The sequence below is a fragment of the Neoarius graeffei genome, chromosome 1 (assembly GCF_027579695.1).
Source record: "Neoarius graeffei isolate fNeoGra1 chromosome 1, fNeoGra1.pri, whole genome shotgun sequence".
Lineage (NCBI taxonomy): Eukaryota > Metazoa > Chordata > Actinopteri > Siluriformes > Ariidae > Neoarius > Neoarius graeffei.
The window spans coordinates 111,228,502-111,372,680 of NC_083569.1; the positions used below are offsets into that span (position 1 = coordinate 111,228,502).

General features: G+C 42.1%; 2 protein-coding genes across 2 annotated transcripts; one reads left to right on the top strand and one right to left on the bottom strand.

Annotated features, from left to right (window-relative positions):
- The first annotated feature begins 705 nt into the window (after positions 1–705).
- On the top strand, positions 706–39,345 carry c8a (complement component 8, alpha polypeptide). Its single transcript, XM_060926153.1, has 11 exons — positions 706–812; positions 1,148–1,259; positions 3,480–3,624; positions 5,007–5,154; positions 7,930–8,119; positions 13,898–14,080; positions 16,669–16,909; positions 20,638–20,769; positions 20,856–21,013; positions 24,441–24,666; positions 39,122–39,345. Exons 1-11 carry the CDS (start codon positions 706–708, stop codon positions 39,271–39,273), a joined length of 1,794 nt encoding a protein of 597 aa, XP_060782136.1. The 3' UTR covers positions 39,274–39,345.
- Positions 39,346–39,585: 240 nt separating this feature from the next.
- c8b (complement component 8, beta polypeptide) lies at positions 39,586–120,904 on the bottom strand. The gene is made up of 25 exons (XM_060920450.1): positions 120,768–120,904; positions 98,443–98,582; positions 96,593–96,691; positions 94,560–94,691; positions 91,456–91,575; positions 91,234–91,272; positions 79,104–79,169; positions 78,867–78,926; positions 74,341–74,397; positions 69,101–69,200; positions 68,259–68,780; positions 67,890–68,050; positions 66,670–66,738; positions 58,709–58,872; positions 53,923–54,034; positions 53,606–53,756; positions 52,843–52,984; positions 52,561–52,693; positions 50,279–50,476; positions 49,779–50,019; positions 49,369–49,497; positions 46,085–46,248; positions 45,034–45,187; positions 39,851–39,919; positions 39,586–39,740 (listed from the first exon to the last, which is right to left on the bottom strand). The coding sequence occupies exons 1-25, from the start codon at positions 120,832–120,834 to the stop codon at positions 39,586–39,588; spliced, it is 3,444 nt and encodes a 1,147-aa protein (XP_060776433.1). The 5' UTR covers positions 120,835–120,904.
- Between the last annotated feature and the right edge of the window lie 23,275 nt (positions 120,905–144,179).

A 144,179-nucleotide genomic window follows, 5' to 3' on the forward strand; every position in this document is an offset into this window, starting at 1 on the left:
AACCCACGCGGACACGGGGAGAACATGCAAACTCCGCACAGAAAGGCCCTCGCCGGCCACGGGGCTCAAACCCGGACCTTCTTGCTGTGAGGTGACAGCACTAACCACTACACCACCATGCCGCCCCCACTTGAAACTCCTTCCATAAAAATGTTAAACAAACCAGAAAACCACCCACTTTTCTTTAAAAATTCCACCATTGCACCATGTGTAAGTTGTTACTATGAAAACTGGGTATCTTCAAATTAACCTGTGATTTTCAGCTGCATGACTGTTAGAGCTGCTGTGATAGAAAATGAATCAACACCTTCTGACCAATCAAAATCCAGAATTCAGTAGTGCTTGAAGAGATCGATGCATTTAAACTTATATAAAACACATGAATAATCCTGAAATGAATCAGACGAGTGTTAAGAGTATTTGCTATTTCGCCACACTGTTAGTTTGCAGTCAAACCAAAGTGTCCCACTTTATGCAATACTAGCCAATGCAAAATTCATTGTGAAACTGTTGTGTGTGGATATGTTGTGCAATGTCCACAAAAGAGTTGTGTGTTTATTCAGAGGAGTAGATTTACAGGAACACGTGCACCCAAGCTGGGCAGATTGTTTACCTCTTGTCAATCATTTACCCTGACTGATATTGACATGTGTCTCTGAATCATATCTAGCATCAGCGATCAACTGAAAAACAGCCATTTCAGCCATGAGAAAGTTTTTGTCTACTTCTGGGTCTTGTGTTGTTTTGTTTCTTCTTTGTCTCAGCCAGTTTGCTGGGTCTGCCGGTTTCTTCTGGAGGTCTTCTCATAACAGGTACAGGAACGGCCATCTTGGATACTGTTCTTCTGTTATCTCTGATCTGATACAGTCATATGGTGTTGTGGTTGTATTACTGTCTGTATAGCTGATGTACTGAACTCATCATATAACCCTAATTAATGAAAAGCAAGCCTAATCACATTTAAACCTTATTCAAGTTTGCAGAAGAGTGAAAAGCAATCCAAAAACTGTAGATGTACTGTAGAATGAGGACAAAGTGGGTGCTTTATAATGTTTATGCATGATTGATCTCATAATGCTTAGCACAAATTTATTTCAGCTAACTTATTCATCTTACCATGTTGCTCTCTCTCTGTCTCTGTCTGAAGGACTAAAGTCTTTTCCAGAACAGCTCGAGATGCTGACTCACTCATTCCTATAGACTGTAAGCTGAAAAGCTGGACGCCATGGGTACCATGCAACTCCTGCACAGACAAAACGGTAAAGACAGGAAGTGAAAATACTGTATGTAAGCATACTGTTCTTATCTGCCAGTTACACTCAGCAATGACTTGGTAATGTATATAGTCCTCAGTTGCTTGCAAAGGAAACTGCAATTCCAAAAGCATGCCTGTTTTTATCCTTTACCTGTTTACCTGGATTGTTGACATATTGTTTGACATGATCCTGGATTTGTCCATCCATCAAAACTGTTGTCGGATTTGTTCCCAAGACAAGAAGACAAGCTTATTTGACATAAACAGGATTAGATTGCACATTCAGCTTGGAACATCATGCATGATATATTACTATATCCTATAGTGCATTTCAACCAAATAGAACATTATGAAAAAGTTAATTGTTTTCGTAATTTAATTCAAAATGGTAAACTTTCATATATTCTATATTCATTACATGTAAAGTGAAATATTTCAAGCCTTTTTTGTTTTAATTTTGATGATTCAATTTTGATGATTCATATGATGAGAATATTCCTAAGATCAATCAAAAAAGGATTTACAAAACAGAAATGTCCACCTTCTGAAAAGTATGTTCATTTATAGACTCAATACTTGGTTGGAGCTCCTTTACCATGAATTACTGCATCAATGGGGCGTGGCATGGAGGCGATCAGCCTGTGGCACTGCTGAGGTGTTATTGAAGCCCTGTTTGCTTTGATTGCGGCCTTCAACTCGTCTGTATTTTTGGGTCGGGTGTTTCTCATCTTCCTCTTGACAATATCCCATAGATTCTCTCTGGGGTTCAGGTCAGGTGAGTTGGCTGGCCAATCAAGCACAGTAATATCATGGTCAGAAAACCATTTGGTAGTAGTTTTGGCACTGTGGGCAGGTGCTAAATCCTGCTGGAAAAGGAAATCAGCATCTCCATAAAGCTTGTCAGCAGATGAAAGCATGAAGTATCTAAAATCTCCTGGTAGATGGCTGTGTTGACTTTGGACTTGATAAAACACAATGGACCAACACCAGCAGATAACATGGCACCCCAAATCATCACAGACTGTAGAAACTTCACACTGGACTTCAAACACCTTGGATTCTGTGCCTCTCCACTCTTCTTCCAGACTCTAGGACCTTGATTTCCAAATGAACTGCAAAATTTACTTTCATCTGAAAAAAGGACTTTGGACCACCGAGTAACAGTCCAGTGCCTTCTCTCCTTAGCTCAGGTAAGATGCTTTTGACATTTTCTCTGGTTCAGGAGTGACTTGATATTAGGAATGTGACAGTTGTTGCCCTTTTCCTGAAGATGTCTGTGCGTGGTGGCTCTTGATGCACTGAAACCAGCCTCAGTCCACTCCTTGTGAAGCTCTCCCAAGGTCTTGAATCAACTTTTCTTGACAATCCTCTCAAGGCTACTTGTGCACCTTTTCCAGCCAGCCTTTTCAGCAATGACCTTCTATGGCTTATCCTCCTTGTGAAGGGTGCTGATAATTGTCTTCTGGACAACTGTCAAGTCAGCAATCTTCCCCATGGTTGTGACTGTGTGTACTAAATTAGAGACTGTGTTACTCAAACTTGAAATGAAATATTCTAATAATTTGAGATTTTTTTCATGCTGTAGGCCATAATTATCAAACTTAAAATAGAAAAATGCTTGAAACATTTTAGTTTATGTGTAATGATTCGAGAACATATTAAATTAGAATGTAAGGATTATTAGGGTTCTTCATAATGTCATGGATTAACTGCAGCATAGAAGTGATGCTTGTTCTACTGGTGATGAGAACAAGTGAACTGGCCTTCTTGATTTCCGCTGGGGATTTCTTATCTGCCTGTATGGCAAACTGCCCATTCCTTTAGTATTCAAATAAGCCTCTTGGTCTTCTAATGCCCATCACATCTTCAAGCTTCAAGCTCTTTTGGTACTGAGACATCTTTTCTCCTTCGGAAAACTCGGGGTTGACATTCTTAAAGTAGATCCTAACAACTAGATCAACACATCCCTTGTCATCATCACTGCAGATAGGGGTGTAAGGATCTATAATCAGGCCTCCATCAATCCAAGCAGAGAGGTACACGTGTTTTCCTACAGAGAAGGAGAGAGGAACCAGTCTCAAAAGGGAACTGTTACTCTTCTGGGTGACACTGGATAGTGGGATTATAAATCATTACAATAGACAGACCCAAGGTTCTTGTTCTGTGCCCAGGGTAGATAATGTGATGGATGTATTCTGCCCGATGCAGCTGTTTGTGTTTGCAGGTGCGTTTTCAGTATGTGGAGCGGCACTCACAGTACGGAGGTGCGAGTTGCGTGCAAAGCCAGTGGGATGAGAAACTGTGTCCGGAGGAGGGTGAGTGCGACCCTCAGGATGAGTGTGGAGACTTGTATACCTGCCCTGAAACAGGTCAGTGCCTCCATTCAATAGTCAGTCTCAGTCTCCTTGATAACCAGATACAGTATTATATCCAGTGTTGCTTTTCCTTGTTGTATTTGAGGTCAATCAAACTATCAGTTAGTGTTGGAGTCAAGACCACCTAATGTGAGACCAAGTCCTGACGAAGACCAGAGTGCATTGAGACTAAGACAAGACCAAGACTTTAAGGGGTTGAGATCAAGTCAAGACCAAGACCAAGGCAGGGCGAGACCAAGTCAAGACCAGAACCAGAGCAGTGTGTATGAAGGGGTGGGGGAGGGGTGATGGGCATTAATTATTTTTCCATTTCCAGTTGAGAGTACATCGTGTGCATTCTGGCTGCCACTTCTCACTGGAGCTTTTTATTTTATTTTCTCTTCTTTTTAATTAATTTATTTATTTATTTATTTGTGTGTTTGTGTAGTTTGATGTTTGCTTTTGTTTGAATGTTTTTGCCCGCTGGTTGTGGTGTAGCTCCGGGCCCAGTTTTGGGCGTCGGTTCCCTCCAGGCCTTGGTTCACCGTGGGTGATGCCTGTGCTCCTACCTATGGACTGCAGTGAGCTCATTGCTCATTTTAAGATTGTGGTTGTCCAGCGCTCTGTGCAACAGTGCTTTACTGCTTGGCGTGATGTTCCGAGCAATGTTGCTTGGTGGTGTCGTGGCAGCTGTGCAGGCGGTTTGAGACATACCAGCGCTCTGCATGGCGGTGCGTCTGTGCTCGCTTTTTGGATCCATGGCTTGGTGTTCCGAGTTATGTTGCTCGGTGACGTTGCGGTGGTTGTACTGGCGATGTGGGACTCGTTTTCGTGCACCTTTTGGTGGGACTGTGGCTGCTACACCATTGGAGCTGCTACTCTAATGATTAGATCATGGCTTCAAATTAACAATGAATTATGCTATTGGTCACATTTGAAGGAGCAAATTTTACATCCAATGACACTAGTGATGTTAACAAATAAATTGCACAATGCACAGGCAATTTTGTAAAATTCCCACAGTTGTGATCTTGACTGGTCTTGAAATAAAATCCTGAGTCCTCTATGTCTGAGACTGAGACAAAACTGAGTAAAAATGTTGGTACTGTGTTTGGGGTCATTCTCTGTGGGTCATTCTCACTTTTTCTGCAAGCCCAAGCCATGACGCCAGCTCCACCATGCTTGACCCAAGCGGTTGTATGGTCTTGAAAACTAAATCCTGAGTCCTCGATGTCTGAGACCGAGACAAGACCGAGTAAAAATGCGGTTGATTCCAAGGCAAGGTCAAGACCTTCAAAAAGTGGTCTTGAGACTGGTCAACACTAGTATCACTGATTTGATTTCAGCACCTTTGGGAAACAGATAACATACATTTATGTACATGTGTGTCCACGCAGGCCGGTGCATTGGTCAGCAGCTTCTCTGCAATGGTGATTTGGATTGCCAGTTAGGCAGTGATGAAGACACCTGCGAGGAAGTGAAAAGCCAAGAAACCAAGTGTGTCAGCTTGCTCCCCATCCCGGGAACACGGAAGGCCACACAGGGGTAGGATTACAGCAGTAATATTTAGCATGATGGTAAACTGGCAGCTATAAACATCCCTTACTTTCTGGCTGCATTCACACTAAGATATAAAGAAGCAAATCTCAGACATAAAACATGTAGCTAAACATATGCAGATAAGCAAAATATTTGCTGATTCATTCAGTTTGAACCTCTGATTCTATATCCAATCTGTCAAAGCTTTGAGTGTTTGGATAATATTTTATATAATGCTTATAAATGTTCCAACAGCAGCTCTGCAGCATTTTTTAAAAAAGAAAATTACATAAAAATAAAATTGAATTGAAATTGAATTTAGTCACACGAATATTATTGCTAATATTTTCATGATGCTAGTTTGTCTAAACTAAATGAAATGTTTACAGCTGCTGTAACACAAGTGATAAAAGGAAATAACTTGTTTCATAGATGTTCCACAACATTAAAAGTAATTATCCAATGACTTGTAAAAGTATTTCCACCCCCTGGAACTGATCTGGGGTGGGTTCCCCAAAAGCCTCTCAATGCTAATAGCATCTTAACTAGAAGAGAGAGCATTCATTGTGCTGCTTGCTCTACCATTTCATGATGATCTTTGTGCTATGATGCTTTTGGAAAACTCAGGCCAGATTTTTCTGAATAACAAATGATATCTCAAGAGGGATGGTGGTGTAGTGGTTAGCACTGTTGCCACACAGCAAGAAGGTCCTGGGTTTGAGCCCAGCAGCTGATGAGGGCCTTTCTGTGTGGAGTTTGCATGTTCTCCCCATGTCTGTGTGGGTTTTCTCCAGTTTCCCCCACAGTCCAAAGACAAGCAGATTAGGCTAATTGGTGGCTCTAAATTGACCGTAGGTATGAATGGTTGTTTGTCTCTATGTGTCAGCCCTGCGATGATCTGGCAACCTGTCCAGGGTGTACCCCGCCTCTCGCCCATAGTCAGCTGGGATAGGCTCCAGCTTGCCTGTGACCCTGAACAGGATAAGTGGTAATGAATAATGGATGGAAGTATTTCAATGAAAATCAAACACTGACAATGCTGCTTGCAAAAGTATTCGACCCCCAAGGTTTCCAAAGCTCCAGATGAAAGATACTGTTTTAACAAGGACTTCTAATTGGATAATTGGCCTTCACCTGTGAAATATTAAAACAGCTTTTATTATTTGGAAAATAAACCACCTCAGTTGAGCTGTCACTAAAGAAACTATCAGTTTGATGGAAAGGCATGAAAATGAAGCCAAATGAGTATCCTATGGAAATTAAAGACAAGGTAATGGAATTTTTTAACTTTGGAATAGGGTGTAAAATTATATCTAAAAGGTTGGACACCCCAGTAAGCACTGTTGGATCAATAGTGAGGAAGGAAGTGGAAGTTACATCATGCCAATCAAGCACTACCTAGACAAGTCTGTCCCTCAAAACTCAGCTCAGAAACAAGACAGAGACTGGTGAATGAAGCCACAGTGAGGCCAACAGTCACTCTGAAGGAGTATAGTAGCTGAGAGTAGAGAGAAAATGCAACTAGAGGACAGTGTCAAAAGGTTTTTGGTATGATGAGACCAAGCTCGAGATCCTGTATTTGGGAACATTTCAAAGTGCAATGTGGTGCAAACTTAACAGTTTATACCATCCCTACAATGAAATACACTGACCGGCCATGTTATTAGGAACACCCATCCACCTGCTGTTCGATGCAGTTCTCTAATCAGCTGATCTGTTGATACATAAAGTCATGCAGATACAAATCAAGAGCTTCAGTTAATGTTCACTTCAAACATCAGAATGGGAAAAACTGTGATCTCAAAGTGTGACTTCCACTGTGGCATAGGTTTTGGTTTGAGCCAGATGGACTGGTTGACTATTTCAGAAACTGCTAATCTCCTGGGGTTTTCACACACAACAGTCTCTAGAGTTTACACAGAATGGTGCAGAAAACAAAAAACATCAAGCGAGTGGGGGACAGTTCTGTGGGTGGAAATAAACACCTTGTTGACAAGAGAGGTCAGAGGAAAATGGACAGATTTGTGGTTTGAGCAGCCAGGAAGGATATAGCAAGTTATATAATCACTCTTTACAACTGTGGTGAGCAGAAAAGCATCTCAGCATGTAACAGCAGAGGAACACATTGGGTTCCACTCCTGCAGCCAAGAACAGGGATATTAGAATCAAGAACAAGTTCCTATTAAAGTGGCCAGTGAGTGTATTGTGGTGGTGGCATCATGCTCTGGGGAGGCTTTTCATCCTCAGAAATTGAAGGATGGGGGGGGGGGGGGTTAAATACAAGAGAACCAAGGCCAAAGCAATGCAGCAGTGGTTAAAACACAATTGTACATGTTGTACAGGAGCCAAGTCAAAGTCGAGATCTGAATCTCATTGAGAAGCCGTGGCACTGTTTGAAAACCAACTAACTTGACAAACCTGGAGCAAATCTGCCAGAGAATGGCTGAAAATCTAACACACTTAAAACTGTTAATTGCAGCAAAAGTTGCTTCCACCAAGCACAAGTCTGAAGGGTTGAATATTTATGCAAGTCACATTTTTCAGGTTTTTATTTTTTAAAGATCTGCTGACAAATAATGCATTTTGAATTGAAAAATTTAATTTAAGAGCATTGCAATAAACATAAATTTTCAATCCAGACCAATCTGATGACCTTTAAGGGGGTTAAATATTTCTGCAAGGAACTGTGAATGTATAAAAATGACATTTATTCTAGGTACTGTTTTCATACAAACCTCAGAGTACTGTAAAATCATAAAATAAATTTCTGCACTTTTCCAGCTATAATGCTCTGTCAAACGGTTTTGTGAACCCTGTTCTGGACCCTAAATACTTTGGAGGTGTATGTGAGTACATCTACAATGGAGAATGGAGGGCACTGACATATGACGCCTTCTGTGAACAACTCCACTATAGTGAAGATGAGAAATATTTCAGGAAGCCGTACAACTTCTTATCATATCAATTGGTGGTATGTAAACACATTGCATGAAAAACAAAATGAATATTGTGTTGCTCAGGCTAATGCAGACATGTTTTACTTTCTAGCAGAGACTGTAAGTTGTCCAACCCCAAATCAGAAAATGTTGGGATGGTATGTTGAAATTAAAACTCAAAACAATGATTTGTAAATAAGTTATCTTTGCCAAGGGCACTGACACAACCCCATACCATGACATACCCTGGCTTTTGGACTTGTTCCTGGTAACAGTATGGATGGTCCTTTTTGCCTTTGGTCCGAAGCACATGGCGTCTGTTTCTTACAAAAAAGACCTGGAATACTGATTCATGTGACCACAATACATGTTTCCACTGTGTGATGGTCTATCCCAGATACCTTCGAGCCCAGAGAAGTTGATAGCACTTCTGGACACAGTTAACATAAGGCTTCCTTTTTGCATAGTAAAGTTTTAACTAGAAATAAATGTACTAGATTAATAAAAAATACAAAAAGTGAGCATTACCTAAATTTAATACAGGAAAACCTAAATGACCCCAAAACATTCTGGAAACTAGTTAAATCTACCTCGGGGGATGTCCCTCTCCCCACCATTCCTGAAGCTATTATAACAGAACAAGGATGTTATAATGATGTACAAAAGGCACTTATAAATTTGAATTGTAAAAAGTCTGCTGGTTCAGATCAGATTGAACCATACTTTCTTAAGGTGGCTGCAAGATTGATAGCTGATCCTGTTTCTGCTATTTTTAATCTAAGTTTAAACAGCGGCGCTATTCCAAATTCTTGGAAATCTGCACTTGTCCTCCCACTGTTAAAGGGTGGTGACCCTACTAATTCGGACAATTATCGTCCTATTTCCGGACTATCCGTCATGGCTAAATTATTTGAATCACTTATAAATGAACAAATAAAACATTTCTTAGCTAATCACAGTGTTTTAAGCCCCATGCAATCTGGTTTTAGACAAGGGCACAGTACTATTACTGCCGTAACGTCAGTCATGAATGATATTATTACTGCTTTAGACAACAAAAAATCGTGTGCTGCTTTATTCATCGATTTGTCTAAAGCGTTTGATACGGTTTGTCATGATCTTCTTTTGAACAGATTGAAAAGTATAGGTTTCAGCCCTTCTGTTATTAAGTGGTTCTCTAACTATTTGAGTGATAGAACTCAGTGTGTAACTGTTGATAACTGCACCTCATCCTCTCTAGAGGTAAAAATGGGTGTGCCCCAAGGATCAATTCTAGGCCCCATTTTGTTTTCTATCTATATAAATAACTTGGGTGCAGGACTAAGTCCCACAAAAGTACATCTTTATGCAGACGACACAATATTATACACTTTTGCTTCATCAGTGCAGGAGGCTGTGAACTACTTACAGTCTGCTTTTAACAAGGTTCAAAATTCCCTTGTAGGACTTAAGTTGGTGCTAAATGCTAAAAAAACTAAATTCATGGTCTTCACACGTTTACACACACTTTGTAATGACACTATTTGTACTATGAATGGAACACAGTTAGAAAAAGTATCCTCCTATAAATACCTAGGAATATGGTTGGATGATAAACTGTCGTTTAGTACACATATTGAGTGTCTCTTAAAAAAACTCAGACCCAAATTAGGATTTTATTTTAGACAAAGAAAGTGTTTTCCATATAAAGCAAGAAAAAGGTTGGTAGAGAGCACCTTCTTATCAGTATTAGACTATGGTGATATGATGCATTCCTCACAATTGCTATTGAAAAAATTGGATGTTTTATATCATTCTGCCTTGCGTTTTATCACAGGAACAGCAAATAGGACTCACCACTGCTTGCTATATGAAATGGTTCAGTGGTCTTCTCTCTCTCTCAGGAGAACGTTTCACTTGTTGATTTTTACTTTGAAAGCATTAATGGGTAAATTACCACAGTACATCTCAAATCTGCTTTCTTATCACACTAGTATTTATAGTACAAGGTCTACAAATAAGATACTATTAATCACACCCTCAATAAGAACTGAATTGGGCAAGACCTCTTTTTCGTACTATGCACCATACGTTTGGAACGAACTTCAGAACACACTACACTTAGAGACACTTCCTTCTGTTAATACTTTTAAAAATCTTTTAAAATCAGCTCTTACAGAGCAGTGCCATTGCTTTTAAATATGGTGCCCATGTGTCTACGTTTTTTTTATCCTTTTATTGTTGTTTAGTTTGTGTTTTATCTTAGAATTTATGTGAGTCTTGTCTTCTGTAGTCTCTTGTCTTTAGTGTCCTTGGCTGTACTGTCAATTGTTTTTGTTATGTTTATGAGATTTGTCTTGTTTTAGTTGTGTTCCTTTGACTTGGTGTATTTAGTGTATGTTACATGTTTAGTTGCAGCACATATTCCACTGTTTTGTGTGCTTTGTAGTCTGATTTAGTCTTTAGTGTTTTGGTAATGTTGTCCTCTGTCTTTGTGTTTTTTAACTTTCAACTTGCTGCCACTTGGCCAGGACTCCCTGGAAGAAGAGTCACTGTGACTCAACAAGACCTTTCCTGGTTAAACAAGGGTTAAATAAAAAAAAATAAAAATTAACTGGCGTTTGTGGATGTAATGCCATATTGTAGCTTGACAAAGGTTTGCCAAAGTAATCCTGAGCCCATGTGGTTATATCAGTTATAGATGAATGGTGCTTCTTGATGCAGTGCTGTCTGATGGATCGGAGATCATGGGGGTTCAGATTAGGCTTGAGCCCTTGCCCTTTATGCACTGAAATTCCTCCAGATTCCTTGAATCATTTAATGATATTATGCACCGTAGAGGGTGAAATATCCAAATCCCTTCATATCTTTCTTTGAGGAACATTGTTTTTAAACATTTCAATAATTTTCTCACACATTCATTGATAAACTGGAGATTCTTGGCCCATCTTTGCTCCTCAAAGACAAGGCCTTTCCTGGATACTGATTTTGTCCCAAATCATGATTATAGTCACCTGTTGACATCACCTGTTTCAAGTCACATCATTATTTAAATGTTTTATGTCATTACTCACCCTAAATTTCCCCTGTCCCAACTTTTTTGGAATGTGTTACAGGACTGAAATGCAGGAATGGATGTATATTAACAAATGAAATGAAGTTGACCAACAAAACATGAAATATCTTGGGTTCATGCTGTCTGAAATGAAATACAAATCAAAGTAAATTTAGGAAGCACTGCGTTCTTTTTTTATTTGCATTTTCCATACTGTCCCAACTTTTTCTGACTTGGGGTTGTTTCTCATATTACCATTATGACATCCTGTATGCATCATCGTGTTTGCATTACCCTGATTTTAATGTGCCTGTTTGGTAGTGTATTGATGGTACTAGGTGTGCTTATGGGAAAGTATCCTATGATTGCTAACATACAGTAATAGAAAATTTAGGACCTTTAAGTGTTTATCGGTTGCCCCTTTGGGGTTAGCCCTAAAAGTTCTATGCAGAAACATACACCAGTGTGTTTCCTTATCAGGAAGGGTTTCAAGTAGAAATATCCAGTGAAATATCCATCCTTAAAGAGCTTGTAAGAGTGTGCCAAGTACCTGGACAGTTCCAGGGTTCCCGGATTAATCCCAATTTCATGTTAGTGTTTGGGTGGCATGCTGGTGTAGTAGTTAGCACTGTCGCCTCACAGCAAGAAGGTCCTGGGTTCGAGCCCAGCGGCCAACGGGGGCCTTTCTGTGTGGAGTTTGCATGTTCTCCCCGTGTCTGTGTGGGTTTCCTCCGGGTGCTCCGGTTTCTCCCACAGTCCAAAGACATGCAGGTTAGGCTAATTGGTGGCTCTAAATTGACTGTAGGTGTGAATGTGAGTGTGAATGGTTGTTTGTCTCTGTATCAGCCCTGCGATAACCTGGCAACTTGTCCAGGGTGTACCCTGCTTCTCGCCCATAGTCAGCTGGGATAGGCTCCAGCTTGCTTGCAACCCTGTGGAACAGGATAAGTGGCTACAGATAATGGAAGGATGTTAGTGTCTGTGTGGAGTTTTGTACATTCTCTCTGTGCCTGCACCAGTTTCTTCCAGTTCCAGTTCTCTGGTTTTCTCCCATCTCCAAAAACATGTCAGGAGGTGGAATGGTGACTCAAAATGGCTATGTGAGTGTGTGTACAGTCAAGTCAAGTCAACTTTATTGTCAAATATACTATACATGCTCAACATACAGCACAGATGAAATTTCAGTCCTCTCTGACCCACGGTGCAAACAGGCAATGCAATAAATAAAAATAAAAATAGAATAACTGAAAAAACAAACAATATAAACAGTATAAACACTCTAGATAAGAACTAGACATAGACTAAACACTCAAACAATATAAACAGTGTAAACACTAGATAAAAACTAGACAAAGACTAAACACTCATAAACAGACAATATAAACAGTATAAACACTCTAGATAAGAACTAGACGTAGACTAAACACACACACACACACACACACACACACACACACACACACACACACACACACACACACACACACAGGGTTCCCTGTGATGAATTAGTGTCCTTTCCAGGGTGTATTCCCATCTCACACCCAGTATTCCCAAGATAGACTGCGGCTCTGACCAGGATAAAGTGCTTGCTGAAGATGAAGGAATGAACAAAAGAAAAATAATCAACAATTTATACTACAGTCTTTCCCAATTAACATTTCTTGAAGGGTTCATTGGATAATAAAGGGTTCTTAGTTTCCAAAAAGTGTTGTCCTTGAAAACCCCTTGCTGTAATTTTATATTGAACCTTTAAAAGTTCCTTTAAAACAGTGTACCACAGACATGCTCAAGAAATGCGTCATTTTTCACTTTTTTATACTAGAATCACTTTCATTCCTATGGTTTAGTATTCAACTGATTTCAGATTTGTGAGCAACATGACTGCCCAAAGCCAATCAGTTCCAGAGAAATTATCAGCTGCATAGATGATTGGTTGCATGGATTTGCAAGAAACCTGTAACACACATTAAGGATAAGATTCTGAGGGTGTATGCAAATGAGGGTGGCGTTACAATACATTACAGGCATTTAGCAGACACTCTTATTCAGAGCAATGTACAACATACCCAGAGCAGCTAGGGGTTAGGTGCCTTGCTCAAGGGTACTTCAGCCACTCCTGCTGGTCCAGGGAATCAAACCAGTGACCTTATAGTCCCAAAGCTGCTTCTCTAACCATTAGGCCATGGCTTGGAGTTAATTTCAAAAACCTGTTTCTTAGGAACTGTAAATCAGATTGAGCTGAAATTTGGTGGATACACCATTGTGATAATGTGCAATCAGATTTCCAATTATGAATGGATTATTTAAAACACATGGTCACCAACAGCCAATCAGATTTCAGCAAGCATTTCAGGGTCATGGCACTGAGGTACCATGATGAAACCTGAACAATATGTTCATCTACAAACTTTTTCATGTTCTGTGCCACTTGAGATACTATTTGAAAAGGGTGCTTGGACCCCTTAGATCATCTCATACGTCGCTGAGATATGCAGTATTACTCTCTATCACCTCAAGTTCCATGAAATTGCAGAGCTCAAAGGTCATATTGAAGTACATTTTCATGAACTTGGGTAGGATTAATTTGAATGTTGTTCCAAGATTCAGTCTTGATTTGGTTTGGTTTATCCATCCATCCATCCATCCATCCATCCATCCATCCATCCATCCATCCATCCATCCATCCATCCATCCATTATCTGTAGCTGCTTATCCTGTACAGGGTTGCAGGCAAGCTGGTGGTTTGGTTTATTTATGGTTTTATTTGGTCACATTCCAGGCACATTCTCTGAGCCAGGGATCAGCAGAAACATACAACGATGCTGCAGACTTATTAAGCGCTCGGAGAACAGAGGAGTCATCCAACTTTGGTGTGAGTGGTGGCATTGTATACGTGGAAGTAGGACTGTCTATAAGTCAAGAAGAGATCCTGCTGAAAAACATATCACAGTACAACAATAAGGTATAGTACAATGTGTTTCATATTTTAGTCTTGTTAAAAAAGAGAGCTGCACGAACACTTGTGAGCATGCTCTTCTCATGCTCACACGTGTTCGTGATTTAGTAAGTAGGACTGCACAATGTATCATTTGTTAGGAATTATTATACATACCATAGCTCTTTTGAATTCTGGACTCTGATTGGTTAGAAGGTGTTGAACACCAGCTCTGATAGTAGTGCAGATTTGTATTAAATCAGTATATAGTAACAGTCTACAGAAGGACTTGTATGGCAGATGCTCCACATGAATGGCATTTCAAAACAATTGTTTTCTATAAGGAGACATATTTAACATTTATGGAAGGAGTCCCCAGTGTCAGGGTTTTCCTGACATGGGAAAGTCTTCAGGACAGAAAGGTTTATGCTTTATAGTTTGTGCTCTGCATTTTATTTCAAGAGGTCATGAGGAGAAAAAAAAAACAGATGCTAGTGAACTGTTTTATAACAGGAAATAATGTTTTCATCACCATTCCAAAGGGCTATATGTAACTATAAATGAAAAAAGCATAACATTTATGACATGTAAATCATAACTATTGTCAAACCAGGGTGGTGTACTGTAAGAGGAACAAAACACTTGTTAAAGGAAAATGATCACCTTTGTTTGTGGAAACATTAACCATGTTCTTGATTTTTTTCCTATAAAAGCATGACAAAGAGTGTTGCACTGAGTGTTGTATTGTTCTTTGCATATTTAAAAGGCTCTCAATACGCTTGAAGCAATTTTATGTTCTTTCATATAATGCAGGCTAAACTCTGACTTGAACCAACAGTGCTACTTTTTAATGGTTTGGATGTACAGTATATCAGAGGGGAACCATCAGGGCCTTCTAGTCCTTCAGAGAAGTCCAAACACATCAGTATTTCAAATGTTATATTTAATTTCTTTGATAATTTCATTATAATTTTTCTCTTCTAATTCTAATTTGGCCTCATTTTCTATCAAATGTGCTTCAGAAATGAAAGGGTTACTATCCTGAAAACATTAAAATCGAATTATCCAGTGAGATTGCTCTGTTTATGTTTAGGCTGAGAAGAGTTTAGAGCTGCTCACTCATTGGATAAGACTCCATTGCTGGGACAGAAGGCCATGGTAGTGTATGTTTATGTAAGAAGTGACAGATGAGTTAATTAACCAATCAGATTTTGATTTATAGTGGGGGGGGGGGGGGCAAAATTGATCACCCTCAGCCTTCTTGAAGGCCAACATGAGCTTAACCACGAATCAGTGCCGTCAACGCAGCAGTGAAGTCACCTTCCAGCCGGTGTAGCGTGCATCAGTAGTGTTAGCGAATAAAGCAGTCAAGCCAGTGCTATCTATTGAGAGCAATTAGCACAGGCTAATGACCGAGAAACTAAGATTTCTGCATCCAGACTCTTCTTCCATGCTGGACGCTCACTACAGTATTCTTCACTCAGACTTAAGTATTCATTTCCCTGCGTAATTGACTGAGTTACTTTTAAAATCAACATCGACAGCTACACACAACGGAGCGACCTGGCAGCCAAAATTCTCTCAAAATCTTCTGTATTTAACAAAGCAAACCTGGTGGTCATGTTTTTTTTTTTTTTTTTTACAAATTGTCACAGTTGGTCGTTAGCGTGGAAGTTTTATGTCTCTGACGTGTGACGTCATGTCTTGACAACTGTGCAATATCGTAAACCATATTCAATGCTCATTCTCCATTGGGTAGAGAGATGTAATATATGTAGGACAAGCGATATGCTAACAATATTGCATGCTGTCAAACCAAATGAATGAAACCCGCTAGAAGGGAATAGAACACAGGTTTTTATTCCATGGAAAAAGTGTCCTGTATGGATAAGAATTCCTGATATTTCATTTCAACTTTGGTGAATCATTGTTAAACAAGTGTTGCCAGGCAAAACAAACCTTGCCTGGCAGCACTTATTTTATACCTATACGTTGATAATGGTAATATTTCTCAATCACTAGCTGTCAGGTTATAGTCTTATGAAAATCCATGACCTTGAGTTTGACATTCCAAAGTGATTCAAGGTCAGAGGTCATGGCAGCAACTGAAAGCCCATATGGGACTTCATATAAGTTGATAATGGTAAATATCTGTCTACCATCAACTGTTTTCAAGTTACAGCCCTCTGAAAATCCGTGACCTTCAGTTTGACCTTTCAAGGTCACTCAAGATCAAAAATCATGGTGCCAAATGAAAGGCCATATGGGAGTTCCTATATACGGTACTCATAATAGTAAACATCTGTCTATCAGCAACTGTTTTTGAGTTATAATGGAAAATGTTATTTTGACCAAAAGGTTGACCTTTCAGGTGACCTTGACCCGATTACCCCCAAAATTTAATCTGGTAATCTACAGATCATTGCCCACCTACCCTGAAAATTTGAAGTCAATCGGTGCAACCATCTAGACGCTAGATTGTTAACAGTCAGACACACACACAAACAAACAAACTGATTACAATACCCCTGACAGCAAGTTTGACAGTGATCCGCTTACTCCATCATGGGCAAGGTAGTAATGTTCACTCTCTTTCTCTCTTTGTGTGTGTGTAGAAAGTAGAGTTTGTTCGGCTGCTCTCGACAGTAGAAACGGCGCACTTTAAGCTGAGGAGTCGGGGTCTGGTGCTGGACGAGGACATGCTGCAGTCACTCATGGAGCTGCCTGAGCAATACGACTTTGGTGCTTACTCACGCTTCATCAGTGAATACGGCACTCATTATGTAACACAAGGTGTCTTGGGAGGCGTTCTGGATTACATCTTGGTGATCAACAAAGAGGTCAGGGAAAGACGGGGTAAGGACCGGATCACAGTCGCACTGAAGGACATTCAGACACTGAAAACATTATAGGCATGTCGCAGACACTCTTATCCAGAGTGACATATAATGTACCCAGAGCAGCTTGGGGGTTCGGTGCCTTGCTCAAGGGCACTTCAGCCATTCCTTCTGGTTCAGTTAATCGAACCAGTGACAGTTTGGTTCCAAAGCTGCTTCTCTAACCATTAGGCCATGGCTTCTCTGAGCCAAAAGCAAGCAAGCAAGCAAAAAAAAAAAAAAAAGTTACATACGTTTGCAAAACATAAGAGCTTTTTTTTTTTTATTTTATTTTCTTTCTTTTTCAATTTTTCATTTTATTTATTTATTTTTTCTGTATGTTTGTGTAGTTTGATGTTTGTTTGAGTGTTTTGTCCGCCGGTTGTGGTGTAGCTCCGGACCCAGTTTTGGGCGTTGGTTCCCTCTAGGCCTTGTTTCGCTGTGGGTGATGCCTGTGCTCCCAGTTATAGACTGCAGTGAGCTCGCTGCTCATTTAACATTTGTGGTTGTCCAGCGCTCTGTGCTTTAATGCTTGGCGTGATGTTCCGAGTGATGTTGCTCGGTGGTGTCACGGCGGCTGTGCAGGCGGTTTGGGACACACCAGCGCTCTGCGTGGCGGAGCTTCTGTGCTCGCTTTGTGGATCCACGGCGTGGTGTTCGAGCGATGTTGCTGACGGCGTCACGGCGGCTGTGCTGGAGATGTGGGACTCGTTTTCATGCGCCTTTTTGTGGGACTGTGGCTGCTACACCACTGGAATTACATCTTGACCCCACTTGGTGGACTTTTTACTTTTATTTTTTATTATTTATTCATTTATTTATTTATTATGTTTTATTGTTATTTTTTTTTCTTTGTCTATAATTGTAAAGCGTCCTTGTTTCTTGAAAGGCGCTATATAAGTTGAACTTATTATTATTATAAGTTAACAGTATAAATAACTGGGTGATTCCATGATAGTGGTGCTGTTTAGTTCTTGTAACTCTTTTCTATTCTTAGTTTTCAACAATGAATATAACAAAACTAACCATTTAACAACTTAGCATCCCGTTTTTTACAGGGATATTTTACTCTTAAAGGAGTAACAGGGTTCTAAGTAACAGCAAAGGGTTCAGAAATACACAAAATCTAATGAGTTCTAAGACACTCAAAAAGACTGAGTGATGTATTACAAGAAAAAGGTACTTTAAAGGTGATATACCCTTCTCACCCTGTTTATACAGCCCTGTTTAAAAAACAGTCGATTTGAGGAACGGCCTGTTCCTTAAAACGATAATGAGCCACTGCTGACTCCATCCTCTCTTCCACCAGCCAATCAGGTAGCACGTTCCTCCTGAATATTCATTCATGAAGGCGGTTCTCAAACTCTGAGTGGAAACCCTCACTCAGATGAGGGGGCGGAGTTATTCTAATGAGTTCCACTTGTGACATAGAAAGAGGAGCCGAATCTGAACAGTTTGTTGAAGGACATGTTTTCTGAAATAAGCAGGAAAAAAAAAAGAAACTGACTGGGTTTTTTATTTCAGAGTTTGTGGGTTGGTAGACTCCAGATACCCCAATGTTTGTGCAAAAGTGAGTTTTATATAATTATAATATGTCCTCTTTAAAAAAGTATTAGTTAAGGGGTGAGCATACTGATGCAACCAGGTTATTATGAGTTTTTTTCTTTTTTCTCTCTGAAATGTTTGTTTTCAGTTGAATTTTGTTGGTTGCTATTTCACATTTGAGGTTGAAAATGATCTGATAAACAACACTACAGTCACGGACTCACACAGCAAAGTGAAAATATCTGGAGTAGTATGGGCAAATGTAGCTAATATTTCTTCTTACAGGATGATTATAAAACAAATAATTAATAGTTATTCCATGAAATAGAGTTATAGCTGAGTTGGCTATAAGTCATGTATGATGAGATTGAGTGGAATAACTGTTTTATTCTGCCCACATTCACTGGATTTTGAGAAACAGAACATTTTTATTTTTATTTCGATAAATAAAAACTTTATACAAAACATCCCACAAAATAATTTCTGCTTGGAATGTAAACAAACCAGCGAAATGACAGTATCAGTTTGTGAAAAATGCAAAAATAATAATTCTTGGAAAATAAAAGAAGATACATCCTTACCAGGGTGGCACGGTGGTGTAGTGGTTAGCGCTGTCGCCTCACAGCAAGAAGGTCCTGGGTTCGAGCCCCATGGCTGGCGAGGGCCTTTCTGTGCGGAGTTTGCATGTTCTCCCCGTGTCCACGTGGGTTTCCTCCGGGTGCTCCGGTTTCCCCCACAGTCCAAAGACATGCAGGTTAGGTTAACTGGTGACTCTAAATTGACCGTAGGTGTGAATGTGAGTGTGAATGGTTGTCTGTGTCTATGTGTCAGCCCTGTGATGACCTGGCGACTTGTCCAGGGTGTACCCCGCCTTTCGCCCGTAGTCAGCTGGGATAGGCTCCAGCTTGCCTGCGACCCTGTAGAACAGGATAAAGTGGCTAGAGATAATGAGATGAGATGAGAGACATCCTTACCATCAAATACTTTCATTTCATTATATTTTTTGTTGATTTTGTTTTTGAGTAGAGTTTTGATTTCATCCTCGGTTGGTTCAGCAACACGTGCCACCATTTTGTTTTGCTCTACTCACGGTATGTAAGCTGATATCCTAGTAATAAAGTAGCCAATCAGAGCGCGCAATTTCTCATATCCACTGAATGTGGACAGAATAAAAGATGTTATTTTTGTTTTTAGATGCTTTTACTCATTTCACGCGTTAAATGTTCTTCTCACAGCAAATCATTTTGCTTCTTTCAAAACATTCAAAATAAATGTTTCGAATCTGAAAACATGATCTGCCAACAGAACAAGAATGTTTTGAGCTGGAAATGAGTCTGAAAATAGGTTTAATAATCATATACTCTGTGTGATTTATTGTATATTATTGTTATAAATTCTGATTATATTCGAGACATTTTAATTTGCTATGAATATTTTTGCAGCCGGGCGGCACGGTGGTGTAGTGGTTAGCACTGTTGCCTCACAGCAAGAAGGTTCGGGTTCGAGCCCCGTGGCCGGCGAGGGTCTTTCTGTGCGGAGTTTGCATGTTCTCCCCGTGTCCGCGTGGGTTTCCTCCGGGTGCTCTGGTTTCCCCCACAGTCCAAAGACATGCAGGTTAGGTTAACTGGTGACTCTAAATTGACCGTAGGTGTGAATGTGAGTGTGAATGGTTGTCTGTGTCTATGTGTCAGCCCTGTGATGACCTGGCGACTTGTCCAGGTTGTACCCCGCCTTTCGCCCGTAGTCAGCTGGGATAGGCTCCAGCTTGCCTGCGACCCTGTAGAACAGGATAAAGTGGCTAGAGATAATGAGATGAGATGAGATTTTTGCAGCCCCTATTTTTTTTTTTGCAGTGCACCCATGTGACTATCACACAGAAATGTTAAAAACATTAATTAATCAGAAAGGCAGTGCACTAATAACTAGAAACATTGTGACTTTTAATCTTTCTGTTAATCATCAGATTGTATTTGGAGTCGTATTATTATTATTATTATTATTATTATTATTTTGGATTGAATTGGATTCTGCTTTCGATAAAATAATTCACCTACTGCATAAATATAATGGAATTCATACTGAATCTTCAATATCCTCAACAATCATCAGGGACTTTCTCCGATTCAGAAAGGAAAAACCTAAACGTGTTTGTTTTTCCCTCAGAGCTGACGTCTCAAGATGTACGCACCTGTTTTGGCATTTCTCTGGGCATTACGAGCACCTTCAGTGAGGAAGTTAGTGCCAAGCTCACAGCACAACACGAGTCCTGTAAGAAAACAGGAAAACTCGAGAGAGGTGTGGCCTACAGTTGTATATACTGTACTTATCTTTTATAACTTGAAAGATTAAAAAAACCTTAACAATGGTGAATTGTTTTGCAGAATATGAAAAAAAAGATGATCTGATCATGGATGTAATCGGCTTTGTGAAAGGAGGCATCACAGGCCCCACCGCCGCTCAGTTAGCCATCCGCAACGCAGAGAGTTACAGAGCTTGGGGCAAATCGCTCAAATACAATCCAGACCTCATTAAGTTTGAGGTACATTTCTTTACTTTTTGATTTCTGCATAAGCTCCGTGTGGACAGTAGTGTTGAAGTCGAGACCACCTAAATCGAGAACAAGTCATGGCCAAGACTTTGCAGGGTTGAGATCAAGTCAAGACCAAGTCCAAGACAGGATGAAACTGAGTCAAGACCAGAACTAGGCCAGTGTGTGTGAAGGGAGGTGGGGGAAGAGTGACAATCATTAACAGAAAGAAAATTTTCAAATAGGCAATGAGTCACATTATTGGTCATGTTTGAAGCAGAAAATTTGACATCCAATCACAGTAAACAAATAACTCAGACAATGCACAGGCAGTTTAGTGAAATCCCCCTCTGCAGCTGTGGTATTGGCCAGTCTTGAAATAAAATCCCGAGTCCTCTATGTCCGAGACCGAGACAAGTCTGAGTAAAAATGCATTCGATTCAAAGACGAGACCAAGACCTTTTTTGTTTTTTTATATTTATTTCTCAAATAAAAAAGACAAAAGTAATAACAACAACAATACAAGACTACATGCTGGGAGAGGAAGGAAACCTATTAAGCTTATACTAGATCCTCCCACATCTAACATACCATAGGTCTAAAAGTAACACTAATCAAACTAATAATGATTTATAAGTAAACTAATAACTAAGGCACAAAATGTGTAAAAAGATAGTTTAATGTACAATATCAGTACAGGTGAATTGCAGGAAAAAATGTGTTGAGGCTTTCAGAGATAATGATCATTTTAAAAAGATTAGACTGGTCAAAATTTTCTAGGGTAAGATAGAAGATAATTTTTGAGGGCACGTTTTAACCCACATAGAGAAGTAGGAATTCTGATGGAGAGGGTAAGATTATTCTAGACTTTGACGTATTTGGGTGGCACGGTAGTGTAGTGGTTATCACTGTCACCTCACAGCAAGAAGGTTCTGGGTTTGACCCCAGTGGCCAGCAGGGGCCTTTCTGTGTGGAGTTTGCATGGTTTCCCCCAAGTGCTCTAGTTTCCCCCACAGTCCAAAGACATGTGGTTAGGTTAACATGGGGCGGCCTTGGGCCTAACCCTCAACTGCTACCTGTGCACTGTAGCATAGCTGCTCACTGCTGTGGGTACTCATTGCTTACATGTGTTCACTGCTTCAGATGGGTTAAATGCAGAGGATTAATTTCACATGCAGTTGGGGGTTAGGTGCCTTCCTCAAGGACACTTCAGCCATTAATACCAGTCCAGGGAATCAAACCAACAACCTTTTGGTCCCAAAGCTGCTTCTCTAACCATTAGGTCATGACTTCCCCATTTTAAAGTTGACTCCTTTGGTGAGAATGGTCATTGTTTACCTGTGTGTAAAAGTTTAGAATATTTTCAAATATCTGAGGATTGTTTCTAAGGAACTGAAATGTGAAGAGAGCAACTTGTAATCTATTGATATCCAGAATATGTAAAACTTTTACCTGCAGAAATAAAGGTGACGAGTGAATGTAGAATCTGGAACCAGTGGCTAGCCATACAAACTTTTTTTTGAAGGGAAAAGATACGGATATAATGAAGTGTAACAAGCACAGCCCCAGACAATGTTGCAGTAAATGAAGTACAGATAGACTACACTGGTGTAAATAGTGATGAGGGTTTTCTGAGTGAGGAGGTACCTAACTTTTCCCATAATCCAAATAGTTTTTGCTATTTTCTTGACTAGCATGGAGATATAGGCTTTCCAGGTTAGACAATCATCAATGATTACACTTAGGAATCAGGAAATCTGTTGATGGATAGCTTGTTTACCTCAGACCATGTAAGAACTTTTTTAATTCCTGATTGACCAAGAGTATCAGAGTATCAAAGTCCTAGTGTAAAAAAAAGATATTAGTGTCATCAGCAAAAAGAATGAAAAAGAGAATTGTGGAGGCTTCTGTAAGATCATTCATATAAATTAAAAATGAGACCTTCAGAATGTGGTCTTGAGACCGGTCTCGAGTACTACAACACAAGTGGACATTATATTGAACCTCACTTTAATTCAACAGTTTACAAAAAAACAAGTTTACAAAATTTTCCACTTTCTCCAATTTCAGTCAACTGAATGTGTTAATAGTGAATATCCCTGGTTGGTTTGTTTGTTTGTTTATGGGGCGGCACAGTGATGTAGTGGTTAGCACTGTTGCCTCACAGCAAGAAGGTTCTGGGTTTGAGCCCAGTGGCCATTGGAGGCCTTTCTGTGTGGAGTTTGCATGTTCTCCCCATGTCTGCATGGGTTTCCTTCGGGTGCTCCGGTTTCCCCCACAGTCCAAAGACATGCAGGTTAAGTTAACTGGTGGCTCCAAATTGACTGTAGGTGTGAATGTGAGTGTGAATGGTTGTTTGTCTCTATGTCTCAGCCCTGTAATGACCTGGCAACTTGTCCAGGGTGTATCCTGCCTCTCGCCCATAGTCAGCTAGGATAGGCTCCAGCTTGCCCATGACCCTGCACAGGATAAGCGGTTACAGATAATGGATGGATGGATTTTTTATTTATTTTTGCAAAACTGTTTCATTAAAGCTAAAAGTGATATAGCTTCAAAATCTTTTGAAGCCGGTAAAAAATTGAAGATCTGGGCATCTAGAAAAGATTTTACATACATGAGTGACTTTTGCTGCCTTTAATTCAGCCTTGGAAGTCAGACTATATGTGTTTAGTGTTGTAGTACTCGAAACCAGTCTCAAAACCACTTTTTGAAGGTCTCGTCTCAGAATCGATCACATTTTTACTCGGTCTTGTCTCCGTCTCAGACATAGACAACTCGGGATTTTATTTCCAGAGAGGTCAAGACCACAACTGTGGGGATTTCACTAAATTGCCTGGTCTGGTCCTGGTCTTGACTTGATCTCACCCTGCCTTGGTTTTGACTTGATCTCAACCCCTCAAAGTCTTGGTCTTGTCTGGGGCTCAATACACTCTGGTCTTGGTCATGACTTGCTCTTTATTTAGGTGGTCTTGACTTCAACACTAGTACGAGTTCAGAGGTAATAATTATGACATGGTGGTTTTTTCAAGTGGTGGCAGAACTCTTCTTTTGTTTTTCGGATTTCTTTTCAGACAGCAGTTCCTGGGTTCTTCTGGCTAGCTTTGTAGGTCCATTCATCAGTGAACCAATTGTGTACAAACTACAACTGTGCTGAAGTTAGCCTTCAAAGTTACCACTTAAAGCTACTGTGACATTTTGTAATCAACATGTCTCCGATTCAAAGTTGGGGCTCATGCTTGGAAGAGTACAAGTTCCCAAGTTGCAATTGGTGCCATTCAGTCGTATTTATGAGATTTCTGACAAGACAACATTTCATGACTTGCTACCAACATTAGCCTTGTAGCCTCAGTTAGAAACAAGACATAACTCCAAACACATCAGTTGGTATGACTGTCTGCTTTTCTTTCATATTAATGACCCACAATCTACAATGTTCCAGAGTTTGCCCATCTACGAGCTGGTGCGTTTCAGCACAGCAGCGGCTCAGGCTCGCACCAGGCTGCCATTCCTGAAACAGGCATGGGTGGAGTATATACAGGAGTTCAACCCATGCCACTGTGCCCCCTGCAGGAACAACGGCGTGCCTGTGCTGACGCGTACGTCCTGCAGCTGCCTCTGCAAGTCAGGATACTACGGCCTCGCCTGTGAGAAGACTGAACGCAAACGTGAGGGTATTTTTAATTGAACAATGCTTATTCATCAATTATTCATCCATAATCTGTAATGATTTATTTTAATTATTGTAAAACAGATAATTACTGAAATGTATCAATTAGTCATTAATTATAAATTATGTAATATATTTCATTAATTGTTCATTAATAAAACAATTAATTGAATGTAAAAAAATGAAAAAAGTTTTTAAAGATTATTTTATTGAAATCATTTGATTATTTTTATTTCATGGATTATTCAATTAATTAATTTAAAATAAGATCAAATAAAAAAGTTAGGTAAAAGCGTTCCATAGGTCTGCTTAATTGTGCAGATATTGATTTCTATTTTTGTTTGCATTTTTTGAGAATAGTGTGATCTTTCGTGAAATAATAATAATAATAATAATAATAATAATAATAATAATAATAATGCAGGAAACATAATCCAGGCAATTAACTCTCGAGCTTTGTCCCTGATAAGATATGGGGCAGGCATAGTAGAGTGGACAAAAGAGGATACGAGAGAAATGGACTGCAAAACTGGGAAATGACTCACCATGCGTAAACCATGATGTATGCATCCCCAGTTAGATGTTGATCAACTGTATTGGAAAACAGCTGAAGGAGGATGAGGTTTGCAGAGCAGTGAAGAAGTTGTTGAGAAAGCAAGTTTAGGATTTTGCTTAAAAGAAGCAGAGAAATCTATGCTAAAGGAAATGGCAAGAAAGACTATTCACAGATTCTACAGACCTGGTAAAGAAAAAGTTGGAGTTGGCAGACAAACACAAATCACAGTTTGGAGAGAAGAAACTACAGTCATGTGAAAAAGAAAGTACACCCTCTTCCAGTTACATGTTTTTACCAATCAAGACATAACAAAAAAATCATCTGATCCTTACCAGGTCCTAAAATTATGCAAATCTAACCTTAGGTATAAAGCAACACACAACAGATTCCACCGTGTCATTATTTATTTAACAAAAATTAAATGAAAATGCAGAATCCATGTGTGAAAAAGTAAGTACACCCCATGATTCAGTAGCTTGTAGAACCACTTTTTGCAGCAATAACTTGAAGTAATCATTTTCTGTATGATTTTATCAGTCTCTCACATCATTGTGGAGGAATTTTTTTCCCACTATTCTTTACAACATTGCTTCAGTTCATTCATGTCTGAGGGCATTTGTTTATGCACAGGTCTCTTAAAGTGCATATCATGAGTAAATTCAGGAGCAAGATCAGTGTAATTCTCCTATTTTATATTAAACTTTGGTCAAATATCTGTCACATTTTGCATTTTGTGCAATTTTTTTACCTTGGCAATACCAGAATAATTCAGTTGAAATCAAGCCATTTGAGGCGAATTGGTCCGTCTCTGAAAAAACTTGGCATTTGGATCTCCCGGCAAACATTGATTTTCGTGATGTCACGTGCAGGACGCCTCCTTCTGAATCCTATGTCAGCGCTGGTTTGTTTATGAGAAAATGACCTGGTGGTTTTCTGCAAAGTTCTTCAACATTATCACGTAATTATTAAAATGGTTAACAGATGTATCGTAGGAGGGTGTAGCAACACCAATCTTGATGGAATTAGTACTCTTCGTTTTCCAAAAGACCAGACAATGAGAGAGAAATGGGAGAGCTTCGTGCGAGGCACCCGGAAAAATTGGCTACATGCTACAGACTACAGTATTATTTGTGGTGCTCACTTCACAAGGCCTGACGACTTTGAGAACTATTTGCAGTGGGAAATGGGCTTCGCGAGGCAACTTGATCTGAAAAAAGACGCAGTTCCATCTGTCAGAATGCCCAAAGCAACACCGTCTCCATCTGTGTCAGTGTCACCAAAGGAGCCAGCCGTGTTTATCTCCCCTGACAGAAGGTGAAGTGCCGTATCCACTGAGGCCCTCGAAGCCAAGGACCAAGCAGAGCTGAGAAAAAGACCAAGAAAATCAGCAATTCACAAGTTGACTGTTGCCAGGGTAAGAAATAATTCTGACATCTCATTATATTCTTCTTCCAAAGGTGAAGTAACATTGCACTCAGGTGACAATTCCATATTTCAATGCAAAATCACTAGCTGCTAAACTTGGTCTACACAGGCTGCGCACTGAAACCGTGTAAGCTCTCGCACCCTGCTGGCGGTTCCACAGGTGATGTCACGAATCTGGCTCCAGACTCCCTTGGGATTTTTCCAGATGTGTTTTGTTATTTTTTTTTTCTGCTGTAGACATATGGCCTTGTGCACCCTTCTGGATGAGTGTATAAAGGGACATACTTTCATATAAAAAAACGAAATTGGTTCAGGATATGCACTTTAAGGTCCGGCCACAGCATCTCAATTGGGTTGAGGTCTGGACTTTGACTTGGCCATTCCAACACATTGATTCTTTTCTTTTTCAGCCATTCTGCTGTAGATTTTCTGGTGTGCTTGGGATCATTGTCCTGTTGCATGACCCAGTTGCAGCCAAGCTTTAGCTGTGGGACAGATGGCCTCACATTAATGGATGACTCAATGACTGCAAGGTGCCCAGGCCCTGTGGCTGCAAAACAAGCCCAAATCACCCACCACCACCACCACCATGCTTGATGGTTGGTATGAGGTGTTTGTGCTGATATGCTGTGTTTGGTTTTCGCCAAACATGGCACTGTGCATTACGGCCAAACATTTTCACTTTGGTCTCATCTGTCCAAAGGACATTGTTCCAGAAGGCTTGTGGCTTGTTCAGATGCATCTTTGCAAACCTAAGCCATGCTGCCATGTTCTTTTTAGATAGAAGAGGCTTTCTTCTGGCAACCCTTCCAAACAAGCCATATTTGCAGTCTTTTTCTAATTGCACTGTCATGAACTTTAACATTTAACATGCTAACTGTGGCCTGTAGAGTCATAGATGTAGTTCTTGGGTTTTTTGCAGTTTCTCTGAGCATTGCACAGTCTGATCTTGGAGTAAATTTGCTGGGACGTCCACTCCTGGCAAGTTTGGCAACTGTCTTGAATGTTTTCCACTTTTAAATAAGCTTTCTCACAGTAGAATGATGGATTTCAAATTGTTTGGAAATTACCTTATAACCCTTCCCAGACTGATGTGCAGCAACAATTGCTTCTCTAAGATAATTGCTGATGTCTTTCCTCCTTGGCATTGTGTTAACATACACCTGAGTGCTCCAGACCAGCAAACTGCAGTAAGGGTGGACTTAATTTTTCATACACTGCTACTGCATTTTTGGCTTACTTTGTCTTAAATAAATAATGACAGGGTGAATGTCATGCGTTATTGGTCATCTGAGGTTGTATTTGCCTAATTTTAAGACCTGGTAAGGAACAGATGATTTTTTATTATGTCCTGACACTTAAAACCTAGACTTGAAAGAGGGTGTACTTTCTTTTTCACATGACTGTACATTCGATGTTCTTCACTGAGACCAAAGGTGTGAGAAAGGAGGGTTGAAGAAGGAAAGTGAGGGATTAATATTAGCAGCTCAAGAAGAAGCATCAAGATTCAACTGGGTTAAAAGGATGGTAGCCAAAGAGGAATGCTCACCCAAATGTCGAATGTGTGATAAAGAAGATGAGACAGTATCTCAGTATCTCATATTGTCTCTGAGTGTACACAGTTGGTTTAGAATGACTATAAGAAATGCTGTCATGACAAGATTGCTGCTATTATTCACTGGTATTTGTGCAAGAAATTTGGTTTCTGTGGTTGTGGAAAAAGCTATGAACATTTCGTAGAAAAGGAAACAAGGGTCTTAGAAAATGAAGATACTAAGATTTGATGGGATTTTCAATACAGACAGAAAGAAAGATGGACCATAACACATCAGATATCATTTTGCTGGACAAGAGAAAGAAAGTCTTTTTCATACTTGATGTAGCCTGTCCGTTTGACACACAAGTCATTAAAAAAGAAAAGATTGAGCATTATACTGATTTGAAATATGAACTCCTCAAATGCTGAAAGCAGGAAGTTGGGGGAAAAAAGGTTGTGATTCCATCTATAGATGACTTGCAACCACTTGATCAAAATGTGCTACGTCATGAGTGTCTACCGTGATGGCAGATATACAAAGCAACTAGGATGGCAGCTGCTGAAAGAGTGTCTGTAAACAGTGCTGAATTTTCTCAGTATTACCACGATTTGAACGGTCGAGTGAAGATTCGATACAAAGAGAAGATGAATATGTGTGGTTTTGACCCATATTATTGAAAAAAGTCAGATTTTTTTGAGGATAAGATGCTTCTACCGACCATCGAGTACCCAGATATCGTGTTCTATCTGGTTTGGCAGACTTCGTGGGTCAACAAATCTCAAATGAAGGCTTATAAGTCCATGGAAGCCGATAACTTTTTTGTCTCTGGATGGATAAAGACCTTATTAATTAAACCAGTCAACGATGACAAAGCAGTTGTACTTGCAAGGGTAAGTTAGGGCTTCTTTTGCATTTAGTTTACTTCTATGTGTAAACAACAGACGAAGTGTGAAATTTTGACAAGTCTCTAGCTTTATGGCTCACAGATCACATTTCAATTTAGTTCAGGCACAATTTTGCTGGCGCTCCTAAAAGCGAAATGGTAATACACGTGTTAAAATTATAACAATGACCAGGTGAACCACGACAAGAGAACGCTCATTTTATAGCAAAATTCTAGCAACACGAAATAAAATTCTTCAGTGATATTATCGAGAAAGCTTTTGAATCTCACCTGAGATAAAATGATTACTGCAAACACGAGCTGTTTTGGATTTAGCCTCTATTAGATCAGCCCTGCCGATGTTGTTCAGCCGTGCTCGTCTCCTCTCCATACTAAGCATCAGAGTTTCCTCACCCTCTTTCCGAATCACGGATGGAATTCTAAAAAATTGGAACATGCCACAGTCATGAGTACTGTTGTGACAACAGTCATATACAGCACAAAGATATGGTATAGCTAAAAGAACACTTAAAGCAGTGGAAAAACAAAGAGTTGTGCATGCGTGACTGTGTTTTGTATGACATGTCGCTTGACCCCGCATTTGTATATCCACCAACATGGCCAACATCCGGGTTTCTATTTTGCTTTGACATCACTTGCAAGTCAAGGATTGTCATTGGAGCTTTAAGCATAGTTACAAGTAATGTAAGAAGAAACCTTGAAAAGATAAGAATCAATCTGGGTGTGGATGGATTAGAGAAAACCTCTTTGCTTAGAACGGCTCGTGTACGTTGAAAAGTCCTGGATATTAAATGAACATGAATCAAGAAGAAAAGAATGAAGAAATTTAATTTGAAGAAAAGGTTGGACTAAACAAAGACGACATGAGACTTAGAGAAGAGTAGCTTGTCATCTTAGGCCCAATGAGAAGACTGATGAGCCAGTTATAACATCAAATACCCTGTGTAAAAATATAATAATAATAATAATAATAGTATTATTATTATATAAATATATTATTAAATAATAATTATTTAATAATATATTTATTGTTATATAATAAATAATAATTATTTAATAATAATAAATTATTAAATAATAATAATAATAATAATAATAATAATAATAATAATCCTCCTAGAACTGCCACCTTATTGTGGTGGAGGGGTCTGTGTGCTTGAATGATCCTAGGAGCTATGTTGTCAGGGGCATTATGCCCCTGTTAGGGTCTCCCAAGGCAGACAGGTCCTAGGTGACAGGCCAGACTAAGAGCAGTTCACCAAAACCCCTTATGGATAACAATCTATCAAGGACCGTGATGTCACCCAGTATGGCACAGCCGGGGCCCCACCCTGGAGCCAGGCCCAGGGTTGGGGCTCATATGCGAGCACTTGGTGGCCGGGCCTTTGCCCACGGGGCCCAGCCGGGCTCAGCCCAAAGCGGTGACGTGGGCCCGACCTCCTGTGGGTTCACCACCCACAGAGGTAGCCGTAGGGGGCTGGTGCAGTGTGGATTGGGTGGCAGTCGAAGGCAGGGGCCTCGACGACCTGCTCCCCGAACACAGTGGCTAGCTGTTGGGATATGGAATGTCACTTCGCTGGGGGGGAAAGAGCCTGAGCTTGTGCGGGAGGTTGAGAGGTACTGGCTAGAGATAGTTGGGTTCACCTCCACACACAGCTTGGGCTCCGGAACCCAGCTCCTCGAGAAGGGCTGGACTCTCCACTTCTCTGGAGTTGCCCATGGTGAACAGCGGCGGGCTGGTGTGGGCTTGCTTATAGCTCCCTAGTTCAGCCGCCATGTGTTGGAGTTTACCCCAGTGAATGAGAGGGTCGCCTCTCTGCGCCTTAGGATCGGGGAGAGGGCTCTTGCTGTTGTTTGTGCCTATGGAGAGGTACTGAGAGGTGCTCAGACTGGGGACTCCATTGTTCTACTGGGGGACTTCAATGCTCACGTGGGCAACGACAGTGACACCTGGAGGGGCATGATTGGGAGGAACGGCCTCCCTGATCTGAACCCAAGTGGTGTTTTGTTATTGGACTTCTGTGCTAGTCACGGTTTGTCCATAACGAACACCGTGTTCGAGCATAGGGGTGTCCATAAGTGCACGTGGCACCAGGACACCTTAGGTCGGAGGTTGATGATCGACTTTGTTGTCGTTTCATCGGATCTCTGGCCCTATGTCTTGGACACTCGGGTGAAGAGAGGGGCTGAGCTGTCAACTGATCACCACCTGGTGGTGAGTTGGATCCGCTGGTGGAGGAGGAAGCCGGACAGACCTGGCAGGCCCAAACGTATGGTGAGGGTCTGCTGGGAACGTCTGGCCGAGCACTGTCAGGGAGGTCTTTAACTCCCACCTCCGGGAGAGCTTCTCCCAGCTTCCGAGGGAGGCGGGGGACATTGAGTCTGAGTGGACCATGTTCTCTGCCTCCACTGTCGATGCAGCTGTTCGGAGCTGTGGCCGCAAGGTCTCCGGTGCCTGTCGTGGTGGTAATACCCGAACCTGGTGGTGGACACCGGAAGTAAGGGATGCCGTCAAGCTGAAGAAGGAGTCCTACCAGGCCATGTTGGCCTCTGGGACTCCTGAGGCAGCTGACGGGTATCGGCAGGCCAGGCATGCTGCAGCTCGGGCAGTTGCGGAAGCAAAAACTCGGAACTGGGAGGAGTTCGGTGAGGCCATGGAGGAGGACTATCAGTCAGCCTCGAAGAAATTCTGGCAAACCGTCCAGCACCTCAGGAGGGGGAAGCAGTACTCTGCCAACACTGTTTACAGTGCGGTTGGGGAGCTGTTGACCTCGACTGGGGACATTGTTGGGCGGTGGAAGGAATACTTAGAGGATCTCCTCAATCCCAATGTCACGTCTTCCATTGAGGAAGTGGAGGCTGATGACTCAGGGGTGGACTCGTCCATTACCCAAGCCGAAGTCACTGAGGTGGTTAGCAAGCTCCTCGGTGGCAAGGCACCAGGGGTGGATGAGATCCGCCCTGAGTATCTCAAGTCTCTGGATGTTGTGGGGCTGTCTTGGCTGACACGCCTCTGCAACACCGCGTGGCGGTTGGGGACAGTGCCTCTGGAGTGGTAGACTGGGGTGGTGGTCCCTCTTTTTAAGAAAGGGGACCGGAGAGTGTGCTCCAATTATAGGGGAATCGCACTTCTCAGCCTCCCAGGGAAGGTTTACTCCAGGGTACTGGAGAGGAGAATTCGGCCAATAGTCGAACCTCTGATCCAGGAGGAACAATGCGGTTTTCGTCCTGGTCTCGGAACACTGGACCAGCTCTATACCCTTCATAGGGTGCTTGAGGGTTCATGGGATTTTGCCCAACCAGTCCACATGTGCTTTGTGGATCTGGAGAAGGCATTCGACCGTGTCCCTCATGGTATTCTGTGGGGGTTGCTTCGGGAGTATGGGGTTTGGGGCTCTTTGCTAAGGGCTGTCCGGTCCCTGTATGAACAGAGCAGGAGTCTGGGTCGCATTGCCGGCAGTAAGTCAGACCTGTTCCCAGTGCATGTTGGACTCCAGCAGGGCTGCCCTTTGTCACCGGTTCTGTTCATAATCTTTATGGACAGAATTTCTAGGCACAGCCAGGGGCTGGAAGGAATCCTGTTTGGGAACCACAGAATTTCATCTCTGCTTTTCGCAGATGATGTTGTCCTGTTGGCTTCTTCAAACCAGGACCTTCAACATGCACTGGGGCGGTTTGCAGTCGAGTTTGAAGCAGCTGGGATGAGAATCAGCACCTCCAAGTCAGAGGCCATGGTTCTCAACCGGAAAAGGGTGGCTTACCCTCTCCAGGTTGGTGGAGAAGTCCTGCCTCAAGTGGAGGAGTTTAAGTATCTCGGGATCTTGTTCACGAGTGAGGGAAGGATAGAGCATGAGATCAACAGGCGGATCGGTGCGGCCTCCGCAGGGATGCGGTCGCTTTACCAGTCCATCATGGTGAAGAAGGAGCTGAGCCAAAAAGGCGAAGCTCTCGATTTACCAGTCGATCTACGTTCCGACTCTCACCTATGGTCATGAGCTTTGGGTAATGACCGAAAGAACGATCGCGGATACAAGCAGCTGAAATGAGTTTCCTTCGCAGGGTGGCTGGGCACTCCATTAGAGATAGGGTGAGAAACACAGTCACTTGGGAGGAGCTCAGAGTAGAGCCGCTGCTCCTCCACATCAAGAGGAATCAGCTGAGGTGGCTCGGACATCTCTTTCGGATGCCTCCTGGACGCCTCCCTGGGGAGGTGTTCCAGGCATGTCCCCCTGGGAGGAGGCCCCGGGGAAGACCCAGGACACGCTGGAGGGACTATGTTTCTCGGCTGGCCTGGGAACACCTCGGTGTTCTTCCCGAGGAGCTGGCTGAGGTGTCTGGGGAAAGGGAAGTTTGGGCTTCCATGCTCAGACTGCTGCCTCCGTGACCCGGCCCCAGATAAGCGTAAGAAGACGAGATGAGATGAGATAATAATAATAATAATAATAATAGGTTATGTGGCAAAAAGGTTGAGAGCATCGCACACATTGTGAGCGCCTGCAAAATGCTGGCACAGAAGGACTACAAGCAATGCCACAATAAAGTGCGCTGTCACCTCCACTCAGTAGGAAATATGGTATTGAGACCGATGACAAATGGTATCGTCATAAGCCAGAATCTGTAGTAGAGAGTGGGATTTTAACATCCAAACAGACCATATAATTGAACATAGACGTCCTGGTATCATGGTGGTCGACAAAGTAAGAAAAAGATGTTACTTGGTAGATGTAGCCAATACTGGCCATCACAATATTGCCAAGAAGGGGATCGAGAAAATTGACAACTATGTCGATCTGAGTTTAGACATTGCCAGGATGTGGGATATGGAGACTACAGTAGTCCCTATAGTGATAGGTACATTGGGCTCTGTACCAAAGAACTTGAATACCAACCTTGATAAAATAGGCATTAAGCCTCACTCTACAAAAGTCAGTTTTGCTTGGCACTGCCAACATTCTGTGAAAAGTGCTCTCGGTCTGAGGTCAAAGTGACTTGCTCCTTGGACCTGCCTGATCCATCCTGATGCCCTACGTCTGGTTGGAGTCTCATCACATTGCTCCTGTGGAGGATGGCCCCATATGGGCAGATGAAAGTCACACTTGGAAGATGCTCTGGACATTTACAGTAATGCTTTTATGACTGAGGACTACAGTTGACTTGCTAACTTTAGGACTGCAGTTGTTATGAACAGTTTTGCACCCAAATTTCCATCAATGAAGAGTTTATAACATCAACAAAACAGACTTCATGTTAAAACTGTTAAAAATGTTATAGTCACGTTATCTGTTATCACCCAAATGAGGATTGGTTCCCTTTTGACTCTGGTTCCCCTCGAGGTTTCTTCCTCATGTCGTCTGAGGGAGTTTTTCCTTGCCACTGTCGCCACAGGCTTGCTCATTGGAGATAGATTAGGGGTAAAATTGGCTCATGTTTAAAATCATTAAAATTCTGTAAAGCTGCTTTGCAACAATGTCTCATCTCATCTCATTATCTCTAGCCGCTTTATCCTGTTCTACAGGGTCGCAGGCAAGCTGGAGCCTATCCCAGCTGACTACGGGCGAAAGGCGGGGTACACCCTGGACAAGTTGCCAGGTCATCACAGGACTGACACATAGACACAGACAACCATTCACACTCACATTCACACCTACGGTCAATTTAGAGTCACCAGTTAAAGTGCTGATGACACGTTTTTGACATCTTTGGCGATGTTTTATAACATAAAAAGTAATTCCCGATGATCCATATATTAATTCACGAAGGCGCCTATTTTACAAGTTATGATAAAAAACTCGGCTATTTGGGCAAATTTGACAGGGCTGCAGCACCCAGGAAACGAAAGAGGAGGAGGAGCTATATGACGTCAGTGAAAGAACCTTCCTCCTAACTTACCAGTTTGTTGTTGATGCGACAGGTGTTCAGTTTGTCATTATTAGTATTATTATTATACATTATTATATATATATATATATATATATATATATATATATATATATATATATATATACAGTGTGGCAAAAAAGTATTTAGTCAGCCACCAATTGTGCAAGTTCTCCCACTTAAAAAGATGAGAGAGGCCTGTAATTTTCATCATAGGTACAGTTCAACTATGAGAGACAGAATGGGGGGAAAGAATCCAGGAAATCACATTGTAGGATTTTTAATGAATTAATTGGTAAATTCCTTGGTAAAATAAGTATTTTGTCACCTACAAACAAGCAAGATTTCTGGCTCTCACAGCCCTGTAACAACTTCTTTAAGAGGCTCCTCTGTCCTCCACTCATTACCTGTATTAATGGCACCTGTTTGAACTCGTTATCAGTATAAAAGACACCTGTCCACAACCTCAAACAGTCACACTCCAAACTCCACTATGGCCAAGACCAAAGAGCTGTCAAAGGACACCAGAAACAAAATTGTATACCTGCACCAGGCTGGGAAGACTGAATCTGCAATAGGTAAGCAGCTTGGTGTGAAGAAATCAACTGTGGGAGCAATTATTAGAAAATGGAAGACATACAAGACCACTGATTATCTCCCTCGATCTGGGGCTCCATGCAAGATCTCACCCCGTGGGGTCAAAATGATCACAAGAACGGTGAGCAAAAATCCCAGACCCACACGGGGGACCTAGTGAATGACCTGCAGAGAGCTGGGACCAAAGTAACAAAGGCTACCATCAGTAACACACTATGCCGCCAGGGACTCAAATCCTGCAGTGCCAGACGTGTCCCCCTGCTTAAGCCAGTACATGTCCAGGCCCGTCTGAAGTTTGCTAGAGAGCATTTGGATGATCCAGAAGAGGATTGGGAGAATGTCATATGGTCAGATGAAACCAAAATAGAACTTTTTGGTAAAAACTCAACTTGTCATGTTTGGAGGAGAAAGAATGCTGAGTTGCATCCAAAGAACACCATACCTACTGTGAAGCATGGGGGTGGAAACATCATGCTTTGGGGCTGTTTTTCTGCAAAGGGACCAGGACGACTGATCCATGTAAAGGAAAGAATGAATGGGGTCATGGATCGTGAGATTTTGAGTGAAAACCTCCTTCCATCAGCAAGGGCACTGAAGATGAAACATGGCTGGGTCTTTCAGCATGACAATGATCCCAAACACACCGCCCGGGCAATGAAGGAGTGGCTTCGTAAGAAGCATTTCAAGGTCCTGGAGTGGCCTAGCCAGTCTCCAGATCTCAACCCCATAGAAAATCTTTGGAGGGAGTTGAAAGTCCGTGTTGCCCAGCGACAGCCCCAAAACATCACTGCTCTAGAGGAGATCTGCATGGAGGAATGGGCCAAAATACCAGCAACAGTGTGTGAAAACCTTGTGAAGACTTACAGAAAATGTTTGACCTCTGTCATTGCCAACAAAGGGTATATAACAAAGTATTGAGATGAACTTTTCTTATTGACCAAATACTTATTTTCCACCATAATTTGCAAATAAATTCTTTAAAAATCCTACAATGTGATTTCCTGGATTCTTTCCCCCCATTCTGTCTCTCATAGTTGAAGTGTACCTCTGATGAAAATTACAGGCCTCTCTCATCTTTTTAAGTGGGAGAACTTGCACAATTGGTGACTGACTAAATACTTTTTTGCCCCACTGTGTATATATATATATATATATATATATATATATATATATATATATATATATATATAGTTATTATGCCTTCGCGTTGTATTGCCGGCTTTTGCTCCAAAACCTACAAGGATTGGGTAAGTTTATTCAAGTTTCCCAGAGATCGCGAGCTGCATGCGAAGTGGGTGAAGCAAGTCAGGCACACTCGTGACAAGTGGGAGCCCTCACCAACATCCATCCTGTGCTCTGAACACTTCGATTTGGATTGTTTTGTCACCCTTCCCAGCTTAAAAGAATCTCTTGGGTGTTCAGTTCATCACAAACATGTGTTACTACTATCAGCAGTGCCTACACAGTGTTGCCAGATTGGGAGGTTTCCCGCCCAGTTGAGCTGTTTCAAGTGCATTTTGGTGGGTTTTTAACATATTTTGGGCTGGAAAACGTCATACTGCTGAAGTTTTCCAGCCCAAAATATGTTCATAACCCACCAAAATGCACTTGAAACCGCCCAACTGGGCGCGATTCCTCCCAATCTGGCAACACTGCCAGTATTCCGGAGGGGGTCTACTCGTAGCTATGCCGGATCCAAAGACAGTCCTCCTGTCAGAACATGTGTTGTGAAACGACATAAGATAAAGGTACGTAGAGCTATAGATTCTACATGATAATCATAAATGTAATCATAAAGTCGGCGTGATATCAGTCATGTATTTGCTTGTGAAAGCTTGTGGCTTTCATGTAACTGCCGCCTAGCAACGAGAGGCAAAGGGTAAAGAGGGTAGGCTATCATAGATTCTATTCAGAAGAGATCAACACAATTCTAGACTCCCAGAAGAGGAAGAGCTAGCACTAGAGAGTTCACCGGCATTTTCATGCGCCATTTCCATTGAGTAGAACCAGAGTAGAACAGCCAGTGAACCGCAGCGTGTTCTCCTGCTGATGTCACAACATGGCCGTGAGCCACGGACCCAGTTTTCTTGCGCTGTGCAATTAAAAGTTGGATATTTGCGTAACAACAGCTTCTTTTCACGTAATTATAACAGAAATCTAACATGTTTGATATGTTGTATAGTTTATTTAAGAAATTGCATAGAGTCATGTTCATGTCATCAGCCCTTTAACCTAACCTGCATGTCTTTGGACTGTGGGGGAAACCGGAGCACCCAGAGGAAACCCATGCGGAGAACATGCAAACTCCGCACAGAAAGGCCCTCGCCGGCCACAGGGCTCGAACCCGGATCTTCTTGTTGTGAGGCGACAGCGCAAACCACTACACCACCGTGCCGCCCTTTGCGACAATGTCTATTGTTAAAAGCGCTATAAAAATAAACTTGACTTGATGGAGAGCACTATAATGTAAGAACTCCAGAATAAATTACTGTGCATACTGAGAGATTATTATTATCCATCCATCCATCCATCCATTATCCATAACCGCTTATCCTGTGCAGGGTCACAGGCAAGCTGGAGCCTATCCGAGCTAACTATGGTTGAGAGGCGGGGTACACCCTGGACAAGTCACCAGGTTATTGCAGGGCTGACACATAGAGACAAACAACCATTCATATTCACACCTACGGTCAATTTAGTGCTACCAATTAGCCTAACCCGCATGTCTTCGGACTGTGGAGGAAACCGGAGCACCCAGAGGAAACCCATGCAGACACAGGGAGAACATGCAAACTCCACACAGAAAGGCCCCTGTTGGCCACTGGGCTCAAACCCAGAACTTTCTTGCTATGAGGCGACAGTGCTAAGCACTATACCACCGTGTTGCCTCATCATCATCATTATCATCATCAGGGCTCGTTTTAGGACTTCCTGTTTGTGTAGATTTGTCCAAGTGAGACATTGGCTTCATGCAGAAGCCAATCGAAACCCATCTGTCACAGAGAGTCGGACTCTAACAGGCTGTGCTAGCTCAGCGTCTGTTCAGAGAACATGTATGAACTGTGATGCAGAACCATCAGGCTGGAAAGATGCAGTAGCTGGTTTTAAGTGTCTCAAAGGGACCATGTGAGCTTTCAGCCTCAGAGGGCTGGCAGCTGTTGTGCAATAAAATAAGCAAGACCTGTTTGGGAATTGAAAATAACTAAATTAGGGGAGAAAAGATTAGCTTATCCAGTGTGTTTCTGATTCATGTCATGCCAACAGGCTTACTCCTGTCGCAGTGCTATGACTGTATTCATTACTGTAACTAAAAGTTTAGGACAAGAAATACTCTAGTATTTTTCAACCTCATGTGTCATGTACTATATGCCTTTACTGATCTGTTATGAATATCACTGGAGCACAGTTGTTGGAAGAACACGATATATGGCATGTATCTAATCTCTACTCAGCATCCACAGAAACATTTGAAAAACCACCACATGACTGCATCATGTACACTGCTGGAAACATTTGAGTAAACTGTAGGACTCATTTTTGTTCTCACTTTCTTCAGCTGGTCCTATTCATGGCTCCTGGAGCTGCTGGAGTCCCTGGTCTTCCTGTGTGTCTGGAACAAAGACACGAAGACGAGAGTGTAACAACCCTGCACCTCAAAACAACGGCTTCCCGTGTAGAGGAAACTCAGTGCAGACAAAACACTGCTGAAAGGAATGTTTTCCTGCAATAATTTGGCTAAAATGTATTCTGTAGAAAGGTTTTCATGCTTGGAGAATAGAATCTTCCTGATGTTTCTGGATGAATCGAACGATCAATAAAAAGCTTTAAAAAAAATTACCTGAAAGGACAATCATTACTGTGCACATGAAAATACAAAACACGTTTTTTCTTTGAAAATATGTTTATTTGTCTGGATTTATTTAACATGAGCAATGCAATTATTTTGCAAAACATATATATTCCATATTCTGCCATTCTGATCAAGATGTCAGTCTTGTTGCTGCTGTTTTTGCTGCATACTTAAAAGCAGTCAGTGGAGTCTTCGTGTGAACCCTGACAGGAACTTCCGCCATTTTGTGGTGCTGGATTGGTGCATTGACGAGTCCGCTTTTTGGTCTGACCATTACAGGCGGCCCATTCGGACCAGCAGCTCCAGTTTCCGTCCACTGGCATTCCTGGGAACATTAACCAAATTAATGAAGTGTTAGTATGACCATCAGTGTGAAATAGGAAATCCATTGATTGTTAGGAATCTCAGGAATGAAAAGTTAGCATAAAGACTGACCTGATCTTTTTGTCTTTTCACAACTCAGCCCACTGAAGCCATTAGGACAGATACAGTCACACCGAGTACCTGAGCAAGAAAATGAATCTTACTGCTAGATATTCTTCAAGGGGCAAGGGGTGAAGGTCAATCCAAACAACCTTGAAATCCAGTTTTCATTTTGGCATCAATAGTCAACAACTAAATGTACTGTTTAAAACTGCTGTGATGAGTTGGTGACTTGTCCAGGGTGTACCCCGCCTCTCACCCATAGTCAGCTGGGATAGGCTCCAGCTTGCCTGCGACCCTGTAGGACAGGCTAAGCGGCTACAGATAATGGATGGATGTTGGCGAGGGAAACAGAGGAGATGAGGACGTGATGGGCAGATATGGTGTAAGAGAGAGAAATGTGGAAGGGCAAATGGTAGTTGGTTTTTCAAAGGGGATGAATTTGGCAATAGTCAATACATACTTTGAGAAGAAAGAGCAGCACAGGGTGACGTTTAAGAGTGGAGGAAGATCTACACAGGCGGACTACATGCTCTGCAGGAGGGGTAGCCTGAAGGAGATTGGAGACTGTAAAGTAATGGCAGGGGAGAGTGAAGCTAGACAACATCGAAGCGTGAAATAGTGGAGCCGAAGATTAAGTGGTGGAAACTAAAAGAGGTTGAACATCAGAAGGAATTTAAGGAAGAAATGAGATGAGCATTGAGTGGTAATGGAAGTCTGCCAGAAGATTGGGATACTACAAAGGACACTCATTTCAGGATTGCAACATACGCATTCTAGCCAGAGAGGATCATTGGTATGAGCAAGGAGTTAAAGAAGCCATTTTTGTCAACCTGGAATGGCCATCACTGAACAGAGGTGGTGGTCTAAGACATCATTTATCAACCACCTACAATGTAGTCCTTGGCACACTTCCCAGACAACTGAATGCACACCAAAACCCAGCTGTTTTCAGTGACTCACAGGAGGACAGAGAGAACCAACAATCCTTTGATCACCCCAACGACTCTCGAGGTCATTCACACCCAGCCCCCAGTGACCCACACCAACAGGATGACTTAACTACACCTTAGGATTACTTTTCTTCCATGAGAGGATAAATACCTGATACTCCCTATTAGTCAGACAGAACTGAAGAAGCCTTTCAGATGAGAGGTGAAACATCTTCAAGAATCTTCAAGCAAGTCCAGTTGCTCTCTTTTACCACCCACAGTACTTTGAGGATTTATTAAATGAGGAGAATCCAAGAGAGAAAATGTCAGATTCGTTGGAGACAGCAAATCAGGAAGCAGAGTTGGTTAGTAAAGATGAGGTGAGGGCAGTCATGAAAAGAATGAAGACTGGGAAAGCAGTCGGACCAGATGGTATCCCGATTGAGGCTTGGAGGTGTTTGGGTGAGACGGCTGTGGAGTTCCTAACGAGATTGTTTAATAAGATCCTAGAGAATGAGAAAATGCCAAATGAACGGAGAAAGAGTGTGCTAGTCCCAATATACAAGAATAAGGGAGATGTACAGAGCTGCAGTAATTACAGAGGGATAAAATTGATGAGCCACACCATGAAGTTATGGGAAAGGGTATTGGAGGTGAGATTGAGAAGAGAGGTAGCAATCTGTGAACAGCAATATGGGTTTATGCCAAGGAAAAGCACGTTGGATGCAATTTTTGCTTTAAGAATGTTAATGGAGAAGTACAGGGAAGGCCAGAGAAGGCATACGATAGAGTGCTGAGAGATGAGTTATGGTATTGTATGAAAAAGTGTGGAGTGAATGAGAAGTATATTAGAGTGGTGCAAGACATGTATGAGAACAGTGAAACAGCAGTGAGGTGTGCAGTTGGAACGACTGAATGGTTCAAGGTGAAAGTGGGACTTCATCAAGGATCTGCTTTGAGTCCTTTCTTGTTTGCCATAGTGATGGATAGCTTGACGGACAACATGAGGCAAGAGTCACCATGGAACATGATGTTTGCGGATGATATTGTGATATGTGATGAAAGTAGAAAGGAGGTTGAGTTGGGTCAGTCACCAATTGTGCAAGTTCTCCCACTTAAAAAGATGAGAGAGGCCTGTAATTTTCATCATAGGTATACCTCAACTATGAGAGACAAAATGAGAAAAAAAAATCCAGAAAATCACATTGTCTGATTTTTAAAGAATTTATTTGCAAATTATGGTGGAAAATAAGTATTTGGTCAATAACAAAAGTTCATCTCAATACTTTGTTGTATACCCTTTGTTGGCAATGACAGAGGTCAAACGTTTTCTGTAAATCTTCACAAGGTTTTCACACACTGTTGCTGGTATTGTTTGTGATGTTTTGGGGCTGTCGCTGGGCAACACGGACTTTCAACTCCCTCCAAAGATTTTCTATGGGGTTGAGATCTGGAGACTGGCTAGGCCACTCCAGGACCTTGAAATGCTTCTTACAAAACCACTCCTTCGTTGCCCAGGCAGTGTGTTTGGGATCATTGTCATGCTGAACGACCCAGCCACGTTTCATCTTCAATGCCCTTGCTGATGGAAGGAGGTTTTCACTCAAAATCTCACAATACATGGCCCCATTCATTCTTTCCTTTACATGGACCAGTCGTCCTGGTCCCTTTGCAGAAAAACAGCCCCAAAGCATGATGTTTCCACCCCCATGCTTCACAGTAGGTATGGTGTTCTTTGGATGCAAATCAGCATTCTTTCTCCTCCAAACATGAAAAGTTGAGTTTTTACCAAAAAGTTCTATTTTGGATTCATCTGACCATATGACATTCTCCCAGTCCTCTTCTGGATCATCCGAATGCTCTCTAGCAAACTTCAGATGGACCTGGACATGTACTGGCTTAAGCAGAGGGACACGTCTGGCACTGCAGGATTTGAGTCCCTGGCGGCATAGTGTGTTACTGATGGTAGCCTTTGTTACTTTGGTCCCAGCTCTCTGCAGGTCATTCACTAGGTCCCCCCATGTGGTTCTGGGATTTTTGCTCACCGTTCTTGTGATCATTTTGACCCCATAGGGTGAGATCTTGCGTGGAGCCCCAGATTGAGGGAGATTATCAGTGGTCTTGTATGTCTTCCATTTTCTAATAATTGCTCCCACAGTTGATTTCTTCACACCAAGCTGCTTACCTATTGCAGATTCAGTCTTCCCAGCATGGTGCAGGTCTACAATTTTGTTTCTGGTGTCCTTTGACAGCTCTTTGGTCTTGGCCATAGTGGAGTTTGGAGTGTGACTGTTTGAGGTTGTAGACAGGTGTCTTTTATACTGATAACGAGTTCAAACAGGTTCCATTAATACAGGTAACGAGTGGAGGACAGAGGATCCTCTTAAAGAAGAAGTTACAGGTCTGTGAGAGCCAGAAATCTTACTTGTTTGTAGGTGACCAAATACTTATTTTACCGAGGAATTTACCAATTAATTCATTAAAAATCCTACAATGTGATTTCCTGGATTCTTTCCCCCCATTCTGTCTCTCATAGTTGAAGTGTATCTATGATGAAAATTACAGGCCTCTCTCATTTTTTTAAGTGGGAGAACTTGCACAATTGGTGACTGCCTAAATAATTTTTTGCCCCACTGTACATCAATAAGAATGGGAATATGAGTGTAGTGAAGATGCAGGAAGTAGACATAAAGAAAGTTGGTGAATTAAAGTGCCTGGGGTCAACTGTGCAGGAAAATGGGGGCTGCGATAGTGAGGTGAGAAAGAGAGTGCAGGCAGGGTGGAGCAGTTGGAGAAGGATTTTGGGAGTCATTTGTGATAGGAAAATCCCAGCAAAAGTGAAAGGTAAGCTGTATAAGACAGTAGTGAGACCAGCTATGATGTATGGATTGGAGACCGTACCCTTAATGAAGAGACAGGAGGCAAAGTTGGAGGTGGTGGAGTTGAGGATGTTAAGGTTTGTGACGGGAGTGACAAGGTTGGACAGGATAAGGAATGAGCACATCAGAGGGACAGCACATGTGGAGAGCTTGGGAATTAAGCTAAGAGAGATGAGACTGAGATGGTATGGGCACATCCTGAGAAGAGATGCAGAGCATGTTGGAAGGAGAATGTTGAGGATGGAGCTGCCAGGCACATGAAAATGAGGAAGGCCAAAGAGGAGATACATGGATGTGGTGAGAGAGGACATGAAAGTGGCAGGCGTGGTAGAGAAGGATGCAGAAGACAGGGAGCAATGGAGACGAAAGATCTACTGTGGCAACCCCTAATCAGAGCAGCCAAAAGAAGAAGACGTTCTTATCCAGGGCAACATACAATATACCCAGAGCAGCCTGGTGAACAGCTGGGGGTTAGGTGCCTTGCTCAGCTATTCCTGCTGCTCCAGGGAATCAAACCAGCAACCTTTTGGTCCCAAAGATGCTTCTCTAACCATTAAGCCATGGCTTCCCCAAGACCACCTAAACTGAGACCAAGTCATGACCAAGACCAAAATGTATTGAGACCAAGACAAAACAAAAATTTTCAGGGGTTAAGATCAAGTCAAGCCCAAGACCAAGGCAGGGCGAGACCGAGTCCAGACCAGGACCAGACCAGTGTCTGAAGGGGTGGGGGAGGGGTGACGGCCATTAACAGGAAGAAATATTTCAAATTAACAATGAGTCACATTATTGGTCACATTTGAAGCAGGAAGTTTTACATCCGATCACAGTAACGATGTTCACAAATAAATCAGACAATGCACAGGAAATTTAGTGAAATCCCTGCAGTTGTAGTCTTGACCGGTCTTGAAATAAAATCCTGAGACTCTACGTCTGAGACTGAGACAAGACTAAGTAAAAATGCATTTGATTCCGAGACGAGACTGGGACCTTCAAAAAGTACTACAACACTACTGTTAGCACACCAAAGTTGATTGTTTTCCTATAACACCATGCCCCAAAGTGTTTTATTCCTCTTCTATGAGATCAATTTGTCAACAAGGACCATTTTTGTTAATTAAAGAATGACACCATACTTTATTGCCATTTATAGTTACAATAATGTTATGGAACATCTGCAAAACAAGTTAGTTCCTGTTCTTACTTGTTATACAGCTATAAATGGTCATTTTGTCACCAACCTCTCTTGGTTCTTTCTCTTGAAGCTAAGAAATGAATCAAACCTGATAGATCCTTCTGTTAGATCACTGATTAAATGAAATGAAAGAATGCCATTTTTGGTAGTGTAGTAAGATTTTTGCTTGGAGGAGAGCTCAGATCTGACCTTTCAGCACAGCCACGCCGTTGTTGAGGCAGGGGGAACAGCGGCACGAGTCAGTCTCACTCAGGAACTCGTTGAGTGCACGTCTCAGGTTCTTCTTCAGAAAGTTGGCATTGGTGAAATCCTTTCCAGTCACTAGTTCATACAGCGGTGCCAACTGCAACACAAAGCACTGACTGCTGACAATGCAGCTGTGTTTATGGGAAAGGTCTCCAGAAGTTTACACCTTGTTTATTGAATAAAAATAAGGACTCTTCAATCATATGACTTTCAATAAGGTTAAGAAAATAAAAGGTACTCATGTCATGTGCTCTCCTGTTCTGTGTAATTGAGCTGTCTCTCTTCTACTTGATTCTTTTAAAACAATTCAAAAATAATCATGATAATGATCCTCTGATCCTCTAGCATTGCACAATTTAAGCAATAAAGTCCAACTGCAGTCTGAAGATGTCTCATTCCATATTATCACCTTGTTCCACACTCTAAGTGTTTCCTAATAAACCCAGTTTCAGCTGATTTTTCAAAACTGCCTCCAGTTTTCCTGGGACAGGCTCCAGATCCACCAGGATAACTTGCTTACTAAGGATAAATGAATGGAGACCATGTTTTTTATACCTAGATAGGACACCAGTCACAGAACTCCACACACAGGGCAGTTTAGCTTAGCTAGTCTACCTCTCTGCATGTTTTTGCGAGGAGGGAAGAAACTGGAGAACCTGGAGGAAACCCACATGAGGAGAACATGTGAAACTCTACTGTACACTGACAGGAATTTGAGCCCAGGACCCTGGAACTGTAAGGCATCAACTCACCACCCACCTCAGATTAACAAGGTGAAAATACTTGGAGTCTGCATTGGTATAAAATAAATAGAAGTTAATGCTCTGCCACTGAGAAGTATGAAAGAGAACCTGAGGGTAGATTAATGGTCATGTCAAACTGACAGAAGAAAATAAATAACATCTGTTAACTTGAACCATGGTTTAGTCTCATATTTTTGAAGTGTTACTTGCATCTCCACTAGGAGGACAGTAGGGTTGAGTGTGTTTATTACCTTTATGCTGATGACATCAGGGTTGTAGTGGACGGCTTCCCCCCACAGCTGCATAATGTCCGGTGTTGGGAGCTGCTTGGAGGCCAGACGTGCGACCGTCTCACTGTCTCCTCCTCTGACCACGGCCACGTAATCCTCCACCATTGAGAACTGACTCGTAGTGTCTGAGGAATGTAGTGCAAGATCAGAATCAGGGATCACAGCAATGTATAGAACACATCAGCAACAACACACTCTTTAGACTTTAATGTCTTACTTTAGCATCTCAGTCTAAGCCCCCCCCCCCAAAAAAAAAAAAAAGAAAAGTGAGTTGGCCTAGTGGTTAGCATGTCTGTCTCTCTACTGGGAGATCAAGTTCTACTCACAGTTGGAACATACCAAAGACCATCATAAAAATGGTATCTACTGCCATCTGGTGAGGCGCCACAATACAGGTGCGAGCAGGGTTACCAGAGGACTGGACCCCCACTGTAACCCTATGTAATAAACAAGAGGCTGAGGGCTATAGAAACAGAGATCAGTGCTGCCCAATGTGCCTTCAGGACTTGGTTACCAACTTGGTTGGGAGATTGCATGGGAATACTAGGTACTGGCACAGGAAGGAGTTTGACTAACCCACAAAATTACGCACCATTTGTCTATTTTAGTTCTTGTAACCTGATGAAGAAGCAAAGTATTTCAGCAAATTGAACCATAGCATAAATGACCAGTGCAGTTCAGCGAGTCTAGTTTTTTTTTAAACAGGTTTCTGTAGCAGACCATTTGTTGGGGCCAATCATGTGCTTCTTCCTCTTCTTCTTCTTCTTCTTCTTCTTCTTCTTTCAGCTGTTCCCATTAGGGGTTGTCACAGCAGATAATGTCCCTCTATCTCCTCCTGTCCTCTGTATCTTCTTCTGTCACACCAACTATCCTCATGTCCTCCTTCACCACATCCATAAATCTCATCTTTGGTCTTCCTCTTTTCCTTTTACCTGGTAACTCCATCTCCAGCATTCTTTTCCCAATATACCCTGGACCTCTCCTCTGTATGTGTCCAAACCATCTCAATCTTGCCTCCCTCACTTTGTCTTCAAGCCGTCCTATATGTGCTGTCCCTCTAATATTCTATTTTCTGATCCTGTACAACTTTACTCCCAATGAAAATCTCAACATCTTCAACTCCGCTCCCTCCAGTTCAGCTTCCTGTCTTTTTGCCAATCATGGGCATTTATGTGAATTATTTAGCTGAAGGCAGCTCATGGAGTAAGAAACAAGTTTCTTTCATTTCAGTTAAATTCCCTGGTCTGATTAATGAAATGACATCATGGCTTGTTTAAAAAGAGTCAACACTGAAAACAGAATGTTTACAAATGATTGGCCATTGAAGTATTTATTCTCCATTCAAGCTTGCAACAGATGTCTAATCTGTTCACTCTCTAGCAATCGTCAAAAACAAAGTTGTAACATGTAAGTAGTTAAGCATTAATTGTTTTTTATTAAACATCACAGGGGCTGAGGTTGCCGAGGTGGTTAAAAAGCTCCTCGGTGGCCAGGCTCTGGGGGTGGATGAGATTCGTCCTGAGTTCTTGAAGGCACTGGATGTTGTTGGGCTGTCTTGGCTGACACAGCTCTTCAACATTGTGTGGAGGTCGGGGACAGTGCCTCTGGATTGGCAGACTGGGGTGGTGGTCCCCCTTTTTAAAAAGGTGGACCGGAGAGTGTATTCCAACTATAGGGGGATCACACTTCTCAGCCTCCCTGGGAAAGCCTATGCTGGGGTGCTGGAGAGGAGAGTCTGGTCAATAGTCTAACCTCGGATTCAGGAGGAACAATGCGGTTTTCGTCCTGGTCATGGAACACTGGACCAGCTCTTTACCCTTGCAAGGGTACTGGAGGGTGCATGGGAGTTTGCCCAATCGGTCTACATGTGTTTTGTGGATCTGAAGAAGGCTTACAACTGTGTCCCTCATGGTGCCCTGTAGGGGGTACTTCGGGAGTATGGGGTTCAGGGCCCACTACTGCAGGCCATTCGGTCCCTGTATGACCGGAGCAGGAGTTTGGTTTGCATTGCCGGCAGTAAGTCGAACTCATTCCCGGTGCATGTTGGACTCCACCAAGGCTGTCCTTTGTCACCGGTTCTGTTCATAACTTTTATGGACAGAATTTCTAGGCGCAGCCAAGGGGCGGAGGGTGTCTGGTTTGGTGGCATCAGGATCATGTTTCTGCTTTTTGCGGATGATGTGGTCCTGTTGGCTTCATCAATCTGTGACTTACAGCATGCGCTGGGACGGTTTGCAGCCGAGTGCAAAGCGGCTGGGATGAGGATCAGCACCTCCAAGTCCATGGCCATGGCGCTCAGCCAGAAACGGGTGGAGTGCCTACTCCAGGTCAGGGGGAAGTTGCTACCTAAAGTGGAGGAGTTTAAATATCTTGGGGTTTTGTTCACGAGTGAGGGTAAGGGGGAGCGGGAGTTGGACAGACAGATCGGGGCAGCGTCAGCAGTGATGCGGATGCTAAACCAGTCTGTTGTGGTAAAGAGAGAGCTGAGCCAAAAGGCAAAGCTCTCAATTTATTGGTCCATCTACGTTCCCACTCTCACCTATGGTCACAAGCTATGGGTAGTGACTGAAAGAATGAGATTGCGAATACAAGTGGTAGAAATAAGTTTTCTCCGCAGGGTGGCTGGGCTCTCCCTTAGAGACAGGGTGAGAAGCTTGGTCATTCAGGAGAGACTCGGAGTAGAACCGCTGCTCCTCCACATCAAAAGGAGTCAGTTGAAGTGGTTTGGGCACCTTGTTAGGATGCCCCCTGGATGCCTCCAAAGGGAGGTTTTCTAGGCATGCCCCACCAGGAGAAGACCCCGGGGCAGACCTAGGACACGCTGGAGACATTACATCTCTCGGCTGGCCTGGGAATGCCTTGGTATTCCCCCGGAAGAGCTGGTGGAGGTGGCCAGGGAGAGGGAAGTCTGGGCTGCTCTGCTTAGGCTGCTACCCCCGTGACCCGGCTCCGGATAAGCAGTAGAAGATGGATGGATGTTTTTTTATTAACTGTTGTCATTCACTCATGTTGGTTGTTTATCCAGACCATTCTGAGTGACAAGCTTCATGTAGCTGGACCTTTACAAATTTTGACTGAAATATGACAACCAGCTCTATTAGTTTATCGAAACTGATTTTGTATGTGAAAATCTTGTTGGTGAGCCAGCCAGGAGGACAAAAAGACAAGACAAAAACTCAAGGATGTTTTCAAGGAAGCAAACAGGATTGAAAAATGTTAGATGAGTTGCGTAAAAGGATCCTTACTTCCAAACTCTGTCAGCAGGCCTTTGCAGCGTCCGCCTGATAACCCTCCTGACACGTACACACCCATGATGTTGAATCCAAGTCTAATGCCCACCTGCAAACACCGTTTGGCATCGTCTAGCGTGTACCCTAAAAAGAACAGTGACTGCCACTGCTTAGAGATGTGAGTGATGATTTGACATTTATGTCCTTTATAGGAAAGAGCATTAGCTATATTGAACACCATTCATATATATACATACAGTATTGTATGAACAAAAAGCATTGCATATATTAGCTACTTATATTTATACATATGGTACAGCACATTGATTGATTGATTGATTGATTGATTGATTGATTGATTGATTGATTGATTGATTGATTGATTGATTGATTGATAGTTGAATTCATTGTCATTTCACCCTTACCAGATTTCTCCAAATTCTCCTTGTTGAGGATGAGGGTGTAGTCAAAGTCTCCCCCGAGCACGGCCTCTGTGATGTAGTGTGTGCCGTAGTCGCTGAACAGCTGTTGGTACTCGCCATATGTGTACTGAAGTGGGAGAGCTCGCAGGCGTGTCAAGAACTCTGAGTGGAGCACCAGGTTGTCCACCTTAAGGGTGTAGCGTGCTAGCTCAAGCTGGGAGTGCGCGTGAATGAAACTGTTTGTCTGAAACAAAACATGACTGGAAAGATATTACAGTATAACATCACGCTAACTGGAGAACACATACTTGAGTTAGCATACATTTGCTAATTCTAATTCTATGCTAAGAAAAAACTACACACATTGTGATACACAGCCACTGTGGAATCATCCTTACATAGTTAACACTATGCTAACCCAAGAAACTTGCTAGCTGTTTGTCATCTAGTGTAGTATTATGACTGCAGTGTGTGTGTGTGTGTGTGTGTGTGTTGTGCTTTACCTTCCCAGCATAATTGCGTAGCTTCTGCACAGATTTCTTGTACTTGCTTTCATCATAGTTATATCCGATCTCAAAGAGTCCAGGTATACCAAAGGAAAAGGAGACGGTGGTCCTGGACATGGTGGCCCTCAACCTGTACTCCGAGTAGTCTTGGTACGATTCGTAAGATTCGAGCTTGAAATCGGAGGAACCTTTTGTCTGGATGATGAGAAAAATTTGGGTTTTGTATTGACAATATGGTTCTTCGTTGTAAACTGATCAGTTGAAAAATCTTTAACCAAGAATTGTTTTTGTTTTGTTTCAAACTTTCAAAATATTCTAATTTTGTCTTTTTCAGTTTCTACAACAGCTACCAGTTTTATTTACCGAGTTTGATTTATAGTTTATCTAAACCTTATAGACGATTACTGTTCATTGATGCATGTCAGGTCATGCATCACTAATGATTTAGTGATTTAAGACAAATGAACTGTCTTAAATAAAATACAACTTCTTAGCAAGGTGACGACCAATCAGATTATGCTCCTCCTGTTACAGTAATGCCCCAATTATGAAAATATGTAATATTGCTGCTTTTAAACATCTGAATACAATGATTAAGACTTCTTATGATCATAAACTCAGATCAGGTATTCTGTATTCTGATAAAACCCCACTGTTTTGGATTTACTTGTATTAGTGAGAATTTATGGATATATTACTGTAACATGGGTGGCACGGAGGTGTAGTGGTTAGCACTGTTGCCTCACAGCCAGAAGGTTCTGGGTTCGAGCCCATTGGCCAACGGCGGCCTTTCTGTGTGGAGTTTGCATGTTCTTCCTGTGTCTGTGTGGGTTTCCTCTGGGTGCTCTGGTTTCCCCCACAGTCCAAAGACATGCAGGTTAGGTTAATTGGTGGCTCTAAATTGACTGTAGGTATGAATGGTTGTTTGTCTTTATATGCTAGCCCTGCGATGACCTGACAACTTGTCCAGGGTGTACCCTGCCTCTCGCCCATAGTCAGTTGGGATAGGATCCAGCTTGCCTGTGACCCTGCACAGGATATGCGGCTACGAATAATGGATGGATGGGATTACTGTAACATCATTTCATGACATGAGACCTCCATGCCAACAAAGGTCCCCCGTATGCTTTGCTTATGGTGGTCCATCGTGTTCGATGATGACGTTTGCTACTTGTGTCAGTGTCAGGGTTGGTGAGACCTCTGATGGCTCCGAAGTCCAAATTCAGACGTGCATCTTTTGCCACACGTGGGGCAGGGTATACCATCACCAGGGCCTAAAGGTGCTCTTTGTAATCTGGCATGTCTTGCACTTCATCTCAGAGTTCTGGCAATGGTCCTTTCCTCTTCAAAGTGCAAGACACCTTGATGTATGATAGAGCGCCATAGAAAGCGGTCTGTTGCAAGATGTTCAAGTTGGTCTGGTCATATATTACATGCATTTAGATTTCTTTTGAGGTTGTCCTTATACCTCTTCTTCTGTCCTCCAATGGAACGACGTACGTCCCCCAGTTCTCCGTACAGCATACGCCTTGGGAGCTGGTTTTCTGGCATGCGTATGATGTGGCCCACCCAGCAGAGTTGTTTGGTGATCAGCATGGCTTCAATGCTGGTTGTCTGGGTTCTTTCCAGGATGGTGGTGTGTGGGATTTTGTCTTTCCATGTGATGCCTAAGATAGTTTGTAGGGATCGAATGTGGAAAGCTTCCAGTCTCCTTATCTGATGCCTGTAGGTGGTCCAAGTCTCTGAGCCATATAGTGAGACACACTTCCTGTTTCACAGTCATTTCCTGTTCCTATGCCTGCTGTATCCTGTTTTTTCTTCCTTGCCTAATGGTTAGAGAAGCAGCTTTTGGACCAAAAGGTTGCTGGTTTGATTCCCTGGACCAGCAGAAATGGCTGAAGTGCCCTTGAGCAAGGCACCTAACCCCCAACTGCCCCAGATAAGAGTGTCTACTAAATGCTTATACTGTAATGCTATTTGCCAATGCTTTGGATTTACCTTCTAGCCTATGTTGTGACCTTCTACCTGTTTCACCACTTGGTTATTAGATCTTGCTTTGGATTTCTATTAAAACCTCCAGCACATGGATCCCTCTCCCTCTGCCATGACTTTGTTGCTACAGGTATGTATATACTGTATATATTGATAAAACAGAAACGTATAGGCTTTAATAACAGATGATGCAGGTTATGCTGATGAACTCAGACTGTGAATCTGACCCAGGATTTACTCCATTGTGGGCAGTTGTAATGGGTGTCATGGGTTAGAGCTTGACTTGCCTCAAAAGTGTATTGCTGGACGTTGTATGGTTTCCTGAAGCGCACATCCTGGTTAAAATAGGGCAAACAGCCACCAGCATAGTAGCGATTATCCAGCACAAAACCCTCCAATTTACTGTTCAGGGCATTGATCCTGAAAGTTAAAACTAGTAATGAGTCCTCACATTGTCAGTTTGGTTTATCAGTGACGTTAACCTTCTGTCCTGTTCAACCAAACTACATTTTTATGGCAAAATATGCTTCCATTTTATAATTTTAAATTTTATATTCACACACACACACCCTTTGGCGAGGTTCTCGATGCCATAAAACTCTTCAGTTGGCTGGTTGCAGGATTTGAACACTTTTTTACAGTTGAGCTCATCAGATCCGTCACCACAGTCATCATCCCCATTACAGCGCAGCCCCTCTGGTATACAGCGACCTGACACACACACACACACACACACACACACACACACACACACACACACACACACACACACAGAGAGAGAGAGAGAGAGAGAGAGAGAGAGAGAGAGAGAGGCACTAATCTGTCTGTGCTAGTGAAAGAGGTGTGGCCTCTGTATAGACCAGTGCAGTGAAGGAGGTGTGGCCTCTGTATAGACCAGTGCAAGTGAAGGAGGTGTGGCCTCTGTATAGACCAGTGCTAGTGAAGGAGGTGTGGCCTCTGTATAGACCAGTGCTAGTGAAGGAGGTGTGGCCTCTGTATAAACCAGTGCTAGTGAAAGAGGTGTGGACTCTGTATTGGTCAGTGCTAGTGAAGGAGGCATGGCCTCTGTACCTGTCAGTCTCAGTGAAGGAGGCGTGGCCTCATGGTTATGTAGTCGTTGTGTGTTGGTTAAAGGATGATTGTGTGATGGATGTATTGTGTGTCCGTGATGCTATTATTATGGGATGGTTATGTAAAGGTTACATGGTTATTAATGGTTGTGTCATGGTCACATAAAGGTTGTGTATTGGTTAGTTAATGATTATATAATGGTAAATTATTGGGTGTGTAGTGATTATGTAGTGTTTGTAAAATTGTGGGTGTGTAGGTGACCTGTGGCGGGACACTGGAATCCCTGGCAAAGTGGCACAGAAGTGCGGCATGAGTAGCGCGAGGGCGGTGTACATGGCTCTTCATCAAGGCCGAGCTCGTGACATGGCTCTCCCCCAAACTGAGATGGCTGCAGCACTTTGGCATAGCGGAACTGAGAACCAGAGCAGTTATTATTAATATGCTACACATAATGTTTACACTGATATCAAATTTATACAAAGTGATTGTAGGTTTAAATGTGATGGTGATTGTCAGCCCTTTAATAAACAGTAAAGTGTGTGTGTGTGTGTGTGTGTGTGTTTAGTTTTTTTTTTTACCCTCTTTTTCAGGCAGGGGTCACAGCGGGTCCATTGTGACCACTCAGACAGGGAGCAGTCCACAGGGTTGAGTGGAGCTCGTGACTGGGATCTGCACACTACAACCACTGCACTGCCCCCCACCACACACACACACACACACACACACAAAGGTTTACAAATGCAGAAAAGAATATCAAGGCTTTATTCTCAGCTACTGCAGGATCACAGTGTTTATAAAGCCCTGAGCTGATGAGTATAATGGAGGTGGAGCATTAAACTCAGGTAGGGGGTGCAGCTTAATGTCAGAAGGTGGACTTTTATGTTCAAAGTGATGCAGTTGATCATATAGTTTTGATTTAATTTTTATTTTGCAGTATCAATGTATTGAATTGTCTAAGAGAGAAGCCTATAATCTTGCATAAGACCAAGATTAGGAAGGTCATAATCTTGAAAGAGTTCGCCTTTGAGATGGCTCTTGCCATAACCGACATCTATAATGCTTGTCTAAGAGATGGTTTTGTTCTTCTCCTCTTTAAAAATGCCATGGTGTCTTCTCTTCCCAAGCAGAAGCCTCCCAAGAGCATTGAAAATGATATCAGATCTATATACTTGACTTGTCAAGTCACTAAGATTATGGAAGGTTTTACTCTAAAAAGAATTCTCCACCATATTTTGGATAAATTTGATAGTAATCAGTTTGCAGTTGCAGGCAAATCAACATCTCATGCAATATTATATCTTTAACACCTTGCCCTAGAAGCGTGAGATAAAGGGAATTGGCTCTTCCAGTATAAGGCTCTTCTTCACAGATTTTCAAAAGGGTTTTGATCTGATAGACCATCATATTCTTTTATGTAAGCTATCAGACTTTAATTTCCACCCAAGTTTGTTGAGGTGGATTGCAGCCTTTATTCAAGGTAGATCTCAGTTTGTGCGCATCGGCAATGAGGTGTCAAACAAGCAATCTTTTTTTGGAGGCATCCCCCAAGGGACCCAATTAGGGCCCATATTGTTTTCAGTAACGGTAAATGACTTAGTTTCATCCTAGCAGGCATACACAAAGTTTGTGGATGTTCTCACTGGGTTAGAAATAATACATAGAATCCCACCATCAGTTTTGAACTTTGTTGTAGATGATATCCAGTCTTTTGCTATTTCAAATAATGTACCTAAATCCAATTAAATGTAAGTCCATGACAAATGACTTCCTTCATTATAATAGTTGCGTTTGGCTCCCGATCTGTTTGGGTGATGTGTCTGTCAAGTGTGTCAAATCTTTTACGTTACTCGGAGTAATAACCTCCCATGACTTGACCTGGGGTGCCCATCTCGACTCTGTAATAAAGAAATCCAACCGCAGGCTCTACATTTTGAGAGCCATAAGGAAGTGTGTTGTCCTTGTGGGTGACATGGTTATGGTGTACTGTTCACATATTAGACCTGTGCTAGAGTATGCAGCAGTTGTTTTTGCGAGTTTGCCATCTTATTTATCAGAGTCAACTGAACATGTACAGAAGTGTGTGCTATCTATTATGCTTCCGGGCATAAAGTATAATGACATGCTTGCACAGTGCAATCTCACTACTTTTGAGGCATACAGAGCTTTAGTCTAAATTCCTTCCTGCACCGTATGGCACATTAGGTGGCGCAGATCTCTGTTTCTGTAGCTCTTGGCCTCTCGCCTATTACATAGCTAGGGTTACAGCAGGGGGCTGGTCCTCTGGTAACCACAAGAGTTTGACTCCCCACCCACATCTGTATTGCAGCGTGCCTTGCCAGATGCCAGTAGATACCATTTTTATGATGGTCTTTGGTATGACCCGACCGCGAGTAGAACTCACAATCTCCCAATCAAGAGGCAGACACGCTAACCACTAGGCCAACTTGCAGTGTCTATACAGAGCTTTAGCTTGTAAAAAATTTATATCTGATATCAAAAAGGGAAACCCGCTCCATCAGGTCATCGTAAGTAGAAGTATTTCTTTAGATCATGGTTATGAATTAAGGTCAGGAAGTTCAAGTTACAAAATGGTATGTAGAACTAATCATAGGCCAGGCTGGATGAGTTATGTGTTCATGCATTGTCTATCTGTCGTCCGTTGTCGTTCATCATTGTCCACAATTTGCAAAAATCACTCCTCCTCCTACAGGATTGATCGGCTTTCGATCAAACCCCCATACAATGTTCCCCAGGTGGGTGTGCATAAAAGTTATCAAGATGGTGGCACCACCTGTCATATTTACAATTTTATGGGCGTCTGAAATTTTTGGGTGACTCATCACATTAAATGCTACTCTTCATAAACTGCTGGGATGTTTTCACTGAAACTTACCCAGAAGACTCTAAAGACATTATTCCAACAAGAATTGTTCACCAGGTGGCGCCACCTGCCATGGATGCGGCTACACAGGGGTCATATGCAATTTCACGAAAATCACTACTCCTACAGGAGTGATCGGATTTCAAACTCACACACAACAACAGTGGATGGTATGAGCTACAGCCTCACTGAAACTATTTTTTAAGTATTTGGAACACTTGTGCTAATCATTTTTTAATTGTTATTGTATATTGCACATCAACCTGTAATTCAGTATTTAATTGCAAGAGGTTTGAATAAACTTGATGATAATGATAATAAAGTTCTATCTATCTATCTATCTATCTATCTATCTATCTATCTATCTATCTATCTATCTATCTATCTATCTATCTATCTATCTATTCAATAATATTGTTCATGTACAAGATGTCACCAGTCTCATACCTTCAGTGCAAGACTGTAGAAGCAAACATTACATTTCGAACATGTCTGAAATATCTACTGGGTAAATTAACTTTCAGCATGACACACAGATAATCATCATGGAGTGTTGAAGTCCTACATGGAGCATTTAATTTTATGAGTAATCCTGATGCCTAATATACTGGTGATTGGACGTCGATTGTATTTCAGTGTGGCACAGATATAACACACAGATGAAACACAATGTGACAGTCACTTCTGATGAAAACTGTTGAATTCTTAGTTTCTCTCAGTCGCTTTGGTCCATTTCTCAGATCAGAACTGAAATTCTCGAAACTACTAGTTGAACCTCCACATTTAGTCACTAGTGCACATCATAAAATCAGTTTCTCTTTCTTTTCAACAAATTGCCAATGCTTTGGCACATTGGAACATAAGATTATGGTCAGCTGTTTGCAGTTTCTGACATATTTCCCAACACACAGCATCTCCTCATGTTCTTTGAAGGATCTCATAGTTTATATCAGAAAATGCTCAGAGTAAACTGTTATATATTATAAACCAAGTATTACTGAATGTAATGTGTCCATGAAGTAATAACTAAGAATTTGGAGGAAGTTATGGGTTTTGTTTTGTTTTTTCTTTTCTTTTCAGGTAATTACCATGTGGTGCTGTTTGTATGAATTGTTTCAATAAACGTTTCTTCTTTCTTCTTTAGCATTCTGCCTGATGGCAGGTCGATGGCATCCATTTTCTCCATCCTTTTCTATCTTCTGCCTTCCTTTTCACTTTACTGTAGCTGCTTTTCTTGATCACATCCAACATTCCAAGTTTTTTCTGTCCTCTGGGTCTTTTGCCTGTCGTTCTACCTTCAATCACATCTTTTAGTCATCCCTTTTCTCTTAGAATATGTCCCACTCAGTTTTTCTTTCTACTTATTATCACATTCATCATAGTTCTATGAAGAAATGTTTACTATTTTGTAAATGAAGAATTTGGTTCCAAAATATATCCAATTCAATTGTTTCGAGAAAAATCACTTTTTCTGATGACAGGAAGCGATAAAAGGAAAACCACTGTATCCTGTTTTAAAATTTATTGACTAACTCCTTTATGATAATAAACTTAAAAAATGAAATCCAGAACTAATTACCAGCTTTTAACTGAACCAAGTAATTTTTTTTTGTCAAGTTGCTACATATCCACGCCATGGCATTTTCCCCCAAAATGCTACATATCCCTTTCTATTTACAGTGCATTTAACCATGTTCTTTCATGACAGATTATTTTATAGATTATTTCATTTTTTTTAGATTATTTTATCGAAATATTCATAATTCAGCGTGAAATTGTCCAATAAATGCGAGAAGTGACAAAGCAATTTCCAACTTCATGGGCGCAGCCATCTTAGAAGACTTCACACCAATGGCGGCTTCTGACTGGCCAAATGGATATGTCTGGTTTTGAGAAAAATCGGTGATGGCGCTTGTTGCGTTTTGGAATGAAAGGCTGTAATGCAGTTTGTAAATCAATGGCAGATATCATGTTTTGGCAAAAACTGAATATGGTACATGTAAGATATGATAATTGCTGATGGTTTGGTGGCAGGAGTTTCAATTTTTTCAAATTTGGCGTTTATCACATTTTGGAACCAAACTCTTCAAATGGTAATGATGATTCATGAAATGTACCAAAGTGAATGAGGAAAAACTGTAAATCTGCAATCTGCTGCTGAGTGCTTTTCAGTAAAGCTGGTTTTGTTTGACTTCATGTGTAAAGCTTGCCACAAGACTATGAGTTTTAAAAATTAAATCAAATCCATTTAAAAAAGAAAGAAAGAAATTCAAGAAAAAAATCATGAACTTTGCATTTTTGTTTCATACATTTTTTATTATGATCATTGTATTAAACAGTATAGCTATACTACTGAGTATATATACATTCACTTTGAATTAGCCAGCTATTATTATTATTATTATTATTATTATTATTATTATTATTATTATTATTATTATTATCTGCAAGTGAGATAAAGACACAGGATTATTTCAACTTACCACAGGACTAAAGCCTGAAGTGCTGCAGTGCCGACACTGTGTTGTGTTGTAGCAAGAAAAAACATTGTCGTTAATGGAGAAGGTACGAGAGGAAAGACAAAATCAAACAGAATAACAGGACTAATCTTCCTCTTATCTGAGAGAGCAGAATGCCAGACACTGTCCTGTGTGTAAACACACACACACACACACATGCAGATCAATACTAGCAGCATTACCTAAAACAGGTCAGTATATTCAGGTTTAAAAAACATCACCAGGACATGGCATTTATAATTTAAGGATTATTAAGAATTTATGATTCCAGTACATAGTGTTTTGCTTTAGTTTTTCTTTCATAAATCCAGAGCATTTTAAAATACAGTATTACATGAGCAGAAGATTTCAGATTATCCAGTATGAGGCAAGCCAGTTTTTTTCCCGTCAGTGCTGTTAAACTGAATCAATACTTTCTGTTCATTTTGGATAATTCCCAACTTTTAAACTTTCAACCTTTTCAAAATTCCAAAAAAGTTCGACACTGTGTAAAACATAAATAAAAACAAAATGTGATGAATTGCAAATCATGGAAGCCCTATATTTCATTGAAAATAGTACAAAGACAATATATCAAATGTTGAAACTGAGAAATTTTATTGTTTTTTTTGAAAAATATTTGCTCATTTTGAATTTGATGTCAGTAACACGTTTCAGAAAAGTTCGGACAGAGGCAACAAAAGACTGAAAAAGTCATGTAATGCTAAAAAAACCCCTAATTTGGTTAATTTACAACAGGTCAGTAAGATGATTGGGTATAAAAAGAGCATCCCAGAGAGACGGAGTCTCTCAGAAGTAAAGATAGGGAGGGGTTCACCGCTCTGTGAAAGACTACGTGGGCAAACAGTGCAACAATTTAAGAATAACGTAACATTCTCAATGTAAAACTGCAAAGAATTTGTAGATCACATCATCTATGGTCCATAATATCATTAAAAGATTGAGAGAATCTGGAGAAATCTCTGTATGCAAGAGACAAGGCTGAAAACTGACACTGGATGCCTGTGATCTTCAGGCCCTCAGGAGACACTGCATTAAAAGCAGACACATGTTTGTAGTGGAAATCACTGTATGGGCTCAGGAACACTTCAAAAAACCATCGTCTGTGAAAACAGTTCATTACTGCATCCACAAAAGCAAGTTAAAACCAGATATAAACAATATCCAGAAACACCACCACCTTCTCTGGGCCCGAGCTCTTTTATGATGGACTGAAGCGAAGTGGAAAACTGTCTCGAGGTCTGACGAATCAAAAGTAGAAATTCTTTTTAGAAATCATGGACACCACGTCCTCCAGGCTAAAGAGGAGAGGGACCATCCGTCTTATCATCAGTGCACAGTTCAAAAGCCAGCATCTGTGATGCTATGACGGAGCATTAGTGCACATGACCTGGGTAGCTTGTACATCTGGGAAGGCATCATTAATGCTGAATGATATATACACATTTCAGAGCAATATGCTGCCATCCAGGTAAAACCTTCCTTCTTTCAGCAAGACAATGCTAAACTGCTTTCTGCACATATTAAAACTGCATGGCTCCATAGTAAAAGAGTCTGGGTGCTAAACTGGCCTGCCTGCAGTCCAGACCTGTCTCTCATTTAAAACATTTGGCACATTATGAAGTGCAAAATATGACAAAGAGACCCTGAACTGATGAGCAACTGAAGTTGTATATCAGGCAAGAATGGGACAACATTTCCAATTTAGTGCTAAGCTGCTGGCACGAAATTCAAAATGAGCATATATTTAAAAAAAACAAAAAAAAACAATAAGATTTCTCACTTTCAGCATAATCTTTGGATAGCTCTTGGTGTTTCCATGTCTGCTGTTTGTTCTAATCCAAGTTAAATCTATCACTTGTTGTTGTGGAGGATTATCCCAGTGCACAAACAGTTAATCTTGCAGCAACGAGCCATGTTTAATTCTCTAGGTTTCTTCTTTACAGGGTTTTTGTTTTCCTTTCTCCGTTCCTCATCTACGCTTCATGTTTTCAGTCTCTTCCGTTTTTGATCTCAGTGTTCTGTCTCCTGCTGAGATGTTACATTTCCATCCAGCTTTTTTTTTGTGCCATTGTATAACACACGACACACTGTGTCCTTTGATGGATCTCGATAATAAATGCACTGATTTCTTTAGACTTTCTTTACAGGATCACACACAGCCAGTCAGAGGATTTATGAAAACATGGAAGCTTTTTGTAATTAAAAATGAAAAATAAATGAATGAGTAAACAAGTTGTTCATTAAATCTGTACATTTTTCTACTGAAAGATTTCTTCATCACCCTCTGGGAGGTTGGAAAGGAAAAAAAAAACAAGTGCATGTATTTAGGCGAGTGGATTTGTTTGATGAAGCAGTTCCTGTTAAATGAGATTAAACAGTGACAGTATCAAGTGTCACACTTAATCTATGATGTTGTTTTTAATTAAAGTACCGGTCAGATGTTTGTGCATCCCTACTCTACTTGTTCACAGGTATTTCCTTTTCTGGATTTTGCATTTTCTACATTGTAGAACAATACAGAAGACATCAAAATGATGAAATAACATCTGGTACACATATGGAATTATATGGCAAATAAAATAGTGTTAAACGTATCCAGCGTTTACCTTGATGATGCTTTGCACACTATTGGCATTATCTTAACCAGCTTCATGAGGTAGTCACCTGGAATGCTTTTCAATTAACAGCTGTGCCTCACCAAAAGTTAATTAGTGGATGAGTTTCTTGCCTTCTTAATGCATTTGAGATCAAACAGCCTCAATGAGGTTGGAGCTGATACCAGCTAAGAGGCAAATATGACAGGTGGCATCACTGTCTTGACAACTTTTATGCACACCCACCTGGGGAAAATTGTATGGGAGTTTGATCAAAATATGATCAATCCCATAGGAGGAGTAGCGATTAAGTTGTGGATGGACAACGTGTGCTCACATAGGCTCATCCGGCTGAGCTAAATCATCCGGCTTAGCCTGCAGCTGCATATGCTAAAAAATCCAGTAAATAGCCCTATTCCATCCACAACTGTAGTAATCCATATTATATCAAGAATCGCTCAACTAAGTAAAGAGAAACGACATCCATCATTACTTTAAGACAGGAAGTGACTTTTAAGTCATAAAAATAAAGAAATATCATTGAATTCGAAGGCGTGTCCAAACTTTTGACTGGTACTGTATTTCTAATTCTTGCCAATTTAATTCTGGGCCATTTCTTGAACCAAAAATCTTCATACAGGATGGTTAACACATTTTGACTGCCAACGTATTTTAATTTTCATTAACTGGTGGTTAGACAGAAATATTTTCTCCAATCATTAATGTTTCATTCTGTTCTCTTGTCCCAATCATTCCATGAGAGCTAAAATAAAATGTACTACTATATTACTGCATACATAAACAATCTTCTTCTTCTTTCGCCTGCTCGTATGTTCAGGGTCACCACAGCGAATCTGTTTCACATAGGTTTTAGACCGGATTCCCTTCCTGACACAACCCTCCCCAATCTAGTTGGGCTTTGGACTAGCCTGTTGAACCCCAGTGGCTTTGTATTTGGCCATTGCTTTGACATATGGACTGATATGTTACATAACATATTTCAAACACTCATAACTTGCTATAGCAGTGGCAAAATAGCTATCAAAAATACATTCCTATAATTAATAAAATGAGATAAATAGAATTTTGATAAAAAATTTGCCTTCAGTTCTCCTTTAAACAAGCAAACATTTCCCTCTCTTTGATACAACGCCGACAGATGAAGGTGCTATACTCCAACAAACGACACATCAAAATGACATTTTGTAGACATTTTCTTCATTTACTTTAAAAAAAAAAAATCAGTCAAAAAAAGTAAGGACACCCTGGAAAAATTAAGTCCACCGTTACATTTACTGCACTTTCAATTCCATAAAATTAGATTCAGGTGTGGGTGGTGTAGTGGTTGGCACTGTTGCTTCACAGCAAGAAGGTTCTGGGTTTGAGCCCAGTGGCCAGTAGGGGCCTTTCTGTGTGGAGTTTGCATTTTCTCTCCATGTCTGCGTGGGTTTCCTCCGGGTGCTCCCGTTTCCCCCACAGTCCAAAGACATGCAGGTTAGGTTAACTGGTGGCTCTAAATTGACCGTAGGTGTGAATATGAATGGTTGTTTGTCTCTGTGTCAGCCCTGTGATGACCTGGCGACTTATCCAGGGTGTATCCCGCCTCTCGCCTGTAGTCAGCTGGGATAGGATCCAGCGTGCCTGCGACCCTGCACAGGATAAGCAGTTATGGATGATGGATGGATAGATGGATAGACTCAGGTGTTCCAGATGAGATGCTATTGATTAGAACCTCCTGCAGGTGGAGGTGCAGGTGGAACCTATCTTATTTAAACTTGATATCTAGTGTCTGGTGGTCTCTTTGGGATTGAAGTGTGTGGTGTCATCACACCAAGATCTAAAGAGCTCTTTAAGGACCTCAGAAAAAAGGCTGTGGATGCCTATGAATCTGACAAGGGATTTAAAAAGATTTTATTAGAAATAAATCATTCCACTTTAAGGAAAATCATTTATAAATGGTGTAGATTTCAAACAACTGCCAATTTATCCAGGTCTGGCAGCAAATTCAGCCCAAAAGCATCCCAAGAGCCTCCAAGAATCCCAAAAATTCATCACTGGACCTGCAGATTTTGGTGAACTCTTGCAACTGTTGGTGTGAAAGTGCAAACATCTACAATCAGAAAGAGATTGGACTAATTTGACCTGCATGGGAGGCATACCAGGGAAAAGCCTTTGCTGTCTGAAAGGAATGTTAAAGCAAGACTACAGTTTGCCAATGAACATATAGGCAAAGACCAGGCCTTTTGGAATAACGTGCTCTGGACAGACGAATCAAATGTGCCGTTCAAACCAAAGATGGCTTTTCAGGAGAAGAACCTCTTACCAACTGTGAAGCATGGTGGTGGAAATGTTATGGTTTGGGGTTGCTTTGCTGCTTCAGGCACTGGGAAGCTTGCATTGATTGATTCACTTGTGAATTCTGAATCATCTCAAAGAACATTTGAAGATAATGTGAGGCCATCTGTTCAAAAGTTGAAGCTGAATCGGAGGTGGACCTTTCAACAAGATAATGATCCTAAGCACACAACCTAGGAATGGCTCAGGAAGAAGAAATGGAGGGTTGTGGAATGGCCTTTTTCATCAAAGCCCAGATTTGAACCCCAATGAAAAGTTGTGGGGAGACTTGAAAAGGGCAGAACATGCAAGAAAGCCCTCAAACATCTTGCAACTGAAGGAATTTTGCATGGAAGAGTGGTCAGTACTTTCAGCAAGCTGAGGAGGTGTTTTCTTTGGTTTTTCCAAGTCGGATTTTCATAAAAGTCTGAGTTATGAGTTTTAATTGAATACAGCTTTATACATGGGGCGGTCTGGCAAAACCAAATCCATCAGAGATTTTTTTTTTCAGTCTGTAACATAATTTGACATGTCTACTTGATGAAACTCATAAGTATACTGAATATTTACTTTCATTTCATTGTAATCTTGCTTGTTATAAATTATAATAAATTATGAATTTATTTTCATTGTAATCTTGCTTGTGCTTTCTTCTTGTAAAGATGACTAAGACTAGCTTGCAAGAGTGTTGAAGATTTTCATGCTGTAGTCAAACACTTATAAGGTTAATCAAGTCAGGTTGTAATCAGATACTGGATTTGTTTACATGACCAAATAAAAACGGATTTATCCATCTGAACAGAACTGACTGAATTCATCAGTGATTATTACTGGCCACTTTAACAGGAACTTGTTGATTCTAAGATTCCTGTTCTTGGCTGCAGGACTGGAACCCAATGTGTTCTGTCTACTGTTGCAAGCTGAGATGCTTTTCTGCTCACCACGGTTGTAAAGAGTGATTATATGAGTTACTATATCCTTCCTGGCCAAAAAGCTCAGCAGTTTCTGAAATATTCAAACCTTCATGCTCCATCTGGCTCAAACCAACACCCATGCCACAGTGAAAGAAAGTCACACTTTGAGATCACAATTTTTCCTGTTCTGATGCTTGATGTGAGTGAACATTAACTGAAGCTCTTGATTTGTATCTGCATGATTTTATGCATCAAAGGATCGGCTGATTAGAGAACTGCTGCAGAAAACAGCAGGTAGATGTATATCTCAAACCCTTATATGCTTCCACTTTGCTGTTCAACCTTAAAGGACTAGATTAAATGCTTTAAAGGGAGGTTTAATGCACAAACTGATGCAACACTTTCTTCCAAAGTATAAATCAAGCTTAACACGGCAATGGCACAAAGATTGCACATTATTTACCGAACAATATTTGGCAAAGGATTCGAAAATAAAATCACACACATAGCAGAACAGTAGAGCAATGGACTTTAAAAAAAAAAAACTTTTTTTTCATTTTCTAAGATTTGTATAAAATCTTGAATGAGAATCGAGTCTTATGGTGAAAACGAAGCATGTCGTTGTAAATAACGCAGACGATTTGGTCCGCATGTAGAGTCAAAGCCATGTTGTGTATTATCGGCCATTTTCTCACACACAGGACTGTCTTTTATTGAAGGTCATCAGTGATGTCAGATGTAAATACCCATGTCCTGTTTGGACATACAGCGAGACCGTGTTGGGGTTTTACTACACAATACAGATTGTATTACACATCATCATCATCATCATCATCATCATTATTATTATAAGTATTTCAATCCAGTTCAAACTCAATTCTCAAGTCCAAGGCTTCTCCTTTGTCTTTGCAAACCCAAAATTCACAATATACCATCAGGGGCGTTGCTTTCAATCAAAAATACCTCTCTTTTTCAAAAAAAAAATAGTTTGTGATATTTTAGAGAAAAAGACAACAGAGTGTTTCAGTTCAAGTCAAAAACGATCCAAGAGTTCTCGAGTAACACTGTAGGTCTTCATATTTAATGAAGTAAATATTCTCCAGACTCAGAAAGCCAGGCAGCCATTCACCCCACTCCGGCTTTATGAATCCTCGTTTCCTCCTTCGCATCCTGATCCAGAACTGGCAGCAACTGACCAAAGTGAGACAAAAAAGAGAAAATGTACGAATTAGAGACCCAAAAATAACACAGGAACAAATGGCTTAGTCAAACACACACCCTTCACGCTCTGTGTGTAAAACTAATCACATTAGAGTGTGTCCAGCTCATCTTCCTCCTTCTCAAGAACAGATGCAGTGCAACATGTGACCAGCAGATGACAGCAATGTGTCATTGTTGTTTTTTTCATTAGAATTAGCATTAGCTGGGGGGGAAAAAAGGTTGATCCAGGATTGGTGCAGTGCAGTAAAATTACTGTCGAGAAAAGTTTAGGGAACAAACAGAACTGAGAATTATTTGGCTAACAAAAATCAATCAGGCCCCAGTTTCCCAACAACATCTGAAAAATCAGAGAGAGAGAGAGAGAGAGAGAAAGTTTAAAGTGATCATCGTGTGAGGATCTAAACACTAATTTTATGTCCATTGAGCAAATCTACACTCTAAGCCATGGCCTAATGGTAAGAGAAGCAGCACTGGGACCAAAAGGTTGCCGGTTTGATTCCCTGAACCAGCAGGAATAGCTGAAGTGCCCTTGAGCCAGGCACCCAAACCCCCAATTGCTCCCCAGGCTGCTCTGGGCATGTTGTACATCGCTCTGGATAAGAGCGTCTGCTAAACGCCTGTAATGTAAATATAGAAAATTACACATTGGGTTCCTTCAGCTGAGAACAGGAATGTGAGGCGACACTGGGAACAGCCTCACCGTGACTGGACTGTTCATGATTGGATAATTGAGAATGTCTACTTTCAGCACTCTGGCTGCTGTAGTGTAATTTGGATGATAACTAAATGAAGAAGAAACAGAACAGTAGAAAAGTACAGACCCAGAACAGGGGTGGAGCTGAGCTGGGATTTCCTAAGCATCCGGTTGGTTTGGAGTCGGGTTCAGTTCCGTCGTCTCACAGCTGCTGGGGATGTGGGAGCTGGAACACTGAGGGGGACAGAGGACAGAAACGAGAGCTTCTTGTTAAAACACGAACACAATTTTGCTACATTTTTATGCAAATGTGTTATTATAGAAATAGAAAATATTATGGGAAAAAGTGAGTCAGTTCAGTTAAGACAGGGATGGACAAGTCACTAGCGTGGACACTTAGGACAAGCAGATTTAATGTCCAGGATATTAGCCTTTTATTCCTGTCAGACAATTAGCAGTTATTCCACGAAATCGAGTCATACATGAGCTGATAGCTGAGTTGTCTATAATCCATGTACAATGAGATTGAGTAGAATAACTGTTTTATTCTCTCCACATTCACTGGATTTTGAGAAACAGCACTTTTTTTTTTGCAAATTTGATACATAAAAACTTCATACGAAACGTCCGACAAAATAATTTCCGCATAGAATGTAAACAAACTGGCGAAATGACAGGAGCAATTTGTGAAAAATGCAATAATAATTGTTCTTGAAAAATAAAAAAGATATGTTCTTACCATCAAATATTTCTATTCTATATTTTGTTGCTTTTATTTTTTTTTATTTTTTGGGGTTTTGTTTTCGAGTAGAGTTTTTACTTCGTCCTCGGTTGGTTCAGTAACACGGTCCGCCATTTTGTTTTTCTCTACTCACGGTATATGAGCTGATATCCTAGAAGTAGATTAGCCAATCAGAGTGTGCCATTGCTCATATCCAGTGAATGTGGATGGAATAATTAGGTTTAACAATATTATGTACTTTATGTGATGCAAAAACAGTCCAAACTAGAAAGGCACTCAGTAGAGTAGAGTGAGTAGAGTGTATACCTCCACCAAGCCACATATAGTATTATCAACATCAAAATCAAGTCACATGAACTTAGGATAATACTAAAGCTGTCCACCAAATTTCATCCAAATCCATTCACTACTTTTTGAGTTACATTGGGAAGAGACAAAAACAAAAAAGTCCTGGATCTGCATATAGGTATATCTGGATTTGCATCAAAATCTAACCAATTGTTCCTTGGCCCATGGATCACCTTTCCTCCAAATATCATCCAAATCCATTCATTACTTTTTGAGTTACGTTGGGAACAGACAAACAAATAAACAAACAGGTTGATGGAGGTAAATATGACCCAAATAAAGGTCTAGTAATTACCAATTCCTCTGCCACCGCTTGGCTGATGCTCTGCTCTGCTCCTTCTGTGGGAGAAGGCTCTTTAACATGGCTCTCATTGTCCTCTGTTCTCATGACAGAGAGATCTTTAGGGGGGTCTGAGGTCAAGGTCATGTCTCCCTCCAGAGAAGCAGGTGTAGCAGCTGTGGGAAAGTAAAACAGGCTCATTTCCATTCCATCCATTCAGCCATGCTTGTTACAGGGTTTATAATTAGTTCTGAAATAATCAGTAATGTTTGAGTGAATGAGATTTCTTGAAATTATCATGGGATTGTATGTTATGGATAATTGGTCCACGAGGAGTGATTTGCTTGACCCAGATTACAAGCAGTTCTTGTTTGTCTTACTCACGAGACTCTGCAGCAGATGGCGATGGTGAAGATGATGAGCCTGGCGTCAAACTCAGGTGGGAAAGATCAAGATCTCCACTACAGACCTCTGTTTCCTGCTTCTCACCAGACTGTGTGGCTCCTCCGATCTCCGGGTGTGGGTCGCTAGTGTCAGCAGGCGGTACGTGAGAGCCTGGCGCCTCTGCTAGAGGGTTACTGCTTGGGGCGTCTCTGAATTCAGCTGCATGCTGAGGGCTGGTGATGGTTGAGGATGGTGCGGATGGTGTAGACATGCGAGGACGCACGGCCGCTAAAGGAACCAGGCCTTGGAATAAGGCGCTGGCTGGTACGAAGGCCCACTGTTGTTGTCCTGGGCCGGGAGAGTGGAAAAGATTGGCCTGGCCCCAGATCACTGGCTGCCCTCCAGGAAGAACCTGAGCAACCTGCAGAGGAGCCTGAACACCAAACGCCAGTGGAGCTGCCGGTGCTGCGAAGGACTGCTGAGCCCAGTGAGCCGCTTGCACCGCACCCATCGTCATGTAGCCTGTGGGGAATGTTGGACAGGATGAGACAGGGGACAGACAAGACAGACAGAACCAAAACACATGGAAGTGATGGCCAAGAGAGGGAGAAGATCAGCTGTTATTGGAAAATAATCAAGTTTGGGATGATAACAGTCAGTCTTCTTCACATCCCATCACCCCATCGTTATTTTACTTGAATGGAATGTCTTTGATATAAAGTAGCAAGCTTCATTATGAAATGCAATTTAATCAATAATACCAATCACATCAAATGCAGTTAATTTATTCATGACATGCTTCTTGCCTTTTGACTTTCACACGTGTGAGGACTGTGTGTTACCTGAAGGCACGGCAGGGGGGCTGAAGTGTGTGAAGAGCTCAGGGTGCCGCTGATGTCGTCGTCGCGCAGGATCCAGGGTATTAGCGGGTGATGCGGGCATCTGCGAATCAGACCATTAGATCCATTTTGTTATAATTCAGTACAATAATGAATACTAATGACCTGATAGAAGAGCAGCTCAGTGTAGCATTTAGAACTTTTATGATAAAGATTTGGGTACTCTATCAAAACTCTGTAGATGTGCTAAGCTCGCAGATTATTGAGTTATAAATGAGCAGGGGTGAGTTTCCCAAAAGCATCACAGCACAAAGATCATCGTTAAATGGTACAGCAAGCATCACAATGAACACTGTCGCTCCTAATTAAGATGCTCTTAGCATTAAGAAGCTTTGGGGAAACCCACCCAGATTGTTGAGTTATAAACTCGCAGGTTGTTGAGTTATAAACTCGCAGATTGTTGAGTTATAAACTCACAGATTGTTGAGTTATAAACTCGCAGGTTGTTGAGTTATAAACTTGCAGGTTGTTGAGCTATAAACTGGCAGATTTTTGAGTTATAAACTCGCAGGTTGTTGAGTTATAAACTCGCAGGTTGTTGAGTTATAAACTCGCAGGTTGTTGAGTTATAAACTCGCAGGTCGTTGAGCAATAAACTGGCAGACTGTTGAGCTATAAACTCGCAGACTGTTGAGTTATAAACTCACAGATTGTTGAGCTATAAACTTGCAGTTTGTTGAGTTATAAACACAGATTGTTGAGTTAAAAACTCGCAGATTTTTGAGTTATAAACATGCAGATTGTTGAGTGATAAACTCACAGATTATTCCCATTTGCTAGAACAATGACCTGGCAAATACATCATTTTATCTGGCATTGACTCTTTGTAAGCTTCAGCCTTCACTAAATGGAAGTACAGTGGTGCTTGAAAGTTTGTGAACCCTTTAGAATTTTCTATATTTCAGCATAAATATGATCAAAAACATCATCAGATTTTCACACAAGTCCTAAAAGTAGATAAAGAGAACCCAGTTAAACAAATGAAACAAAAATATTATACTTGGTCATTTATTTATTGAGGAAAATGATCCAATATTACATATCTGTGAGTGGCAAAAGTATGTGAATTTCTAGGGTTAGCAGTTAATTTGAAGGTGAAATTAGAGTCAGGTGTTTTCAATCAATGGGATGACAATCAGGTGTGAGTGGGCACCCTGTTTTATTTAAAGAACAGGGATCTATCAAAGTCTGATCTTCACAACACGTTTGTGGAAGTGTATCATGGCATACAGAAAATTCTAAAGGGTTCACAAACTTTCAAGCACCACTGTACTAGCTTCTTCTTCTCTGCCTCTGTACATCTGCCTATATGTGACCTGTACCCAGCTTTTGGCTTTTTACTTTACCTTTACCCCTCCTAGAACTGCCACCTTATTGTGGTGGAGGGGTTTGTGTGCTTGAATGATCCTAGGAGCTATGTTGTCAGGGGCATTATGCCCCTGTCAGGGTTTCCCAAGGCAGACAGGTCCTAGGTGACAAGCCAGACTAAGAGCAGTTCACCAAAACCCCTATGGAGAAAAATCCGAGGACCGTGACGTCGCCCGGGATGACGCAGCCGGGGCCCCACCCTGGAGCCAGGCCCGGGGTTGGGGCTCGTATGCGAGCGCTTGGTGGCCGGGCCTTTGCCCATGGGGCCCGGCCGGGCTCAGCCCGAAGAGGTGACGTGGGCCCGACCTCCTGTGGGTTCACCACCCACAGAGGTAGCAGTAGGGGACTGGTGCAATGTGGATTGGGTGGCAGTCGAAGGCAGGGGCCTCGACGATCTGATCCCCGGACACAGCGGCTGGCTGTTGGGACATGGAATGTCACTTCGCTGGGGGGGAAAGAGCCTGACCTTGTGCGGGAGGTTGAGAGGTACCGGCTAGAGATAGTCGGGCTCACCTCCACGCACAGCTTGGGCTCTGGAACCCAGCTCCTCGAGAGGGGCTGGACTCTCCACTTCTCTGGAGTCGCCTGTGGTGAGTGGCGGCGGGCTGGTGTGGGCTTGCTTATAGCTCCCCAGCTCAGCCGCCATGTGTTGGAGTTTACCCCAGTGAACGAGAGGGTCACCTCTCTGCGCCTTCGGATTGGGGAGAGGGCTCTTGCTGTTGTTTGTGCCTACGGCCCAAATAGCAGTATAGAGTATCCGGCCTTCTTGGAGTCCCTGGGAGAGGTACTGAGAAGTGCTCAGACTGGGGACTCCATTGTGTTACTGGGGGACTTCAATGCTCACGTGGGAGAAGACAGTGACACCTGGAGGGGTGTGGTTGGGAGGAACGGCCTCCCCGATCTGAACCCGAGTGGTGTTTTGTTATTGGACTTCTGTGCTAGTCACGGTTTGTCCATAACGAACACCATGTTCGAGCATAGGGGTGTCCATAAGTGCACGTGGCACCAGGACACCTTAGGTCGGAGGTCAATGATAGACTTTGTAGTCGTTTCATCTGATCTCCGGCCCTATGTCTTGGACACTCGGGTGAAGAGAGGGGCTGAGCTGTCAACTGATCACCACCTGGTGGTGAGTTGGATCCGCTGGCGGAGGAGAAAGCTGGACAGACCTGGCAGGCCCAAACGTATGGTGAGGGTCTGCTGGGAACGTCTGGCCGAGCACTCTGTTGGGGAGGTCTTTAACTCCCACCTCCGGGAGAGCTTTTCCCAGCTTCTGAGGGAGGCAGGGGACATTGAGTCTGAGTGGACCATGTTCTCTACCTCCATTGTGGACGCAGCTGTTCGGAGCTGTGGCCGCAAGGTCTCTGGTGCCTGTCGTGGCAGCAATCCCCGAACCCGGTGGTGGACACCAGAAGTAAGGGATGCCGTCAAGCTGAAGAAGGAGTCCTATCGGGCCATGTTAACCTCCAGGACTCCCCAGGCAGCTGACGGGTATCGGCAGGCCAGGCATGCTGCAGCTCGGGCAGTTGCGGAGGCAAAAACTCGGAACTGGGAGGAGTTCGGGGAGGCCATGGAGAAGGACTATCGGTCGGCCTCGAAGAAATTCTGGCAAACCATCCGGCGCCTCAGGAGGGGGAAGCAGTACTCTGCCAACACTGTTTACAGTGCGGGTGGGGAGCTGTTGACCTCGACTGGGGACATTGTCGGGTGGTGGAAGGAATACTTTGAGGATCTCCTCAATCCCACCGTCATGTCTTCCACTGAGGAGACTGAGGCTGATGACTCAGAGGTGGACTCGTCCATTACCCAAGCCAAAGTCACTGAGGTGGTTTGCAAGCTCCTCAGTGGCAAGGCACCGGGGGTGGATGAGATCCGCCCTGAGTATCTCAAGTCTCTGGATGTTGTGGGGCTGTCTTGGTTGACACACCTCTGCAACATCGTGTGGCAGTCAGGGACAGTGCCTCTGGAGTGGCAGACTGGGGTGGTGGTCCCTCTTTTTAAGAAAGGGGACCGGAGAGTGTGCCCCAATTATAGGGGAATCACACTTCTCAGCCTCCCAGGGAAGGTTTACTCCAGGGTACTGGAGAGGAGAATTCGACCAATAGTCGAACCTCTGATCCAGGAGGAACAATGCGGTTTTCGTCCTGGTCGCGGAACACTGGACCAGCTCTATACCCTTCATAGGGTGCTCGAGGGTTCATGGGAGTTTGCCCAACCAGTCCACATGTGCTTTGTGGATCTGGAGAAGGCATTCGACCGTGTCCCCCATAGTATTCTGTGGGGGGTGCTTCAGGAGTATGGGGTTCGGGGCTCTTTGCTAAGGGCTGTCCGGTCCCTGTACGAACGGAGCAGGAGTCTGGTTCGCATTGCCGGCAGTAAGTCAGACCTGTTCCCAGTGCATGTTGGACTCCGGCAGGGCTGCCCTTTGTCACCGGTTCTGTTCATAATTTTTATGGACAGAATTTCTAGGCGCAGCCAGGGGCCAGAAGGAATCCTGTTTGGGAACCACAGGATTTCATCTCTGCTTTTTGCGGATGATGTTGTCCTGTTGGCTTCTTCAAACCAGGACCTTCAGCATGCACTGGGGCGGTTTGCAGTCGAGTGTGAAGCGGCTGGGATGAGAATCAGCACCTCCAAGTCCGAGGCCATGGTTCTCGACCGGAAAAGGGTGGCTTGCCCTCTCCAGGTTGGTGGAGAAGTTCTGCCTCAAGTGGAGGAGTTTAAGTATCTCGGGATCTTGTTCACGAGTGAGGGAAGGATGGAGCGTGAGATCGACAGGCGGATCGGTGCAGCCTCCGCAGTGATGCGGTCGCTTTACCGGTCCGTCGTGGTGAAGAAGGAGCTGAGCCAAAAGGCAAAGCTCTCAATTTACCGGTCGATCTACGTTCCGACTCTCACCTATGGTCATGAGCTTTGGGTAATGACCGAAAGGACAAGATCGCGGATACAAGCGGCCGAAATGAGTTTCCTTCACAGGGTGGCTGGGCGCTCCCTTAGAGATAGGGTGAGAAGCACAGTCACTCGGGAGGAGCTCGGAGTAGAGTCGCTGCTGCTCCACATCGAGAGGAATCAGCTGAGGTGGCTCGGGCATCTTTTTCGGATGCCTCCTGGACGCCTCCCTGGGGAAGTGTTCCAGGCATGTCCCCCCGGGAGGAGGCCCCGGGGAAGACCCAGGACACGCTGGAGGGACTATGTCTCTCGGCTGGCCTGGGAACGCCTCGGTGTTCTTCCCGAGGAGCTGGCCGAGGTGTCTGGGGAAAGGGAAGTTTGGGCTTCCCTGCTTAGACTGCTGCCTCCGTGACCCGGTCCCGGATAAAGCGGAAGAAGACGAGACGAGATGAGACGAGACTTTATCTTTATTATCACACCATAATCTTTAATTTAACTAATTGAGACCCTTATCATTGGATTTAAGCTTTTGTTTCAGATACATGAAGCACTTACATTAAAGTTTAATGAATAGCAGTTTGTCTTCACTGTCTTTGTTAGCCATTTCTTGTTTCTCCCTTCTTTTTAGTTAATTTAGGCACCCATGGTAATTTGCATATCTACCGTATTGTTGAATTATTTGATTCTGTAGACATGTGTTTCTGTTTAGCTTTTCCCTGCATTCTTAGCAGAGATGATATTAAACACGTATTAGTGATGAATATTCTTGCATTATTATTACAGACAGAAGAATTTAGATCACTCTAAATTCTGCACTTAAAAAAGTGAAGGCTTCAGGTGGAACCATCAGGGTCGAGGTATTCAAGGGTGCAATGGCAGAACACACAGCAGAGTTGATGGTGAGGGTTGTGCTGAGATTCACTTACAGAGACAATGTCTGGAGGTGTGGCCATGTCACCGAACAGTTCAAACTGACTGATGTTCTGGAGGAAGTCCAACACGCAAGCAAATGAGATGGAAAGAAATGGAACAGTTAGATTTATCAATGACTGAGAGCATACAGTATGATCATGTATTCGAGCGTTAATTAGTGATTGTGTGTTTGACTTCATTGTTGGAGTATTCACTGTCAAACAGCTAACTATAGAATATACAGTAGGCAGTAGCAGCTTCACTGGGATGAGACAACAGCATGACGTTGATCAATGAAGGGAAACAAAGTAAGCGCCAAGGAATCACACCACGCAGAAACAGCAGTGTTGCTAACTACAATTCCTCTCTATAAAGTTAAGCAGTATATGGCCATGTAATTAAATATTCTGGTCACCATTTTACTGATCTTTTTTTTTCCAGGACAATAATATTTATGAGATTTTGAGAACTATTATATTTCGGATGCCTCCTGGACGCCTCCCTGGGGAGATGTTCCAGGCATGTCCCCCCGGGAGGAGGCCCCGGGGAAGACTCAGGACACGCTGGAGGGACTATGTCTCTCGGCTGGCCTGGGAACGCCTCGGTGGTCTTCCCGAGGAGCTGGCCGAGGTGTCTGGGGAAAGGGAAGTTTGGGCTTCCATGCTTAGACTGCTGCCTCCGCGACCCGGTCCCGGATAAGCGGCAGAAGACGAGATGAGAACTACTGCAGCTAGCAAGGGTTCACAAAACTCCACAGAACCAATATAAACCAACCTAAGTCTTGTGTTCAAACAAGTTTTCTATGTGAAAGTCAATAAAGACTAGAGATTGTTTTCTTCTGGTTGTTGGATGAGTGAAGAAAGAAAACATACTAGTGAGTTGAGTTGACAATCCCGGAGTCATAACCTTCTCTGCTCTGGGACCTGGAATGTTTGGACTGATGCAAGGGTTGGAGCTGGAGCACTGGAGGCGCGCAGCCTCCACTGTCCACTGGAGGGCACTGCACCAAGGTGCAAGGCCCTATTGATTTCCTAAGGATTCTTATTATTACTCTTTCTTCCTCTTATTATCTCATCTCATTATCTCTAGCCGCTTTATCCTTCTACAGGGTCGCAGGCAAGCTGGAGCCTATCCCAGCTGACTACGGGCGAAAGGCGGGGTACACCCTGGACAAGTCGCCAGGTCATCACAGGGCTGACACATAGACACAGACAACCATTCACACTCACACCTACGGTCAATTTAGAGTCACCAGTTAACCTAACCTGCATGTCTTTGGACTGTGGGAGAAACCGGAGCACCCGGAGGAATCCCATGCGGACATGGGGAGAACATGCAAACTCCGCACAGAAAGGCCCTCGCCGGCCACAGGGCTCGAACCCGGACCTTCTTGCTGTGAGATGACAGTGCTAACCACTACACCACCGTGCCACCCCTTATTATTATTATTAATTTTCCTCAAGACTTGGCCATTTTTTAGGTCGTTTCCATGGGTGTAAACTCATGAAATTTGGTACACCCATCAGTCCTGGCCACCGCTACTCAGGGATAGAGGCTTGGCCCCAGGTGTCTCCGGGGGACTCCATAGCACCCCCTTGTGTCATTTGCCCCTTTTCCACCAAAGCAGTTCCAGGGCTGGTTCGGGGCCAGTGCTTAGTTTGGAACCGGGTTTTCTGTTTCCACTGACAAAGAACTGGCTCTGGGGCCAGAAAAAATGGTTCCAGGCTAGCAACAACTCTCTGCTGGGCCAGAGGAAAGAACCGCTTACGTCAGCGGGGGGGCGGAGTTGTTACGACCAACAACAATAACAAGACCACAAAAGATCGCCATTTTTAAGCGACGAGAAGCAGCAGCTGTACAAACGCAAAGTCATCCACTATTATTATTATTGTTGTTGCTGCTTCTTCCGTGTTGTTTTTGCTTCGATATTCGCGCCATGGTTTATGCAAACGTAGCGACATAACTGACGTATACAGCGACGTAATGATGTATACAATGACATAACTGACGTATACAGCGACATAATGATGTGGCTTCCCTTAGCACCGCGAGCTATGGAAAAGCAAACTCGTTCTCAGCTGGCTCGCAAGTTGAACGAGTTGTGAACCAGCACCAGCACTGGAACTGATTTGGTGGAAAAGGGGTAATTGAGACTTTTGCCCAGTATATAGTTTCACCTATGCATGTCAAATTTGGTAGGTGTGTGGGGTGCCCCAAGTCAAACAAAATTGCTGTTAGGGGTGGCGAGATGTGGCGAGTTAGGATCCAATAGCAGAACACAACCAGAAAATCCAATGAATAAAAAATGATTTAATTAAAGTCCAAAAAGAGTCAATGAACAAAAATAGCAAAAATAATCCAGACAACAACGAGGTAGACAAAGACAAAGTGCTAATATGAAAAAACATGAAAAATAGTTCTGACAAAAACTGGAGACAAAAAACATGAGTGCAAAAAACTGTGGCTAAGACTATGCAAAACAGAGAGCAAAAAATCCAGGATGCAAAAAATGGCACAGAGCCAATGTGAGAAACAGGCAAGACATTCTGGGAAGTCCCGTCCCGGATCAGGATTGCGCTGAACTGGGAGATAGTAAATCTCCGGAGTGGAAGTCCGAGGCGGATCATGACAATTGCAATATACATTATATTAGCCATACTCAACAGGAAGTCAGTTATTTTTGGTTTTGTGTGTTTTAACACGTGTTACATTGTGATGTACTCCTCCTCAGCAGTTTGTTGGATTCATGCCAGATTTGGTACACCAGAGGTGCTCAGACCCTTCATCGCTGCTTGTGGCTATATTTATATTTTGATGTGAGTTTCACAGATATAAATTGATGGAAGGAGGGAAATCAATGACCATCTGGAAAATCCAAGCACTCAAAAAGCTCTAAATGAATAAACATACATGCAGTAACATTTTGTGAAATGAAGAGATAGTGACAGATCAAGGAATTCATTCAACTGATGTAGCAAAGCTCCATTCACTGGTGTTGAAGATCTGAAAATGTTTTTGGTACAGGGTTTGACATTAATGGTAGTCTGACTGTCCAGGACAACCAAATGTTTGGTCCAGACATCTCAAATCCGCATCTGCCTGTCTGAAGGGACGAAGGTGAATATTTTCTGAAAATCACCATTTTTATAGTAATTATTCAAGAGTTACATCAATAAAGTTCCAACAAAACGAGCTGAATCCCCTCAGTGATCTGGCCATGTTACTGTTTACGAAATTCCGGGGAAGCCGAGTACAGCAGGTGTGTGTGTAAAAATAACCATACTGTAATATCTAATTATAGATCATTAGACTTCATCGAAATTGGAGAAATGGCAATCAAACACCTCAATAAAATAAATATCTTTGGTGAATCTTCATTTCATTCAGACTTTTTATTGTATTTTTATTTTGTATGGTTCACATTAATCATCACAAATGTCGTAAAATATTTCGGGGCAATTTTACGACAGTGCCGAACTCACTCATGGTTTGTTTTCATTTACCGCATCATTCTGTCCCCGTCATCATATCCAACTCATTTTCTTTAAATTCAGTAATAGTTCAAGTTTTACTGGATTAATCAGGATTTAACTTTATTTCTTCCAGAAGCTTTGAATTTGGGTGAGTCTAACTCTTAAAACTGCAGATCAGGTAATGGGTTAGAAAACACACATACACACACACCATAATGGGGCTTTGGATAGTTTTTTTTTTTTTTTTTTGTTACAGTTAAAGTTTGAGTTTTATTGAAAAAGTATAAATCATTAAAGCATAATGATTATCACAACTATACCTGCTTTTTGATGAACTTTGTTAATCACTTTCCTTTCACTGAACTCATCAATACATAAGAATGAAAAGATTACGGTCAGGACGAGTGAAACCTCTTGCTGCTTGTCTGACTGGATTAAAAAGTTAACATCAAGCCCTGTGGTATAAAGTTGTGGTATGAACTGGACATAATGAAAGACTTCTAATGGCTGTGAATATTGATACTTTTTTGAGGAACATTTAAATGGTGATTGGAGCTTTTTTCTTTCTTTTGTTTTATCCGATAAGCCACACTTAATGTCATGCAATACAACCACATAGAGACAGAGTCCCAACACCAAACCTCTCATGAACCCAGAAAAGGAAATGAATCAAATGAAATACAAGCCAGGTCATGCCTTGACTGCAAGTCTTTGAGATAAGAAGGCAGTGTAATGAATGTGCAGTCCTGGAGGACCACAGCAGCACACAGTTTAGCGTTTTCCCTTATCTAAACTCGTATGAGTCAAAGATGAAGAGCTTGATGCTTGAATTTAATCAGTGTTTCAGTTGAGCTGGTGACTTCGATTGGGTTTGCCATGACTGAGGGAAAGTCTGTTCTTCTGCAGAGCTGTAGTCTGCATTGGACCAAACTCTGGAAGATAACTTATGTTCCTGTTTCTATCCAATAGAACTGAAAGAGTATTCAGTTAGCCAAGATCTTTGGAGAGAGGTTTGTTGGAAGGACTTTGGAAATGGGGAAGGCTGACGAGACAATACAAGCACCTACAGTCATAAAATGGCGTTTTGGAACATCATAGACCCCTTCTTTCTGCTGGCTCGTTGGGACCTAAAAGTCATAACAGATCAGTTTATCGACAGCTCTGTCATTATTTAAGAAAATATATATATAGTTGTAAACTGTCATTCATTTGCCTCACTACAGAAAATTAGAGCCCTCCTCAACACCACAATGACTTTAAAAGCAGGCTAGACCAGTACAAAGGGGTGGGGCTTGGCATAATACCTGGTAAACGCTCTCCTCTGATTGGGGGCCATGGAGTGGCTCGTGTCCAGCTTCAAACACAATGTACTACAGCAGGGAAAGAGAGAGTGAGAGGTGGGGCCACACAGGTAGCTGCAGAAGTAATTTAATATTGATAAAGTGCAAACCAATATTTTGAAACGAGTGACCTTCAGGTCTGCCACAAGAAAAGGACTTCTTTGCCATAAACATGGTTTTATAATACTTTAGTTATAAAGGGACCGTTTAGTCAAGAACACAATTTTTTACCTCGTACACCAAATGTAAGTAGACCAGGGTTTGTCAACAGAATTGCAAACAGAATACTTGATAGGTAATAAATCTATAAAGTGAAAAACCTGTCAGTCATTCAGTGACTCTAGTTTTCAAAACATGAACCATTACGACGTTTGTAGTAGAACCTCTGTTGCAGCTTGTTGCAGCCACTCACATGCATTTATGTAAATTATTCAGCTGAAGGCAGCTCATCAGATCAGAGACTGCCTACAGGGCTAAAGACTTAGCTCAGCAAGACTTTCATAAATGTTTTATTTTATTTAACCTTTTACTTACATTCCCTAGAAAACTGATGACAAGGCTTGTTAAAAGAAAAATGAGCTGACAAAAAAAAAAAAGAAAAAATATCTCCATGGCAAACTCAAAATATGTCTAGTCTGTTGAGGCCATGATATGTGGTAATGAGAACTGCCACTACAAAAGAAAACATGACCACTTTGAACTGCCTTATTTACATTCTAGCCATAAACTCCTTGCTGTAACTTGACCCCAACAACTTTTAGTAGGATCCCCCTGTAGTAGAGTTCGCATCTTTAGGCCCTGTCCACACGGCAACGGATTCAGGTGAATCTGATAAAATTGTTTATCGTTTCAGCCTGGTGTCCACACGGCACTGGCGTTTTGGGTGCCCCACAATGATATTTTTTGAGAACGGGTTCCAGAGTGGAAAAATCTGGCAATGGCGCCGTTGCGAAGTCGTCTGGATGAGTAGAACGGATTTGTTTACGTTGACGTCACAACCACATGACTAGAACAAGCAGCACTCTCGCTGTTTTGTATGAACCACTACATTGCATTCACTTTTGTATACAGCTTTTCTTTTAAATAAACAAGTAACTGAACCATTTCTTGAATTTCTTTTTTTTATTGGATAAGACTGCTTTTCAAAATGTTCACACACAATAAGAAAATTAAGTTATATAAAACTATGCACACTAATAAAACTAATTTGTACACACAGAAGGCACGATTTCCTCGCGTAGTCACAGCCATCTTCTTCTTGTTGTTGTGTGTTTGTTCCTGACAGTGCTTCACGCCGGGTAGAAGAAGGGGTTTATGCACATGCGTCTACTTCTTCTATTGTTCTGGTGTCTCCGATGGGACCGTCTTACAGCGCCCCTAGAGGTGTGGCATGTGTATTGCATCGTTTTCAGCAAGCGTTGCGTTGCCATATGTACCTGATATTTTACTGATCCGTTGCCCATGTGGACGCGATATTTTTTTAATAAAATCTCGTTGCCATTGTCGTGTGGATGTAGCCTTAGTTTGGCAGTGGTTGCTAATAAGTAAGGAAAGCTTAACATTACCACTCCCCCAACATTTTAAACCTGTTTGCTTAAAGCATATACGCAGAGCCATGGCCTCACTTTCATTTATAAATGCCTTGAGACCTCAAGAATGCCACAGGAATAGTTTTAAGTGTTAACAATGAATCTAATATAGTAATTTTTACGATTAAAGTGATTTATATAGGTAGCGGTCTGAGTGAATGACCTTGACGTCCATAACGTCATAACAGGAAGTCTATCTGTCTCATTGCCAATTCCGCTATACTAAAACAGAGCTGACTGCAACTCCAATCCTCCATTTTGAGCTAATTTATCGCTATGCCATGTAGATGTGTTGCTGGCCGGTGCAGCAACATGACAGAAGCTGGATTTATGTTGCATTCATGGCCCAAGAATGTTCAAACTGCAAAGATTTGGACGCGTTTTGCGAGAACTTCATGGACACATTGGGCGGCTATGAAGTGGTCTCTCCTCTGCTCTGCACATTTTACTGAAGACTCGTACGAAACCTCTGGTCTGTTGAGGAGCGTTGGCTATAAGCCCGTATTGAAAGAGGGTGCAGTACCAACAATTAAAGGAAAAGAAAACTACAAGAAAAGGAAAGTATTTTATTTATTTTTATTTATTTTTTTTAAAGGAAAGTAAGTTCAGTTGCACCAGTCCTCCTGGAGTGAGCCGAGGGTTGTTGCTAAAACCCGGGACGGAACTGGACGGAACATATCGCTCGGGCAGTGATCTCCCTGCAGTTGTTGCTAAAACCGGTGACGTCCTGTTCCGTCCATGGTTTTAGTAATTGCCTGAGCAGAGCAGTAATGGCGGAATGCACAGTATGAAGAAAAGTGAATGAGTGGAGCAACCGTCTTATTTCTAAACTGGATATTGCTGCCATCTCGCCCTTATGTGGAAGAAGTGAATGAACGGAGAACTGAAAGTCAGATTGTTTTAAAAACAATCAGCCACAAGATCAGCCTTCAACAAGCGAGAACACAGACGGATAAGCTCCGACTCTCATTTGGATTAAAAAAAAAACACGTTGTTTACCTGCATTTAGATTAATACATGTAACTTGTACTGTGTATTTAAGTTACCGGTACAAGATTATTTAATTTGCTTCAGAATGTGATTGTCTCAGTTCATCTGATTATTTAATTAGCCTTTTACGTTTTATCAGTGAAAATGCATGCATGTACATGTATGTTGCATAAGTTATAGCACCCATTCTGTTTTAATGAGAGTCAACCCACAATCAGTGAAGTCAAATCAGTCTTAGTTGAGCAAGTCAGTAACGATATTTCTTACTTTCACCATAAATTTTTATTCATATGACTTTAGTCTATAGCTGTAAAAGGCCTCAGCCTTAAAACCAGTTCCTGCTGTGACATCACCCACTCAGGCCTGGCTAGCTCAGCGGGGCAGCTCGAATGCCAACTTTGCGGTTGATTTTAACTCTCAAAAATATATATATTTTTTATTCCTATTTATGCAGCATACAAGAGTCAAGGATGGAGATACTATCCACTCAGAAATTTATTTAAAAATAAAGGCTCTGCATATCTCCTTTAAGCTATATGGATGTAACATGTTCAAATCCAAACGATGCCACACCCAGTAGCCAGGAGTAAAAAAAAAAAAGAGTCTAAGTTCCTCCTGTGCCAGGACCTGGTCTTTCCAAGCAGTCTCGCAACTCAGTACTAACCAGGCCCTTACTCTCTCCTATTATACAGCTAGGGTTACAGTAGGGGGCTGGTCCTCTAGTAACTGCAAGAGTTTGACTCCCCACTTGCATCTGTATTGCAGCGTGCCTTCCCAGATGGCAGTACGGACCATTTTTATGATGGCCTTTGGTATGACTCGTATGGTATGATCTCACGGTTGAGAGGCGGACATACTAACCACTAGACCAGCTCGTGATGGCCAGGAGTCGAAGAAATCAAAATTTGAAGCAGATTGAAAAGACGCAGCTGGCTGATAGTGTGTGTCCCAGAGGAAGTATGTACCAGCACTCACCCTTCCCAATTGGAATTGTGGTGGGATGTGGGAGAGTCATAGCCTAGTAAACTAGACTCACCCGCCTAGCGGCCAAAAATATTTTTGCCTAGCGAATGGGTCTAGCCTCGCACCATATAAACAAAAACACCCCGGGCATCAAATCGTGCCCGCCAATCACAACGCAAGGTTTTTGTTTGGATTCTTTGGGCGGGCTTTTGCAGGAGTGACGACAAAGCTGCACGACGCTGGAGAAAGCGCAGCAGGAAAGATGGCTACGGCTAGTGAACAGCGGGCGTTTGACTACGCTTTGGAATCAGTTTTAGAAAAATTAGACTTGGAGTTTTGGTTGAAACATGAGCAGGAAGAGGCTCTCCGCTCATTCCTTTTCAAGAAGGACGTTTTCGCTGTTTTGCCGACCGGCTATGGCAAAAGTCTGATCTACCAGCTGGCTCCGCTGGTAGCCAAAAGGATGGGGCTAGTTTGTGCAGTACAAAGAATTAATAAACAGCTTTGAAACATTACTTTTTGATTGTTTCTTATTTTCCCGTTATTTTAAATTTAAGGGAAATTATTTCACCAAACACCACTAAATAAAAACTCTCAAAAACAGTTTAAGCAAACCCTTGAAAAACACTTGGGAAAAAAATGAGTGTATGTGGTACAGACTCCAAACTTGTGGTCATTATCTCCAAACTTCTTAATATCTAGAACCTGTTTATTAATTAATACGCATTTTGAAAAATTATTTATTTCAAGGTCTCCCCCATTGCTTTCTGTCGCTCTGACTACGTCACAGTCACTGTTGCGCTGATTGGTCAGAGCGTTGGCCTATACGCACAGAGACAGTTTGAAAGACAGCGGTTTGTTCCTCCCACCCCCGTCGAAAATGTCTACGGATCGAGGCCAGACTAAATATTCACATTTAGTCTGGCTTGCCAGGCTAGGAGAGTCAGTCTGTGGGTAGGAATTAGCAAGACCAAACTGCAGGGAATAATAGGAGGGGGAAAAGTAACATAGCTAAAATCAGTGCTAGCAGCCAGTAAATGACAGTATCATGTGAGCATCAGGCTCAGGGAGGAGGTGTGGCCCAAAGTATAAAAGCAGATTTTTATAAGTGATTCAAATGAAAACATCATTCACATTTTGTTAATAATGTCTGTGAGGCCAGGCCCCCAAAACTGATACCACTTCCCCTTGGAAATGAAGCAAAACACACTCAGCACAAAGGACAGTAACATCACTGCCAGCAAGCAAAACAAATAAATCAAACAAAAAAGTGGTCCTGAGAACCAAGCAGACTCCTTCTTGAATAAAAAATGGTATATATTTCTCCTAATCCTTTGTTTTGGCACTCAACTAGCTATCATTCTTGTGTAACACCTCCTGGAAACATCCACACAGCAGTGGTTCATGGACTTGGCAGCAAGTTTAAATTTAGACCTGGTGAGACAATATAGCCAGGAGCCATGGCAGAATGTGCAAGGGCCTCTTCACCAAAATGACAACTGGCAACGAGCTGACACCTGCTCTAAACTTTCCTTACTTCCACACAATAAAAAACTCTTGGGATATAACCGACCATCATTTTCTTCATTCATGGAGTTGGTTCTCCTCTGTTACATACTCAACTCATTATATTACATTAATAGCATTTAACAGATGCTCTTATCCAGTACAACATACCCAGAGCAGGCTGGGGGGCAGGTCTTGTTAAAGGGCACTTTAGTTATTCCTGCTGGTCTAGGGAATCAAACCAGCAACCTTTTGGTCCCAACGCTGCTTCTCTAACCATTAGACTATGGCTTCTCCCTCAAGGTGAATCCTCAAGTATAGTGTAAAAGACTTTGTAGAAAAGTACGGCAGCAGCAATTATGTAAGAGTTGGGAGCATGCTCAAGGTCACTTGCAGATCTTTTTAGAGGCTATTATCAAGAACTGTGACAGATAAGTCAGAAATAACAGCTGACTAAAATAATAGCTGACAGCTGATATCAAATCATATCCCAATATGCTCCTGAGGTTCAAGAAAACTCACAGAAAGTGCAAGAATCCTGTCATTAATGTCTGGCTAAATTTGAGCTTGACACTCACCACTGCTGTCCCTCAATACTAGGTACAGGCCTACACAGCGATGGATGGTTTCCTCCATGTTCTACCACACAAGTCCCACAATATGGTGGCGAGCCAAGGACTTCTTGACTTATTGTCCAGCCCAGTGTAAGCCACTAATAGTCGGACAATAGTCGGACATTTCCGTTTCCAGTTGAGAGTATGTAGTGCACGAGTTTGCTGCCTCTTCTCCCCGGCATTTTCTTTCTTTTTTTTTGTTTTCTTTAACTGTGCTTCTGATTTTTGGCAATGTATTGCAAATCCATTTTGTTTCTTTTTGGTTAATTCTGGACTCTTCTTGCTTGGTTTTGACACCGGCTTTTTGCAATCACCTGTAGCTAACCCGCCTGCGAGCCCCCTCTTTCTTTCCACCCACTTGACTTCAGCAGTGGTGAGTGAGTTTCCACCATTTACTACGCTGTTGCCTTGTTTTATGTGCTGGTTAGTCAAATTGCTTCCCTGCCCTGTACTCTGGGTGTGGTACCGCTGGTGTTTTGGCTATGTTTATGAGCGGTGTTAGGCTAAGGTGGCTTTGCACCTTACATTGGACTGCATCTATCCATCTGTTTTTGGATCGTGACTGTGGGTCTGGGTATTGATTTTGTGGCCCGGGCTTTTACCCATGTTTTACATCTACTTGCCGGAGGAATTAAAAAGCCTTAGTGCGCGGCACTGCTTGGATTCTGCGGTATTTAATCTGTACTGCTTTATTGGAATCGCGTGCCACCCTTGGTATATTCACCAGTCTCTGTGCTCTCCAACTGCTCATTATGCTTCGGAGTCTTCCATACCCATCATATGGACTCACAATCGGATTGCCAAGGTCAACAAGAACGCTTATGGAGTTAATCACGGTGTTCTTCGGTCACTTGGGAAACTGCAATCTTCTGCTGTCTCTGGATTGTCACCTGTGTTTCCTGTGAAGATTGGCCTTTTAAACCCCCGCTCCATCACCAACAAAGCATCACTCATCAATGACCTAATTATCCAAAAGACCCTGGACATACTTCTGCTGGTGGAAACATGGCAACAGGCTGAGGACTATCTACATTTAAATATGTCTTCACCAGCTGGATACACACATATCAAAGCCACGTCTCACAGGGAAAGGTGGAGGTCTAGCTGCAGTTTTCCGATGTGGTTTGAAACTTAGAGATTGTTTTTCATGATGTTACATCCTGTGAATATCTGGCTTTGAAAATCTCCACTCCCACACCGATGTTGCTGCTCTTAATCTATCGACCTCCCAAATCATCGCCATCTCTTTTTCTGTCTGAACTGAATGAACTGCTAACTGTAGCCTCATCTGTCTATACTGCTGTCATTCTTCTGGGTGACTTGAATATTCATGTTGACATTAGTTGATCCCTTACTGATAAGTTCTTGACTGTCTTTGAATATTTTGGTTTAACTCAGCATGTTGACTTTCCCACACATAATCATGGTCATATACTTGACTTGCTTTGCTCTACTGGTATAAAAATTGTATCTGTATTGGGTTCTGATGTAGGTTTTACTGACCACAAGTTGATTGGGTGTTGTCTCAGTGTGCCTTCTTCTAAATTTCCTCTGTGTTCTACTGTCTCTTTCCGTAATCTTTCTTCTATTGATGTGCATTCTTTCTCTGCCTCTCTCCTCTCTTCTTTTTGTAAATTTGCTGAGGTTTCCTCTCCTGATGATACAGTTTCTATTTACAATAATACTATATCTAACACACAACACTTTCGCTCCCCTTAAAACTAGACAGGTCTCCGCAAATTGTGCCTCTCCTTGGTTCACCTCTGAGCTTAGGGCCATGAAGGCCAAGGGAAGGCGGCTAGAGCACCTTCATAAGAAAACTGGCCTTACTATTCATCTTTCACTCTTCTCTGAACACATCACAAAGTATAAGGATGCTCTTAATGCTGCCCGATCCTCCTACTATGCTAACATCATTAAGAGTGGCAACCATAGATCCAAAACTCTGTTTAATACAATAAATAAACTTCTTCAGCCTCCTTCCTCAACCACTCCCAGTTCCCCTGCTCAGTGTCAGGCTTTTTTGGATTTTTTCAAGGATAAAATTGACAGGGGTGGCACGGTGGTGTAGTGGTTAGCGCTGTCGCCTCACAGCAAGAAGGTCTGGGTTCGAGCCCCGTGGCTGACGAGGGCCTTTCTGTGTGGAGTTTGCATGTTCTCCCCGTGTCCGCATGGGTTTCCTCCGGGTGCTCCGGTTTCCCCCACAGTCCAAAGACATGCAAGTTAGGTTAACTGGTGACTCTAAATTGAACATGAGTGTGAATGGGTGTCTATGTGTCAGCTCTGTGATGACCTGGCGACTTGTCCAGGGTGTACCCCGCCTTTCGCCTGTAGTCAGCTGGGATAGGCTCCAGCTTGCCTGTAGAAGGATAAAGCGGCTAGAGATAATGAGATGAGATACAATTGACAGTATTTACCAACACTTTTATTCTGAAATTCAGTCTTCTGTCTCGCAAGTAGCTCTTTCTCATAAAGCTGACTGCTGTCTCTCTGCTTTCTCTCCTGTTGATTCTTCTAAAGTATCGGAAATTATGACTGTCCTCCTCCTCCTCCTCATGTCTGTTGGACCCTGCACCCACTGCACTTCTTAAATCCTGTGTATCTGCTATCTCCCCTTTTATTGCTCATATGATTAATCAGTGTTTTGCTTTAGGCACTGTTCCCATCTCCCTCAAAATTGCTTCTGTTACACCAATACTAAAGAAACCTCATCTAGATTCTTTTTCACTGTCCAATTACAGACCCATTTCAAATCTCCCTTTCCTAGCTAAAGTAATGGAGAGAGTTGTAGCCTCTCAGCTTCATACTTTCCTTGCTCGTAATGATCTCTATGAACCCTTTCAGTCAGGCTTTCGCAATCTGCACAGCACTGAATCTGCTCGCTTAAGAGTTGTTAATGATCTTCTGCTCTTAGCTGATGCTGGTCATCTCAATGTCCTTGTTCTCTTGGACCTCACAGCTGCCTTTGACACTGTACATCATGAGATACTCATTTCCAAACTATCTTCTTTTGGTATTACTGGCTTAGCTTTAGTCTGGTTTTAGTCATACTGTATCTAGCAAACAGGCAACAGTTTATCTCTACTGGTGTTCATAAATCATCCACTGCTACTGTATGTTTCTCCTATAGGCCAGATTATTCGTAACCATGGCCTTAACTTTCATTGTTATGCTGATGACATTCAAATCTACATCACTATCACCCCTTCCATAGCCTCTGTTCAGCTGCTAAGGACTTGCATCACTGACCTTAAGCAATGGTTGCATAAGAACTGCCTTAAACTTAATGCTAGCAAAATGGAGGTTCTATTAGTAGGTACCAAAAGACAGGTTCTGAACTTCTCCAGTTTTACTATTGATGTTGATGGTGTGTCTATTAGTCCTTCCCAAGTTATAAAAAACCTTGGAGTTCTCTTTGACTCCACCCTTACGTTTGAACCCCATCTTAAACTAATTACTAAGCCCATGTTTACATTAGGCGGCACGGTGGTGTAGTGGTTAGCGCTGTCGCCTCACAGCAAGAAGGTCCTGGGTTCGAGCCCCGGGGCCGGCGAGGGCCTTTCTGTGTGGAGTTTGCATGTTGTCCGCGTGGGTTTCCTCCGGGTGCTCCGGTTTCCCCCACAGTCCAAAGACATGCAGGTTAGGTTAACTGGTGACTCTAAATTGACCGTAGGTGTGAGTGTGAATGGTTGTCTGTGTCTATGTGTCAGCCCTGTGATGACCTGGCGACTTGTCCAGGGTGTACCCCGCCTTTCGCCCGTAGTCAGCTGGGATAGGCTCCAGCTTGCCTGCGACCCTGTAGAAGGATAAAGCGGCTAGAGATAATGAGATAAGATGTTTACATTAGACCGTATCAGCGGATCATCAGATTAACGTTTTTAAAACGATTAGTGTGCACACAGCAACGCCAATACACGATTTGCGTGCACACAGCAACACCAATACACGGATACGCTCGGCTCCGCAGGCGTCCTGTGCTCCAAATCACTCCGCCCTGAACAGCGAGTGCCCTCTGGAGGGTGCGCACTCCGGCCCTGCGCAGCTCACAGAGCGTGCGAGTATAGCGCACGAGCAGTGATTCGGGACTGAGCTGCTGTGTGTGTGATCCCAGCGCATATCACTTACTACTTTCAAGTGGAAGGATGGCAAGCCTAAAGACAATCATAACTACACAATGGGCAGTATTTGCATCAGTATTTGCAGTATTTTCATACTTTTATACTCTTTAATGAAAGGTGATACAAGGCGGAAGTCCGCGCCGTTTTTCAGCAGTCGCGTCACATGACCAACGCCAGCGAATCAGGAAGGTGGATGTCACAGTGACGTTGTCCAATGAGATGCCAGCTAGAGCTCAGCACAGCGTATCTGCGTATTCTGAATGTTTACACAGCACCGGAGCTGACACGATCTGGATTGAATACGTGGACGCTGGCGGATTCCCGTTTCCCGGCGTTTCCAGGCGGTTTAATGTAAACGGACAGTGCATCCGCGAAGAAAATGAGACAGATATGGTCTAATGTAAACGTAGCCTAGGAATGCTTTCTTTCACCTCCGCAATATTGCACATCTCCGCGCTTTTCTCTTAGAAACTGATGCCAAAATGTTGGTCAATGCGTTTATTTTTTCTCATCTTGACTATTGCAATTCTCTCTTTTATGGTCTCCCTGCCACATTGCTCAATCGCCTGCAGTACATCCAAAACTCAGCAGCAAGAGTCCTCACACTCACTAAGCGCACTGCTCACATTACTCCTGTTTAACAGCAACTGCATTGGTTGCCAGTTATTTCTTGGATCAAATACAAAATCTTGCTTTTAACCTATAAAGCTCTTCATGGTTTCGCCCCTTCCTATCTCTGAGAGCTAATTAATTTGTACTGTCCCTCCCGCTCCCTCAGATCTTCTATCTGTCTACTTCTGACTGTTCCACGTTTTAAACTGGCATCTATGGGTGGCAGATCTTTCAGTGTTGCTTCTCCTAAACTTTGGAACTCATTACCACAATCGCTTCATGACTGTTCCACTCTCTCTTCCTTCAAAGCTAACTTGAAAACTTTTCTCTTTACCTCACACTACTCTTCCTAGTGTGCCTTTTTTTTTGGTAACTTCTGTGTAAAGCGTCCTTGGGTTTGTGAAAGGCACTATATAAATTGAAATTATTATTATTATTATTACTAAACACTCCCAGGTAGCCAATGTAGATGTACAAGCCTTGTGAAGAGACCCCAGAGTGAGATCATCAGAACCCCTCAATGGCCACCAAAGCCAGCTCTCCTTGCACCATTGCCAATACTTTAGGTACCCTTTGAGTACACATATTAACACAGAGCTGGCTGAATCACTGGACATAATTATGTCATGATGGTAGTGGGCTATGCAGTGTACTATCCTGAAGCTATTGTTTTGCAAAGGGACACTTCCAATTACAGAGTCAAGGAGCTGTTCCCCCTCTGATGGTAGACCTGCACGGGCTCCTTCAGGTAAAACTGCTGCAAACAAGATGGATATGCTTGTCTAATGTATCAATCAGACTCTATTATGGATGGTAACAGCCCTCCTATGTGCTGCTTGTGGTCAGGCAAGCACCCCAGGTCTTCACAGTCTTCTTGCCACTTATACCCTGAAATGCCAGGATTTGATGGATGTTGCCAAGAGTTCGTCAGTCCCATATGCATGGTGCATACCCAGTCAGGACCATCAGGTTTTGTAATTACTTTTGGTCACTAAAACAAAACACCCCAATTTGAAGAACTGAGCATGTCTTGATTCATCTAAGCACTGTCCAGGAGCCAGCAAGAAGACAAGCAGCCTGGAGCAGTACCAGACTATCCATTTCACCCTCCATGGTGTGGTCTTCCAAAAGCTTTGGAACTTTGTCCTGAGGCCCCACCACCACTATGCTGCAGCATATGTAGATAGTAGGCCATACAGTGTGCTGGGCCAAACACCTTGTACTCCTCGTAATCCAGAGTTGAACTAACTGCCAAAGAAGTGTTATCTCTGGCTGGCAGAAGCCCCATATAGAGGGACCAGATTGTCCAGGTCCTAGGACAATTAACTTCTTGATAATCTTTAGACATTGTATTATATGCTGAACTATTCTTCTTATAAAAGGCAGCTAAAATAATGGCATATAGGAAATTATTGGAATTCTCCCCGAAGTCATTATATTAACCCTGTTAATATGAATAGCATTAACTCGCATATAAATAGGATATTTAGTGTGAGAATCATTTGCAAAGTGTCTACGAGAAACATGGAACTTGCTGAAAATATAGGAAATCAGCTCCAGTCCTAGAAGAACACACAACTGCATTATTTTGGCTCTTGAGATGACTTGTTAGGGAAAACACTGAACTGTGCAGTGCTGTTGTTGAGTGTCTCTGATTCACTTCTATGTAATCTTAGGTTGTGTAGCAAAACACTGTGCTTACCTGATACACTGGGTCATCAGTGTCGTCCTCTAGAATCGTCTGTGACACACATTGGGATAAGAAGGTGGATTCTAAAGCATAAGCTTTAAGAACATCTGTTCTCAGAAGAAATAAGCCTCTATAATATTGAAGCTAGACATCCTAAATTGCATTTAATGTGTTTCCAGTCATTATTAGCATTGGTGAGTGAAGCAGTCTTTAAATTAAATGCTTTGTCTGCACCTGATAAACACCCTGCTCACAGTGCTTTGCTTTTTGTGCCTTCTTCTCCCCTTCATCCCTCTGCTTCAGATCATAGATGAGTGTAAAGAGGTCACGCAGCTCCAGAATCAAAGGCTCTGCCTAAAGAAAAGAAGCAGACCATGGATAAGGGACCATATTTATATTTGATGATTTTTCCGCCTTTTCTTCAAATACCATTTTAGCGTTTTGCAGTAACTCTCAAAATAGGTTTTTTTTCTGCGAGCATCTTTAACAAGTTCTACCAAGTTCTTTAGAATTCAATCTTCTATTTTTCATGTAATTCAAGGTCAAATGGCATCCATAGCTTTCTTCTGTGAGTCACCCATAAAACACATTTAACTAGAAGGGCACTCAGTAGATGAGAGTGAATAAAGTATATATCTCCACCAAGCCACATATTATCAACATCAAAATCAAATCACTTGAACCTAGGATAATATTAAAGCTGTCCACCAAAGTTCATCCAAATCCATTCACTACTTATTGAGTTACATTGGGAAAAGACAAAAAAAAAAATCCTGGATCCACATCAAAGTCCCTCCCATGCCAGGGAGGCCCTTAAGGCAGTACCAATCTCTGCTTCTATAGACCCTTTTCAGTCACGTGACCTTCGTAAACGCGACCACCATTTTGGACATGTAGCGGACTTCGGCTCGAATTGGTTTGAATGCGAGGAAGGCGACAAACGGAGAACATACAAGAAAAAGGAGCGAGATGCAGAAAACACCTTCGCTATCCAGCGACGTAGGGCATTTACAGGGCGAGCAGAGGGAGAAATAACAACAGTAACGACACATTAGCAACGCCGTACAGAAATAACGGTTTATGGCACAGACCCTTTCGGTTCTCGCTCATCTAGCTGCTACAATGACTGCTTAGACTGCAACAATAATACCTAACACACATTTAAGTATCCGTCGTAAAGACGTGAAACTCATTGAGTGACGAGTGTGTTCATTGATAAGTTAACACAATCTAAAAGTAGACATACCATCACACTGCCCTGGCGCTGTGTACAGTTTACCTTCTACGGTTTGTGCACTCACTATTTGCCATTACTTTCTCCAACCGTTGTTACAGATTACAGGGAACGGCCTGGATTTAAGAGACAAATACATGTTCCTCTTATTTTGAACACTTATTTGTAGGCAGTGCTTAATTTGTAAAGTGGGAGGTCCCGGAGCACAGAGGATGAGCAGCTCCGGTGCGGAAAAAAAGAGGGTGGGAGGGGGGCGCGGCGCTGCACTTCTGGGCATGTTTTGTAATAACACTGCAAATTAAGTTCATCTGCAGATATTTTGTGGATGTCGTTTCATGAGAGAAATCACCAACAAGACAGATATCAAAATCAGACATTAACACTAAATAAACTTGCATTTTTTTAATTTAATTATTATTATTATTATTTTTTGTTACATAGTCAAAAGAGGTGTCGGATCACTGGATCCAGTGTAAATCCATCCAGCTGCCGGAGCCAACGCCCGAGGTTCTGGAGCGCGCTCCGGCTTGCTCCCCCTCAAATTAAGCGCTGTTTGTAGGACACTGCCTCTGATCTGTCCTACAGTCTACCAACAGCAAAGGAACACAATGCTAGCTAATAGCTACTACAGAAGAACAGAGGTTACAATGGGTTATTTTAACCTATTTGGTTACACACTCGCCGCCACAGAATGTTAACAGCAATGCAATGCCTTTTCTGGCTAATTTTATTCGTCTTACCTCCAACAAAGTGGTCACTACACAAGCGCTGGTATGCCGCTATCCATCTTCTCCGTCGGTCAGCATCTACCGGGATCCGATAAAATGATAACCCTTGCCTTGTTTGGTGATGGTTACTACATCCAGGTGCACAACAATATAGTGGCATGATGGAAGTCTTGCTGAAAATAAACACTTTCTTTGCTGCCGTTCCTCAATGCTGGCTGTGGTAAACTACTGGTAGTACATGTCCAAAATGGCGGCCGCGTTTGTCGTGACGTCACGTGAAAAGGGTCCATAGCCCTTGGCCTCTCACCTGTCTGACAGTGGGGGGCTAGACCTCTGGTAACCACAAGAGTTTGACTCCCCACTCGCACCTGTATTGCAGCATGCCTTGCCAGAAGGTACCATTTTTATGATGGTCTTTGGTATGGCCTGACCGTGAGTAGAACTCACAATCTCCTGCTCAAGAGGTGGACATGCTAACCACTAGTCCAGCTCGCGGTCCCTGGAGCCACATACTTATCTGAATTTCCATCAAAATCTAATCAGTTGTTCCTTGGCCCATGGTTCACCTATACTCAAAATCCCACTAGCATCTATTCACTACTTTTTGAGTTACATTGGGAACATGCAAACAAACAAACGGAGGTGAAAACATAACCTCCTCCAAAAAATTGGTAGAGGTAATCAATAACTGTTCCATGCAGTGCTGATACGCACCTATGGAATTTTATTGAAAATAGAGTTGATGAAATGTTTGCTAATCAACTGAATGCACCAGCTAGTTTGGTACACATGAATCAGGGTTATGTTCTATGTTTTGACTTTAAACACAAGTTTGTCCAGAATACATTATAGACATTTAGCAAACACTCTTATCCAGAGCAACATAAAACATACCCAGAGCAGCCTGGGTGCCTTGCTCAAGGGCACCTCTGCCATTCCTGCTGGCCCAGGGAATCAAACCAGCAACCTTTTAGTCCCAAAGCTGCTTCGCTAACCATTAGGCCACAGTTTCCCCATAAATGTTTTGGTGTTATCAGAAAATAATCAATGGGCATGGTGGTGTGCTGACACAGAGTTACTGTTACCACCCCAAAGTTGATTGGACAGATGTCCTTTATGACTGATACTATAAGAGAAAACAGCACACAGCTGTAAATTACAGATTTGGTGCATGTAGTTCACCAAAACTGGGCAACAAAACACATCTGCGTTTTTGATCACTTCAGGCCAAGAACCAACAAAATCCCAAGCTACCAATGGGCCACTGGTAGCTAAAGTTCCCACCAATAAATAAATAAAAATAAACAAAACTTTATAAAATGAACACAGTTCCCACTCTCTTATTTCTGTTAGTACATTAAACCATGGCAGCTCACTGAATGGACTGTCTTGATGGCCACGAACTTGTGGTTTCCCTCTTTCCCGCAGACATATCCGAAGGCACGGTGGTCTCTGGTGTCTTTAGCAATGTAGGAGATTTCATGCACGGAATGGTGATGCTGTAATACCTGTGGGTTGAAATTGTCCATTACGACACCATTCAGGCTGAAATGGCCAGCATTAAGTTAGTGTTTTTACTGATGACTGTAATGATGGCAAACACTTAACAGAGAAAAAAGATGGAGTCTGGGCTATTTAAGCGTGATTAATGAGGATGTGAGCAGGTCTGAGCGATGTGGCTGTCAGCCTGGAGAAGGAAAGCAGTACATCATGCTAAGAGAGAGCCGCAGAGTCTCGTCCGAGCGATGGAAGCCATCATTACTGTTAATGGAACTGGACTCAGTCCAGCGAGCTTCAAATCCACATTAATATTTTAAAGCTTAAATGAGGTGTTTCTAAACACCTTTTCCTCTAAGCATGACTAGATCTCATACATAATTCATGATTCATGATCATATCCATGTAGGCTTTCATTAAGTTTTATTAACCCTAGAAGATCAGCCAAAATTGGACCTTGTCTTCAGGGAATTATTCCTGCTTTTTTTTTTTTAGGTATGGGGTTAAATCCCAAGCCCCAGCTTGTCGATCTGAAGCACCATATTGCTCAGTCTGTAATTTTTATACACATCAGTTTTTATCTACTATACTTTAAATTGAAGATTACATTAGCTATTAAAAAAAAAATCAAGTATAGTTTTCAGATGTTTCCTGTATTGCCGTAGCAACAGGAGAAGGGTTAACTATAAATGTCAGCACCTTGACACAACAATTCATGATTTTCCTAAACGTCACTCTAACAGCACTCACCGGCCACTTTAATAGGAACTTGTTGATTTTAAGATCCCTGTTCTTGGTTGCAGGACTGGAACCCAATGTGTTCTTCTGCTGTTTCATGCTGAGATGCTTTTCTGCTCACCACGGTTGTAAAGAATGATTATATGAGTTACTATATCCTTCCTGACAAAAAGGCTCAAACCAATCTGAGCATTTTCCTCTGACCTGTCTCATCAATGTTACAGGTAAAAAAAAAAAAAATCAACCTAGGTGATTTTTTTTTTGAGCTGCGTTAAAATTTTTAACCTAGTTCATAATTTCCAAAATTTTAGATTATCCAAGATTCTTAAAAGGGATTTTCCATCACTTCTTTTGTCTCTCTTTCTTCCTTCCATTCACTTCCTCTCTATCTACACCTACCTAGTATTTCCTCTTGTCTGCCTGTCTATTCCCATCGACCTACGGTAATTAGCATTTAAAAAAAAAAAGAAAATGTTTCCATACTTAACCAGGATTCAAACCCAGAAATTTCTGATTCTTAACACTAGACCAGTGACGGGTGTAAAGGAAGGAGTGGTGTGTATTTTGAATTTATTAATGAGTTCAGTCTTATGACATGATCAAGCAGTTTAAAATACAAAGTCTTCCCAAATCCTAACTCTAACCCGAGATATAGTACGTCTCCCTTAATAATACAAGTAGCAAATTATGAACTGGGTTAAAAATTCTAACCTAGGTTAAAAAATTCCACCTGACCTACAATTCTGACCTGCAACATCAACAAGGCGTTTGTTTCCACCCACAGAACTGTCGCTCACTCACTTGTTTTTTGCACCATTCTGTGTATAGAGACTGTTGTGTGTGAAAACAAACCCCAGGAGATCAGCGGTTTCTGAAAAACTCAAACCAGTCCATCTGGCACCAACACTAGCATTAACTGAAGCTCTTGATTTGTGGCTGCATGATTTTATAAGTCGATGGATTGGCTGATTAGAGAACTGTATAAAACAGCAGGTGTAAATAGGTCTGGGTGTTCCTAATAAAGTGACTGGTGAGTGTACTGTAGACGAGTTACAATATACGAAAGTAAAAAAGAGATGCAAAACTAGTTTCAAGAGCTTTTGAAACGTTGATGTTGGAATGTTTGAATAATCTGACTCCATCTTTTTCCGGCGCGAAGGCAGTCGAGACCCACCCCGGATCTCTCGTCGTAGATCTTAATACCGTTGAAGGAGACGGTTAAGAAAACGCGCTGCTTGTGCTCTCCTTTGGATCGAGCTGAAGCAGCGATACCCTGTAGAAGTATAAAAAAAGATGGAGGATAAACAACAAGTGAAAAAAATGAAAGAATTGTCACTCATTAAAGGTAGACCGCCTTTCATATTTTTCAAGTGTAGGCCATAAAAAGAATTTTCCCGACACCCAGTTATTTTTGTTTAGTGGACCGAAAGCTACTGAATTTGAATCGCAGACTTCTAATTTTATTAGTTTTTTTTTTTAATAGACCAATTAATGAATTTATCTCCACATGGCCTTAAATTCTCCGCTATTTTTTCCTGCTTCACCATGACCCAATACAAGATACTATGTCATGTATCACACATCACGTAGTGGGCTTTCCCCATTCACGCAAGGCATTGTGGGATACAAATTTGAAGCAGGAGAGAAAAATGGAGGACGTGAGTGTGCGAATGAAACGTGAAAGACCGACTACAGTCACGGAAAGCGAGAAGAAAAGACGTAAATGTTATATACAAAGGAAAGGAAACGCAGGACCAAACTAATAAATATCAACGCTCAGTGAGCACCTCGGTGTGATCAGCTGTTCGTTTAGCGACAGAATGATGTAAGGTAAACCTGCGCATGCGTACACACACGGACTTCCTCTGTCTGCTTGACTGCACGAAGCGAGCTTTTTCAAGCACAATATTTGCTTTAATCCCCTCAAATTAAATAACTTCCTAGCCACAGAATGGCCTGATATTTTGTCAGATATTACAGAAATAAACCTATACCACAATGACCACATTTCAGAGGGAACTAAATTTCACGGATTTTATGAAATCGAAAGGCTGTCTAAGCTTTAAGCAGACACGGTTACACTTAAAAACAGATAGACAGCTGCATTTGTGATTCGTGTGTAAAGTCTCTCCTGGATTTATACCGTGTTTCCTTTGAGCACCAAATAGGAGAAAGAATAAAGATTCATATAAGCTGATGTGGATGCCAAAAATGAAACTTTACATCCAGACTAGGGCTGATCTGTCTCTGCTCGCACCTCAACACCAGTCACTCCTGCTTATGAGTGAGCTAGAAGTGTTGCTGAAGTTATTACACATCACATATTCTAATACATCTCTATTATTTTGTGTAAACTGGCAGCTCTGCTTCCCCAAAGCGCCAGAGTGCTTATTAGCTTATCAGCTCGACAATTCAAAGCCTTCAGCGTGACGTTATGCCGTGAAACTTCAGCGACGTAAAAAATGAACCTTCTTGTGGCATAAAAATAGGAATGGGTCACTGAGAAGCAAAACGCTTTCATGTTTTCAAACCTCCAACACGTCGTACGCTTTCAAAACCAGACACTCACAAAGAAACACTTGATCTGCAGGGTGTAGATGTCTGATCACGCTACGCTATCATTAACGAGCTGACCTGTCAGAGTGTGGCTGAAGTCTGACAAAGGAACAAAGTGTGGAGGAATTCATTTCAGCCGTCAGTTGGCGGGCCGCCTGCGGATTAGCGCTATTGTCGGAGCAGCTCTTTCCTCACCAACAGCATGGTTCTGCGGGCGTGAGGTGGTGTAGGCGGTATCAACCACTCACTTAAATGTCAACGCGCTCTCAGAGCACAACGGAACTTGTCACTTGTGCGTCATGGCTGGAACAGTTCTTTTGGTTCATAAAAGTAGGGGGAATTAAATTCATAATCTCTGGAAATTTCCATTTGAACACCACCCATACAGTATGAACATGCCCTGGTTCTTGTTCTCATTCTCATTCTGGTTAACGCCTCCCAAAACAAGTTCTCTTCACCCAGCCGTACCTTCAGCTTCATCATGGAGTCCTGGCAGAGTTTATCTCCACGTGCCGCAGACACATCATCGATCCCAATCAGCTTGGCTTTGTAGCGCACCCCATCACCTCGGAAGCGCTTTATCAGAGCCTGCTCGCTCCGGTTCTGACCTGAAATGGAAAGAAAAGAAAGGAGAGAAAGGTTCAGATAGCAGGACGAAGGAACTCTTACACCACAACACTGTTGGGTTCTGGATTCTGGTCGGGTGTTGGTTCAATTTCCGACAGTAGCGCAAGCGCAAATCGTATTCTAATATGTTATGGTTTCTATAGTAACAGCTAGCTCACAGGGACTTGTACATAAGTGCATTTCACATTCATGTAAGGAGTCTCCAGTGTCAACGATTTGTAACAGACAGCGGTAAAGCAGCTGTAACTTCATGCTTTCCAACATACAAGGAGTTTTGTAGCTTCTCAAAACCAAGACAAGTTGCATTTAACTTCAAGAGAGCAGAAAAAGAAAGAAAGGCTGGAGAGTGAGTGAACGACAGTTTAAAGCTGTGATAACACAAGTATTAACAGGAAGTAGATGGTTTTGTTGATGTTCCACAATACATGTAGCGATAAATTGATAAAAAGTAAAAAGATGCCTCTCATCCTGGGAATGTCAGAATGAAAACGCTGCAGGCTTTAAATACACACTCCCTGGCTACTTTAATAGGAACTTGTTGATTCTAAGATTCCTGTTCTTGGCTGCAGGAATGGAACCCAATGTGTTCTTCTGTCTGCTGTTGCATGCTGAGATGCTTTTCTGCTCACCGCAGTTGTGAAGAGTGATTATATGAGTTATTATATCCTTCCTGCAGGCTTGTAGTACTCAAGTCCGACTCATGCCTGAATTTTAAGGACTTGTGACTTGACCTGGACTTGACCACTGATGACTCGGGCTTGGACTCAGACTCGGACTCGTGCCACCAGTCTTTTCCTAAATATTCCTGATAGAAAACATCTTTTTTTTGGTGAATTTATTGTAGGCTATGGTATGGGACATACATCTTCACACTACTCAAAGCTATTTAGAGTATTTTAGGTTTAGTGACTCGACTACAACACTGCCTCGAACCAATCTGTCCATTTTCCTCTGACCTCTCTTATCAACAAGGCATTGTTTCCACCCACAGAACTGTCGCTCACTCACTCGATGTTTTTTGTTTTGGTTTAATTTCTTGGGGTAATGCATGCAAGACCTTTTTAAATCAAATCCTCGTCCTCCAAAAGCGTGCATTATGTCTTATCTATTTTGTCCAAACAAAGGAACATGCGATACCTCTCTTCTTAAAGGCAAAACTATTACCAATAGAATTTTTATTTTACAAAACTGTCACCAATTTAATGCATGATGTACACGCAAATATTGCTTCAACAAATATATTGAAGCTGTTTACCAAAATCTCAAGCATCCGTTCCTATGGAACCCGTTCCTCAACCTCCGATGATTTTTTACATAAAACATTCAAGAATTAATATCTAAAAAAATGCTTTCTCGCACGTTGGAGTAAAGATCTGGAATGAGATACCAACCAATCTAAAAAACTTATCTAAATACCCTTAGAAAAGCTTTAAAAGGAAAACTTTTCAAGATTCTTGAAAACGAAGAGAGTTACTGTATCTTGAACTAGACTTTTTAATCGAACAAATGAAACAGTAACTTCCTCATTTATATTTATTAACTTATCTGGTAATTATGTCACCAAATTTCTATTCCGTTTCTAAGTCTCTTTTTCTCCCCTCTCAAATGCTTTGCTTCTTTTGTCATTGTTCGAAATTATTGTTATTGTGTTTGTAATTTATTTATGTACAGATTGGCCTGTCTCGATTAGTTTTAGTACTACCCGCAGGCCAATCTAATTCATTTTCATGTATTTTATTTGACCTCATAAATATTAAAGAATGAAATTAAAGAATGTTTTTTGCACCATTCTGTGTAAACTCTAGAGACTGTTTTGTGAGAAAACCCCAGGAGAGCAGCAGTTTCTGAAATACTCAAACCAGTCCATCCAAACACCCATGGCACACTTATGAAAGCCACACTCTGAGACCACAATTTTTCCCATTTTGATGTTTGAACATTGTGAACATTAACTGATGCTCGTGAGTGTATACTTCTCAGGGGTGCAATGAGGATGTTTCTGAAAAGTCTACCATGGATGGTGAATGCAACGCTATTGTACCATATAAAATTTGAGGTTAAAAAAAAAAATCCTGTCTTTGAAGCATCTGGTATTTCTGATCAGAACAAGAACAATGAGTTCCTTGTTGTAAGGGTGGAAAAAAAAAACCTACCCAGATAAATGCAGGTTAATAAGAGAGCAGCCAAGAACAAGCCTGCATCCTGCGAGAGGAATTATGTGGCAGCAGTGGCTCAGTAGATAAGCATTCTGGACTGCTGATTGGCTGGTTGAGGATTTGCATCTTGGCACCAGCAAGCTGTCGCTGTTTGGCCCTTGAGCGAGGCCCATAACCCTCGGCTGATCAGCCTGACTGTTGATCTGCTAAATGGCGAAATGCAAACTAACTCAGTCATGAGCTGAAGGAAGTGATGAGGGGAGTGCGGGCACTGCCAAGCTGCCACTGCTGAGCCCTTCGGCAAGCCCCTTAACCCTCATCTGCTCAGCTGTATCCTGTCTGCACTGGAAGCCACTTTGAATAAAACGTCTCAGGCAAATGAGTAAAAAAAAAAAAAAACAAGCAGCACTCCAGTAATCGGAAAGATCATTCATCACTTCTTGACTCAATCTTGTAGCTGTCTTTGGGAGTGTATTTCACCATGGTTCAGGTTTTCCCCGATTGAAGCACAAATACATAATGCAGGTTAGACTAAGCACATTCTCGAGCCATAAACATAAATCCAAATGAATGATTACTGATTTATATAAATGATATAAGGAATAAAACACTTGGCGGCATGCTGCTGATGGAAAACAGTCAGCAACCTGATGGTGTAGTGAAGTGGAGTTAATATTGCCTCCCTAAAGTTGATTATTTTCCTGTACCAGCACATCTCAGTGTTTTATTTCATTCTTAGAACATGGTAATTTGCCAGAGTTTACAATTAAAAAAAAAGTTTAAAAGAATAACATCATGCATTTTATCAGTTTATAGCCTAATTAATAAATATAGCCACAATCAATGATGATGATGATGATGGGCTGGTGGTGATATCACCAGATCAACACAACAATTAAAAGAGTTCTTTTATCCATCATGGGCTAATGGTTAGAGAAGCAGCTTTGGGACCAAAAGGTTGCTGGTTTGAGTCCCTGGACCAGTATTAATGGCTGAAGTGCCATTGATACCTTGAGTAAGGCTCCCAACTGCTCTGGGTATGTTGTACATTGCTTTGGATAAGAGCATATGCTAAATGCCTGTAATGAAACTGTCAATGACGGCGTAGCTCACTTTGGCCCTGTCTAGTCCAGAAGGAATGATCTAAAGTGGGCCACCTTGCGCAATAAATGTTGGAAGCTATACACACCCTAAGAATATTGACCTATTTGCCAGAAAGAATCCAAAATGGTGAGGACTTGACCATAAATTCATTAATAATTTCAATTAAGCAAATTTGGGTAGAAGCTATATGCACCCCAGGTAGACCGACCTTCCTGCCAAAAAGAATAAAAATCGGTTAAGAATTGAGAGAGAAGAAGCGATTTTCGTGAAATGTAGACGACGGACAACACATGTTGGGATAAACTCATTTTGGCCAGTGGAGGATAAAATGTGCAGTTTTTCAAGCCATTCTACAGTTAGCAGTATATCAGCTTTGAGTAGCCTGATTAAGGTCCGTAATTATTGTTCCTGCAAGTTGAATACAGTCAAATTTCCTTTGTTCAAACCAGTGTTCCCAAAGCGATCCAACAAGCCCAAATTATCCAAATTTTGTTCCCCAACAACTCTTCACACATGTCAAGAACCCTGAATATCTACCTCACGCAGGTACTGTCCCACACCACCATGTGGATCAGTTACTCTGCCAGTGATATAAACACTGATCTAAATCTTTAACCATAACACACAGAACTAGTTGTAATAAGTCCAGCATCTCATCAGTGGGCTGAGAAAGCTCAGAAGGAACATATGGTATCAGGGCCCTTTCATGCTCTGTTAGCCTCCATCCAACATTATGGCTCAGTCAGTGAGCACGGTAATATAAATCAATCAGACATCCTCGAGCTCTGGGGTTTAATCTGATGCTAACTGCAGGCCATCTCACACCACTGAAAAGACTGTTAGAACTTTAGGCAGCAATCAGAACCATTACGGAGAATGAGGAGGAAAAAAAATCCAGCCAAACAGCAATAACCTGCTGCTGAACTGCATCACGAAGGTTAATATGACTACAAAACCCTTCATCTGCTCCACTGGATCTCTTTTAAACCTTCGAGAAGCAGGATGACTGAAATTTCCTGTTCTGTTCGAGTGATAAATGTCTTACCGAAGCAATATCACAATAAAATGGGAATAATTATTTGAAAACACCTTAAATGGATGTATATATGTATAATAAATGTGTGAAGAGACATACATAAGACCTTCACATGGTTGGAGATGCTCCAGGTGGCATATATGTGTGTGTGTGTGTGTGTGTGGGTGCGCACAAAGAGTGTAAATAAGATGTAGGGGATAATAAAGAGTAATGTTGGAAATATCTTTGGAAAAATAAATCAATAAATAGACGTAAAATTGGCTCTTCTAACCCAAGTAGAATATAAATGTGAAAAGAATTGGTCAGCAAGCAAGCTCTGCTATCAACAGGGCAATGAACATAGCATGTCACTTCCTTCTCTGGGTGGAGTCTTGCAAGAAACTAGACTAGACAGGGTTTGTGTCAAACTCGATTCGGATCAGTAGTGGACTCGACTCGGCCTCAACTCGAAATTTTCTTGAATAACTTGGACTTGACGCGGACTTGAACACTGGGGACTTGACACTGGACTCAAACTCGAGGTTTAGTGACTCGACTACAACACTGGGGACTGAAGACACCAAGTGATGAAGTGTTTCAGGTGTTATTTTGTCCCATTCTTCCTGAAAATAGGTCTTAAGGTGTGCAACGGTATGGGGTCATGACTGTCATATTTTTCATTTCTAAATTCTCCACACATTCTCTATTGAGGGCAGAGGGGACACACCCTCTTCTTCCACAGCCATGCCTTTGTAATGTGTGCAGAATGTGGTTTTGCACTGTCTTATTGAAATCTCCCTGGAAAAGATGTCGTCTTGAGGGCAGAATATGTTGCTCTAAAATCTCAGTGTACTTTTCTGCATTAATGCTCCATCACAGAAGTATAAGTTACCTTTGCCGAGGGCATTGACACAACCCCATACCATGACACACCCTGGCTTTTGGACTTGTTCCTGGTCACAGTCCTGGTGGATGGTCCTTTTTGTCTTTGGTCTGGAGCACATGGTGTCCATTTGTTCCAAAAAACAACCTGATTCATCTGACCACAATACCTGCTTCCACTGTGTGATGGTCCATCCCAGATGCCTCTCAGCCCAGAGAAGTCGACGGTGTTTCTGGACACAGTTAAGGCTTCCTTTTTGCACAGTAAAGTTTTAACTGGTATTTGTAGCTGTAACTCTGTATTGTAGCTTGACAAATGTTTGCCAAAGTAATCCTGTGCCCATGTGGTTCTATCATCTGTAGATGAATGACGGTTCTTGATGCAGTGCCATCTGAGGGATCAGAGATCATGGGGGTTCAGATTAGGCTTGGGCCCTTGCCCTTTACACAGCAACATTCCTTGAATTGTTTAATGATATTATGCACCATAGAGGGTGAAATATCCAAACCCCTTCCTATCATTCTTTGTTTTTAAACATTTCAAAAATTTTCTCACACGCTCGTTGACAAACTGGAGATCCTCAAAGACGAGGGCTTTCCTGGAGACTGATTTTGTCCCAAATCATGATTACAGTCTCCTGTTCACATCACCTGCTTCAAATCACATCATTATTTAATTAGTTACCTCATTTCTAGCCCTAAATTGCCCCCATCCCAACTTTTTTTTGGCATGTATTAGAGACCTGAAATGCAGGAGATGAAGCTGACCAGACAAAACATGAAATATCTTGGGTTCATTCTGTCCACAATGAAATACAAGTCAAACTAAATTTAGAAATCATTGCTTTATTTTTTTAAATCTTCATTTTCCATACCTTCCCAAACAACCAAAAACTACAGCAGATGACTGCCTCAGGGGCGTATCGAGCTGAAAATGCACTGTGTTTATGCACTTGATTCCAACATTAAACATATCAATATTGATTTTTTTTTTTTGTAGCATCCTGTATCATCATCCTGATGGTCAAGTGATACAGTATAATGGAAGAAAGCAGGATGGGAGTCATAAAGAAATCCTCTCTGCCAGACCACGCCAAGTCTGCACTGGTCAATAAAATATCAAGCCAATCAGCGCTAAAAGCATATCAATAGATTTCTCGATGTATGGCCCCTGCTCAGCACTCTAACTAATAAATGAATGACAGCGAAGTGTGTGGAATAAATCTATGGAATAAACCATGGAAGGACACATCTTTTCATTCACCAAGCATTTTAATTTCAATCATTCAAACAGCAGAACTCCATATGTTTACCACAGAGATCCTGATGGATTTTTTTGAACCGTTGCAAAGAGAAAATGAACAATGATCTGCGTCTACTGGGTTGAATCCAGCTCCCGCTGAGAAAATCCCATCACCCAATTACATGAAGAATGCTGGCCAACTTCAAATGAGACAGCAGCACCGTGATGGCAGGAGAACTGGACAGATGGCAGCAGATGGGCGGGAATGAACAAGTAGCCCTCCGGATAGCGGAGTTTGGCAAGACGTGGCTCAGTTCAGAAGGACAAGCTCTGGCACTGGAGCTCACTGACCTCACCACTGCTATGAAGAGAATCACCAGAACTCTAGACTGCAAAGAAGTAATTTGTACTCATTGTTCGAATTAGGATACCACAAGGAAGAACCGTGAGCCCATCAGTTTGAGATATGCAGAGAAAACGTGCCATAAAAGATCTCCTTCTTGAACATCAAAATGATACCAAGTGTAATGAAAAGCGAGCACTCCACACCCAGACCTAATGAGGAGCTTTTTTTCTCATGCCAGGCAGAAGCAGAGTGGACGCCTGTCTGCTCATTATGGTGCCCAAATGTCCAACGTGGAATACATTAGTGTCACCTTCTCACCCTAATTAGCAGCACGACTCTCTGATGTTTGTTTCTCTTCCCAAATTGTAAGCTGTGTTACAAGTGTGAGCATGGAATTCATCCAGCTTCAGCGGTTCTTCAGGTGCAAACACAGCCCGAAAGCAAATCCAAACTAGTTCTGGACTTACCGTAAACCACAGAGGAAGTTAGAATCGTGTTGATATTGACAACAATAAAAGCTGGAAAGAGACTAGGGGATGTAATGCAATAACACTATACTGTTTACTGCTCCAGACAGGTTTGTAGTACTCGAATCTGACTCGTGACTTGACTTGGACTTGAGCACTGATGACTTGGACTCGGACTCATACATTAACTGCATTCGGACTTGTAAATTGGAGACGAGGACTCTGATTTTTCCTTTATTTTTTATAACATGCCATAATAATTTGGCATGAGATATTTATATCTACATTAAATTTTATACTAATTTCATGCAAGAGAATGCACATTCACCTGTTCATACATCATGTTCAGAAACAAACTAGCGTTAATGGCACTAAAATGCCTGGAGAGAACGCCCCAGGATTGTCCGCTTTGCTTATACAGACTTCTCGTGCAGTGTGAAAAAATACACTGCTGTGTGTTCCATATGTAGAAGAACTATTGAGGAGACAACAGGGACAACCTCGAACTTCAATCGTCATTTGGCAAGACTCCACCCAGAGAAGGAAGGGACATGCTATGTTCATTGCTCTGTTGATAGCGGGGCTTGCTTGCTGAGCGATGAACAAGCTAGTGTTTATTCTCTCTTGTGTTATTTGCCCTGTTGATAGTGGGCGGGGTTTGCTGAGCGATGTACAAGCTTTTTATCTGTAGCCTATTAACTAAAATGGGGCAGTTGAGCAGTAACGTTAGTCCAACACAGTAGCAGAGACGGTTTCACATAAAGGCAGCAACAGACACCATCAAATGGTGCATTTGGAGTCTTGTTCTCAGACTCGACTCAGATCAATCTTGGACTCGACTTGAAATTTTCTTTAATGACTTGGACTTGACTCGGACTTGAACACAGGACTCGAGACTGGACTCAGACTCGAGGTTTAGTGACTCAACTACAACACTGGCTCCAGAAATTCCTATCCACATAGGAACCATAAACATGGCTGTGGATGTTCTTCCTTGGATAACCTTTTGACTACAATTGCTATGAACAGTTTTGCACTCAAGTCTCCATCACTGAATGGTTCATAACTTCAACTGTTATCAATGGACTTCAAGTTAAAACTATAATGAATTTCGGAAATGCTTATATGTGTCAGTCCACCAGATTTTCCTACCAGATGCTCAGATTATGGATTTTGCGTTATACCTGCTGCATTACACTACCAAGGAAATACAAACCAAAGTGAAACTGGACCAAGGGAAGTTACTGTAAATCTGACATGAAATCATGTGCGCACAAACCAAAATGGTCCATTTTCCAGGCCCTGACTACAACTGATACAGAACCATGTGAATCCATCAGGTGACAATCTTGACTGTAGATTATTGGTGAATTTCCCAGATTTGTTGAGCAGCAGACCACAAAGTGCTGCTCGGAAGGTCAAGAAAACACGTGGTGAAATGTTAGCGCCGCCAAGCCAATATTGCGCAAAAACTGTGCTCGCATGATCGATTCATTTTTACTGCAAATCAAAATGTCATTTGCCAACTTTAATGACAGAAGGAAGATCTATACTCGTCTCAGTCGTGGATAATATTAAAAGTGGTAAATGCATCCCATAGGGGTGCTATTGAGGTGATTATTCATTGATAGTTACTGGATCAGCCAGCAAAAATGGTGCAAAATATTGTGTGCTTTTTAATGTTGTTTCTACACTTTCTGTAAACAGAGCATCTGGTACAAAAATCCCGTGGCACGACACATAAGTTCTTGTTTCTGATGTCACCCAGATGAAGATGGGTTCCCTTTTTAGTCTGGTTCTGCTATAGTTTTCTTCGTCATGCCTTCTCAGGGAGTTTTACCTTGCCACTGTTGCCTCTGGCTTGTTCATTAGGGATAAATTTAAAATTTATATCTGGAATTTATGTATACATTTTTTAAATCTGCTTTGTGACAATGTTAAAAGCATGATACAAATGAAATTTTATTGAACTGAACATCTGTATCTGTCTTTAGAAGTGGGCGTGGTCTGAACCTGAAGGTTCATATCTGACCAGTTGTTCATGTTTACATGAAGATAATAAACGTCCCACTCACACTTTTATTGCATCGAAAGAAAGAAAGAAAGAAAGAAAGAAAGAAAGAAAGAAAGAAAATAATTTTGATTAACATGATATAATCATGATTTCATGATTATTAAGTCACAATATATTTTTGTGAGACATGTTTTTTTTAATGATTGCAAACTGTTTGAAAGAAGCTGAATTGATGTTAAAATTTTGTTAAATTTCTCTTTGTACACAAAGATAAAAGTATATACATGTCAAGTATCGTAGAAATATGTTCGAGAATCATGATATGATATTTCTGCCATGTCACCAACCACTAATTTGGATCCAGTATAAAGAACTATAAAGAAGTGATGATTAATTTTCATTTTTTTTAGCCTTTACAACCTGAATGGGTGTGTCTGAAGATGTTCTTCAGCATAGGGACCACACAACTACACCAAATCTGCACCTATTAGTCAGATTTATGAGTCTGAATCAAAGTGAAATTGATTTCTTTAAGTTTGTTTGGGATTTGGTTTGGTTGAACGTAATTAAGGGGAAAAAAAAGCAAAAAGCATCTTTCATGGCTGACAAATGTTCTCGTTGAAATGCTATAATTTCTTGTATAAAATGATGATGGCGGGAGAAAAAAAAAAACTTTCCCCAAGTGTACCAAGCGTATATAGAAACAACAAAACTCACCTGAGCATGGAGAACATGGAACGAATTTAAATGACTTTGCATATCGGATCTAGTGTTTATCTCTCTTTCTTTGTTTGTTGTTGTAAATCTCAAGAACTAATGACATTTTTATTTTTGCAGTACTACAGCTCTGTCTTTTGGCTCACTTTTGCAACTCATCCATAAAAGCCCCACATTTTTCATGAATCACTTTCTTGCTGCAATCAAAAAACCCTGGAGGTCACTTGGAAGTGGACCGAGACCACTTCACTCAAATGCTCTCAGGTGAGATGGAGAACACAATGAGGATTCGTTCAAACCAATAAAACGCTGCATATGTCAAAGGACACTAACGCATCCAAGTTAGGTGGAACTAGTGGTTCAAGTTGATAAGATTTATTATTCTATCTACATTCACTGGATATGAGCGATCATGCGCTCTGATTGATTACTAGGATATCAGCTCATATACCATGAGTAGAGAAAAACAAAATGGCAGAGTGATTTACTGAACCAACCGAGGACGAAATAAAAACTCTACCTGAAAACAAAACCCCCAAAAATACAAAAAAAAGCAACACAATATGGAATAAAAGTATTTGATGATGATAACGTCTCATCCCATCTCATCTCTAGCCGCTTTATCCTGTTCTACAGGGTCGCAGGCAAGCTGGAGCCTATCCCAGCTGACTATGGGCAAAAGGCGGGGTACACCCTGGACAAGTCGCCAGGTCATCACAGGGCTGACACATAGACACAGACAACCATTCACACTCACGGTCAATTTAGAGTCACCAGTTAACCTAACCTGCATGTCTTTGGACTGTGGGGGAAACCGGAGCACCCGGAGGAAACCCACGCGGACACGGGGAGAACATGCAAACTCTGCACAGAAAAGCCCTCATCGGCCACGGGGCTCGAACCCAGGACCTTCTTGCTGTGAGGCGACAGCGCTAACCACTACACCACCGTGCCGCCCCATGATGATAACGTATCTTTTCAAAAAAAAAATATAAAAGAATTATTATTATAGCATTTTTCACAAATTGCTCACTGGTTTGTTTACATTCTGAAACTGGTTGTTTCACTGGTTTGTTTACATTCTAAACGGAAATGATTTTGCCAGTGCATATGACTCGATTTTGTAGAATAACTGTTAAATATCTGGGGTTATTCCTTTACTGTGAAGATGATTTAACAGCTGATAGGAGATGTGGATTATTAAAGTATGCCAGTCAAAAGCACATCTGGATCAGCCATCTGGCTCCTCCATGTGTTTCCAGTTCCTGCTAATGTTTATCCATGAACAGAAAAGCTACTCACGCGGAAACTCACGATGATTCCTCATTAGTGAAGTTAAACGAAGAATTAAGAAAATATTATCTGGTGTGTGTGTGTGTGTGTGTGTGTGTACTCTTACCACAGGATTCACATCCCTCTCTGATTGTTCACCAGTAAGTCATGTTGTGATGCTGAATGTGTTTGTGTGGTAAGTCTGAGTGAGCCTGAGTCATCGTTTTCAGAGGTTCCTGTCAGAGAACAACAGTTGCTATGGAGATGGAAGGCATTCACATACGAGAGATATCTCCTAGAGTGGGCAGAGAGAGCAGCACATACAGGTACACACTGACTGCTCAGTGCACAGCTCGGGGATATCAAAGCATGCACAAACATTAAATCGAAGCATGTTCGCGTCTGCAGCCTGCGCTAGTGAGGCTGGTGTTCCTGCTTTACTGTTCGATTCAGAGTCGAATCTGATTACAGTGTGTTCAGGGAATCACGTCTGATATTTATGAAATGGAAGCACTGACTCAAATATCAGGAAAACATTGGCATCAGTATCTGTCAGTCTAAGTGAAGGAGGCCTGTCCTCAGTGAAGGAGGCGTGGCATCTGTATCTGTCAGTCTCAGTGAAGGAGGCGTGTCCTTTGTTTGTCAGTCTCAGTGAAGGAGGTGTGTCCTCAGTGAAGGAGGCATGGCATCTGTCAGTCTCAGTGAAGGAGGCGTGTCCTTTGTCAGTCTCAGTGAAGGAGGCATGTTCTCAGTGAAGGAGGCGTGGCATCTGTATCCGTCAGCCTCAGTGAAGGTGTGGCATCTGTATCTGTCAGTCTCAGTGAAGGAGGCGTGTCCTTTGTTTGTCAGTCTCAGTGAAGGAGGCGTGGCATCTGTATCTGTTAGTCTCAGTGAAGGAGGCGTGTCCTTTGTTTGTCAGTGACTGACAAACAAAGGACACGCCTCCTTCACTGAGACTAACAGATACAGATGCCACGCCTCCTTCACTGAGACTGAGTCTCAGTGGAGGAGGCGTATCCTCAGTGAAGGAGGTGTGGCATCTGTATCCTTCAGCCTCAGTGAGTGCGTTTACATGCACATAGAGAAAATCGAATTTCTGCCGTTGCTCGACTGAAATCGAAGTTCTAAATGCCATGGAAACACCTTAGCTTGGCTGAAATTGAACCGAACTTGATTTCTCGTAATCGAGGTACACGACCTAGATTAGGCGATTTTTGCTGAGCTACTTAGTGCATGTAAACCCTATCGAGCTACGTAGTCGAGCTACTTACTTCAGCACTGCCCCTTCGGGAAGTGACGAGTGACGAGACCACAAGCGGGAAACACGACAGCCTCGGTCGGCATGACAACAGTAGTAGCGAGCAGCAGAAGAGGTCAGGAGGAACAAATGAAGAAGAGAAAATGGCGAGCAGAAACGTGCACTTCTGGAGCAATGAGGAGACAGAGTTCATGCTCATTCAGCTTAAGGAGTTGAATATATTAAAATTCATGGACGGGAGAAAAACGCGCAATGGAGAACACGGAACTGATAACTTTGTTTACACTCTTGAATAGCTCTTCTTCATGACGACAACCGGAAGTGTACCAACACGATGGGGTGTGTAGCGCCACCTGTGGCTCAGGTGCACAATGCACCTCACACAATAGCTCGATTTCCTTGTGTGCATGTAGGATTGGATTTCTCTGGCACCCCTGCTGGGACCCTTTGCTCGATTACCGACTGCAGCTCGATTTGGATGTGCATGTAAACGTACTGAGTGAAGGAGGCATGGCATCTGTATCTGTCAGTCTCAGTGAAGGAGGTGTGTCCTCAGTGAAGGAGGCGTGGCATCTGTATCTGTCAGTCTCCGTGAAGGAGGTGTGACCTATTTACCTGCCACCCTAGTGAAATTCATCTTTCAAGCTACCTCCTTTGTTCATCACATCCTGAAGCAGCTGTTGATTGTCTCAGGTTTATGCAGAAGATTCTTTTATACATCTAACTGTTGATTGTGTGTCAAGATGCTTATTACATTATCTCAGAAAAATAAACACACAGTCCAATCTGTGGAAAATGTTTCATTTCTCTGAGATAATGTTCAGTGCATTGTAAATTTTTATGAGTGCCAGTATAAGATTTCTTATCATTGCTATTATCATTACTTAACCCTGAAGCTGAAACACAACTAGCTCTTACATCACACTGTCAGTGATCTTAATTGTCAGAGACTGTTCAGACAGTGCCTTGCTCACTCTCGCTCGCTCTCTCAAATGCTAATAAAGGGTTTTACATAACTGGACCTTCAACTCCTAACCTTCCCTTGAGGTTTACTGACTGTCCTTTTCATCAGTGGCCTGATCTAAAATCTGCCATCAAACCCTGTATTGAATCTCAGTACAGCTAAAAGATTTCTTATCACGTGTGAAGAGCTCTTCTGAAAGTAATACAGATCTCTCTCGTCCCTGTAGCAGAGCTGATTAGCATGATCTTCATGCTCTCTGCACCGCTTCAGCTTTCAGTCTGCAAAGTCAAGCACCTGCATGAGTAATAGCTTTCCTCAGATCGATGGTCTTCCCCACGGCCAGTGCAGGAACCAGACAGCAACCGTAAAACAGCCCCAGTGGAACTGGGAGGCGAAGAAGCAGCTCTCTGCAGATTTGCGGCTTGCTGAAGTGCTGTTATTCATTACAGAGTACAGGAGACTGAAGGAGTCTAAGTGATTGAAGTGAGACGGTCATACTATATCTTTTTCTCTCTGAGTCAATTCAATTCGAGTTCAATCCTGATACGGCCCAGCAAACTGGGATAGAAGGGCACCTGAATCACACACACACGCACACACACACCTATAAACCCTGTTTAAAGAGTGTCTCATACTTTTTCTGCTCTTATAGCTGATAAATCAGACATTTATGGTCTGCTGCTCCACAGTGGCCTTCAAGAGATAATATCAACACCAGCAACCTGACTCTACCAGCCTGTCCTGTAATAACTATGATCCAGGGCATGTGCTCTTTAATCAACCAAAAGGTGTACATTATTCCCTTCTTCACCTCACTCTACGTCAAATCATTGATCCGAGGTGGAAAAAAATCATAAATTCATTAGTGAGTCCGATGGGTAAGTAAAAGCTGCCTGGACGAATTCACCAATGGACTAATTCACTGGTTCACTGAATTAATAAACAAATGAGTTTATAATCATGGAGCATATCATGTTTGCGGTCTTGACAAAAAGTCCACAAGTTTGTTTATGAGCCATGGTGTTCAGTATTTGAGTCTGGGTAGCGTCCTTATTTCCTCTCGATATGTTTAAAAGCATGATGTATGTTGTGTAGTGCAGTAGGTTAGCTAACTATAGTTAGCACTGATACGATACAACATACTACAATATATGGCCAAAAGTATCTGAACACCTAATGATCACATCCATTTGTTCCCACAAAGGTCGAAGCACACAATTATAGGTCTATCGAATGTCTTTGTATATTGTAATATTAAGAATTCCCTTCACTGAAACTAAAAGGTCCAAACCTGTCCCCAACATGACAATGCCCCTGTGCACAAAGTGCTCCATGAAGACATGATCTACCAAGTTTGGAGTGGAAGAGTGTCCTCGAGTGTCCTGCACAGAACCCTGACCTCAACCCCACTGAACATCTTTGGGATGATTTAATGCTGATTGCACCCCAGGCCTCCTGACCTGACATCAGTACATGACCTCACTGATGCCCTCAGACATACTGTAACAGAGATGTCCACAAGTGCCAGTGACCAGCAGTTTTCTCCACCTACACAGATGGTCTGCACCAGCTACTCAATCCCAGAAAAAAAAAAAAAAAACTTGCCTTTTGATGTTCAAATGATTTATATCGTCTTCGCTGCCCATAATTTGCTGCAAATCCAATTACTTCATCACGAACTTGTCTTCGATTTGGGTCTAGCATGGCCAGAAGTGACGCCATATTTGTTGACTGATTCTAGCACTCTGATTGGCTGAGCCAGACCACGTGACCATACCGCAGCAGACGGTAAAGACGCAGTTGGTGGTTGTTGCAGACGATTTCACTCGGTTTTCACAAAATGCCACTGAAGAAGAAACTAAAACTTTCCGTGGGGCAAATAAATAGAAAGTCCATGTTTTTTTACGGGTTTGTATATCCATCCATCCATTATCTGTAGCTGCTTATCCTGTTCTACAGGGTCGCAGGTAAGCTGGAGCCCATCCCAGCTGACTATGGGCGAGAGGCGGGGTACACCCTGGACAAGTCGCCAGGTCATCGCAGGGCTAACACATGGACACAAACAACCATTCACACCTATGGTCAATTTAGAGCCACCAATTAGCCTAACCTGCATGCCTTTGGACTGTGGAGGAAACCAGAGCACCCAGAGGAAACCCACGTGGATAGCATGCAAACTCTACACAGAAAGGCCCTCATCAGCCACTGGGCTTGAACCCAGGACCTTCTTGCTGTGAGGTGACAGTGCTAACCACTACATTACCGTGCCACCCCAGGTTTGTACATCTCATCTCATCTAATTATCTCTAGCCGCTTTATCCTGTTCTACAGGGTCGCAGGCAAGCTGGAGCCTATCCCAACTGACTACAGGCGAAAGGCGGGGTACACCCTGGACAAGTCGCCAGGTCATCACAGGGCTGACACATACAGTGCGTTTACATGCACATAGAGAAAATCGAATTTCTGCCGTTGCTCGACTGAAATCGAAGTTCTAAATGCCATGGATACACCTTAGCTCGGCTGAAATCGAACCGAACTTGACTTCTCGTAATCGAGCTACATGACCTAGATTATGCGATTTTAGCCGAGCTACTTAGTGCATGTATACCCTATCGAGCTACGTAGTCAAGCTACTTACTTCAGCACTGCCCCTTCCGGAAGTGACGAGTGACGAGACCACAAGCGGGAAACACAACAGCCTCGGTCAGCATGACAACGAATCATGACAACGGCATGAATCTTTTCTTTTTGTGGCATTGTTTGCACTGTTAAAATTTAGCTCACTTACTGTATCACCAAATACATCTGTACAGCTGTTGCATAGCTGTGAATTGTGTACATAAACAAGTCATTGTATTTGTGTGTGTGTGTGTGTGTGTGTGTGTGTGTGTGTGTATATATATATATATATATATATATATATATATATATATATATGTCCAACATCTGAAGAATGTCAATAAAAACAAAACAATTGAACTTTTTGTGTGTTTATTAAGACATAAGTTAAATTGTAAGCAAAAAAAATTTTTTGTAAGCAAAAAATGGACTTTAGAAAAATATACAATTGTGCAAAATAAGTTGTCTTACAAAACAGTGGTCTGCGCAGGACAGTTTGTAGCCATACAGTCTGTTAGAGCAAGCCTAACAGCTTGAGCATGGAACTTGTGAACACGGAACTGCCAGTGTTGCCAGATTGGGCGGTTTTAAGTGCATTTTGGTGGATTTGAACATGTTTTGGGCTGGAAAACGTCAGCAGTATCTGGCAACACTGCTGATAACTTTGTTTATACTCTTGAATAGCTCTTCTTCATGACGACAACCGGAAGTGTACCAACACGATGGGGCGTGTAGCGCCACCTGTGGCTTGGGTGCACAATGTACCTCACACAATAGCTCGATTTCCTTGTGTGCGTGTAGGATTGGATTTCTGACACCCCTGCTGGGACCCTTAGCTCGATTACCGACAGTAGCTCGATTTGGATGTGCATGTAAACGCACTGATAGACACAGACAACCATTCACACTCACATTCACACCTACGGTCAATTTAGAGTCACCAGTTAACCTAACCTGCATGTCTTTGGACTGTGGGGGAAACCGGAGCACCCAGAGGAAACCCACGCAGACACGGGGAGAACATGCAAACTCCGCACAGAAAGGCGCTCGCCGGCCACGGGGCTCAAACCCAGACCTTCTTGCTGTGAGGCGACAGCGCTAACCACTATACCACCATGCTGCCCCCACTTGAACCTCCTTCCATAAAAATGTTAAACAAACCAGAAAACCACCCACTTTTCTTTAAAAATTCCACCATTCCACCATGTGTAAGTTGTTACTAGTGACGAGTGTAATATCATAGTCGCCACTGAAGTCCACTCAATCTTGTTTACTGTCAATGGATCAGTCACTCGTCAAACAGTCCGCCAAAATCCGAGTAGGAAATGGCCGCAACAGCTTCCGGGGGAATCGCTGAGCGTAGCTGTCAGTCAAACACAAGTTACCCAATGGGAATGCATTCCTGGATAGAGCCCACCCACACGTGAAGTTTGTGCCAAAACTGCAAGCAAAAAGTCAGGGAGCACAAACGAGAAAGCTGGAATCGCAACCAAAATAAATTACGTCAAACAAAACTGAGAAAGACGCGGAACAAAAATAAAAGGTTTCTGAAGAGTAATAGACTGATATTTTGCACGATTACACGAATAATTTGTTTGCCAGTCTAAAAAAATTGACTTTTTTTTTGTATTTTGATTTGTTGTTTTTGTTTGATATTTCAAAAGTATTGTATGAACATTTTGGCACAAAATTGATTCCATAGTGGTGTGGCAGTATTTCAAAGTTGATGACAACAACATTGCCATAGCAAACTGTGAAATATGTAAAGTTGGAATTTCAAGGGGTGGACAGGAAAGGGCCGCATTTAATATGACAAACCTGATACGGCACCTGAAAAACAAACACCCGACACAATACAGCGAGTTTACACAGGCAACGCAGCCAAAGACGACTCAGCTCACGCTGCAGGAGAGTTTAAAAAGGAAAGAAAAAATGCCCCGTGAAAGCGCAAAGGCACAGGAGACCATAGCCAAGATAGCACAGATGATTGCAATGAGTGACCTGCCGTTCGCCTTTGTAGAGAACCCTGGGTTTCTTATGCTTATGGAGCACGTAGAACCTCGATTTGAAATGCCATCTCGTCACTATTTCACCAAGAAAGCTCTGCCAGCCCTTCATAAGAAGATTTCTGACACACTACATGTCCTGTTATCAAATGTACCCCATGTTTCGTTCACCACAGACATCTGGAGTTCGTCCGTGGCTCCCATGTCTCTACTAAGCCTTACTGCACAGTGGATTGATTCAAGTTTTGTTTTGCGCCGTGCGATCCTACATGCCCAGGAATTTCGCGGATCGCACACTGCAGAACTCATCCAGCAAACGATGGAAAATATGCTAATCAACTGGGGAATTGACAAGCAACGGGTCCACATAATTTTGCGCGGCAAATATGAAGAAAGCTATGAGGGATATGGGGGTGCCGAGTCTGGGCTGCGTAGCCCACTCCTGTCAGCTCTGTGTGCATGAGGGCCTGCTGTCTCAGTGCAGCGTGACCGAGACCCTGGCCAACGCAAGGAAGATAGTAGGCCATTTTAAACACTCCCCGTTGGCCTACTCTCGACTAGAAGACATCCAGATGGAGCTCCATATGGATATTAAGCGCCTACAGCAAGATGTACCGGTGAGATTCATCTCGTCATTCTTTAATATATTTTTATTTTATTATTTATTTCCCATACACTTGATTTAGTAAGCCACATACATTACGTGCTCTGCACCTAATTTGCACAAAAAATAAAGTGAACCATGTTGTTTTATGTGCAGACACGATGGAACAGCAGCCTCTACATGCTGCAGAGCCTACTGGAACAAAAACGCGCTCTTAGTGTGTTTGCAGCTGAGTGCACTCTACCAGCTACACTGTCAGCTCACCAGTGGGAGCTGATGAAGAAGACTGCTGATGTGCTATCCCCCTTTGAAGAGCTGACCAGGGATGTGAGCAGGGAGACTGCAACGGCAGCTGATGTGATCCCTGCCATAACAGGTAATTTGTATTTTAATTTATTAGCTTATATTGTAACATTTATTGATGTCTGAAAAAAAATGATCTCATGCATTCATTAAGTCAGTCATTCACTCATTAGTCCTCAGACGTGTTCTGTCTCGGGAGGATGATGATGATGACCAGGGAATAAAAACAATGAAGAGGACTCTCCTGGAGGCAGTGGAGAAGCACTTTGCTGATGTTGAAACTGAGCCACTCTACTACATCGCCACTCTTCTAGATCCCAGATACAAAGATGGGCAAGTATAGTAAAATTAAAATGCACCTCTAAATGTTTATATAAAGTCAAGTCATCCCCAGACACCAGTACTAAGCCAATTTGTTTTTTAAATTTCTTTTTAATTTAGTTTTGAGAAATTTAGTTCTAAGGTTAGATTTTTTTCATTTTTATATTCTCATCTCATCTCATTATCTGTAGCCGCTTTATCCTGTTCTACAGGGTCGCAGGCAAGCTGGAGCCTATCCCAGCTGACTACGGGCAAAAGGCGGGGTACACCCTGGACAAGTCACCAGGTCATCACAGGGCTGACACATAGACACAGACAACCATTCACACTCACGGTCAATTTAGAGTCACCAGTTAACCTAACCTGCATGTCTTTGGACTGTGGGGGAAACCGGAGCACCCGGAGGAAACCCACGCGGACACGGGGAGAACATGCAAACTCCGCACAGAAAGGCCCCCGCCGGCCACGGGGCTCGAACCCGGACCTTCTTGCTGTGAGGTGACAGCGCTAACCACTACACCACCGTGCTGCCTCATTCTTATATTGTTTATTAATTGAGTACATGTGTAGGAAGTTGCCTAACTGAAGAGCTGTGCTTTGTGGTGTCTCAGTCTTGTCTCATTATTTTGAATTGTTAATCTGTTTCTAGCTTTTTCACAAAGTCAGCCAACCTGTTGCTTGCAAAGGAACATCTTATCCAGGAGGTGACAAAGGCAGAGGAGAGGAGGACTGCCAGTGCAGTGGCAGAGGAAAATGAGGCCACAGCAGAGCCAATGAGCAAGGCACCACATGATGAAGCATGTAGCAGCCTGGACATCGCCTTTGAGGAAATCTTACGAGAGAGGCAGTCACAGGGACGGTTCGTGAGTACCACATCAGCAGAAACTCAAGTGCAGACCTACCTCTCAGAAAAAAAAACACCCCTAAGAAAAGTGACCCACTTCAACATTGGAAAGAACATGCCATTCAGTTTCCATCTATGGCTGCTGTTGCAACCCAGTATCTCAGTGCCCCCTGCAGCTCTGTGGACAGTGAGAGACTTTTTAGTGCTGTTGCAAACGTGTTGGATGACAAAAGAAACAGGCTCAAACCTGAAAGGGTAGAAATGCTTGTTTTCATCAAGAAAAATGTTCATTTCCTTAATTGAAATTACTGTATACCACTGTGAGATGCGTTCTTAAAAGCAAATTACCACCACTGTGGCACTTTTATTTTTTTTATTTGTTTACATTCCTGCCAGGTATTTTAAGGTTATGTTTTTAATTTATGTTATTTATTGTTCAAACTACCTCACGTAAGTGCTCTGTTTGCTAACGGAGTTGTTGGATGTTAAAATAAGGTGTTAAATAAAAAATGAGGAACATCCTGGATCCGTTTCTTTCCTCGTCTTTATTATTTTTTATGGATTATAAGAAGTATCGGATCGGGACTCGGTATCGGCAGATACTCAAAATCAAATGATCGGTATCGGATCGGAGGGCAAAAAAACCTGATCGGGACATCCCTAATATAAACTATAATTAATATTTTCATATTTAAGAATTATTATTTTCATATCCAGAAGCTACCCGGTGTGCTTCAGTTCCCATAGAGATGTCTGGTCCCTTAGCTAAAGCTTCATACTTATTAAGTGCAAGTGCAAATAACTAATTGTGTGCAGATATTTATGCTGAAATTAAAACGATACAATCCACAATACCACACCAGAAGCACATCAAGTACATGACACATGCACCAAATAAACTCATCATGTAGTTATGTTACAGATGTGCCAGGCAGCATACTACAGAGGGGAACTGAGAAAACCAAGCACACAGACATCTGGAGGGAAATTTCATACATATTTTATAACAGAGAAATGGTTAGTAACTTATTAGCAGAGAATGCAGCAGAAGCCACCAGAAGGCATGTAAATTTCAAAATTTTCAGCACAGCTTTGCTGCTGCAAATTACAGAGCTGTCCACTACTTGTTTTTAGCTGGCTACTTTAGATTTTCTGGAGAACCCTGCTGTAAAATCTAGTGGAAAGCCTTCACAGAAGAGTGGAGGCTGTTATTCCAGCAAAGGGGAACCATTCTGGAATGGGCACATATACATATGCATGATGTTCACATACTTTTGGCCATATCGTGTATTCATCCACCTAGTGCGCAGTTTTGGATTTAGCCACAGGAAGCTCATCTCATCTCATTATCTCTAGCCGCTTTATCCTTCTACAGGGTCGCAGGCAAGCTGGAGCCTATCCCAGCTACGCTCAATTTAGAGTCACCAGTTAACCTAACCTGCATGTCTTTGGACTGTGGGGGAAACCGGAGCACCCAGAGGAAACCCACATGGACACGGGGAGAAAATGCAAACTCCACACAGAAAGGCCCTCGCCGGCCACGGGGCTCGAACCCGGACCTTCTTGCTGTGAGGCGACAGCGCTAACCACTACACCACTGTGCCACTCCCACAGGAAGCTGCTATTAATTAATATGGAAAGCTTTGTTGTGGCTGATGAATGCGTAGTCAGCTAGACTTTGTCTCTGAAAGATGACAGACCAGAAAATGACATGTCTTTAAGGCCCATATCAAGAAGGGGTAGGAACGACTTAAAATAGATGAACTTACACACTTTTACTGGGACAATTTAAGTTAGCCCTGATTAGTCCAATAAAGGAAGTTCATGAATGCTCTGCTTGATTGGTGATCAGTGGGTGTGGTTTTAAACTCTGAAAATCCAATGTCACTTTTTTGTATTTTCTTTTTTATGAACTTTTTCCATATCATCTAAATTTTAAAACATCATTAATAGTATTAAAGCAGTGCATCACTAGCGGATGGAAGCCATCCTACATGTCATACTATATGATAGACTCAGAACAACTCAAACCTTTCCTCCTGGACTCCCGTCTCACGCTGGCTTTGACGCTTGCTTGTGTTTCTTCCTCTGTGGACATCCTCCTGAGTCCTGCTTCTTCTTGTTCTGCATGGATTCGTCTCCTAGCTGGCTACGCTTGGTCCTGCATGCTGCTCTGCATCTCAGCCTGAGAGAACAAACTCCTCTTGTTTTTTATTCCCTTTAGCCCTTTAGTTCGGGTCTAGTGGTTCACACCTTGTCACGTAGAGGAAGCCGAGCTCTGACTCATGCAGCATCACAAAACCTTCCTGTAGGCACTGGGGGCATACAGAAAAACAGAGGAGGACATTATGAATCAGTGCTGTCACAAGATGTGACCATCTAGGATGAGTCAGCTTGGAAGTGTTGGTTAGTGTTTGCCTGGAAATACAAAACAGAATCACCACAGTGGGAAAGTAATCAAATTTCACAAATTATTGTTATTAAAGGGTCAACACAACACTGGAGTCCATATTTTTTGCTCAAGAAATTTTCTAAATGATGATGGGAACTTGAATGAAGCAAATATATTGGTTCATGTGTGACCTTTGAAACTGGATCAGTCTGTAATTTAGTGTTTTGAAAGTATTGGAATGGCAAGGTCAATTCTTTTGCTTTTGCTATACGTTAAAGACATTTGGGTTTGAGATTCAAAGTCCTTCCCATGCCAGGACCTGGTCTTCCCAGGCAGTGTCCCATCCCAGTACTAATCAGGCCCTTAAGGCACATTGGGCAGCATCTATTTCTGCTTCCACAGCCCTCGGCCTCTCACCTAGACAGCTAGGACTACAGTGGGGGCTGGTCCTCTGGTAACCGCAAGAGTTTGACTCCCCACTCATATCTGTATTGCAGCATGCCTTGCTAAATGGCAGTAGCTACCATTTTTATGATAGTCTCTGGTATGACCCGATCGCGAATAGAACTCATGATGTCCCAGGCAAGAGGCAAACACACTAACCACTAGGCCAATTCACAGTGGATTTGAGATTAAAAGATAAATATGAGGTAATAGATTCAAATTTCAGCGTTCAGTTCCTGATACTTACATCTAAATGTGTTAAACAACTTAGAATATGACACGTGTTGTTTGAACCCACCCATTTTAAAATATTAGAACATCACTGACAGGCGTTTCTTGTTGCCCAGGTGTGTCCTGTTCGATTAATTGTTTAAACAGCTAATAGCTCTGAACTCTTGGGCCCCATCCACACGAGTACGTGGCCTCACCCATTACGCTGTCATTTTGAAAAAAATCTCCGTAAACACGGCATCGTTTCAATTCACTGGAAACAACCCAAAACGCTGTAGTATATATGCCAGGCCTGTATGTGCCGCTGTGACGCCGCCACACTAATACACTAAAACCAGAAGAGAAGCCATGGAGCATGCGTATAAAGGTCACACGCTGTTTACAAAACAAGCTCATAACATGAGAAGTTTTGTTGCTCCTCGCAGTAATATAAAAGCAGAAGGTTTTGTTGTAGCAGCCGCAATAGACTGAGTTGTTTCTGCAGTACGAGCACAAGCCTGTAGTCTGCTGTTGTTGTTGTTATGACGCGTCTAGCAGCGGTGGCTGAGGTTAAAGGTTAGAGAGGCGGGGCTTATACATCATCATTTCTGAAAAAATCCGCTTCGCCGTCCAGATGACTCCGGGCTATCCGGCGTTTTAGGATTTTCCCACTCTGGGACCCGTTTTCAAAAAATACCGGTTACACACCTCGAAAAAGCCAGCTCCGTCTGGACGCGAGGCCGAAACGATAAAGTATTTATGCAGATTCGACAAAAACATACTCGTGTGGACGGGGCCTTGGTCTGAGCCCCGGGTTTCACCCATGAAAACTGCATTTGTTGTTAAAAAGGATAAACCAACATGAAGACCAGAGAGCTGTCTATGGGAGAAAAGCAAGCCATTTTGAAGCTGAGAAAAGAGGACAAATCACTCAGAGCCATTACACAGGCATTGAGCATAGCCAGTACAACAATTTGGAACACTCTGGAAAACAAAACACTGATGTACGAGCAACCAGACATGGAACAGATCATCCAAGGAACACAACAGCATTTGATGACAGAAACATTGTGAGAGTTGTAAAGAAAAATCCAAAAACAACAGTCAGTTATGTCACTCATGACCTCTGGAGAGCAGGGATGAAGGGATCACAAGCCACGATTTGAAGAAAACTTAGAGAGCAGAAATATAGATGCCATACCACAAGATGTAAACTACTCATCAGCAGTAAGAATCAGAAGGCCAGATTGGAATTTCCAAGAAATACAGAGATGAGCCACAAAAGTTCTGGACCCAAGATTAACTTTTACCAAAGTGATAGTAAGGCCAAAGTGTGGAGAAAGAATCCAAAACATATAAACTCACTGGTCAAGCATGGCGGAGGTAGCGTCATGGTTTGGGCTTGCAGAAGAAGTGAGAATGACCCAAAGACAATGACCCAAAACACACTGCCAACTAGCACTATAGTACTTGAGACGGGTCATGGTCTCAAGACTGGTCTCAAGATCACTTTTTGAAGGTCTTGGTCTCGTCTCGGAATTGACTGCAGTTTTACTCGGTCTTGTCTCGATCTCTGACATAGTGCGCTCTGGATTTTATTTCAAGACCAGTCAAGACCACAACTGTGGGGATTTCACTAAACTGCCTGTGTAATGTCTGATTTATTTGTTAACATCATTACTGTGATTGGTTGTAAAATTTTCCTGCCTCAAATGCGACCAATAATGTGACTCATTGCCAATTTGAAAATTTTCTTCCTGTTAATGGCCGTCGCCCCTCCCCTGCCCCCTTCACACACAAACTGGTCTGGTCCTGGTCTTGACTCAGTTTCGCCCTGCCTTGGTCCTGGTCTTGACTTTGTCTCAACCCCTCAAAGTCTTGGTCTTGTCTTGGTCTCGATGCACTCTGATCCCGGTCATGACTTGTTCTCGGTTTAGGTGGCCTTGACTACAACACCATTGCCAACACAACAAAGGACTATTGAGGTATTTCACTCACGTGACCAAGTCATGTGACGCTGCCATTTTGGACAGCACGGCTCGAATCAGTTTGAATGCGAGGAAGGCGACAAATGAAAAACATAAAAGAAAAAGGAGCGAGATGCAGAAAACACCTTCACTATCCAGCGACGTAGGGCATTTACAGGGCGAGCAGAGGGAGAGGTATTTGCAAAAATTGAGGTTAGCAGGCTTAGAGAACGACGTTTACCTGCTTCCACCAGGATTGTTCACTGACAGCTAAGATTTGTTCACATTTTCATTTACTTTCGGTCCTCAGGATAAACAAAATGTTATTAAATGTCATTGAAATAACTTCTTAGTCTGTTGAGACATGGCCCGTTATAAGTTTTTCCTTTACTGTATTTACTAGTTTACTGAGCGCGCTCCGGGGCGGGCTGGCTGGCGCTAGCTAGCTAGCGCTCCGGGGCGGGCTGGCTGGCGCTAGCTAGCGCTCCGGGGCTGGCTGGCGCTAGCTAGCTAGCGCTCCGGGGCTGGCTAGCTAGCGCTCCGGGGCTGGCTGGCTGGCTAGCTAGCGCTCCGGGGCTAGCTAGCGCTCCAGGGCCGGCTAGCTAGCGCTCCGGGGCCGGCTGGCTAGCGCTCCGGGGCGGGCCGGCTGGCTAGCGCTCCGGGGCGGGCCGGCTGGCTAGCGCTCCGGGGCCGGCCGGCTGGCTAGCGCTCCGGGGCCGGCCGGCTAGCTAGCGCTCCGGGGCCGGCCGGCTAGCTAGCGCTCCGGGGCCGGCTGGCTCAGTAAACTAGTAAATCCAGTAAAGGAAAAACTTGAGACTGAAAGGTTTTAACAGTCATCCAAATGACTGAACGTAAACATTGCTACAGTAACATACCAGCTACTGTTGTTGACATTAGCTAGCTTGCCGTCCAAAATGGCGGACACCGGGGCGTCACGTGACCCTGTGACGTCAGGTGAAATACCTCAATATCACAGGGGGAAGTGGAAGGTTTTAAACTGACCAAGTCAATCATCAGACCTTCACCCAATTGAGCAGCATTTCAACTCCTGAAGAGGAGACTGAAGAGAGAAACACCCCAAAACAAACCACAACTGAAAGAAGCTGTGGAACAAATCCGGAAAAGCATGAAAGAAGAATGCAATGGTTTGGTTGCCAGCTTGATGCAGTTATTGCAAGCAAGGGATATGCAGCCAAATATTAAGTGAGTTTGAGAGAGTGAGAGTGAATATTACTTGAGTTTGCTTTAAGACTACCTGTTCTTATACTTTTGCTCACCTAAAACTTTTGATAGTCTGCCACTGAAGGTGCCATGTTCAAAGGTGTTTAACACATTGTGGCAGCGGGGGCATGGTCAAGCACCGGTCTGTGACAGGAGGGCGGGGTCAGGGAAGGTAAGTGGCAGAATCACGTCACCTGAGAGCAATTAACCTGTGTTTGTGTGTCTTCCCAGTGACCGCGCCCTATATGAGGAGGGAGAGTGAGAGCGGAGGGAGCTGATCCCTGAACCAGACGCCGGCGGTGTGTGTGTGCGTGCGTGCGTGCGAATGAAGTATTGTTGAAACTGAAAAGTCTAGCAATAAACGCTATTTTGGGAACTTGATCCCTGTCCTGCCGTCCTCTGTGCTCCACCCACACAAGGGAGTCCTACACACATCTATCAGGAAATAAGTCTATAAGGAAATAAAAACTGAAATTCTGATCTATTGTCTCATGTCTCACATTCATCTTTTGATCAAGAACAAAAGAATAGGCCTAGTCATTCCAATACTTCCAGAAGGGATGGTACATATCTTGTTTGTCAGTGATTTGTCTTTTTGAATGAGTCACTAAGGTGAACAAATCAGTATCGATTGCTGGTTTGCTCCTTTTGTTCAGTTGCAAATCACACCACACATATCCGTAATCAACTTCATGATTATTAGATATTATTTTGCAGGTTTCAATTACATGTGTTTCCTTGATATCTACAGATTGGGTAAATACTATTTGAATTTCATGAAGAAGCATGTTTGGTACCAAAAGGTTGCCGGTTTGATTCCCTGGACCAGCCTGACTGGCTGAAGTGCCCTTGAGAAAGGCACCTAACCCCCAACTGGTCCCTGGGCTGTTCTGGGTATGGTGTAAGTCACTCTGGATTTAGTGTCTGCTAAATGCCTGTAATGTAATGATTCCTTTTGGTCATAACGGATATTCACTACTGAATCAATGAATCTTTCGGTCATGATTGAGATTCTTTCATTCAGTGTTTGAATCAGTGAATGGTTTGTTCATGTCGGAGATTCACTCCTCTCTTCTTCAGCTCGTCAGTGTTTGAATCAGTGAATCATTTTGTTCATGTTCAAGATGTGCACCTCTCTTCTTCAGCGCATCAGTGTTTGAATCAGTGAATCATTTGTTGAATTCTGAGATTCACTCCTCTCTTCTTCAGCTCATCAGTGTTTGAATCAGTGAATCATTTGTTCAATTCTGAGATTCACTCCTCTCTTCTTCAGCTCATCAGTGTTTGAATCAGTGAATCATTTGTTCAATTCTGAGGTTCACTCCTCTCTTATTCAGCTCATCCATGTTTGAATCATCTCATCTCATCTCATCTCATCTCATTATCTGTAGCCGCTTTATCCTGTTCTACAGGGTCACAGGCAAGCTGGAGCCTATCCCAGCTGACTACGGGCGAAAGGCAGGGTACACCCTGGACAAGTCGCCAGGTCATCACAGGGCTGACACATAGACACAGACAACCATTCACACTCACATTCACACCTACGGTCAATTTAGAGTCACCAGTTAACCTAACCTGCATGTCTTTGGACTGTGGGGGAAACCGGAGGAAACCCACGCGGACACGGGGAGAACATGCAAACTCCACACAGAAAGGCCCTCGCCGGCCACGGGGCTCGAACCCAGACCTTCTTGCTGTGAGGCGATAGCGCTAACCACTACACCACTGTGCCGCCCATGTTTGAATCAGTGAATCATTTTGTTCATGTCTGAGATTCACTCCTCTCTTCTTCAGCTCATCAGTGTTTGAATCAGTGAATCATTTTGTTTGTGTCCGAGATTCACTCCTCTCTTCTTCAGCGCATCGGTGTTTGAATCAGTGAATCATTTTGTTCATGTTCAAGATTTGCTCCTGTCTTCAGCTCATCAGTATTTTAATCAGTGAATCGTTTGTTCATGTCTGACATTCATTCTTCTCTTCTTCAGCTCATCAGTATTTGAATCAGTGAATCATTTTGTTCATGTGTGAGATTCGCTCCTCTCTTCTTCAGCTCATCAGTGTTTGAATCAGTGAATCATGTGTTCAATTCTGAGGTTCACTCCTCTCTTATTCAGCTCATCCATGTTTGAATCAGTGAATCATTTTGTTCATGTCTGAGATTCACTCCTCTCTTCAGCTCATCAGTGTTTGAATCAGTGAATCATTTTGTTTGTGTCTGAGATTCACGCCTTTCTTCTTCAGCTTGTCAATGTTTGAACCATTGAGTCATTTTTCATGTCCAAGATTCATTCTTCTTTTCTTCAGCTCGTCAGTATTTGAATCAGTGAATCATTTTGTTTGTGTCTGAGATTCACTCCTTTCTTCTTCAGCTCATGTATCATTTTGTTCATGTCTGAGATTCACTCATCTCTTCAGTGTTTCAGTGTATCATTTTGTTCATGTCTGAGATTCACTCCTCTTTTCTTCAGCTCTTCAGTGTTTCAATCAGTGAATCATTTTGTTCATGTGTGAGATTCGCTCCTCTCTTCTTCAGCTCATCAGTGTTTGAATCAGTGAATCATTTGTTCAATTCTGAGATTCACTCCTCTCTTCTTCAGCTCATCAGTGTTTGAATCAGTAAATCATTTTCTTCATGTCCAAGATTCATTCCTCTCTTCTTCAGCTTGTCAGTGTTTGAATCAGTGAATCATTTTGTTTGTGTCCAAGATTTGCTCCTTTCTTCTTCAGTTCATCAGTATTTGAATCAGTGAATCATTTTCTTCATGTACAAAATTCGCTCCTCTCTTCTTCAGCTAGTCAGTATTTGAATCAGTGAATCATTTTCTTCATGTCCAAGATTCATTCCTCTCTTCTTCAGCTCATCAGTGTTTGAATCAGTGAATCATTTTGTTTGTGTCCGAGATTCGCTCCTTTCTTCAGCTCATCAGTATTTGAATCAGTGAATCATTTTCTTCATGTACAAAATTCGCTCCTCTCTTATTCAGCTAGTCAATGTTTGAATCAGTGAATCATTTTCTTCATGTCCAAGATTCATTCCTCTCTTCTTCAGCTCATCAGTGTTTGAATCAGTGAATCATTTTGTTTGTGTCCGAGATTCGCTCCTTTCTTCAGCTCATCAGTATTTGAATCAGTGAATCATTTTCTTCATGTACAAAATTCGCTCCTCTCTTATTCAGCTAGTCAATGTTTGAATCAGTGAATCATTTTGTCTGTGTCCAAGATTTGCTCCTTTCTTCTTCAGTTCATCAGTATTTGAATTAGTGAATCATTTTCTTCATGTACAAAATTCACTCCTCTTTTCTTCAGCTCGTCAGTGTTTGAATCAGTGAATCATTTGTTCAATTCCAAGATTCACTCCTCTCTTCTTCAGCTCAGACAAACATCTAGATATTGTTCAAGTACTTGATTTCTATTTTAAAATATTGATGTGTTCAGGCAGTTGGATGTCAGAAACCAATATGGAGTCACTGTAATGTAATTTTCATCAATTGCTTATTGAGTTCCAAGAAAGAACGAGTTAATGCAATGTATGACTAGCGCTAACTAGGTCAGCATGCCGTCCTGGATCATCTCCAGCGTCTCTAATGAGTTAGTGCACAACTAACAAGCAGCTTCCTGTCTCATTTCAGTGCCATTCTGCCTGCCAAAGACCTTGAGGGAGGAAAAAATATCTTTTTTTTTTTGCTCAATCACATATGAGCTTCTTGAGCTTATTATTAAACCAAAACTCAAGTCAGCCATGATTTCTCAAGGCTTTCAGATTAGCACTGTAAATGGGGTGGGCTAACCCCTGACAGCTGCTGCGCTTCATGTTCAGGAGCGGTTGAGTGAGACGTGTGTGAGTGGCAGTGGCCTAGTTTGTTTGGCACTCATGAAAATCTGTGCCGTGCCTCTCCGCGCTCACTACAGATCACTTCTTAGCAAGACAAATCAATGTAGCTTTGATTAGCGTGACACAAAGAGCACAGGAAGTCGGAATCTATTGACTGAAATCTTCAAACCTGGCAAGTGAGATTTGAAAAATAAGAAACCAACAAGGGCAATACTTCCACTTTGAGACTTTATACAGTATAAAGACAAATAAAGTTGATGTCTGTGTGAAAGTGGAAGATGAGTGTGAGTGTCAGTTTCTCCTCAAAATAAAAGCATCATTTTGGTAGAACCGTTGGTGGACAAAAGGTTTTCAGCCTTTTGTAAGAAGGAAATCTGAGTTCATCTGTCCCTTTTCTGATCTGATGTTTAAATTTGAAAACACAACAAGCTTATTATCCAGTTCTCCAGGTTCAGTTCATAATGCTGATAAAATGAAACAAATAATAAATCCTTTTTTTTTTTTCATTTCATTGGCTGACTGTGTTCAGGACCTTCGGCTTCTTGACTCCTGCGTCGGATTCCTGCTCTATCATAAATAGGGGTACAATAGGAGTCCATTTCTGTCCTCCAAGGTACAATCTACACTGATGTACCCTCTAGGGTTCATTATTGGACCTCAGGGTAACTATGTGGACCTTTTTAGGGTCAAAAAGGTATATATATATTCCTGAGCAGTATATCTTCTTCTTCTTTTGGCTGCTCCCGATTAGGGGTCACCACAGTGGATCTTTCGTCTCCATTGTTCCCTGTCTTCTGCATCCTTCTCTACCACACCTACCACTTTCATGTCCTCTCTCACCACATCCATGTATCTCCTCTTTGACTATCCTCATTTTCGTGTGCCTGGCAGCTCCATCCTCAACATTCTCCTTCCAACATGCTCTGCATCTCTTCTCAGGATGTGCCCGTACCATCTCAGTCTCATCTCTCTTAGCTTAATTCCCAAGCTCTCCACATGTGCTGTCCCTCTGATGTGCTCATTCCTTATCCTGTCCAACCTTGTCACTCCCATCGCAAACCTTAACATCCTTAACTCCACCACCTCCAACTTTGCCTCCTGTCTCTTCGTTAAGGGTACGGTCTCCAATCCATACATCACAGCTGGTCTCACTACTGTCTTATACATCTTACCTTTTGCTGGGACTTTCCTACCACAGATGACTCCCGAAATCCTTCTTCAACTGCTCCACCCTGCCTGCACTCTCTTTCTCACCTCACTATCGCAGCCCCCATTTTCCTGCACAGTTGACCCCAGGTACTTGAATTCACCAACTTTCTTTATGTCTGCTCCTTGCATCTAACTACGCTCTCATCCCCATTCTCACTGATGCACATGTATTCTGTTTTGCTACTGCTCACCTTCATTCCTCTTCATTCCAATACCTCCATTTCTCCAAACCCAACTCAACCTCCTTTCTACTTTCACCACATATCACAATATCATCCGCAAACATCATGTTCCATGGTGACTCTTGCTTCACTTCGTCTGTCAAGCTATCCATCACTATAGCAAACAAGAAAGGACTCAAAGCAGATCCTTGATGAAGTCCCACCTTCACCTTGAACCATTCAGTCATTCCAACTGCACACCTCACTGCTGTTTCACTGTTCTTATACATGTCTTGCACACTCTAATATACTTTTCATTTACTCCACACTTTTTCATACAATCCCATAACTCCTCTCTCGGCACTCTATTGTATGCCTTCTCCAGGTCTCCAAACACACAATGTAGCTTTCTCTGGCCTCCCCTGTACTTCTCCATTAACATTCTTAAAGCAAAAATTGCATCCAACGTGCTCTTCCTTGGCATAAACCCGTACTGCTGTTCACAGATTCCCGAGCAGTATATAAAGGGTAGAAATACAGTAGTGCTTCAAAGTTTGTGAAACCTTTAGAATTTTCTATATTTCTGCATAAATATGACCTTAAACATCATCAGATTTTCACACAAGTCCTAAAAGTAGATAAAGAGAACCCAGTTAAACAAATGAGACAAAAAATATTATACTTGGTCATTTATTTGTTGAGAAAAATGATCCAATATTACATATCTGTGAATGGCAAAAGTATGTGAACCTTTGCTTTCAGTATCTGGTGTGACCCCCCTTGTGCAGCAATAACTGCAATGAAACGTTTCCGGTAACTGGTGATCAGTCCTGCACACCGGCTTGGAGGAATTTTAGCCCGTTCCTCCGTACAGAACAGCTTCAACTCTGGGCTGTTGGTAGGTTTCCTCACATGAACTGCTCACTTCAGGTCCTTCCACAACATTTCGACTGGATTAAGGTCAGGACTTTGACTTGACTATTCCAAAAACATGAACTTTATTCTTCTTTAACCATTCTTTGGTAGAATGACTTGTGTGCTTAGGGTTATTGTCTTGCTGCATGACCTACCTTCTCTTGAGATTCAGTTCATGGACAGATGTCCTGACATTTTCCTTTAGAATTCGCTGGTATAATTCAGAATTCATTGTTCCATCAATGATGGCAAGCCATCCTAGGCCAGATGCAGCAAAACAGGCCCCAAACCATGATACTACCACCACCATGTTTCACAGATGAGATAAGGTTCTTATGCTGGAATGCAGTGTTTTCCTTTCCCCAAACATAACGCTTCTCATTGAAACTAAAAAGTTCTATTTTGGTCTCATCCATCCACAAAACATTTTCCTAATAGCCTTCTGGCTTGTCCACGTGATATTTAGCAAACTGCAGATGAGCGGCAATGTTCTTTTTGGAGAGCAATGGCTTTCTCCTTGCAACCCTGCCATGCACACCATTGTTGCTTAGTGTTCTCCTGATGGTGAACTCATGAACATTAACATTAGCCAATGTGAGAGAGGCCTTCAGTTGCTTAGAAGTTACCCTGGGGTCCTTTGTGACCTTGCCAACTATTACACGCCTTGCTCTTGGAATGATCTTTGTTGGTCAACCACTCCTGGGAAGGGTAACAATGGTCTTGAATTTCCTCCATTTGTACACAATCTGTCTGACTGTGGATTGGTGGAGTCCAAACTCTTTAGAGATGGTTTTGTAACCTTTTCCCAGCCTGATGAGCATCAACAATGCTTTTCCTGAGGTTCTCAGACATCTCCTTTGTTCATGCCATGATACACTTCCACAAACATGTGTTGTGAAGATCCGACTTTGATAGATCCCTGTTCTTTAAATAAAACAGGATGCCCGCTCACCCCTGATTGTCATCCCATTGATTGAAAACACCTGACTCTAATTTCACCTTCAAATTAACTGCTGATCCTAGAGGTTCACATACTTTTGCCACTCACAGATATGTAATATTGGATGATTTTCCTCAATAAATAAGTGACCAAGTGTAATATTTTTGTCTCATTTGTTTAACTGGGTTCTCTTTATCTACTTTTAGGACTTTAGTGACACTTTAAAATTGTCCACTTTTTTAATCCAATAAAGGCTCAGCTGTTTTTGACATAGCATGCAGTCATTTGGACAAACTCATAGTTCAAGTTCTTGATTCAGTCAGAAAAGTGACCCAGAACGTGCAGTGGGATTTTCTGACGTGCTCCACCTTATCACTCCAAACTCTGGAAATAACGGATTAAACAGTCCGAGGAATGAGGCGCTTTAAATAAAATAGGACACGAAAAAGCTGGTGCAGAGACCCGAATGTGTCTTGCAGAATGAGCAGAAAATCCTCCAGGCGTGAAACAGGAACAGAAGGATATAAGCTCTCTAATTAAAGACGGTGCGAGGTGAAGGAAAGGAGAGATGAGCGGAAGGCATGAGTGTGTGCGCTGAAACAGATTTGTTTGTTCAGCCGAGGAAGAGCTTCATCGCTGTGTGGTCAGTGAGTCCAGGTGAAGGAGTCAATTAGTCTCCTTTCTGCACAGTTACTGTGTCAAAACATGACACATACTTTCAGCAAGGTGGAGCACAACGAGGAGAACTTCTGAAACAAATATGGAGCTCCTGAGGTAACGTTACGATAATGTGTTCATATACTGAGCTCACGAGTGACGTTTCTCACGATCTATGCTGTGACTCGGGTTATATTTATTAAAGACTATTGTGGCCAAAGGAACTTAAAGATGGAGACGAATGATGACAATATTTCCACGTAGAAAGGACACGGCAGCATCACAACACGGATATACACTCACTGGCCACTTTATTAGGAACACCCAGCCATCCACCTGCTGCTCTCTGTAGCAGCTCTCTAATCAGCCGATCCAAATCAAGGGCTTCAGTTAATGTTCACAATGTTCAAACATCAGAATGGGAAAAGAGAGGTCAGAGGAAAATGGACAGATTCAAGGTGGTTCGAGCTGCTAGGAAGGATATAGTAACTCATATAATCACTCTTTACAACTGTGGTGAGCAGAAAAGCATCTCAGAACACAACAGAAAGCAGAAGAACACATTGGGTTCCACTCCGGCAGCCAAGAACAGAGACCTTAGAATCAACAAGAAGTTCCTATTAAAGTGGCTGGTGAGTGAATCATCAATGCTGAAGTGAATTGTAAAAGAAAATCGACAATATAATGACTCATGGCCATGAGATTGTTAGTTTGTGGCCTTGGAATATCATCATGTGATATTTCAGTGCTTTAGATTAGTGAACAATCAAGCGAAGACTTTTTAATTGTCCGACTGGGTTCAAAGCACAAGCGGGTGATATGACCACAATAAGATATCGGGATAGCTATGAATACTGTGAGAAAATTTATCATGATATTATGTCATCCTGTTGCTCCGCCCTAATTTAAAGACTTTTTTCTTTCTTTCTTTTTTTTTGTGATGTTGCATCTCCTCATCCAACAGTCAATATTTGATCCAGTTAAAAAAATCTGGAAAAGGTTACAAAGGTTTCCAAAGTGTATAAAAGACAAATAAGAAATGAAATGAGCCTTTTACAAGATCTGACACACGAGCCAGAAATTCTGACATGACTTTCATATTGGGTGAAAAAAAAAAACAAAAAAAACCCAGGCACTTAACTCTTGACCAGCTCTCGAGAGGAGATCTCTGCTGGAACACATGACCATTTACCTGAACACAACCTGCCTGTCTGCTCTCCTCTCCCTCTACACGAGTACTGCCTCATCCTCATGACTCTCACACACACGGCCCTGACAAAACACTCCGTCTCGGAAAGGAGTGCAAATCTCGTTTCTGTGTGTGTAATCAAGAGCTGAAGACACTGAAATAAAAGAGACGCTTCAGTTGGAGAGAGAAGGGGGGGAATAAAAAAAAATCAGCTGAAATGAAAGAGCTCTAACACAGAGAGAGAGAGAGAGAGAGAGAGAGAGAGAGAGAGAGAGAGAATCTAATTAAAGATCCTGTGCTATCAGAGATGCTATTCAACGGACTCCTGATTTCAGTATTAATTATATTACCTTCAGGATAAAGAGAGTTATTTTACCAAGCAAATGCAAAACAATGTTGAGGCTTTAAATTGATTTAAGATGCAAACCAGAACCGTCAGTCACAGGACACAGCAGCAGCTTCTTTCCCCATGCCATCACCTTCACACACACACACACACACACACACACACACACACACACACACACACACACACACATTATATATATATATATATATATATATGAGTGATTCCACGCTTATGGGTACTGAAATGGGGACATGAACTTATTCACCTAAAACCATTTCTTTTTTTACCATCAGGTCACAAAACATGTAATCTTTAATGAATGATATGTTAAAAGATAACTTTAATTTTCTGAGATGTAATAAAAACATATTTATATGCCAAAGTCAAGCCTATGAGTTCCAAAATGATGTCTGTTACATTACTTCTGTTACGATTGTCCATCTCGCGTCTGTTACAAATTAATTATAATCTAGCTATATACCATGTTAATCTTATTGAAAGAATGTGTATGTTTATTCTACTACACATGTTTTCGTAATTCTACATTGTTAAAATTGAGAATATATATGTCCACAACACTTCTGTTACGTTCTGACTTTGGCATATAAATATGTTTTTATTACATCTCAGAAAATTAAAGTTATCTTTTAACATATCATTCATTAAAGATTACATGTTTTGTGACCTGATGGTAAAAAAAGAAATGGTTTTAGGTGAATTTTTTAAAATAAGTTCATGTCCCCATTTCAGTACCCATAAGCGTGGAATCACTCATATATATATACGGTGGTGGTCAGAAGTTTGCATACAGTAACATAAATGTCATCTTGGATATGAATGTCATGGCAATATTTGAGCTTTCAGTAATTTCTTTGAACTCTTCTTTTTTCTGTGGCAGAATGACTGTACAGCATACATCTTTAATTAAAAAAAACACTAGAATTTGGTGCAAAAGTTTTAATTTTCTTTGGGCTTTCTGAAATCAACACAGGGTCAAAATTATACATACAGGGTCAAAAATTTACATACGCTCACTTAGATTATTAATTCAGAGGTGCTGAAACTTCCAAAATGTCTCTTATCTTGCCAAGGCCGAGGTCTCTTAACTTCCTATTAGTGATCATGATTGACTACAGCTGGTAGCTTCTCTGTGCCTTCATAAAAAGGGTTTGTTTACAGCACTCATTGGATTGACCAACACACAGTAAAATGGGAAAGTCCAAGGAGCTCAGTGCAGATCTGAGAAAGAGGATCGCAGATATACACAACTCTGGAATGTCTCTTGGAGCCATTTCTAAATAACTACAAATTCCAAGATCAGTTCAAACAATTGTATCCAAGTTATTGTGAGGTGTAGTCACTTTGCCAAGCCACTTTGCTTCAAGAAAACCCAAACTGTCACCCTCAGCTGAAAGGAAATTGGTTTGGATAGTCAGGAACAACCCGGGAACCACCATGGCACAGCTCTGCCATGAACTGGAAGCTGATGGATCACTGTCTACAGTTCAGATCACCATGGACTAAAAGGATGCTATCCAAGGAATACCCCCCTGCTCCAAAATTGACACCTTCAAGCTTAACTAAAGTTTGAAGCTGACCACATGGACGTAAAAAAAAAAAAGCTTTCTGGAGGAAAGCTGTATGGTCAGATGAGACAAAGATTGAGTTGTTTGGCCACAATGACCACCATGTACAGAGGGACACTGTACCAGCTGGTGGTGGTGGTAGGATCATCATGCTCTGGGGCTGTTTTGCTGCCAGTGGAACTGGTTCATTGCACAAAGTGGATGGAATAATGAAGAAGGAGGACTACCTCAGAATTCTTCAGCATAAACCATCAGAAACTTGAACATGATTTTGGAGTTACAACAGGACAATGAACCCAAACACGCATCAGAGCTGGTTGTGGAGGATAAAGCAAGCTAACATTAAGCTTAAAACAAGTCCTGACTTCAACCCTATTGAAAATATACGGACCATGCTTATAAGTCGAGTCCAAGCCAAGAAAATAATAATAATAATAATAATAATAATAATAATAATAATAATAATAATAATTGAACTCTACCATGAAGAGTCATGAAATATCCAACCAGAATTCTTCCAGAAGCTTGTTCATGGTAAACAAAAATGCTTGGTCAAGGTGAATCTTGCAAAGAGACATTTTGCCAAAATATTAGGTGTGCTGTATGTATATTTTTGACCCTGTATGTATAATTTGTGCACCAAATTCTGGTGGGTTTTTTTTTATTAAAATGTATGCTGTACAATCATTCTGCCACAGAAAAAGAACAGTTCAAAGAAATTACTGAAAGCCCAAATATTGCCATGACATTCATATTCAAGATGACATTCATGTTACTGTATGTAAACGTCTGACCACAACTATATATATATATATATATATATATATATATATATATATATATATATATATATATATATTAGTCCTGTGCAAAAGTCTTAGGCACATGTAAAGAAATGCTGTCAACCAAAAATGGCTTAAAAATAATGAAATGAAATGTCTCAACATTAAAAAAAAAATACTAAAATACTATATCAGTGAGCCATAATAAATGAAACAAAGTCAGTATTTGGTGTGAGACGACCCTTTGCTTTACAAAAAAAAAAATTAAATAGTAGTCTCAGGTCCAATGAGTGCTGTTTTATGCAGAAATGCGCTGTAGGTTTTACTGAGCATTTTACAGAACCAGACACAGTTCTTCTGGACACTTTGACTGTCACACTCGCTTCTTAATTTTGCTCCAAAACCCAGCAGCCTTCGTTATGTTTTCTTTTTTAATCTGAAAAGTGCTCTCTTATGGAATATTCTGCTCAGATACAAACATTTTTTTTCTGTAATATTAATTTTGTGCTGGAAAAAAAACGAACGTTCGGAACTCTAAAATGTTTTTGTAATGTTTTGACTCGATAATGTCTCACCTCATCTCATTATCTGTAGCTGCTTTATCCTGTTCTACAGGGTCGCAGGCGAGCTGGAGCCTATCCCAGCTGACTACGGGCGAAAGGCGGGGTACACCCTGGACAAGTCGCCAGGTCATCACAGGGCTGACACATAGACACAGACAACCATTCACACTCATATTCACACCTACGGTCAATTTAGAGTCACCAGTTAACCTAACCTGCATGTCTTTGGACTGTGGGGGAAACCAGAGCACCCGGAGGAAACCCACGCGGACACGGGGAGAACATGCAAACTCCGCACAGAAAGGCCCTCGCCAGCCACGGGGCTCGAACCCGGACCTTCTTGCTGTGAGGCGACAGCGCTAACCACTACATCACCGTGCTGCCCCCGATAATGTATAAGTCATAAAATAGAAATCTATAACAAAGTTTGTATGGAAAAAAAGGATGCCTAAGACTTTTGCAAAGTGCTGGATATATAATTATTCTATCCACATTCACTGGATATGAGCGATCGGGCGCTCTGATTGGCTACTCTACTACTAGGCTATCAGCTCATATACTGTGAGTAGAGAAAAACAAAATGGCAGAGCGTGTTGCTGAAGCAACCGAGGACGAAATAAAAACTCTACTCGAAAACAAAACACAATGAAAGTATTTGATGGTAAGAACATATCTTTTTTATTTTTCAAGAATTATTACTATCGCATTTTTCACAAATTGATTTTGTCAGATGTTTTGTATAAAGTTTTTATTTATCGAATTTGCAAAAAATAAAAATGTGAGGTTTCTCAAAATCCAGTGAATGCAGATAGAATAAAACAGTTATTCCACTCAATCTCATTGTACATGGATTATAGACAACTCGGTGCTACGCGCCTGATTGGCTATCACCTCATGTATGACTCGATTTTGTGGAATAACTGTTAATTATATATAATAGATATAGTGTATACAATATACAATCAGTATTCTATATAATAGATACTGTATATTACATACTGGGGTCGGTCAACTGTGCAGGAAAATGGGGGCTGGGATAGTGAGGTGAGAAAGAGAGTGCAGGCAGGATGGAGCAGTTGGAGAAGGATTTCGGGAGTCATTTGTGATCGGAAAGTCCCAGCAAAAGTGAAAGGTAAGATGTATAAGACAGTAGTGAGACCAGCTGTGATGTATGGATTGGAGACCGTACCCTTACGAAGAGACAGGAGGCAAAGTTGGAGGTGGCGGAGTTGAGGATGTTAAGGTTTGTGATGGGAGTGACAAGGTTGGATAGGATAAGGAACGAGCACATCAGGGGGACAGCACATGTGGAGAGCTTGGGAATTAAGCGAAGAGCGATGAAACTGAGATGGTATGGGCACATCCTGAGAAGAGATGCAGAGCATGTTGGAAGGAGAATGTTGAGGATGGAGCTGCCAGGCAAACGAAAATGAGAAAGGCCAAAGAGGAGATGCATGGATGTGGTGAGAGAGGACATGAAAGTGGCAGGTGTGGTAGAGAAGGATGTGGAAGACAGGGAGCAATGGAGACGAAAGATCCGCTGTGGTGACCCCTAATCGGGAGCAGCCAAAAGAAGAAGAAGAAGAAGATATTACACACATTTTCATTTTTCTTCTTTTTTCTGAGAGACACAAACTACCAGAACCAAATTTCTAGTGTGTGTCAACATACTTGGCCAATAAATCTGATTCTGATTGAATTCTATTCCGTTATTGTTTAATATATACTAACATCAACCAGGTTTCTTATTATCATTAGTGTTTGATTTAAAAAAAAAAAAAACAACAACTCTGATATCACCTTGAAATCCACCTAAAGGTCTGTTTTGTGCACCAGAATTTTGGATTTTGTAGATTATTATTATTATTATTTACTTTTGAATGAATGGTCAGAGCTTTCAATTTGAGACACAGCTCATGACAAGAATCACAACAAAGGCTGAAAGTTTTAAAGAGAGACAGATCTGGTCAGTGCGTTTAACATTGCCATGCGCAAAACATTTTACAGTTTGACTCAGAAACCTGACAGAGGGATGTTTTGGCTCTGGGAATACTGTTCTTAAATTTTCTGGATGCACATCCTGCTTACATTAGCGTCGTTTTTGAACACACATGCAAAATCATGCGTCACGAATAAACCAGGCGACAATGCCGTTCAAGGCTGCCTGGTGACACTGTCATTATTTTGCTCTCAGGTCTTACCAGAAGCACATGCCACATAACAAAGCCTCTTTTAAATCATAATAATGACTGTAGGTTGGTTTTTACACATCAATTTCCAAATGAGTTTTCGAAATAACTCATTAACGTAAGTGTGGAGTGTAATTTTAGAGACTGGGTTACGCTGACACCACGGTACGCTTCCATGTGATAACGTCTGCCACTTTTCACACAGAATTAAAATGCCTTTAAAATCATTATTTGAGTCTAATTAAGATTTACATGCCATGTTTTCGCTTTCAGGTCACAGTAGACTGATTACATGATGGGCAGCGTGCTGCTGCTCTCTCACTGTGCTCCTCCATCACTGCAGTTATTAATGAAAATAATGTCCTTGGAGCTGCTGATCATGTTGCGAGTCCCCATGGAGAGGAAATCCATCTCTCCACTCATAACACAACAGTCGCGTCTTTATGACAATATTTCACTTGTTATTCAGGAACACTCTATTTAAAACGATGACAAATCCATTAAATTTAGTAAATTGAAAACCTGTCATATGGAAGTTAAAGTTTCTGTTCAAACACCATTTGATCCAGATTTCATTTACAGTGCCTTGCAAAAGTATTCATCCCCTTGGTGTTTGTCCTGTTTTATCGCATTACAAGCTGGAATTAAAATGGATTTTTGGAGGGTTAGCACCATTTGATTTACACAACATGCCTACAACTTTAAAGGTGAAAATTGTTGTTTTATTGTGACACAAACAATAATTAAGATGAAAAAACAGAAATCTGGAGTGTGCATAGGTATTCACCATCTTTCATATGAAACCCCTAAATAAGAGCTGCTCTAACCAATTCACTTCATAAGTCACATAATTAGTTGATTAAGATCCACCTGTGTGCAATCAAAGTGTCACATGATCTGTCACATGATGGCTGGACAAATCAACCTGTTCTGGAAGGACCCTGACTCTGCAACACTACTAAGCAAGCAACATGAAAACCAAGGAGCCTCCAAACAGGTCAGAGACAAAGTTGTGGAGAAGTATAGATCAGGGTTGGGTTATAAAAAAATATCCCAAACTTTGAATATCCCAGGGAGCACCATTAAATCCATTATAGCAAAATGGAAAGAATAATGGCACCACTACAAAACTGACAAGAAAAGGCCCCGCCCACCAAAACTCACAGACCGGGCAAGGAGGGCATTAATCAGAGATGCAACAAAGACACCAAAGATAACACTGAAGGAGCTGCAAAGATCCACAGCAGAGATGGGAGTATCTGTCCATAGGATCACTTAAAGCCGTACACTCCACAGAGTGGGTGTGGTTTTATGGAAGCATGGCCAGAAAAAAGCCATTGCTTAAGAAAACCCATTTGGAGTTTGCCCACCACCATGTAGCAGACTCCCCAAACACATGGAAGAAGATTCTCTGGTCAAATGAGATTAAAATTGATCTTTTTGGCCATCATGGGAAATGCCACGTGTGGCACAAACCCAACACCCTAAGAACACCATTCTTATAGTGAAGCATGGTGGTGGCAGCATCAGGCTGTGGGGATATTTTTCATCTGCAGGGACAGGAAAGCTGGTCAGGACTGAAGCATAATCGGAAGCATGTTGGATATTCTAGAACATAATCAGAAGCATGTTGGATATTCTAGAGCGGTGTTTCTTAATCCATGGGCCGTGGACCGGTACCGGTCCGTGAGAAGATTACCGTCGGTCCGCAAGCCTGCCTCTGCACTAGTAGTCAGTATTATAATTTCAAACTACTGGTCACTGTCAATCAGATTATGTAGAAGAGCGATTGGCTGGCTCTGCTCTCAGTGCTTTTGTCACTGAGTGCCACGTAGCATAAGTCCCGCCCCCCCCATTCTAGAATGTTAAGCGTTCCTGCCTGCGTGAGGTTGCACACTTGCACTTAATCATTCATTCTGTCCCAAATCCAGTCATTCGCGTACACACGCTTTATGAGAGCAATATCATGGCATGTTCAAAGCAAGCTGCTCTTGACTCTTTCTTTGGAAAGCGCCCATCTGACAGTGCAGATACACAACATGAGCCGGAGGCAAAAAAATATCGCCCATTCACTTGCAATTACGACCCTTCATACATACAATTCGGCTTTATTTCAAGTGATAGTTGTCCCCCGAAACCAATCTGTGTTATCTGCCAAACCATGCTAAGCAACGAAGCTATGAAGCCATCCAAATTATGCCGGCATTTGGAAACTAAACATTCGCATCTCAAAGATAAATCAGAGGATTTTTTCAGAAGAAAACGTGATGAATTGGCCACCCAAACTAAAGTGTTGAAAAGTAATTTGACTGAGAATGAAAAGCTAACAAAGGCATCATACATGATTTCACACCACATTTCCAAATGTCAGGCACCCTTCACAATTGGGGAGAAGCTAATTATGCCTTGATTGTTACTGCTTGTAGTGAGGTGTTGGGTCCGGCTGCTGCAGCCAAAGTAAAAGAGATTCCTCTGTCAAATGACACGGTCTGTCGTCGAATTGACGATATGGTGGCAGACATAGAAATGCTAATTTTAGAAAGGGCGAAGTCATCTGACTGGTTTGCCATTCAATTGGATGAGACCACGGATCTCTCTAACTTGGCTATGCTTCTGGTCTACATCAGATATGCTCATGAGGGCCGGTTTCATGAGGGCATTGTGTCAGTGTCTGCACAGATGGGTCAGCAGCTATAACTGGCAAGCACAACGGAGTTGTTGCTCAGGTAAAAGCTGTTTCACCATCAGTGCAGGCAACGCACTGTTATTCATCGAGAGGTACTTGCCTCTAAACGCCTGTCCACAAAGCTTCATGAAGTTTTAAATCAAGTGGTCAAAATAGTGAACTTCATTAAGGCCAATCCGACAAATTCCCGTCTATTTACAGCTCTATGTGATGAGATGGGTGCAGATCATGTTCATCTGCTTTTGCACTCTGAAGTTCGTTGGCTGTCACGGGGTAAAGTGGTGAACAGAGTGTACGAGTTGAGGCATGAGGTTGAGGCATTCTTGACAAATAAACAGTCCAATCTTGATGATCATCTGCGAGATCAGTCTTGGCTTATAAAGGTAGCTTATCTTTCTGACATCCTGGACCATTTCAATATACTAAACCTGTTGATCCAAGGCCAAGCGTGTGACATTTTTCAAGCCAATGATAAAATCACAGCTTTCAAAAAGAAGCTCTCAGTCTGGACCAACAGAGTTAACAGAGGTGTGTTTGACATGTTTGGCTGTCTGTCGTCTCTGGGTGATGAAGGTGTGGATTTGGGGCAGGTGCCGGCAGTTATCGCACAACACCTTACCGAAACACTGCGTCATTTTGATTCATACTTCCCCTCAAAATCCCATCTCACGGAAAAGCAATGGGTAAGAGATCCGTTCACCAACCCAGAAACGAGCGCTCTGCCACCTGTGGTGCAGGATAAACTTCTGGAGCTTTTGTGCGATGCTGGTCTGCAGTCGAGATTTGGTCGACTTTCTCTGTCTGAATTCTGGCTGTCATGCTGTGATGAATATCCCCAGCTGAGTGAGATGGCAGTAAAAACACTGATGCCTTTCCATTCAACATACCTCTGCGAGACCGCATTTTCACATTTGACAGCCACAAAGACAAAATACCGAAACAGGCTCAACTCAGAAAACACGCTCTGAGTGGCCTTATCACCCTGTCTTCCTCGTTTTGACCTGTTAGTGGTGAGAAAGCAGGCACATCCTTCACATTAGAATGCTGACTTTTCTTTTACCAAATCTCTGTGGGTGACTGGGCCTGTCATTTGAGGTTAAAAGTCAGCACGTAGCCTACGTTCAGTTCACCCTTCTTCATACTGGGACTGTGTAATCAGTCAGTATTAGGGCTACAGTGGGTCTTTAGGTTTCTCGGTTTGAGGTCCCATGTTTCAGGTAGACCTTTTTATAAGTGTGTGTATGCTATTGAGGCACTGTTTGGCAGTGCTTCAAGTTCAAAGGTGTAGTTTAAAAAAAAAATCTAAAACACAAAAGTAAAAAAAAAATTGGTTTAATGGTTCTTACGCAAATGGTAATAATAGGTTATTAATAATATTAATAATCTCATCTCATTATCTCTAGCCGCTTTATCCTGTTCTACAGGGTCACAGGCAAGCTGGAGCCTATCCCAGCTGACTACGGGCGAAAGGCGGGGTACACCCTGGACAAGTCGCCAGGTCATCACAGGGCTGACACATAGACACAGACAACCATTCACACTCACATTCACACCTACGGTCAATTTAGAGTCACCAGTTAACCTAACCTGCATGTCTTTGGACTGTGGGGAAAACCGGAGCACCCGGAGGAAACCCACGCGGACACAGGGAGAACATGCAAACTCCGCACAGAAAGGCCCTCGCCGGCCACGGGGCTCGAACCCGGACCTTCTTGCTGTGAGGCGACAGCGCTAACCACTACACCGCCCGCTATTATTATTATTATTAGGCCTATTATTATTATTGTTATTATTGCTTAGGCCTAAACTATTATTAAACAAGGGAAACTAACAGAAGTGCTTTGGCTTTGAGATTATTGCCAAATTACATAAATATACTGATAAGTAGGCCCAATAATAATAATAATAATAATAATAATAATTATTATTATTATTATTATTATTATTATTATTATTAATGGGCAGCACGGTGGTGTAGTGGTTAGCGCTGTCACCTCACAGCAAGAAGGTCCGGGTTTGAGACCCGTGGCCGACGAGGGCCTTTCTGTGTGGAGTTTGCATGTTCTCCCTGTGTCCGTGTGGGTTTCCTCCAGGTGCTCCGGTTTCCCCCACAGCCCAAAGACATGCAGGTTAGGTTAACTGGTGACTCTA

What these genes read in the sequence shown, in the direction of transcription:
- c8a (XM_060926153.1), top strand. Translation starts at nt 706, where the DNA reads ATGAGAAAGTTTTTGTCTACTTCTGGGTCTTGTGTTGTTTTGTTTCTT. An exon ending in ACTCCTGCACAGACAAAACG is followed by an intron (nt 1,260 to 3,479) that starts GTAAAGACAGGA and finishes TTGTGTTTGCAG; the next exon opens with GTGCGTTTTCAGTATGTGGA. An exon ending in TATCACAGTACAACAATAAG is followed by an intron (nt 14,081 to 16,668) that starts GTATAGTACAAT and finishes GTGTGTGTGTAG; the next exon opens with AAAGTAGAGTTTGTTCGGCT.
- c8b (XM_060920450.1), bottom strand. Translation starts at nt 120,834, where the DNA reads ATGTCCACAGAGGAAGAAACACAAGCAAGCGTCAAAGCCAGCGTGAGA. An exon ending in TCTACGACGAGAGATCCGGG is followed by an intron (nt 94,692 to 96,592) that starts GTGGGTCTCGAC and finishes TTCAACCCACAG; the next exon opens with GTATTACAGCATCACCATTC. An exon ending in CGACTCCAAACCAACCGGAT is followed by an intron (nt 58,873 to 66,669) that starts GCTTAGGAAATC and finishes GTTTACACACAG; the next exon opens with GACAGTGTCTGGCATTCTGC.